The sequence below is a fragment of the Sciurus vulgaris genome, assembly GCF_902686455.1.
Source record: "Sciurus vulgaris genome assembly, chromosome: 13".
Classification (NCBI taxonomy): domain Eukaryota; kingdom Metazoa; phylum Chordata; class Mammalia; order Rodentia; family Sciuridae; genus Sciurus; species Sciurus vulgaris.
The window spans coordinates 90,826,109-90,966,007 of record NC_136474.1 but is presented as its reverse complement, the minus strand read 5'-3'; the positions used below and the strand labels follow the sequence as shown (position 1 = coordinate 90,966,007).

General features: G+C 39.6%; 1 long non-coding RNA gene across 1 annotated transcript; it reads left to right on the top strand.

Moving 5' to 3' along the window:
• Positions 1 to 38,803: 38,803 nt before the first annotated feature.
• On the top strand, positions 38,804 to 98,141 carry LOC306643225. The gene is made up of 3 exons (XR_013758858.1): positions 38,804 to 39,265; positions 95,697 to 95,736; positions 96,792 to 98,141. It is a non-coding gene; the product is annotated as an uncharacterized lncRNA (long non-coding RNA).
• The last annotated feature ends 41,758 nt before the right edge of the window (positions 98,142 to 139,899 follow it).

Here is a 139,899-nt window from a genome sequence, read left to right as displayed (position 1 = left end):
ATTTTGCACTTCATTTAGAATTTTATTGTTTACCACGGAGAAAACGTAAGTCATTATGGATATAAAATTCTTTTATGTTTAAATTTGCTTGACTACTTTACCAATTTAAGTTCTAACATTTTGGATCAAAATGGGAAAAAAGTATTTAACATTGAAATTAAATAATTATAAATATTTAGTTTTAGACATCTCTAAAAAAGCCTCTGGTTTTTTGCTTTTATTGAAATTGAATAAACATAAGAGAATGTAAGTATCTGGTAGGATAATTGATTGATTTCTGTGAATGTTTATTTAGATAGGTAAATATGTGATCTAGAATCAGGATATGAATGCATGTTGCGTACGGAAGAAGAGAAGGTTGTTTTCCTGCAAGCCTTCCTGACTACATTCCAGTATTTACTAAGCCCATCTCCTATTAACTGGAAAGGTATTTTAATCAACTAGTGAAAAATTGGCAATTATTTTCTGACTTAATCTTTCAATAAATGTTTATTAAATGTCTTCTTTGTACTACTGAGGTTGCAGCGTTAGAAGAAAATCAGGTCTGAATCCTCATGGAGAGTTTTAAATCTGTAATTGCCAATCCATTTGTATTTAACATGCCTGATTGTGAAGTTTTCCCTTTTTCTGTTTTTCTTACTTTCCCTTCTATTACAAGCTATTTTTCAAAGCATTGTTGTTTATTTTGGGGACAGGCTCAGTGACCAGGGCCAAAGAGAATTTGTTATCAGTTTTCTTGAAATAACGAGTGAGTCAGATTTATTCTGCATGTCTGCAACTATGGTGGTGCCAAGGTGGAGAGAACAAGGGATGGAATGCAGTTCAGAGTAAGGAAGCAATAAAAGGAATGTCTAGAGAGGGGTGACCTGCTGGAAGCTCAGGTCCCCACACTGAGAAGGACAAAGCATAAGCCTGACTGCCCTTTGGTACCCAGTCTGTCAGTACAGCACTAAAGCTACCCTCTGCCCATATACACAACAGTTTTCAACAGAGAGCCAAGAAGGTTCTTAGCCAACTCTGATGGGTTCATTGTTAGTTGGGTGGCTTAAACAATTCTTCATGAACCTGAAGAATTCACAGTTAGAAACTCAGAGTATTCCTCCACTCTCTCAAATTTTTTTCATAGAAATGTTCATTATTGTCTTCATAAGTGACCACTGTCACTTGGTGATTTATATAAGGGGTTTTCTTGTAATAGAGTTGTTTGATATATCACAGTTTCTGAATACATGTCTGATGTTGTCACTGAAATTTTCTTGCCACTGTAAGAACCCAGCCCAAAATACTGTCAACAGTTAGATTTTAATGGCTCACCTGACGGCACTTAAAATTTTGAACTATGAACAAATAATCTGTAACTAATGTGTTAAATTCCTTTGCCTTTTTTCCCCCTTTAAGCTGATCATCAGAGCATCTATAGAAGCATTTTGAACTGGCATTACTGAGGTTTTAGGTCTGTGTAACTTCTTCAACAACACACTCTAACTAAATCAAGTAATTGAGAGAATGACTTAAAATCTGAAAGATTTTGGAAGGACTTAAAGGTGACTCTTTATCAAGGAATAATTTTGGAGAGTAATTAAAATCAAAATTCATTCACCTCACATTTGGATATAGGTGACTTCACACTTTAAAGACTAGCTTGTTAGCTTGCTAAGATCATCATAAATTTTTACCCCAGTTACCGAGTAGGTCTGATAAAACTGGGACTTCTCAAGAAGGATAGAATCACTGTTGAACATCATGCTTAGCATGTTTGGTTTGTGTTAGAGAATATTAGAACAGCTGTGTCGTCGTTTGTGCGTGGGAATGTTTTGAATTCTGGTGCTCTCCGGAGGCCACTGCAGCACAGGTTCATTGGCTTTTAGAGGATGAGTATATGAAGTTCACAGAGTCTTAATGCTAGAATATAAATTATAGTGGAATCATGTTACTTAAAATTCACATAAAATATTTGGATGGAATAACCATTGTCTTTTCAATCTATAAAAGTAATATCCATATGTAATTGACATTGATTGTTTATACACAGATATACTAAACATTTGAAATTATTTTAAATGTTTTGGGTTTTTTTCTTTTTTGCTTGTGCTTTATTTTCATACTTATTGTAAGTCTTTAAAGTCATTGGCATAATCTCAAACACACTGAATTGCTAACTTTCAAAATAATTTTTCTCTACAGTTCTTAAAAATATGTAGTCAGTCAAATATTAGTGTGTGGAGCATACCAATAATTTTCTCAGGGGACAAACAACCTCTAGGACAGTATTTTGGAATTATTTTTCTCCCAAATAGTCCCTCATAGTATTCCACCTCGTAGAAATCCTGTTGTCCCCTCCCCTTACACTCGGTCTCCATCATCACAGGGATGCAGTTATGTAGGAAAGTAGGAGGTATTATTCAGATGGCTTACGGAGGAAAAACTCATTCAGTTTTTGATTATGATTCAAGTGACTCTTTGGAGATAAATTGAGATCTGAGTAGAATCATTCAGTAATTGTTTAATCTGAACATTTAGCCTTTCTTCATTGTCATCTCATTGGCTGAACTAAAAATGGGGTGGGAGCAGTCTCCTGGTTCCCAGCAGGGTGTGCGGTGTGATCCACAGAGGCTGGAGTTGTACGGGACTTCGAGAAAACAGGATGTTGGCGGGTGTTGAGCACTTCCTGTGGCCTTCAGGAGATGTGTTCAAGACAGGAAGATGGGAGGACCAAGCTGCTGGGTTGAGGGCCTCTGCCTGGAGACAGCAGTGCCACGTGGCGGGGAGGAAGCCATTTTCCTGCTTCACCTGCAAACAGGTTTCTTGCTAAAGGTCAGATTAAGGAAGAGAGTGGAGTAGAGACATCATCGGTGCTCGCAGGAACTGGACAGCTGAAGGCAGCCTCACACATCACCCGGCAGACTCGGCCCAGCACGGGCTGCACGCCTTGCTATCTCCCTCCACCATGTGCAGGCTGCCTGGGAGGACACCACCTCCAGCTCCTCCTCCAGATCTGAGATTTCACTTCACACGCGAAGCTAGGTAGAAAGAGTGACAGTTGAGGAACAGAACCACTTGTAAAGGTGGACAGTTCAGGACCCCAGAAAATCCATGGCTTTGGTGATCAGCCATGGGTTCCCTGGGAATCTTAAAAGCAGGTAGCTGAACGAAATTTCATGGAAGCTGTATTGCCAGAGAATTTCCTAAAGCTTAGTATAGAAGATCACTAATTCCCTAACAGTGAAAATGATTCTCTTCGACTCAAAATCTTACCCTAATCCTCCTTTTGGTGGAGGAATAGCTTTGTGAGCTCACTCTACTGCCAAGCGATGCTGCCCTTGCTGCCTCGGTCTGGTAAAATACGGTATTTCCAGTTCTAACCACCATATGTTGTTTTCTTATCTAAATTCCTGTGGGGGAAGGATTTCAGTGAATGTTCATTTAATTGTGTAATTTATATAAAATTACACAATTTTATGTATATCTACATATACATATATATATTCAGTATCTCAGAAGTAAAAAGTGAACATTGACCTCTGCATAACACTCTACCGGAAAATTCAAGATGAATCACAGGCCTAATGTATAAAATGAAACAATTTTTTTGTAGAAAACCTAGAAAAGGATCCTTATGACTTTTAGTTGAAAATAATTGCTTGAAGAGAACAGAAATAGCATGCCTATTTATGGGGAGAAAAAAGTCTCCATTGGATTTCTTTAAAAGTGAGAATTTCTGTTTATCAAGTGACAACATTAAGAATATAAAGGGAAGAGAGAAACTAAGAGGTGGTATTCACAAATTTACATCTACCAAAGGACTTCTGCAGAATATATAAAGAATACCTTCCAATCAATAAGGAAAAGATAACCCAATAAAAGCAACAAGCGAAAGACACAAGTACGAATTAAAAAACAAACACATAGCTAATAAACCGCTTAACAGGTGCTTAACATCATTGTTCAGTCTCTTGGCTTTAAAAATCTATACATGTTTATTTTACTACTTTTTATCTTGGATTCCAACCATGTATGCAATCGACATCTCCACCTGGATGGTTAATGTTCAATTCAAAGAGCATGACCACAGCACCGTTGATACTACCACAAATGCCTGCCCTGCTTGGTCTCATCTGAGTACATGGGAACCGATTTAATTACTCAAGCCAGAACCCCTGAATCTGACTTTCCTCTGAAACCCCACGTCTAATCTGAGAAATGCTTGTTGGTTATGTCTTTAAAATGTATTCAGAAGTCACACTTTGCACCACACTCACGGCAAGCCTCTTGCTTCAAAGCTGCCATTACCCATTCATTACCAGGATTTTCCTCTGCTGCCATCGCATGACTATGGTCTCCTGTCTACAAAGCCACTAAGGTGATCTTACAATGCAAGGTAGCTCACACCATTTTTCTGCTCAAAATAGTGTAAAAGTTGAGGTTCTCACCTATGACCATGGCCTATATCCCTGGTCATACTTTGTCTTCTGAAAGGTCTTATGTTGCAGTCCTAACCCCCAGGAACTCAGCGTGTGACCCTATTTGGAATGTGTTGCAGACGAAACTGTAATTAAGATGAGGTCACCTGGGAGAGGGTGGGCTCTTCTCCAGTATAACTGGTGTCCTTCTGTAAATGGCACATCTAGAAACAGACGTGCACACTGGGAGAGTGCCATGCAGGCAGACAGGCAGAGCTCAGCTGATGCTTCCGGAAGTCAAGGGGAGCCAAAGATGGCTGGCACATTGCCAGAAACCAGGAGGGACTTGGGACGGATATTTCCTCATAGCCTTGGCAAGGAACCAACCCTCCCTCCCACCCCTTGGTGGTGGACCTCCAGCCTTCAGGACCGAGACAGTAAATTCCAGTTTAGTCACGCAAAGTGTGGTTCTTTGTCATGGCAGCCCTAACAGGCTGAGGCAGCCTGTATACTGCTTTCTAACAGTTGCCCACCGCATCTTGCTGACTCCATCTCAGCTTCCTGCTCCTTTGCTGAGCATGTTCCCTGGCTCTTGCTGTTCCTCACGCTGGAGGCTGTTCTTTCAAGTTCCCTGTCATCTTGTCATCAATGCTGTTATTAACGAGACCTCCCAGTCTCCAGTCCTTTCCACCCTAAACAAAGACTGCTGCTTTATTTTTATAAGCACTTCTTTATAATGGATGTTAATGTTTGTTCAGTGGCTTCATCCCTCAAATACACTTTAACTGAAGATTTTAAATGGTCAGAGTCTTGTACTTCTTCAGGGATATATTCCCAGTTCTTAAACATGCTTGCCTTGTGGTGTGTATTCAGTGAGCAAGGGTTGAATGAATGAAGGGTGGTTGACTCTGTTGTTTTTAGGAAATAATGTTTTTATCACCAGAGTGTTAAGAGTTGAAGGTTTTTGATTAAAAAAATCAAAAGCATATTTATTATTCAAATTGAAGGCTTTAAATGCATGATCCCAAAGGATCTAGATACTGATTGCTATTAATAAGAAAGAAGAGTAATTAAAATAATCATAAGCTTTAAAAGTATTTTATATTAATGTGGAAGACTTTTAGTTAGCTTTGAATCTAAAATCTTAAATATTGTTGAAAATAAGAATAGATGTCAACTACTATGGAGATGTTTACATAACCAAATAATTCACTCCTTAAATATTATGGAAAAATAATGATCTGTTTTTGTAAATACCACTCTAAAATTGCTAGCCCTTGTGGTAATAGTTACTATATTTTAAGTCAGGGACTGCTAACCAGTGGTGCTTATTCGAGCATTGCTGAGGTAGTTCATTAAAATACATGAACCTGAGAAAATCTGTTTGCTTGGTTTGGGATAAACTTCTGCTTGAAGTCAGAATAGAGAAAACACAAAAACCTATCTCCCCTGGTTGATTTGATGTGCATCCCAAGTTGCGAGCCAGTGGTTTAAATGATTATTAGGGGTGAAACTGAGCACCTTTGAGAGACACTGTTTTGGTGATTTCCTTCTGAGCAAGGCAAGGTCAAGTGCAGCCACCGCCACTGCTCCCCCTTGCCCAGTGAGGGAGCTGGCTCCAGGGCTCTGCTCTGGGAAAGCCATTCTCCCTCCTGTGGGTGGGGAAGCAGGGAGCCAGCTGGGCCTGGAGATGAGCAGCAGCTCAGCTACTCAGTAAGCCTCTGCTGCTGGGGCTGCACGGGGCAGAGCAGCCCTTGAGAAGGGTCTCCACCCAGGGCTCTTGCTTCTGCTGCTCAGGAGTCACTGGTATGGAAAGCAAAATCTTTAAGATGCAGACGTGTATTCACAAGCTGCTTTTGTCTTCTACAAGACCTGATGTAAAGCAGGCTTTACTATGACCAGTGCCGGATCCTAAATATAAATTGGACTTCTGTGACCAAAATCGGTTCTTCCTGAGAAATTGGTAACTACCCAGTGTAGAATAAAAAAGGAGAAACTAAAATCTCTACCCCCTACCCTGTTGGAAGGGGAGAAAGTCCGTGATCTTAATGACAGTTGTTTTGCTTTTAGTTGTGTTGTCCCTTGGCATCCTTGGGGACTGATTCTAGGACCCCTGTGGAAAGTGGATATCAAATCCACGGAAGCCCAGTGGCCTTGTATGAAATGGCATGATATGTGTGTAAAACCTACCCACATTCTGTATACTTCCCATCCTCCCTGGATAACTAGTAGATAATCCCTACACCATGTCAATGCTATGCAAATAGCTGTCACCCCGTATTGTGGAGGAAATAATGTCAAGGAAAAACATCTGCATATGGTCAGTGTAGATGCAGTTATTTTTCTATTCAAGGTTTGTTGAACCCGCAGATACAGATCTCACAGATACAGAAGGCATGCTGTATGTGTTCTAGTTGAATAAAAACACACTTTATGGGGCTAGGGCTGTAGCTCAGTGGTAGAGCACTTGCCTCACATGTGTGAGGCAGTGGGTTCAATCCTCAGCACCACATGAAAATAAATGAAGGTATTAAAAAAAACTTTACAAAGCCTTCATATTGTGCATATTTAGACAGATTCACAAAGCAGTTGTGGCTAAATGTTTATAATAACTACAGGCCCGTCACTGCAATACCTTAACCTTTCTCCCAGAATCACCATTGACTCTTGCAACTTTTTTGTAGGTTTGAAATGGTTAAAAAATGCTGAGAAAAATATAAATATGGTAACCAATATAACAAATTACTTTTTTCCTTGTGCCAATTGTGCCAAATACACCCAGAGATTTCTAAAATCTCAAGTATGATGGAAATATACCAGTCACTTTGGGTAAAGTAGACTATGGCAGCATTGTGCATGGATTGTGAAAGTATCATACAACAGATGAGAAAGGGCTTTCTGTGAAATGAAAGCCTTCATATCAAAGACACACATGAAAAGTCTCAACAAAATCAGCTCATCGACTTAAAAATGTCTTTTGCTATTAATAATAAATGAATAAATGATATTCAGAAACCATGAGCATAGACTGGAAATTTTATCCTTTTTATTCAATTTGGAAAAATAATCACATAAGTAAACTCCTTATTACAGCTTTTGTCAGGAATATAATATCTAATTATTCTTGCTTAGTATATATCTGAGTATCATTAATGTTTAAAACTCCAGCTCAATTCAGAAATCAACTTATCGCTGAAGTGTTCACTGACATCTGTAGGTGTTGATTTTTTCCCTCATCTTGGTTAATGGTACATTGTATAAACTGAGATTTGATGCTTAATGTACAGAATTGCACTATTGATTAATTAAATCAATTTATGTAATAATGCATTTCTTGAAAATCTAATGACATTTTTAAGAATTGAAATTGTGTTGCCTGAGCCCAGTGTTCTTAAGAGTCGGAGTGAGGGAAGGATTGACTCAATGATTGGATAGATGAGTTAAGACTCTTCAGAAGGTAAAAACAAGGTTATAAAGACACAAACCACACTTCCTCCAGAAGGACATCCGAACGAAGGTTGCTGTCTTTGTTGTTTAGGAGCGCCTGCACACACATGTATACAAATAAAATCATATTTCCCATATGTCACTTAAAGAAAGCAACATTTTCACTATATGTTTCCATGAAGACAGAAAACAGGAAAATGTCATGTGTGCAAGCACATTACAATGTTTCTTTGAAGCAAAACTACTAGCAGAATAGACCGTACACATACACACACACACACACACACACACACGCGCGTGCGCGCACGCAGTTTTTACAGGAGTCGTTTTTACACAATGGTGTAAGTCCACTCTGTAGGCCTGTACTCTGCGCCTGATGCCTGAGCTTGACATCTAGTCCGAGCCCTCAAGAAGGGAAGATGGACATGAGGTGGTGGAAGGCACGAGATTGGAGCCCACAAGGATGGACGGTTCTTGTTGCATCTGTCACTGGTGCTGTGAGGGTCCTTCCAAAGCCTTTTCAGTGGTGCTGACCATAAACGTGTGGCTCAGGAGACAGAACCACAGGAAGCCTGAGGGGAAGGTTCAGCATTTGCAGGTTCAGCCTTGCCTGGTAAGGAAGAAGGGAGTGAGAGATCAGCTATTTCAATGACCTAAAAATACCTGGGCTTAATGTCCCCTTCCAAATCCTCCTGGAGGTCCCCCTCCAGCTCACCTGGAAGACGGCTCACCGTCTCAGCAACCAGCAACACGGGATTCTGGAAGTGTTCTGCCTCCCCAGATGGGCATTGGCAAAGCCAGGCGCAGCCACCTGCTGTCACTGGCACCGCACATGACCCCACACTCCTAAGCCACGCTTCACCGCCCAGGAAAGACGTCTCTAAGTCATAGCTGAGCACTCTTCACACATCGGTAATTGATACCTCTTTTCCTAGAAAAGACTCCTAACTCATTTTTCTGTCTTTGGGAGGTTTTTATTCTGCAGCTACTGGTTCACATACCTCATTTTTAATTTTGTAATTAAAATACTGACATAAAATATTCACTGCTATTAACACAGCTTATATTAAATGTAAGGAATGAGAGAGGGGGAAAACCCCAGATACTTATAAGGTGGATATCGTGTGTGGGCATACGTACGCTAATATGTCTTCATTTCAGAGTGAAAGAGGTGCTCGTAACTGCTGGAGTCCTTTTTTCTAGCACTGTTCTTGTGGTCATAACTGCTATTTGTAACTACCTCTTTTCACTTCCCAGTCCGTATTCTTTTGCCCTCGAGAGCCCCCACCTGGTCCCCATTCCTTGCTGGATGGGTGATGGGACTCTGCTGGGAGTCCCCCTGAGGTGGGCTGCGTAGTTTTGCTGACTTTACTCGGAATTCCCGCGTGCCCAGAGGCTCTGGCGGATGTCCGGCACTGCAGACGCATCCCCGCCCGTCATAGGAAGACACCCATTTATTTTCAGTGGTCCGTCAAACACCCCAGCCAGGGTAGTAACCCCTTCTTCGCTGGTGATCCAGTGGCAGCCGGACCCTGAAAGGTCCATGATGGAAGCATTTCCTCTTTAGAATAGCACTTCCAGGCCTGCAGAGCTGAGGTGGCAGGCACAGAGCTGTGCCTCTGGGTCACTAGTGATCATGGGGGAGCCTCCCTTTCTCTCCCCGTGGATTCTTGCTTGAAACAGGAGTCTTACAAGTCTGCGCTCACTTCTCTTCCCTGACCTCCTTGCATCACTTCCCTGTCATCTCCCTCGTGGTTCCAGAACATTCTGCTGTATCTTTAGCAGATGTTCCTGATTCACAGTAGACGTAAACCTTTGGCTATCCCCACTTCCAGGCAGAATGAGCAACACCGTGAACCCTTGCAGTTCCCCAGCTGGGAGATGGTCCCTTGCCTCTCCCCAGGACCATCCCAGCCTGGGCTGCAATCTGACGCCCACTTTTGGGTGGTGTATATTGTGCACATTACATCTAAACCACACTGAATTGTTCTTTTCAAGGTAATTCGTCTTAGGGACCTCCTGAGGCCATGTGGAGAGAAGGCTATGGAGCTGAAGCAGAGATCAGACTTCTAGGTCTCTCTTCCTGATGGAATTTATTTGTTCCCTGGGGACCTACTCAAGCCCAGTTCCATATATACTATACCACTTCCTTCCCATGATGGAGGCTGACAGCTAATGTCCAAATTTGTTTATCAGCCAGCATCTGCTCGTGATGGAAGCTCAGCTCATAGGGCAAGGTGGTGAGCTGAGGTCAAGCCTTCAGCTCCTAATGCCCACCAGTGAGCCAGAAGCTGTTTCTCTACAGGTGAATCACTGCAGTAGAGAAGGATGAGGCCTTGCTCCAAAATCCTCGGGGTTTCTCTGTCATTCACTGTTCAACTTGGCAAAAGCTCTAAACAGCATCTTAATCAGCCACCTAGACAAGCCCCATCACATCTGCAGAGTTACATGGTCTGAGAAGTAGCCTCTGCCCTTACAGAGCTGCTTGATTCGGCCTCGGAAGTGGTGTCTTAACACTGACCTTGGTCCCAGACCATTGAACCCTTTCATCAGGATGAAAGCCTTCTAGATTCTTGTGGGATTTATTTCCTGTCCCTGACACAGTGCCTAGGGTAGTTGCTACTTACTACTCACAAGTTTAGTCTGTTTTGTGCCCCAGCAAAATTCATATTTGAAGTTCTGATCCCTGGCACCTCAGTCTATATTTGGAGACCGGACCTTTAGAGAGGTCATAAGGTTAAAATGATGGCATTAGCATGAGCCTCAATCCAGTATGACTAGTGTCCTTGTAGCAAAAGAAATTTGGACACAGACTTTTCGGAGGAAGCACCATTCTGAAGATGCAGAGAAGGTGGCCTCTACTAATCAAGGAGAGAGACCTCTCAAGGAACCAACTCTGCCTTCACCCTCATCCCCCACAGGTTGCCTCAAGAATTGAGAAAAGGAAGTTCTGTTGTTTCAGCCCTAGAAAACTGATACAAATGTCATCCGTGTCCCACACTAGTGTGAATTCCCAGGAAGAAAAATCCATGAACGTTCCCTTAGGGTAGATTCTGGTACATGGCTGGAGAACTGAAATATCCTGCAGGAAGATAATTATGTGTATGGCTGCCTCCACCAGCTTAAAGCAAATATTTACTAATTTTATCCCGAATGCATTCACAAGGCCTCTTAAGTACAATGTACTAATAATTATTCACAGCAAACAATAATTTTATAGTTGCCCTGTACCCAAATTCCTACCACTGGGATGACAAGATGAAAGTTTGATGTTGTACATTTGTAGTTTGTATTGTAGGCAAGACACTTAGGAAAAAAAAAAAAAATGAAAAGTCTCTGTGCTTCCATACATGGTGTCCAGCTGCCTACTGGAAGAAGGGATTTAGAGTTCTCATTCCAACTCTGAAATGTAAATGAATCCCTTCAGAGGAGAGACACCTTCCTTCTGTCCAGATCAGCAAACGGGATGTCTCTAAGCTACTCGGGCACCACTTGGAGTGAAGACAAACCCTCTGGGGGGTAAATCTCTCAGAATTCCTGTGGACCCAGTAAAAAATGACCTTCCTAGGCTGGTTTTTAGTCTAGGTCCCAAGTTCCAGTCTAATTTGCTTAGTACAGAAGCCCAGCATAGAAATATTTTCTTTCAACCTCCACAAGGGGTCAGCAGCTTTTTTTCTGTAAAAGGGCAGACGACAAATAATTTAGTTTTTAGAAACCACATACTGATTGTGTCCACATTCTTTGCTTGTTTGTTAGTTTGTTTTGACCCTTTAGAAATGTAAAAACCTTTCTAAACCAGGACCTCTCTAAAAGAAGGCTGCAAGCTGGATTCTGCCTGCAAGTTTGCCTAGTATGGAGACAAAGTGTTTACCAGATCATAGTTACATCCCAGATAAAATGGGGTATGTTAATTTGCTCCAGCAAAGAAATTACATCTGGAACATCAGCTGTAATTGGAGTCACTACCTGATTAAATTTTCAATATTCTGCTTTCATTCTCCAATATCCATCTGTTCTCCATGCAGTTAACACAGGTGAGTGGAATAGAATTGCCAACCCTGTGTCTTTGGAGTCCTTGGTGATGGCAGTAATCTCTGCAGCTCCCTCAGAAATGTGACGTTGCTTTGGCTTTCTGTTTTCAAAGGCTCAGCAGCTGGCAGCTTCCATTGTGAGCTCTGTCACAGCCCTCACTCCATGACCAGGTAATGTGGGAATTCTGCAAGATGGTGTCCATACACGTGTTGACCCATTCTGGCCCCAAGCAGATGATGGCAGGGTGGACTCACTGTGAGATGGACTCCTCAGGGATGACATCCACTATCTGATCTCCATAACGTCTCACTCAGACTAGTGACCACAGGAGGTACCACCAATTTGGAGCCAAGGTCTATAAGTCCTCCACATCTGAGTGTTTCCTCACCCAAACCTGTCACCATAGTAGACAGTTGTGAGACCTTTTGTGTGAGAGCAGAGAGGCTTATTTATAGACACAAATCATTTTTGTTTTGCTGCATAGTGGTGTCTTTCTCAAAGAGAACCGGCCTCTTCACTTGAGTGCTTTTGCTTGGATCCCATTACCCTTGGCTCAGCCCATTCTCCCGTTTGTTGAAGAGTCCACTTCAGGGTAGGAGTGGCCTTGTAATTTCTGACTTATGGAGGACAGAGACCGCTTAGATCATCAAAAATGCTGTAACTCTCTTCATGAGTCTATTTCTCAAGAGTTGGATATGTCTTTTAGACCTTTCCAGAACAACTCTTACAAAATAAATTCACCCTATCATTCTAACTTCCTGGTGTTTCTAAGCCTTTTCTTTGGACGGCTAGATTGAAATACCACAAAACTCAGCCTTTTAAACTGTACGACTCTGTGTTGCTGGAATGAGTGTGTTCACTTGGTTATGCACCTCTCAACACTAATTTTAGGATATTTTCATCACAACAGGAAGATCCCCGTCTCCGTTAGCATTCACTGCCTGTTCCTCACAAGCCAGCGCTAGGCCACCTCTAAGTGCCTTCTGTGTGAAGGTTCTGGCCAGTACTTGTTAGCATTCCACTCTGCTGTCAGCCATATCAGAGGGTGTGTGGTGTCTCATCTCCTTAGTGATGAATAGTATTGAGTTATCTTTTCATGTGCTTATTGACCTCTTCGTATTTTTTTGAAAAATATCTATTCAGAGCCTTTGCCCATTTTCAAAAAATGGACTTTTTAAAAAATTATTGTTGAGTTTTAGCAGGCATTTGTATATTCTGATACGAGTCTATGATGTCAGTGAGTACGATTCAACACTCTACTGCCATTCTTCCCATTTGTTTTGCACCTCTTCCTGGGGCACATTTGGTTCCTCCCGACCAAAGGTCTGTTGACCATTGCAGGACCTCCCAGGAAAGGAGCCAACCTTCTCACAAAGTTGGAAGAGCAGCTTCTGTTGGCGAAGAGGGTACACTGGGACCTCGGTGTTTGAAGTGCCCAGTTCAGTCACAGTCTGTCCACGTGTTCTTGTGCCAATTTCTAGGATTCCATTCACTCCTCATTGATATCCCATCTTCAGCAAAAGAGTCTCATCAAGTCTGAGGTTCTTCCGTGTTGTGATCCTGCCACATGCAAGAAAACACTTCGTTTGCTTTTTAGAAACGTCACTTCTCTGACTAGAGAAGACAAGAATTTCTTTCAGGTCCGTCATAGAAGATTTCTGTTGCTTTATGAGGATATTGAGCTGGAAATTTAAGGCCTGAGTTCATCATTTTTCCACCAAGTTCTCCAACACTGTTGGAGGCAATAGACCACTCCCATTGTACTCATTATTTTAACTGAAATATACCAAGCTGGCAAACACCCGATGAGCTGGAACTTTGCCTCATAGAGGTGATACCTCCGGTTATCAGTGGTGAGTATCTGCTTCCTCAGATGTTGAGGTCTGAACATTAGAGAAGTACACCAAGGCAAGCATACAGAGCAGGTTTTATTTAAAGGTAGTAACACAGTCTTCTCCCAGGAGGGATAAGGGGCCATGGCTGGTATTCTGATATCCCAAGAAGTAAGACACCCTGTCCCTTTTAAAAGTCTCCTTTGTTCTCCTGCTCTCTCCCCCTTATCTCTCTCCTTCCTGCCTAAATGACGAGGCCCAGGAGATGCCGGTGGGATGGTCAGGGGGCCAGCAGGTGGGCTGGAAGGGCCCAGGTGGAGTGCTAGGCAGGAAGGAGCGGCAGCCCCAGGGCCTTGATTAGTAGCTCTCTGTGCTCAAGAGCTGCTTCATTAGCAGCCTTTTTGGGAGGGGTGGTATCCAAGGGCTCTGGAGACAGGGACATTCCAGTCTCCCAGGGATGGTTTCCTACTTCCTGGACTCAGATCAGCCTGCATTTTCTGTACCCGACCCAATTACCTATTCTACACTAACTGCCTGTCTTTCGTTCTGGCTTCAGAGGCTTTTGATAATGTGATTTAAATAGTCCTGCGACCGCATGCCATGGGTTAGTGCTGGCCCCTCACTTAGAAGCAAGGTCCTGGATGGCTTGTAATCTAAGTATGTCAGACTCAGTGCCAGACAAACCAGCACCAGTGTGCGTGAGTTTCCCTAAGAGTCTGTGGAGGGTGCTGCAGTCACTCTCGGTACAGATTCTGTATGGGTAGGGATCAGTCCGGAGCCCTGGAAGAGGTGTGTACCTCGCCCACCTGCTCACAGCCGCAGGCCGCATGTGGGGGCCGTTGCCGGCATCGGTGGCTGGAACTGGCTGCTGTCTTCTCAGCGGAGCTGGTGCTGGAGCTTCCAGAGCTCACCGGGGAAGGGGACGTGGTCAGAGGTGGCGCCTTGGGCACGGCTGGAGCCCACGGGGACTGACCGGCGCCTGTGCTGGCCTCTTGGTGCAGTTGTCAAGTGGAAGCCATCACCCTTGGTGGAGAAAGTGACCAAAGAACCAGAGATGCAGGAGCATCCGGGGAATAACAGCATCCCAAGTCCAGACTCTGCCTCATGCCAGCAGGGTTAGTCCGCCGATCAGCAGCACGTTTGTGAGTCATGAATTTCTGCTGTTGCTTCCAAGCCCAGAGTTCACTCAGAAAACTCCCCTGTAGCCCATCCTGATGGCAAACATACAGGAAAGGGTAGGTTTTAAGCCTCAATGGACACAGGACAAAGCCATCCCTGTGGTTATATAATGACTTAAAAACAAACACCTTTATTAATATTAAGTTGGTATACACAAAACTGCTCCAACTTAATGAGTTAGGACGTATGCATGACCTGTGAAACCCAACCATAATCCATCTGTCATCTCCAAATTCCTGCGTGTCTGAGGGTGGTAACACCTCATGGGCAGCAATCACAGCCTGGAGAGTCCAAGGAGCAATGACTATGTGTAAGGTGGCATCCCGCATAGCATCCTGGAACACACAAAAGACACTAGGTGAAAAGTAAGGAAATCTGAATAAATCATGAGCTTTATTAATAGAATGTCAATGTTGATTCATTGATTGCAACCAACCAACATTTTTCCCTAATGTAAGATATTAAGATATGGGAAATTAGGTGCAGGGCCTATGAAAACTCTCAACAATCTTCATTATTTATGTTTTTTGTAAATCTCCAACCGTTCTCAATTATAATGTTTAGTAAAAATTATATACAGTCAGGCATGGTGGCACACGTCTGTAATCCCAGCCATTAAGGAAACCAAGACGGGAGGATCGCTCGCCTGTCCTAAACAATTTTTAAAAAGGACTGAGGATGTAACTCAGTGGTAGAGCATTCCTACCTTCAATCCTCAGTACTGAAAAAAAAATTATAAATAGTTGCTTTTAATATCTGGATTTTTTATCCTTTTTCCCCCCAGTACTAGGGATGGAAACCAGGGCCTCACATAAGCTGAGCAAGCACTCTGCCCCTGAGCTCCATCCCTAGCTCTCCATTCTTTTTCTTTTTTTTTCTTGGTGTGGGGTGGGTACCAGGGATTGAACTCAGGGGCCCCTGACACTGGGTCACATTCCCAGCCCTATTTTGCATTTTATTTAGAGACAGGGTCTCACTGAATTGCTTAGAGCCTCCCTTTTACTGAGACTGGTTTTGAACTCATGATCCTCCTGCCTCAGTCTCCTGAGCCACTGGGATTACAGGCATGCTTCACAAAGCCAGGTTTCCATTCTTATTAAAAACTCTTTAATTATTATAAACGTTTTTAGTCTATTTTACATTCTCCTATTTTTCTTGTTCTTGGGTCTTCATTTCTTCATATGTGTCTACAAATTTTCTTCATGATACTTTATTTCCTTTTTTATGTAGCATTTTTTTTTACATAAAAATGTTATGATCTTATATTTGATAATTTGTCCTTTATTGAATTTTGCATCCTTGGCCTGAGGAAGGATCTTTGTAAGAACGTTCTTTAGATTGGCTTTTATAAGGTTCTAATGAGTTCATGTGTTTTTAAATTAATTTCAAGGCTTAAGATTCTTACATTCTGTCAGTAAATATTCTTAATTGCTAACAACTGAAACCTACTGTGCCTAATTTAAACAAAAACCAATTCATTAAAGGACATTGGGATGCTCATGGAGTCCCTGGGAAGACTGGAGGAGCAGCCTTGAACGCAGCAGAGCCACACAGCGTCCACGTCGTCTGCAACCGACTCTGGAAAACCTGACAGCGTCCCCCAGGGCCCCCACACTGAGGCTCCTTCCTCACTGGGTGCTGGGGGACTCCAGGCACGTCGCCCGCGGAGAGCCCTCCACATTGCTGTACTGCAGACCCTCATTCACACAGAGTCTGACTGTCTGATTAAATCTCTGGTCAAATTTGGCAGAAGTGCGTTCGTTTGGAGAGCTGGGTGCTGTGGTCACCTGTGTACCGTACCAGCCAGGAAATTGGGTCCTTATCTTCTTTATAGAAAGGATCTCTACCTCCAACCCCATCTACCTTGCTGTGCAGGTCCAAAGCACAATAATGGGATTTCTATTTCGGGCAACCTGAAAGAATAACAATTATCCCAAACATGCTCCATGGGACAGCCTTGGAATTTCAATTCTCCTAGGGACTTTTTCTTTGCTCCCAGAATCTGATATGGTTATAATATGCAGTTAAGTTTGTTTGTAGGAGAAGGGACTCCTGGGTCAGGTGGACGTGCCGTGTTTCCAGAAAAGACAGAGGTGGTTGTATTGATAAGATGTGCACTTAGGCTAAAGGGGTGGCCTATAATAATTGAGTCCGAAATTTCCGCCTAGCTAAAGGGAGAGAAGGAATTTTACCTTGTTATTTATGTGACATTTAACCTTCCTCTTTCTGATTTCAACCCCTTTGAGAAGGTTACAGGTGTTTGGACTGGGGGAAACTTTGCCCTAAATTTCAATATAATTCTCAGATGTAGTCTTTAGACACCCACAAATCTTGACTGATGCTATTGGCATGGTCTCTTGGCAAAAGTGACTGACTTGTGGGCTTGAGAGACCGACCACCACAATATGCTTCACACTGACTAGCTGTGTGACCCCAGACACATTTGTTAACCTCTCCTTTGGTCTCAATTTCCTTATCTGTAAAATGGATATAGTCACATTATTAGCATTGTGGGAACAAGTGAAACATTGTAGATTACAAATTGTTTATCATACTGCCTACACTTTGTAAAATAATGAATTTTGAAGAGCATCTGTCCATTATGGCACCCACAAGATAATTATATTTATGGATTCCCTCAACAAAAAGTCATACTTTATGGGAGTGATCCTTGTTGAGTTACTTCCTAGGTTTGTAACCTTGGGAAATCACTTAATGTCTCTGGTTCTATTTTCTTATCTGTGGAATGAAGGCAATTCATAGTGTCAATTTGAGGATTAAATGACATAATGTATTATTTAGCATTTAATGGGCACATATAAAAACAATTACTGCATATTAGGCATTAGTATCAACATCATCATTAAATTTTCTGCAACATCTGTCTCCTAGACCTCGTCAGTTTCAATGTAAACAGCAGAAGGCAATTTTAACAACATTTTTCCTAGAGAATTTAAGTGAAAATATAAAAATGGTAATTGGACATGCTGCATTTTTTTGCATTGCCAGTCTTTGATATTCGATATGAAAATTTAATGTGACTTAGAGTTTAAAGTAATAGCTCACGCTTGTCTTCATTAATCTTAGCATCCTTCCTATTTTTTAACCAACTTACCTCATTTGACTTGACTTATTTTATAATTAAGGTGCCTGAAAATAAAATCAACACACTGGAAATAGAGCTACTTTTTTTGGTATGTCATTGTCTAGTATTTACTTTTATTACACCTTTAAACTAAAGATTTAAAGCTCTGTTTTCTCTGAATGATGTAGAATTGCAATGTGGTAATATTATGCTTATAATCCTTAAGTTGATGAATTTCACTCCTAAAACCACTACTTTGATAGTTTTGAGTTGGGAAGTTTCTGTGGATCACATTTCTACACCCCTAGGAGGTAGCTGACAGCTGCTATGTATTTAAGTGTGCGAAGAAATTGAATTTAATTAATGTTCATTTCTTCATTGCTTAACATAGTTATTACATTTGCAGTGACAAAAATAAAAATAAAAGCCGTGTAAATTGGATGACACCAAAGAAAAAGACACATAGAAACAAGAATCGAATTGTTCTAAAATCAGCTTTGCTTAGGTTGTAACTCTGTTTAATTTGCACATAGATCTTAACTGACTCACACTTGTGCAAACACAGAAGATGAAGGAAGTACCTACTGTTTCACTGACAGCTAGCATGTTCGAATCGGATGAGTGCTGCTGAGGCAGCCTTTATCTTTGATAGAGTTGGAAGATTGGGGAAAACCAGGATGCCCAGCTAAACTTGAACTTCAGATCATCAACAAGAGTTTTGGGTGATGTCCATGCAGTTCAGTAAGAAAGTTGCATTCCATTTGACTAAAGAAGTAGAAAAATGGACATCACCGTAAAACGAGGGGACATACTAGAGTCATGATTACGTTAAAATATTATTCAGTGCTTGCCTGAACGAACAGGCAGGTGTTGCGCTTTTCCTGGCACCTGCCGCCACACCAGCAGGGGGTGCCCTGGGCCTTTACTCCCTTCATAGAAGTGTTGTCACAATGCTGCCCGGGGAACGGGCCCCATCGCAGCTCAGAGATTCAGGCTGGCACGTATTCCGCTCATCTCATCTAGCAGCCCGTCAGGATGTTCATGTCCTTTACTTCATGGATTCGTTGTGCTTTTTATTTATGTAGTTCAAATTTTTTATTTAAAAAGATTTTTTAAAACCAGTACCTAAAGAGATAAAAACGGACCATACTAATGGGATACCAAGTCAAGTGATGTGTGATCTTTCCGTCTGGACGTACACATCTGTCTCCTCGGACATTTATCATTTTTCAAAGCAAAGCTTTCAGATCCTGTCTTTGCTTTCTGAAGTGTGTGCTTCACAGTCCACCCGGACTCTGCCCCGCACTCTCTGGCTGCCACTTACCGCCTCTGGAGTCAAGCTGCCCCAGCTCCCCCTCCCCACCCTTCTTCCTCCTCACCTTTCATTTTGAAATTACATATTAGTCTTTCCGTCTTGGTGAATATGTGCTGTTTACTTATAAGTTACAAAGCTAGTTCAGTCTCCACGTGAGAAAACTGGAAGTTTCCTTTCATCTCAGAAGGTGGCTCCTCCTGCCATTCCCGAGGGGGCCCCACCCCTGAACCCCCTTGGCTCCTTTCTGAAGTCCCTCACCCTGTGGTAGAAATCCCCGCATGATATTTGGTTTCATTCTGCATGTCTCTAAAGTTTATGTAATGATATCAAAGTCTGTAAACTCTCTCACTAGTTGTGTTCACTCAAGGTTTTGAGAGCTATTGTCTTAGTTTGGGTTCTCCCAGAGGCAGGCCCTGAAATAGGCATTTGAAGATAGAGGTTTTGCATAGAAATTTCTGAGAAAACTAGGATGTGAATGTGGGGATGGTGGGGAGGCCAGAGGAAGCCAGGAAAGGGTGCATGTTGAGACATTAGGTGCAGAGGGTGGCTGAGGCTCGATTTTGCAGGGAACTCTGGGGAAATGATGTGGAGCGCATGCCTTGGAAGCATCCCACCTGAGGGAGGAGGGAGCAGGACGCCTGCAGCCCAGCTCCAGAGAGTCTCATCCAGGGTGTGTGCTGGTGGCAGCTGTTCATTCCTTAGCACCTGCAGCCTGTCCTGGCTTCCTGCACAGGGGACAGCCACTGGCAGTTGGAAACTTGTGGAAGCAAAAGACCCTGACATTTCTAAGAACTTCCTTTGAGGTACAACAATTAAAGTTTATTTCTTCTCAGAAAATTGGATAGGGTAACATAAAAAGAATAAAATTTGGACATTTTTATTCCAGGCTCCAATGCTGAATGTAAAACAAATTTACTTGACCTATTGAGTGTGTCCACTGTCTCCTCTGCAGTAAGGGAGTTTTAGTCAGGTCTATACGTTGGGCTACTACGAGTTAAGCCTGTGATCTACGTACGGCATGCGGAAGAGTTCGGCTGCATCTGTGTCCTCCTCTTGCTGTATCAAAGCCAGCCGTGCCCTCTGATTCACTGTGACCCTACTTCTGGGTTCCACATGTTGGGATATAAGGAAAGTGACTCATGCCACTTCCTCACCAAGCGCATAAGGTTCTCCTCTGCTGTGGGCCTAGTCCATCTGGTGGAAAGACAGACAACCCCAAGTGACAACCAGGGAATAGAAGATGACAGGATCTTTTTATCCTGAGTTCAGAAATGACAGCATGGAAGTGGACATACCTCTAACATTACATGAGGTGTGGCTTTAGGCAAATAAGAAATGAATTACTCTTTGTTTCTTCAACATTGTGCTTCTGGGAACTCATTGTCAGTCTCCTGCATTAACTGTAATCAGCACTGTTCACTGAAGTTTATAACCGGAGGCATACTTCTTCTGCCAGACCCTAGAGTATTTTGCTTATGAGTTATTAAATTACAATGGAATGAATTACAAAAAAATTTATTGCATAAGTGTACACTTAAAGTATAAATAGATTATCTTCAGAATAATGAATTTAAGCTTTAAGTATGCAAAACCAAACATAAAAGGAATACACAAAATTAGGGGCATGTAGCAAAGAATGAATAAGTGATATGTCTCAATTATTTATTGTAATTTGCTCCTCAGTACCAGAACTACAGAATATATTCCTAGGAAAAATCAGTGATGGACTCCACCTCCTTCTTGTGCATCCCTAAGTCAGCCATAGCAATCTCCTTTCCCTTGACAGTGACTGATTTAGAAATGGGCATGGGGCACATTTTCTGTCATTTGTACTTGAAGACACTTATCCGGAACAAAAGACATACAGGAAGAAATTCCATTGTTCTCCTATAACTGTTGTGAAGTGAGCATGTGATGACTGGAATTCTGGCAGCTTTCTTGTGATCATGCACCACTGAGCTGAGGGCCAGGCAGGTGGTATGGAGGAAGGAAGGGAGCCCAGGGTCATGAAGATGGGTTGAAGTGTAAGTCGTTGCCTCATATAGCCTAAGACTGCTCTTCTGAGCACTTCTTGCTCTGGAAGAGACCTCATTTTCCTCATAGTTTAGCAGAGCTTAGGATGTTTCCTGTTACTAGCAGCTGTGTGCATCTTAAATCCTACACTGTCTTCAACAGGTTTATGGAGAACATTGAAGAGCAAATAGAACCCAGACAACTCTTGAAATGTTCTACCCATTTCTCTCTCCTTCTGTGTGTGGAGATGTGTATTTCTCATTGCTACCAATGCTGTTTCTATTTATTAGTTATAATTGTTTTGGATAAAGAGAGATAGATAATGTAAATTATGCAAAATATAGTTTCCCAACAGCTATGAAGTATACTTCACAAGTTATAAAGTCTTTTGCTATTTTAATACATTAAAAAGTTACATTTGAAAATTAAACCTGGAAGGATATAGAAGTGACTTACATTTGAACCTTCTGAGAGAATAGTCAGCACCAGTGGAGTACATATTTGACATGGTTTGGTTTATGCCAAGGGATCAGGCAGGAATTATATTTCTGGGCTTCTCTGAGTTAAAGACAAAATATAGACAGGAACGAAAACCAGAGCAATGAGAAAAGGAATTATAAAATTATAAAATTTCAGACCAGAACTGGAAGGATCATGTGGAGTCCTGACTCCTTGACTGCCCCTGGCCTGCTCCCTCATCTGACTCCAGAGCAGGTGCAAAAGCAGTTGAGAAGTTGTCCTAAGTGTCACTAGCAATGTGCACTTGCATGCACCTCTGTGGAGATCCTGATAAAATTTTTTGAAAGTAAACTTTATTTTTTAGAACAATTTTAGGTTTCTAGCAAAATCAATCAGAGAATTCCCATATAAGCCCTGCCCTAAAACATGCTTAGCCCCATTACCCAGTGTCCCCCTCCAGGGAGCCTCTTTTGTCATGATTGAGGAACCCGCACTGACACATCATCGTGACCCGGAAATCCACAGTTTGTATCAGGTTCGCTCCATACTGTTCCCTCTGTGGATCTGAATAGACGTCTGCCTCCGTAGCACCATGTGGGGTGGTCTCACTGTTCTGAAAATCCCCTGTGCTCTGCCCGCCCCGTCCCACACCCTGCACCTGCAGATCTTTCCACTGTCTCCGGGGTTTGCCCTTTACAGAACGCTATACAGTTGAAATTATACAGTCCATAGGCTTTTCTGATTGACCTCTTTTACTTAGTCATATGCATTTCAACATCGTCCATATCTTTTCTAACTTGGTAGCTCATTTCTTCTTAGTGCTGAATAACATTCCATCATTTGTACCTATTAGTTTATTTAACTGTTCACACACTGAAGGACATCTTGGTTGCTTCCAAATTTGGGCAATTATGTATCAAGCTGCTCTAAACCTTTATGTGCAGGTTTTCTCTGGCTATGTTTTGAACTCAAGTGTGTAGATACCAAGGGATATGACTCTGGATCGCATGGTACGAGTATGACGGATTTTGTAAGAAGTTGCCAAACCATCTTCCAAATTTTCTGTGCATTTTGCATCCCCACCAGTAATGGATGAGAATTCCTGTTGCTCCACATCCTCGCCAGCATTTGGTGGTGTCAGCGACCACATCTTGCATTGTCACAGGTAAGTAGCAATATCTCATTATTGTTTGGATTTGCAGTTCTCCAGTGATATATCGTAGGAGCATCTTTTCACGTTCTTATTTGCTCTCTGTATTTCTTCTTCGCATAGGTGTCATTTCACATCTTTAGGCCATATTTTAATTGGGTTTTTAACTTTCTTATTGTTGAGTTTTGAGAGATTATTGTTTAATTTGAATACAAAATATCAAATTTGTTTTACAAGTATTTTTGCTCCTGTTCCCAACCTACTGACAATATCTTTAGCAGAGCAGAAATTCTTCATTTTAATGAAACTCAGCTTATCAATTCTTTCTTCCATGGGTTGTGCCTTCTTTGGTGTTAGGTAAGTCACTGCCAAAATCAAGGTCATTGGGAATTTCTCTATTTTATCATAGAAATTTGGCAGTTTTGCATTGTACATTTAGGTCTAAGATCTCTTTGAGTTAACTTTTTTTTTTTTTTTTGTGAAGGACCTAACCCAATAAAGTTTTAAAGAGATTTTTAAAATGTCATCACATGGGATTTTCACAGATCACTGCATAGTTGATTTAGTGCTAGGAAACTTTCAGAAGACGTGCTACATAGTAGGACATAAAAGTTTAGTTTTCACTTACTGGTGAAGAAGAAGTCAAGGCCCTGGGTATCTGCTTAAACACGTCAGTTAATTACCTGCTCTGAATGGACTCTTCTAAAAGTTATTTGATGTTTTAATGGGAATTTACCAAAGATAATCAATCAGAGCCCTTGCTTTTTGATAGAGTTAAGAACTAGTTGTAGTTATCCCAAATCTTAAGAACCGAGTGTTATCATGCTCCATGTCCTACACTAGGATACCTGTGATCAGGGCATTTAGTCCACTCACCAAGACCTTGAAGGGAGAGTGTGGTGGCCCCCAACCCCACAGCTTTTCCACAGCTACCCTTCCCTGTCCACACCGTGGGATCTGGAGTTGTCTTGGGTGGGACATTTTCAAATTCTCTTTCCTTCTCTGCAGTTTTGCTTTTTTTCATTGGTTTTCTCTTCAATAATTTTTATCCAAAAGTGCTGGTTAGTTTGCACCAGAAAAAAAAAAAAAAAAAAAAAAAAAAGGTTCTTTCTTTTGTGTATTTACCTCTGTGAATGTTTGGTTTCAAAAAGAAACTAACAGCACAAGTGCCTTAAAGACTTTTGAAGAAAAGAGACATTGAAATGACAAATGGGATCTATCAAGTTAAATTTGTTTTTAAATCTCGACTTGGAGTTTAATGAATTAGAGAAAGAACCCATCCATTTATAATCAGATTTTGCTGACCCAAGTGTCTGACTGCACTGTTCTGCACATGATGCAGGACACAGGACAACTGCTGCACACACTCCTGAGCTGCGCGGGGCTTCCCACCAGCAGCGAACATTATGTGATTCACCAGCTAAGTGGTACATTGACTCCGAGGGGCAGAGAAGGGTGCCGAGATTTAAAATCGATTTTCCTGTGATAAAACTGGGTGACTTTTTTCCCTTGAATTGTTTCACTGTAGAATCATCATAGATCTGAAAAATACGAATGATTCTCATTTACTTTTACAAATGAGGAAACTGAGGTTAAGGGAAATAAATGAAATGCCCAGTGCTGAAGGAATGGGCAGCCAGGAGGCAAGACAAGTCTTGCTGCTTCTCACGCCACCCTCCTGAACAGTCTGGGCAACTGGAAGAGCCGAAGTGGATCTATAAATATTCTTTACACTGAGTATGAAATGATCTCGGGCATTTAAATGAGCATGGGCCACGGGGAGAAAAGTCCAAGGTAAGAGAACAACTGGGCTGCGGCCATGCCCGTGGTGCTGCGGAAAGGCCAGCCGTCTGCGCGTCTGAGGCGCCTCGCGGAGACCAGGGTGAACAACATCGTGTTGAACAAGCAGCGCTCGGTACCGCCTGTCGATCCGCACGTTCATTTTGGGACACTGCCATTCATGGCTTTGGAGCTCCTGAGGAAGACCCATGTGTAAACCAGGTGTAGGTAGAGCAAACGATGAGGGGAAATGGAGAGGGGGCAGGCTGGAGACGGAGGCATTTCTGAAACTGTATCCAGAGAGCCCCGCTAAGAGGACATGCCACTCTGCATCCCTCGGTCTTCGTTCTTTACTTGAAGATGAAATACAGTGATCTCAAGAAGCTCAGAGACCAGGAGGTGAGGTCGGAGAAAACACAAAGTGGTGCAGAATCTGGAAAGCCGTCAGGGATGGGCCCACAAACCGACTCATCGGGAAGTTAGCTTTAGAAACCCAGAACCCTGGGGACGCTGCCTTGGTTTCATGTGAGGGCCGATAAATCTAAATTATAGGAACATAATGGTGATTTAATTCACAGGGTGCTATTTATTCAAAGTTTCCCACTTGGTTGAAATATTAAAACTCTGAGTAAAACTCTCAAATGAATGTTGTGCACGGACATCTCTCAAGATCTGTTTCTCCCTCTCGTGATGCACAGAAGCAACCAAGATGCACTTGAATTATGTCTGCCCACCAAACGTATGAGAGCCAAGGGAATAAAAATCATCAGGAAGCACTTCGCCTGTCCAGAATGATGTGGGAAAGCTAAATGAGGGCCACGCTCCCAGGTGGGCAGTGTGTGCTGTGTCAACTAACTCCCAATGTATCTCATTCTCTTTTTTATTTTTAAAATATTTTTATTTGTTCTCATTAGTTGTAAATGACAGTAGAATACATTTGTGCATTTTCATAGATTGTACATAAATGGAGTACATTTTCTCATTTTTCTGATCACATGGGTCATGCAGTCACATAGGTACATGAGGTAATCATGTCTGTTTCACTCTACTACCCCCATGCCCCTTTCCCTCCCTTCAATCACCTCTACCTAATATAAAGTAGCTCTATTTCATTTTTACTTTTGAGTTTTTTTTTTTTTTTTTTTTTTTTTTTTTTTATTCATTGTGCACAAATGGGATACAACTATCCTTTCTCTGGCTGTACACAAAGTAGAGTCATACCATTCACATAATCATACATGTACATAGGGTAATGATATTTGTCTCATTCTATTATTTTTTCTCCCTCCTCCCCCCTCCCCACCCATTTTCCTCTGTATAATTCATCTTTCCTCCATTCTTGCCTCCCTCCCACCCCCCATTATGTATCATCTTCCACTTATCAGAGAAATCATTTGGCCTGCCCTTTGGATTTTTGGGATTGGCTTATTTCATTTAGCATGATATTCTCCAACTCCATCCATTTACCTGCAAATGCCATAATTTTATTCTTCTTTATGACTGAATAATATTCCATTGTGTATATATACCACAGTTTATCCATTCATCTATTGAAGAGCACCAAGAATACAAATAACCCAATCAATAAATGGGATAAGGAAATGAGCAGACACTTCACAGGAGAAGATCTACAAGCAATCAACAGATATATGGAAAAATGTTCAACATCTCTAGTAATAAGAGAGATACAAATCAAAACTACTCTAAGATTCCATCTCACTCCAATTAGGATGTCTTTTATCAAGAATACAAGCAACAGTAGGTGTTGGTGTGGATGTGGGGATAAAGGTACACTCACACATTGTTGGTGGGGCTGCAAATTGGTGCAGCCACTCTGGAAAGCAGTGTGGAGATTCCTTAGAAAACTTGGAATGGAACCACCATTTGACCCAGCTATCCCTCTCCTTGGCCTATACCCAAAGGACTTAAAATCAGCACACTACAGTGACGCAGCTATACAGTGTTTATTTCATTCTTTAAGGGAGAATAAAATGGCTTTTCAGTAGGGCACCAGTGTGATGAAGAGAGGGTGAAGTGTGGTGTGTGTGTGTGTACATGATGAATGGAAAGGTAAGAGATAAACTACTTCAATAATTACAATTTTAAAATCTATGCCATAAGGTGGGTAATTTCAGCTGAATTCAATTTGACTAGGGTTTGCGTATCATCCATTACACAATAAGTACTATTTTGATAACCAGAATAAAAAAAAGTATTTAGACCTCGAGGCCCTCTCAGTCTTGAGGGGAAGACAGATACACAAATGGAAAAATTATAATAAAATGGGTTTTACTATGTCTTAGTTCATTTTGTGCTGCTCTAACAAAATACATGGCATTGGGTGACTTATGATCAGCAGGAATTTTTTTCCTGGAGGGTAGGAAGCCCAGGATCTAGAAGATGGCAAAGGCCCTCTTGCTGTGTCATCCCATGGAGAATGGCAAAGAGACTGAGAGGGAAGGAGGGAGGGAGGCCGAATCTGTCCTTCCATCTGAACCCACCTCTTGAGAAAGGCGCCAGTCCCCCAGGGAGGGCAGAGCCCGCACGGCCTCATGGCCTCTGGTGAGGTGTCACCTCCCCGGCTGCTGCAGTGGGGCTCACGTTTCTCCCTTGAGCTTTTCGAGGGACTCATTCACACCACAGCTGACCGGAGAACAGCTCTTCCCGTGGACACACAGATGCCAGTGCCCTGACCCTCGCCTGGGCCTCGTGGCAGGGCAAGGACTAGAGCTGAACGCTGCCTTTGGTCATCGCTGGATGCCGTTGTAGTGGCCTCCGCAGATCTTAGATCCTCTTTAGTTGAGGTTGCCGAAATGGTACCTGTGTCTTCCCAAAGTGCATGTTGGACAGTGCAGAAGTGATCAGAGGTGAAATAAAGAGCTGTGACCTCGCCAGCATTAGCCCGTCTGCTGGAGTAATCGTTTGAATGGTCAGACGGATGGTTGCTGTAGGCAAGTGGGGTGTGGCTAGAGCACAGGGGCCACTCGTGGGCATCTTTGGAGCTCATATTTTGTCTCTTTGCCTCCCTTGCTCTCTCTGCTTCCCCCCCACCGTGAACTCACTGCTTTCCCCTCCCTGCCCCTAGGCCCTGAAATTCTGCCTCACTTCAGGCCCAGAGTAACGGAGCTGGCTGATCATGGACCGAATGTCTGAAACCACGAGCCAAAGTAAATCTTTTCCTTCTGAAATTGTTCTTTTCAGGTATTTTGGTCACAGCAACAAAAAGTTGACTATCACAGTACCTACTAATAATTTTGAGTAATAGGATAACTTGTCAAAATTTTAGAATAAATCATGAGAATTTTCCAGTTACACACCATGTGCCAGCATCAAGAAATTCAGGAATTAAAAATTATTAGTATTCTGATTGCTCATGTGACAGAAGAGACAGCTTAGTAAATCTAAGAATTTTTAAAAAAATCATACTTTTTATACTATTTTGTATATATTGTGCAGAACATTTTTCTTGTATTATGTAATAGTATTTTTTCCTAGTTATAACCTCTGTAGATTGGTTTATTGACATGTTAGATTGTTATTATTCTGGCCATTGAAGCAGCTTAACTAGAAATTTCTCAGCTTTCTAAAGAATGCAAGAAACTCCTCAGGGAAGTACCAAAGGGCTCCTAAGTGCTAATAAATAATGTTTAGAGATAGTCATGACCTTCTGTCTGTTATTTCAGAACCCAACCTTGTCTTACTATAAGATCTCATTGTCCACTTACTGAGTATATGCCATTTAATCTTAGTCTTTTTTCAATAATAATGATCAATGTTTGTTTCTTTGGCTTTGGTCTTAAATTACATAAAAAATCATTCTAATAATCTTCCCTTACAGGAGTAATTATTTCAGTCTTATCATCTGTCACTCATTTTGATCCTACTTGAAATTTTATGATCAACCCTTGGCATCTGATTAATTAAAAACCAGAGAGAGAGAGCTTATGTGATTTTTGAGATGAGAGGAACTCTCTGGTGCTAAAATCTTGCTCCTGTCGTTAGTACTTATTTTTTAAAATGGAATCTTGGCAGCAAGTCATACCGCAATCTGTAAGTAATAACCTGTTGGGATGGCTGGAGGGGCAGCAAATTGACGACCACCACTACAATCAATAGTGTGGGAGTCAGTAATGTTACATGAATTATTTAGTTTTATAGTTCCTCCTCAGGAAAAAAAGTCCAGCGGTTGAGCAAACAAATGTTCTCATTACACCCTGTCACTCATCTCTAACCGCATATTATTGGGTGGTTATTTAGAGAGAGATTATATCTGGAGGAACTGGTATGAACTGTGACTCTCCAATAAAACACCACAGAACTTTTAAAAAGCAGGTTTCTAGGGCAGAGCAGCCCCCAGCAAAGTGTGTTATCTGTGATCTGTGCTGAGCAGTGTTTCTTAAGTAAAATGGTAGCTCTGCAGAGAGCCCCTGAAGAGAAGAAGCGGCATGAGAGGAAAGACGTGAAGCCAGAGCAGGCTGACCTGTGGACCACAGGCTCCATGTAAGACTGGGACTCCCTGAGGAGGAGGCGCAAACCCCACCTAGCCCTTCAGCCACCCTCCCTGGATGCCCGCACACCAGGGCATTCCATGGAGATGGAAAGACTGCACGAAAAACAAGTGAAAAATCAGACTCCCTTCCTCTTGCCAGGCTCCACTGCCCACTACTCTTCGCAGGGACTAAAACCCAAGCGTGCAGAGGGAAGGACGAAGGCTTGACAAATACAGGCTTCCCTACTGATGTCTGCAGCGCTATAAAAGAAACCTCAGAACATACAAAGGGAGAGTGTTGGGAACCCAGGAAACCAGCAGAATTATCTGGGTCCAGCTCTCAGCGACCACATTCTAAACAGAATGGCTGTCCTGCAACTACCCACTGAACTCCAGGTCAAGACGCAGAGAACACAGCACTGTGAGTTAAAGGAAAGGGCCGTTTGCTTCTTGATGCTAATTGGTGACCCCCCCCCAAAAATGGAGGGCATTTTTACTCCACCAGGATCACCATCAGCATCCTCAAATAAGTGTGTTGTTGTGAAATAAAACTGTGTCGATCAACTCCTTAGCTATTCCATCTGCCTCCCTGCGCCCAGCCAGATGGTAGCCCTGTAATGCCTTTCGTCACAGAAACTTTGTAGCCACCAATGCTCCAAAGTGGACACCACACCTGTTGGGGGCTGTGCCATGTTGGCGGCGCCGGGATGGCGCCTGATCACATTGGCAGCGAGGAGGTTAATTGACATAAGCACACTCAGGTGATTTTCTCGTCCACGCACACAATGTATGCGCATGTGTTCTCGAGCACTAATTGCCTGCTCAGAGCGTCTAGCCTAATCTTTGCGTAAGAGGCGTGGCCCTGCTCTCCGCCTCCTGGAGGTGATATAAGCGTAGGCAGAGCGAGACAGACACAGCAGCCATTAGCAGAAAAGCAGTGGAAGGACACAGGCCGGGCAGCAGCCAGAGGGAAAAACACGCGGCAGCAGCTAGTAGGGAAAAGCGGCACAGCAGCTAGCAGGCAGCGGCGGAAGGCAGATCGCAGAGCGGAGAACTGAGACGCATCACTAAACCACCTTAGGTAGACGTACCCTTAGCTCACAGGATGCAGGACGCACCAGTGGGAAGCAGCAGAACTTAAGTGAGGCGTAGCAAGTCTCTCTTCCTCTAAACTCTAAGAAAAGCCTGTCCTTCTTTCAAAATCTCTCTTAAGCAAAGTCTCTTTCTCTCTGAGAAGCAAAGTCTCTCTCTCTCTCTCTCCTCTCGAAGCAAGTAAACCTCATTTCCTCTATCCTCTATAAACAAACAAGCAAGAAAGCAGTGCACTAAAGAGAAAGATAGAAGTGCCTCAGTTTCCACTCCACCACCCATAAGACCCGTGCAAGTTGTTGCTGCAGGCGGTGACACATATCCATGGATTTTGGAACCGCAAAGAGCCAGCGACAACACCCAGCATTAAAAGGATTCTATGCGATGCTGGGGGTGCAGAAAGGGCAACGTGTGCCTGCACTAGAGTCACGACTCTTGTTAGAAATAGTGAATTCTTTCTAATATATATTTTATTTCAGATAACTTGTGATTAAGACTTGGGGATTCATTCATGGATTCAGTTTGTTCAGTTAACAGACATGTAATGTCCTCTGGTACGTTTCAGTCATAGTTGTTCATTCTGGGAACGTAGTATTGAACAAAAATAAAAGCGCGGCACTCCTTGATTGCATATGTAGGTGGCAGAGACACACGACAAATGAGATCAACCAGACAAAATACAATGCTGGGAGAACTACAGGCAACAAAGAAAGCAGGAAGTAAGGAGGGGCAAGTGGGGTTGTGGTCCAGGCAGAGGCCCCGTCCCCGGGTGGCTGTCTGCAAGTTGACGTGCCTGGTTAAGGAACTAGCATTTCATGTTTTCCTCCCAGGCTCAGGTGCAGAAATGGGTCCTCCAGAGCCAAGGTGATGGCATGGGTATAGACAGCTAAAAACAAATTCTTAAAGATGCTTGTTGCAATAACACTATGCTGATATACTCAACATACCGATATTTATTAAATTCCTAGTCTCCAGTAGCAACAGGTAAAAAATTGCATGTCAATTAGTTTTATGTCCTAAGTAATTTTATTGTTGAGCAGTAGACTTTTGACATTACAGAGACACCTAGGATTCTGCATCAGGGCATCACTGCAAAGAGACACTGACATACGTTTATCATATATATCGTATCAGACCATCACAATTCAACATTCCAGACCACAGAGATCAATGCCACAGATTGCATTTTCTTCCTAGAAGTGAAGCTATGATTCAGCAATGATTGCCTTTTGAAAATGGATGCCATAAAAATTGAATAAGTTCCTGGAAGCCCGAGCATGCTATTTCATGCTTTTCTTTGTAATAATGTTATTTTTCAGTGTAGGGTGGATATTAATTTCTATATATGTATAATTTTAAACAATAAGCATAAAATCATTTCTCTTGAGTCGACAGAGCTGTAGTAATAGAGAAAAATCAAATAAAGGCTCTTATGATAAGAGATATTATTTCCTGAGAATTTCCCCTCAAGTTAGGAACAAAGATCCTAAATAAGAGAGGAGGAGGTGAAAGTCAGCTAATGACTATTAAGATTAGCTATGTCTGTAGACTCCTTGTTATGAAAAATGAGGACATCAACATACTTGCCCTTCCTCCCACATCCTCCCTCCTACGCTACTGATTTTATGGCTTTATTTTAATAGGGTGTGTAATTTCTACATTCTGTTTAGGAACTGTGTTCCAGAGTTGGTGAGCAGTGGCTGTGTTCGTAAATCAATGCAACGCTCCTCCCCAGGCTGGTGCCAGGTTCCCTTTCTGAGTCTGTTTTATGTAGCTCTGGGTTGACTGCATTTCACCTTCAAATACTATTTTTTTTTCCTTTCAAGGGGAGCTTATGAGTTCTATACTCCTGAGTTTTATGTGCTTGCAAGTATTTCCTTCATACTTCTAAAAAAATGAATGGGAATAAAATTATTGTTACACATTTTCTTTTCCTCAAAACTTTGTATGGCAAACGTCTAGAACTAATGTTCATCTCATGTCCTGAGTTTCTGCCCAGCTGAACAGCGACCTCCCAGAGAGGGTTTTGGATTAGCCTTTCAGGTCATTATTAGGAGCCTTTAACAGAACATTTTCTGTAGGATCATTAGAGTTTGTACTAGAGTAAGACTAGCTGCTTCAAGGAGTAAACCTCAAAGTGTGCGATCCTCAAGATAACAGAAATGTCATTGTTTTTCTCACTTTTTGTAAAACACAGTTGGTTTTACTTCACAGGATTTCTCTGAATGGCAATTCAGGAACCCAGGATGCTTGAACCCTGTGGCTCCTACGGTCTCAGCGTAGCTCCCTAGGTGTTTGCAGACATCCAGGCCCAGAGAGCAACAAGCTAGGAGGATCTTGGATATGAAGAACAGTGGGCCACTCTGGGAGTCTCCTGAGGCTTCTTGGTGTGCACTTCCATCTGCAGAACTCATTTGGATGGCCACGCCTACCTATGAAGTAGATTATCTCTCAAATAAAGGGAGCTCAGGCACAGGAAAAACAAATGTGTTTGGGAGCAACTAGTCATCTGTGCCTAACTGCAGTGGGCGTGGATGAGAATAGAAGCCGAATCCCTTAGTCACCAGATCGTTTCTCATTACCATATCCAGGGTCTTGTTACATATTCAAACGTGTAATGCCTTTGTATCTTTAAATTAGATCACATTAAATAATAAGAGGAGATATGATAGGCTTTTAAGCCACATAGAAGAAAACATATTTAAGTCCCCTTACTTAATATGGGTCTATTGTAAGAATAAATTAGTAAAGAGTATCTCAGGGTTTTCAGACTCTCACACAGGTGTCCCGTGGAGCTGGAATTCCTTTCCTGGCATGACATAGCCTCTGTCCCCGGCATCTCCCTGTCGCCTCAGAACTGGATACTGGATGTCAGTTACTTGCTGTAGTGAACTCTATTTTTCCCCCTAGTTGAGCTTCTGTCTGGTGTTTCTCTCTCTCTCTCTCTCTAATGCTAACTTCGGCTTTGATTTGCTGCTTCCCTTTCTTTTACTGCTCTTAGTAGTCCTGCAACGTGATTCTACCGTTTTTTCCAGCACGAAGGGCTTTCACTGAGGAGCTCTGAATGGGGTGTACACTCGGGTCCAGCCTCTGGCGGTGTAGACCGCAGCTGTGGCTGGGGAGCCGCCGGACGTGACAACACCGTGACAGTCCTCACCCGGTGTCCCTGCGGCTTTCTCCCCGAGGGGCCGGGGCGGAGCGGCCGTCCTCTAGAGGTGGCTTCGGGGGCACGGGAACTGCCTGGCGGTGGGTCCCCAGCCCGGCTCCGCTCTCTCCTCGCCCTGCAGCGCAGACCAGCGGGCGGCGGCGCCCGAGCACAGCGCGCTCCGCAGCCTTCACTCCCTCCTCGCTGGCATTTTCCTTCTTTCCTTAAAAAAAAAGAAAAGAAAAGAAAAGAAAAAAATTGCCATTTTAAAACGATCACCGTTCTCTCCTGTTCATACTTAATGTCAAGTGTGCAGTGTTAAATGATCATGGCCCTGTTTTCCACAGGGTAGAAAATGAGAACTGGAAAATTTGGATTTTGAAATTTCATTAGGATAGAAGAACTATAATTGCCTGCAAAACGTCCTTTATTTTAGAAGTCTTTAAATCATAGTTATAACTCTTTTGAAATCACAATGCTTAGATGTAGATTTCTAAAAAATGTTGAAATACGCTTAAGGTTTAAGAGATTTTAAGAGGAAAACAAATCATCTTTCATTTTCCCTTTATCACAATTTTACTTTTGTCCCAGTTTTATTACTTTATGAAAGTGAAAAATGAGAGAGAGAGAGCGAGAGAGAGAGAGAGAGACCGAAAAAGAGAAGAAAGGAAAGTAATATTTGGCAAATACTTAAAAGTAGCAGATTGGTAGTATTCTTTCACAACTTAGAAATGTATATTAAAATATGTAAAGGGAATTCAAAGACATATTTCCTATTGATAGAATGTGAAATCCAATAAGGAATTATAAAAGTCATGAATGTTAATGCATATTGCAAGTTTGAAAGATCCAAAATAGAAATTGATGAAAATACATGACTATGGAAATAAATAATCAAAGTGGGAAACTAAAAATTCTCTGGCAACAGACTGAACAAATAGAGAAAAAGTAAGTAAGGATACTGTGGCTTCAGACATTACAGTTATGCTTGAGCTTTCAGGAAAACAAGGGCAACTTGGTATTATTTTTAAACACTGATGAACAATCAGAAACTGACCCTGAACTAAGCCACAGACTATCTTAAGTCCCCAGTAAAGCAAGTATACAGTCACTGAACTCTGAGTATTAAGAAATCTACTTATAATCAACAACAAAGATAACAAAAAGTAAAGCCTATGCACCATGTGTAAAGTACATTTCTAAAAATATTGCTTCATAGAGTTTATCAAATTTAAAATCTCAGACTATTTAAAGTGATACGAAGTTAACAAAAGTGAAAAGTAATAAAACTGACATGAGGAAAATCATGTAGCACTAAATAATTTCTTTGAAAAGAAATAAAGTGAAAGAAAATAAACTAAGTGTTCAAGATAGAAATAAAAGAACAAAAAATAAATCCAAAGTAAGTAGTGCATTAAAGTAATAGGAGAAAAGAAGAAATGAGTGAAATAGAATGTGGATAATAATTCTTGTGCAAATAGAAAACTCACCCAATTATACCAGGAGTCATTTCTCTGGGAAAGGAAAAAAAAAAAAAAAAAAAAAAAGATCTTGGCAAAAATAATTGGGAAAGAGAGGATGAAGGAGAGAAAAATAGCTGGAAAAATATGCCACAGAAAAGAAAATGAATAAAGAGGGAGAGAGTCTGGAAGGACATGTCTAAGTATGTGGACCACAGGTTTGCAGACTCAGTTCCTGAAGCTCCATGGATGTCTTAGTGAATAAGATGAGCCTATGCAGAAGCCAGTGGAAAATCTTGTCTGCTTCTCTCACTGCTCTTGAGGCATTTGTTACAACCTGTTATGGTTTAGATGTGAGGTGTTCCTAAAAGCTCAAGTGTGAGACAATGCAAGAAGAATGACTGGGTTATGAGAGCCTTAACCCAATCAGTGGATTAATCCTCTGATGGAATAACTGAATGGTAACTAAGCCAGGTAGCGTGGCTGGAGGAGGTGGGTCATTGGCGGCATGCCTTTGGGTCATATGTATGTTTCTGGTGAGTGGAGTCTCTTCCTCTGCTTTCTGATCATCATGTGAGCCACTTCCTTCCGCCACACTCTTCCGCCATGATGTTCTGCCTCACTTGGAACCCCAAGGAATGGAGCCAGCCGACTACGGACTGAGACCTCTGAAATCATGCACCCCCCCAAATAAACTTTTTCTCCTCTATGCTGTTCTTGTCAGGTCTTTTAGTCACAGCAGTGAAAAAAACTGACTAAAACAATCAAAGACATTATAATTTTGGATAAATATTTTATTAGAAAAATTTTTTTTCATTTTTTTCTAACAGGATGGAAAGGAAGAAGCTGGAATGTATGCAAATGACTATAGAACAAGATGTTTTCCCTTTATTTCTTTTTATTGTTATAATTAATAAATGTGAATTGTACAAATTAACAAGTTTTACTGTGGCATTCCCATACAAGCATGTAAGGCACTCTAAGTCCACCCTCTCACCCATTTCCTCCACCTCCCCATTTTCTCCTCAACATCTTTAAGTCCTTAACAGTCCCTCTTCTACTTTCAGTCCCACCCACTTTTTTTTAGAGTGAACACATGGTACTTGTGGGTCTGGCTTATTTCACTCATCATCATGTCTACCCATTGTCCTGCAACTGCCAGGACTCATTAGTGAAGTAAAAATGGCCAGGAATCTCAGCACAAACACTCGGAATTGTTTCATTTCCCAAAGTACATGACTCTTGCTTTCATTTCAATTATTAAGGAGTGTGTCTTTTCAAAGTGCTCTTGATATACTTTATTGTTTAGTAGTTAGTTTTTATAGAAAAATTGCACAGAAGTACAGAGTGCTCCTCTACTCATTCATTGACCCCTCCGGTTTCCCTTAGTGGTAACATCTTATATTCCTGAGGTACATTTATTACAGTTCATGAGAAAATATTGATACATTATTAACTAAAGTTCACAGTATACATTAGCATTTACTCTGTGTTGTGCATTCTGTAGGTTTTGGTAAATGTATAGAATATATACTCTATGAAAGTATCATACAGTATAATTTATGATATTGTTTTACTGCTCTTAAATCCTGTGTTCTACCTACTGGTCCCTCATCTCCTCCCTGTGAACCCCCAGAAATCATAGATTTTGTTTGACTATCTCCACACTTCCTCATTTCCAGAAAATCATAGAGTTGGAGTCATACCACACATATCCTTTTTAGATTGTCATCTTTCACTTGATGACCATTTTAGTCTCATCTGTGTCTTTTCATGACTCAGTAGCTTATTTCCTTTTAAGCTAAGTGATGTTCCTGTGCATGGATGTACTATGGTTTATCCATATCAGCTCATCTATTAAAAGACAGCCAGGTTACTTCTGAACTTCAGTGATTATGAATAAGACTGCTAGGAAATGTCAGTAGAGGTGTATGTATTTTCATCTAGTTCTGGTAAATATCAATAAACATGATTACTGCATTGTACAGTTAAACATATGTTTAATTTTGTGAGAAATTGCCAAACTGTCTTCCAAAGCACATGTTTCATTTTGTGTTCCCACCAGCAGTGAATTAATGGGCTTCCATGGATCCAGATCCTTGTCACCATTTGGTTTTGTCAATGCTTTAGACTTTAGCTACTTTGATACGTAGGTAGTAATAGTTCGCTGTTGCTTTAGTTTGCAACTTCCTAATGTTGTACCATGCTAAGAATTTTTAATATACCTATTTGCATCTGTATCTTTTCTGGTAAGCTCTCTGTTCAGATCTTCTGTGCATTTCAAATTGGTTCATTCATTTTCACTTGGGGATTTAAGAGTTCTTTGTATATTTTGTGTACTATTCCTTTATCTGATATTTGTTGTGCAGATATTTTGTCTCAGTCTGTCGTTTATCTTTTCATTTTCTTAACACTGCCTCTTGCTGGTGGAATTTTGTGTTTTTAAATAATGCAATGTATAGGAGAATAGAGTCCAGATTCGAATTCTGTCTCATAGGGATGTGCTGAGATCCACCAGGTCACTAAGGTGGAAATTGACCGAAGCAGTGGCTTCAGGCTGGTGGGGATGAATGTCTGTTTTTCTTTTGTTTGGATTTTCTCTTGTCAGCAAAATGAGCTAATTAGGTCTTTACTTTAAAACTGGCTTCATGCCCAAATTTGTTAGAGATCTTTGCTTGCAATTCTACTGTTTCCTTTTTCTTTTTTTCTTTCTGGATCAATTCCGAGTGAACTTTTTGCATTCATTAACTCTAGGTTTGACTGGAAGCAGGATAAAACCTTTAGGAAAAAGACCCATTAATTTTCTTACTATTTTGCCATTAGCAGAAAGTGTCCTGTCATGAGGCAAACCCGAAAACTCATATTAAGGGAGGATACTTACTGAGGTGTATCAATGTAATTGCACCTGCATCTTATCAAAGAAACCAAAGATTAAACCATTTAACTCTTAAGTATTAAAAGCATGCAAAATAGAGCCAGCAACATAAGCTAGTCCCTTCCAGCCAAATGCATTTGATTTGCAAAGTGTATAAAATGTTTTCACACTCTGAAATCACTTTCAGATATTATATTCAACAATCTCCTGAAATGGTTAGCAGTTCCTTTAAATGAGATAATCACCAGCCCTTGAGCTGTAAGGCATGAAAAATATGTACATACAAGGAATGTTTCAAAGGGCAGAATACAAATACATCTGCCTGCTCCCCACTCATCATCAAACAACTGCGTTTTTCTGATACATATTCTCTTACTGGGGAAAAGGCATACAACTCTCATCTGTCCTATTATACAATTCAGATGATTCACACCAATCTCGGTTTAAAGCTTCAGAAATGAATAATACATTTAAAGGTACATACAGAAGGAAATATGAATTGTGCCATTTGGTTCTAGTTGTCAATACTATGCTGAGTTTTCTGTTTAGGAGTGGCGTGATACATGCGTAGTAACCAAGGTCTTTGTTTTCTAATATGATGGTGGCCAAAGTCCCTGGAAGTTTCCAGAAGAAAAAAAAAATTCTATATGCTCAGAGATGATCTTTAACGTGTGGTCTCACGACTAAATGGTTTCTCTTCTTGTTTTCACATTCCTATCTACCCTTTGCAGTGCAATCCTTGCCCTGACCTTGTTGTCCCACATATAAACATCTGTTTTAGGGTTTTTGTGGATGTGTCCCCACAGAGTTCTAAGTATTGATCACAAATTGCCATTTGGACTAAGCTGTGACCCAGTCCCTGGATTAGTTCACCAGGGTTGGTACAAAAATATACCCCAAACTAGGTTATTTAAACAACACAGATTTATTGTCTTGTGGTTCTGGGGTCTGGGCATCTGAGATCAAGGGTTTGATGGGGTGGGGGCACTTCTGAGGGCCATGAGAGAGGAGGGGAAGATCCGTCCCTGTTCCTCTCTCTTTTACTTTTAGATGAAATCTTCTCCAGGTAAAGTCACTTCAGCTTCATCTATAAATACCCACGACCAGTTCTTCCTCTTTTTATATGGACACCAGTTATATTCCATTAGTGTCTATCTGTGGACTTTGTTTTTAACTTAATTAGCTCTATAAAGACCCTGTCTCCAAACATTGTTATATTTTGAGGTGACAGAGGTTAGAATGTTGAAGTATGAATTTTAGGGGGACACGACTGAGTAAATAACAGTTTTTTAACAAATAGATTAGAAAATTCTGCATGAGTGGGGGGGGTGACTTTACCACAGTTCTAATTTCCAGTAATTTTTAGGACATTTTAAAAAGTTGGAGTACACAAGACAACACAGTATCAGAAACTGAACGACACTGAGAATAAAGTACTGCACTTATTTTATGTCATGTTCCTTGGAAATACATTCTAGAAAAGTAGTAGGAGTCTCCCTTCAGCTTTATTCTGAAGGTAAGATTTGCTTTATCATTATTCTGATATGTATTCATTTAATTTTACAAAACAGATTTATGGTTTGTCAAGAAAACTTCTCAAAAGATTTGAACTGCTGTGTTAATTATCTATGAGGACTGCTTTCATGGCAGCTGAGGACGGGGTTGTTTTGGTCTGGCTGGGAAGTAAGGTTGCTTTGGTCTGGGCTGTAGTACAGAGGAAATGTGTACTGCGAGAAGCAGCATAGATTGCACTTTTGAAGGTTTTTCTTATTTTAAACTAACCATAAAATAATACAATCATTACTAAAGAAAAAATGTATAAAAAGGCTGGCAGAAAAATAAAGATAGAGGTTCAGCCTCAGAACACTTGGTGTCTCTGTCTGCTGTTTCTCCATCACGCTGACACCTCCCTTCCACCTAGGACCCCCCGACCGCTGCTAGGGCTAGTCTCCTGCCCTTTCTTCTACCAGGGTAAATGTCTTCCAGCTTTCTCATATGTTTTGAGTCGAAGTCAACTCTCAGGAAGGGTGAGATGAACTTCTTACATTGAAGTATAACACCAGGACTTAATAACGTCATTTTCTCCAGGAGGATTTTATCTTTAATTTGAAATGGCTTCAGTTAAGAGCTGAAACATTGGTTTCCACCTGTGGAATTAGGAGCCAGACGAACTCTGCAGTGTTCCCCTCCCATGACTGCAGAACCTCATGTGGTTCTGCGAAGGTGAAATCAGCAAAACCAAGGAACTTCAAGTCATGCCTGGCACATAGTGCATTTCAGTAAGTCTTAGCGACCACTGTTGTGGTCACACATCCTGAGTAACACGCATGACAATGAGTCCACGTAATGATGAAGGATCTACCTGAAACTGTTGCCAGAGACTGAAAAGGCAGTTCGCAAGCTCAACCTATTGGATGTTTTAATTTTTATCTCTATGTTTTCCTTCTCTCACTTTTAACTTTGATACATTTCTCACAGGATATCCTTTTGATTATTTTCATGAAATAAAAATATAGCACATATCTGGTCCAGATTGGCCTCATCTGCCTTAATAGCATAGTCCATTTCTTAGTCTGCTAATTTATATTCCTTGCATTTGAGATCAAATGTGGGTGGAAATTTAGAGAATCTGCAAATTAATGTTGCTATGGAAATAATAATTTATTAAATAAATTTTGGGGATTCGAGAGGCATCTTATCACATAAAGAGACTGTGCTTATTAATTATTAATTATTATGAAGTGATGCTGCCAAGGTCAGAGTGAGTCAGTGACAACTGGAGAAAGAATGGAGGATGCTCTTCACAGCTTCAGTCCTGAGCGTAAATTTTTATTCCTTTTCTTCAGAAAACCTGGGTGGCCAGTGTGGGTGATCACCAAAACCCTTTTTAGGAAAGATAGAGAGCAAACTCACTTCCTTAGGGTATCTAATTACATTTTTGGCACAATCATATTCTAGGAAGAAAATCTACAGTTTATTCATTGAAACTATATTAGCATCAGTACAGAAATTTTGAAATAAACAAACCAGCTATGGTATATAAAATGTCCATCTGTCCTAAGAACTGGCTGTGTGAGAAGTTGAGGTTTAAAGGTACTTGTTATGGTTGGATGTGATGCTCACATGTGAGACGATGCAAGAAGGTTCAGAGAAGAAATGATTGGGTTGTGAGAACCTCAATCTAATCAGTGAATTAATCCTTGATGGGATTAACTGAGTGGTAACTGGAGGCAGGTGGGGTGTGGCTGGAGCGAGTGGCAAATTAGGGGCATGGCAATGGGGAGTGTATGTATTTGTATCTGGTGAGCGGAGTGTCTCTCTGTTTCCTGTTCATGGTGTGAGCTGCTTCCCTCTGCCACATTCTCCATCCATGATATTCAGCCTCACCTTGAGCCCCGAGGAATGGAGACGGTCTTCTATGGACTGAGACCTCTGAAACTGTGAGTTTTCAAATAAACTTTTCCTCCTCTACAATTGTTCTGGTTGCATCATTTAGTCACAGCAGCAAAAAAAGCTGAGTAAAACAGTACTGAACTTGTATTTTGCAGATGTTGTGTTTGCCATGGTTACATTGACCAAGTGCTCAGAAGGCCCATGTCTTACCCTCTGCTTTGTGCTGACCCTCCTCCCTTCTCCCCAAACTGAGTGAGCACTAAACTGGAGACCTCGCTCCAAGACCAGCTTCTCCTGAGCATCCCTGGCCTGGCAAGAAGTGTCCTGTTAGAACTGTTGGACAAGCCCTCTTGCATGCCCAACCTCCCCTCAAAAATGCTGGCAATAATTCTCCCATTCCCTGAAAATGAGATGCCTTTTCTACTTAAGTATGAGACACTGCTGGTTTCTGAGATGGAAAGTTTCTCCCTATTGCAGGACTCTTGCTGAATAAGATCGCCCCACTGAGTCTAGGTTTTGGTGTCATTATTAGTGATCTTAGTAAGGGAAAATACTAATAAAAATCAGACACTAAATTCTCCCTTTGAAGAGACTTCTCTGTACCTTCCCTTGAAGCACTTAGAAAACTCTTAATTCAACTTGTCTTTGAAATGTATACAAACCTTTTTTTCTTTCTTTCTTTTTTCCCTGGTGCAAGGGGTTGAACCCAGGGGCACTTAACCACCAAGCCACATCCTCAGACTTTTTTATTTTTTATTTTGAGGCAGGATCTCGCTAAGTTGTTTAGGGCTTTACTAAATTGCTGAGAATGGCTTTGAACTTGGATCCTCCTGCCTCAGCCTCCCTGGCTGCTGGGATTACAGGCATGCACCACCATGCCAAGCAAATGTCTACAAATCTTTTTTTAAAAGCTAACTAAGTCTCTTTAAAACCCCTTTAGTTTTAGGATTAAAGATTGTCTTCCTCAAGTGCTTGGGAGTGATCCTTTGAAAGGTAATCCTCAGAGAAGCTGGGTCCTCCACCTCCTAGCTTCTACAGAGGGACAGGGGCCCAACTTCTGCTGTGCTTCTCTGTAACACTATCTCTGACAACCAACTTATGAGAAATTTATTCTTCTTTCCATAAAGTCAATTTGCAAACACAGGTGGTAACCCCAATTTCCAAGTGAATTTACATCAGCTGTATGTGACACATGGTACCATCAAGTCCTCCAACTTGGACTACTTGTGTCTCGAGAGAACCTGGATGGAATGAATGATTGGCACCTGCTCGGCTATGTTAAATGGTGAAGTTTATTTCAATCTTTGAAGTTTTTTAGAGGGTCACCTGTGATGCTTACCTAATAATAATATTGTTTTATTTCTATTTTACCTTTGTGGATAGATTTTCTTGTTTGAGAAGAATTTTTTTCACTTATTTCAACATTGAGCACACTTAGAACATATTTTGCCTAATTTTGTCTTCCCCTAAACTTATGAGGTTATTACTCCAGTTTACAGATAAGGAGGTTGTGACTTAAAGGTAACATGCTTTACTTAAGTTTGTGTGGTTCAGGATGGATTTCAAACATAGGTCTTCTGTGTGCTTCCCTAGTGTTGTTCTCTTTTAGATTATTGGGGTTTAGGATTTGAAAAACTTTATTCCAGGACTATATGGCTCATGTTCTACAATATGACACATACGTGCCATAGTAAATTATTGGCCCTTACCTGAGGAATGATATAGAACATCAGTCAGGAAACAAGAATGGACATGAAGGATTAGAGACATAATACTGTTCTCCCAACCACCTTCTGGATCAATTCCTTCAGGTCTTATATTACTATTTAACTAATTGTCAAAGTTCCAAGTCTTTCTGGAGGGTATCTGGGTACCTGAGTGTTGTGTGGATATGAAGTGTCCCTAAAAAAATTCATGTGCGAAACAATGCAGGAATGTTCAGAGGGGAAATGATTAGATTAAGAGAGCTGTGACTTAATTGGTGGATTAATCCCTTGGTAGATTAATAATTTGAATGGATTAATGGGTGATAATTCCAGGCAAGTAGGGCAGGAAGTAGGTCATTGGGGGCGTGCTTATGGGGATTATATTATCCCTGACTTCCTGTACTCAAGTCTGAGTACTCTCCCCTCCCTGCCTTTCCGCCATGATGTTTTGCCTCACTTCAGGTCCACACCTGTGGAATTGGCCAACTATGGACTAAACCTCTTGAAGCCATAAGCCAACATAAACTTTTCCTCCTCTAAGTTGTTCTTGGTGGGGTATTTTGGTTACAGGGAGGAAAAAGCTGACTACAGTGCTGGGATTCTATCAAACACAGCTTTGAATGCCTTCACATTTTGCCCATCCCCCCATCCTCCCAACTCTCTTGGTCAGTCCCATGGCAACTGCCCTTTTACCTCCTGACCTTAACTGAAGACTGCTCCCCAAGAATGCTGCTTCCCTAGCAGTCCTCCTGAAAATTCCCCACAGACAATTCCCAGGGGAGAGGTGAGATCTGCCGGCAATCCAACCCTTCCCGACAGGCAGCACTGACATTTGCTCCTCCTCACTGCCCCGTTCTTGTGCCACCCTTCCGTCGTGGACAGCCCTGTCTGGGGTTTTTGTTTCTTCACTCTTGTGATTCTTACAAGCGGGTCAGCCATCATCTTGACTTTAAGTCTGTTGGGGTCACCCTGGGTCCCCGCCTTTCTCTGCTCTTAGGGTGCTCTGATCCTACCATTCCCTTGGTTTAAAACATTCTCTAATTGTCAGTATCATCCACAGTTACATCTCTCGGAACTTCCTAAGTTGCTGAGTCGTACCTTGAAATGCCTGTTTGCCATCTCTGCCTGGATGCAGCGTGGGAACCTTGAATGTAACTGGCCAAAAAAACACAATGTCCTTCAATCTACGCGTCCCCAGACTTAGGCATTTGGTTAATGGCCTCACCATCCGTGTAAGCATTACAACCAGAAACTCTGAAATCCTCCCTGAGGATCCTTTTTCTTTAATCATTCATCTCTAACTAAAATTCATTGGCTATCCCTCCAAAATATACCTTGCCTTTAGTCCATTCGCGCCTGGCTGGAGTTCTGCCATCTCTGCCAGGATATCGCAATGGCCTCTGTCCATGCCCCACACTTGAGGTGTCTATTTTGAGCCCCCTTTGGGAGGCAGATTTCTGTGAGATCTCTCTGACATGTGAAAATCTCGCTCTTTGTTCCTTCTACTTATAATGAAACCCAGTCTTTAAATAATAATGCTTCTTTGGGTTATCAGCAACAAAAACCCACTCAAACTAAATCAAATTAAACTATGGTTCATTTTCAGAGTGTAGGGAGTTTTCGGATGTCCTCTGGGAAATGTGGTCAAGCAGGTCTCAGATCTAGAAATTAAGGGAGATCCAGAGACTGATAACTTTCTCAGATTTTCTCTCCTCTTTTAAAAACTTCCTGTGGGTTCCTGCCCTGCCCACTTCTTCTTCCAGCTCTGTCTGCTCACTTAGTTTCTGACCTTGTCTAACTTGGGCTTCCCTGATCCCTGCTTCTGACCCCGACTTCTTAAGAACTTTCAGCCCCGGCACCTGAAACTCGCTGAAAACTTCCCTCTGTGAATCTTTTATCATTTGCTAAGAGGAAAATTTCACTAGGGCATCATGGTAGTCTCAGCTAGGCTGTTGGGATGGGAGATCTGTGTGGAAGTCTCCGAAAAGAACCTGAAACTTCTGACCCACTATGGAGTTGTTTTTCCTTCTTGCACAACTGTGTCATGGAGACCAAAGCTCTTGACAAGGTCGTCACGGTCTTCATCTTAAAACATCTGCGCACAGGCACTGACAGTGAATAAAATCTGCAAATAGTTTAAAATTCCCTTTGCTTTATTCGGCTTTATTCTGTTTATTTCTATGTCTTTAATGAAAGATGCTTTCTGCTTTTTTTATTCAAATAAAACAAGAAAGTACTAATGGGCTTTCACTGTGGGTCTCCAGTCCCTATTTTTTCCTTCAGTAAAGGAATAGAATATGAGTAAACTTAGTTTCTCAGCCACATTAAAATAGCTAATGGAAATTGGAATTGGGTGCTCTTATCAATCACCAAGGTCATGACGGTAGGACGACAGTAGCCTGGAGGAGGGCTCCTGAGCGTATTTGTTACTGCCCTGTACTCGAACATCTCTAATGTCTTCCATCCCTTGCCATCACCACGGTTGCTTCTTGTGTTCCTCTGCCATAACTCCACTAGTGAAAGGTAACCCCCTTACCTGGCACAAGAACATGTCCTGAGACTATTTTATGCATGTCCTGCTGAAGACCTAGCAATAGTCATTTCTGTAAGGAATGCTTACTTTTTAAAATTGAAAATAATATTAAGAGAGTACAATTCCAGAATATAATGGTGTGTATTTTTTCTAATCTGTCTGCTCCTAGGCCCTTATTATAAGCGGAGCTAAGAAAGATTCACTTCTCTAAAGAACACTGGGAGGTACCAAGTTCATTAAATAGCTACCAGTGGATGTTTGGATGATTTTTGATCTATTAGTAATTCTAAGATAAACATCTTTATACATGCATCACACTGAATAATTGTATGTGTACACTAAAGATATTCTTCCAGAAGCAGGGTTGGTAGATTAAAGGATAAATGCATATGCAATTTTGATAAGCACTGCCAGATTCACTCCCATTGAGCTCTGCACCATCTGTCTGTGCACTAGCAATATGTGACCGTACCTGTTTCTCAGCTGCTTTACCCATGAAATCTTTTATCAAACTTGGATCTTTCTTGCCACTCCAGTATTTGAGAAATAGTACTTCAGTGTAACTTCAATTTGTTTCTTTTATTTGGAGGAAGTTCAGTGTCCTTTCATGTGGTTAAAGCCTTACTTTTCTGTGCACTGTCTATATTGTTAGTCCATCTGTCTATTGAGTTTCGGGCCTTGCTCTCCATTTTTTGGTAATTCAGCAGAGTGGGAATGCTCTCAAAAGTCCATTCTTCATGTTGCCACGTACTGCACCTGTGGTTTCTACCTGGCAGCTTTGAGATGATGGAACATCGGTGGCTGCTATTCAGTTACCAGCAGTAGCATGTTGCCAAGATCATGGGAGTACATCTGTGCCTTGTCACAGGAAGGACCACAGTAAGCATTGCTAAGATTATGAAGCAACCATGGCAGTTATATCACAGATTGCCTTTAGTCGCACATTTATACATCATCTTGTGTGCAGATCACAAATTACCATAGAGATGCAAAGTGTCATAACTTACAATGTCATATCAAATGTCAATGTCAAATGATATCAGCTTTTCTGTTTTTGACTTTGCCTGTGACAAACACTTCTACCAGAAGATGCTTTACTTTTGAATTTTGTATCCATTTAGTCTGTTTTCTCTTATTGTTATTAGTGTAACTGTTTTGCTATGCACACTAATGTTAACCTGGAGAAAGGAGATTTTCTGAACATAGTGATAATGTTGTAGGTGAAAATGTGATGTCAAGTTAAAGCAAAATAAACATAAGTGAGTCAAGTTCATTACAAATGCAAAAACATAAAACCCACGAAGAGAATTGCTTAATTTCTAAAATTTTCGATTGAAGTGGCAGAACCTGTTCGTGAAAGAAATGTCTTAGTAATGCTAAGGAGAAAAAAATGGAAGTAAAAATACCAATCTCTGTACCTACGAAGGTGCCTGAGGAAGGTGGTGTCTTGGGATGACAGTGTTAGTGATTCTACTGGGTGCAGATTATGCATTTCCTCCAAAGGGTAGAAAATAAAGATGGAGCTAAATTTCACTTTCTTTAGCATCTTTTGTGCATTACTCGAATCAAACAATTGAGGACAGTGAGTTCTCTGTATCTGAGGGTTTCACATCCAAGATTCAACCCACAATAGATCAAAACAATTCTTAAACATTGGGGTCTATATTGATGGGGGGGGCAACACTATGCAAATGGTTGTTATTCTGCATTGTTTAGGGAAGCAACTATTTGCATAGTGTTTGCATGGTAATAGTTACTATATGGGATGAAGAGATGATTTAAAGTATAAAGGAGGAGGTGGATAGGTTATGTGCAAATGCTGTGCTATCTTATATAATATAAGAGGTTCAGTATCTTCTCATTTAGTATCTATGGGTTGCTAGACCAATTCCCCATGGATGCCATTGGGCTGCTCTACAGTGTGAGGTGATGTACATGGTAGAAAAGGAATATTTACCACAACTCCTTTATCTAAACACCGTGAAATGAAACTGTTTTATGGCTTCACCAGAATCACACTCAGTGTGCTCATAATTCTTGTATTTCAGTATTGGCTTTGAGTGAGTTTCTACCATTTTCAGAAATCACATTGACTTTTAGATGAGAATTCACCAACTTCACAAAAGAAAAACAAAATTTACACAAATTGTAAAGAAACGTCTTGAGAATTTGAAAAATGGTATTAGAGTACTTGAAATTCCTGTAACTATTGAAAACTACTTTGAATTGAACATTTATTTAGAGCCAAATTTTACTCATTTAGTGAATATTTACTGAGTTCCCAGTGAGTTCCACTATGTTAGCCAAACACAGAAAATGTGAGGACTTCATAATTTAGAGTTGCAACCTTGGTGTAGTTTGTTCTAACATGTTTGTGCAAATTTCATATGTCAAAAACTTTGACATTATGGTCAGTATTCTGGGCAGGAAGATATACATAAACAGTTTGGACACACTAGCTCTGTTACATGCTTTTCTAAGCCTTAATTTGATATCTGTATATATGGCTTTTCACGGATTGGTTTTGAAGGGCACAAGAGGTAACATTAAATATGTAGCCTACTGCCAAACGTAGTAATCGCTTATAAACATTACTGGAGCAATCTATTTTTAGATTTTTTTTGTCATAAAACTTTTTATCTGATCATTTTAGTTTTTGGGGATTAAAAAATTAGTTTTTTGATCATGAAACCTCATTTTTATTTGTATATACCACTTTCATCACTTCACACAGACCTAAAGACTCATTCAGTATGTGTTTAATGAGCACACACTTAGTATAAGAAAATTTACACATTATATTATCTAATCTTCTCAAGGCACTTAAAAAAGAGGTTACAATAAATGACTTTATTTCACAAATGAGAAAAATGAGGCACAGAGCAAGTAATCAGCTTACCTTATTTCAGAGTTGAGGCTTGAACTAGGTTTGTCTAATTCTAAAGTCCATGCTTGACTGAATACAGCACCATTTCTTCTAGAGCCCTCTGTTTAGCTGGGAGTCAAAAAGCTGTTAATTGGAATGACAATTGTGCAATTGTTCTTCATATGTCCTACTAGAACTGTAATTCCAAGAAAACAAGAACTTCTAATTACACAGCACAGCAAACTTCTCAAGTATTTGTTGAATAAATACATGGAATATAATTGGAAGCTATGTGTGATCTCAGTATAAATTGATATAAAATGCTGTACAATAAGGAATGAAGAGAAATTGGGGAAAACTACCCCAGACAGGGTGCAGAGATGACATGTGGAATAGGTTGTGAGACCTGATTGCAGAGCAGTGAATGAGAAAGTGGATTCTTCAGTTCCATGAACTGCACGTGCAAAGATGGGAGCTAGGAAGGTAGACCAGTTGACTTGAATGATTCTTTGAATAGAAAAACATCAGAAGGTGTCTGCATCCTAAAAGGGCCTTGAACATGAAACAAGATGGGTTAACATTATCCAGTAAAAGATGGGAATGGAACTAAAAATGGAATAGAAGAATTTAATAGTCATTCAGAGCCTTTGGAACAGGCTTCTATCTTTAACCTCCTGTGCTTAGATGTTGGATGTCTATAGAATCTAGCAATGCAAGGCTGGTCGTGTGTTCCATTAATCCAAATACCCAGTTCGAGCAAGAAGATGAACACAGACATGAAACAATACAAGTATTTTCAAAGGAACTGGAAAAAGCCATGGTTTCCTTGCCCCTTGCTGAGTTATCTTGCTGACCAAGCAGGGAGATTTCTTGTATACGTGGTGCAGTTTTTCTGAGGAAAAGTGGACTGGGAGATGAAACCACTTGCCTTTTGTTGGAGTGGTGCATTGTGAGCAGGGACGCTGCCAGACTTCAGGGTCACGTCCACTTTCACCGAGAGTACTCCTGGTCCTTGCTTGCAGCTGCGTCTGGCACTGTTTCTGCAGAAAGCTGACGGTACTCCTTGGCTCATGCCTGTCCTAAGTGGGAAGTCTTCAAAGAAGTGTCGTCTTTGTGAAAACTCACTAGGTGATACTGATTGTGCAGAGCACAAGAAGCACAATCCCAAGAATTCATTTTGATTTGTTGAACGTATGTTTCTAAATGGCACCTGTAGTGCCTCCTCCCTGGAGTACACCTGTCTATTTAGTGGCTACGATGTAGCTATATTTGCTGAAGTTACTTGCATATTTCTTCTATCTTAAAAGAAGTCCTCCCTTAACTGTATGCCTTTGTCCCATAAGGCTTCCATTCCTTCTTTCTACAGGTAGGTTTATGGAAATAGATTATTGGTTCATTTGCTAATGCACTCTTTTTATTTTACTTATTTTTACCGACTGCATTTTGATTCATTGTATACAAATTGTTTCTATGGCTGTGCACGATGTATTTTCATACCACTCATGTACTCATACATGTACACAGGGTAGTGATGTCTGTCTCAGTCCACCATCTTTCCTTCCCCTGCCCCTCTCCCCTCTCATTTCCCTCTGGGTAATCTGAAGTTCCTCTGCACTCTTTCTACACAGGGTGGTTGCCAGCCACTTGGGGATTCAGTGGAAATGTTTTCCCAAGATGCTTAAGAAAGGGAAAGAAATGACATGCATTTTAGAAAGGAATAAGTAAATTGTCTGTGTACATCTATTTGATCAATCCTAAGTACAAAAACTTCTAAAGATTCTACCCCCCAAACAAAACCTCCTAGAACTAAACAAAATCAACAAAGACATAAGATACAAAGTCAACACTCATAAACAATCCAAAAGGGAATTTAAACAATTTCCTTGATAATAGCATTAATAAAGATAAAATACTTTGGAATACTCCCAACCAAGGAGGTGAAAGACTTGTACACTGAAAACTACAAAACATTGCTTCAAGAAATTAAAGAAGACAAAAATAAAAAGGCTTTCTTGTTCATGGATTGGGAAGCAATTTTGTTTCCCAATACCCATACTACTACCCAGTGTTCTAGAAAGAGTCAATGTAATTTCTACAAAAATCCCAATGGCATTTTTTGCAGAAAGAAAATCGTATTCTAAAATTCACATGGAATTTCAAGAGATCCCAAATAGTCAAAAAAAAAAAAAAAATGTTGAAGGGCTCACCCTTTCTGATTTCAAAACATTACAAAACCACAGCAATCAAGACATTGCGGTACTGGTATAAAAACAGGAAAAATTGGCAAGTAGAATAGAAGAAATAGCCCAGAAATTGACCCTTATGAATGTGGTCAAATGATATTTGACAAGAGGACCAAAACCCCTCAATAGAAAAAGGGTAATCCCTCCAAGAAGTGCTATAAAAACTCAATATTCATGTGTAAAAGTGAAGTGGGACCCTGCCTTATACCACATTCACAGATTAACTCGAAATGAATCCAAGACCCAAATGGAAGGCCCCAAGTAGAAAACTTCTGGAAAGAGATGCAGGGGAGAGCTTCATGGCATTGCAGTTGCAATGATTTCTTGGATTTGTCGCCAAATTCACAGGAAACAACTGCAGAAAGTCTGAAGGAATTTTTCTACTCAACAAAACATCTGAGCAAAACAGGAACAGAGGACTTGAATAGGCATCTATTTAAAGACATACCAAGGGACAATAGTATATGAAAAGAAGCTCCACATCACTGATCAGGAGAAATGTGAACCAAAACCATGACCAGCCATCACCTCACACATGTTAGGATGGCTGCTCTGACAAAGAAGCAGAGAACTCCGTGAAGTAACAAGTGTCAATGAGGACTTGGAGAAAGTGGACCCTAGGGCAATGTGGAGGGGGTTGTAAAATGTGCCACCCCTTCAGAAAGCAGTATGAAGCTTCTTCAAAAATTTAAGAATGGAATTATCATATAGTTGAATAATTTCAAATTATTCAAATATTGAGTATGTATTCAAAGGAGATGAAGTCAGTGTGTTGAAGTCAGTGTGTTGATTTCTGCTTACCCATATTCATTGCATCAGTATTCACAATAGCCAGGATCCGGAACCAACATAAGTGCATTAACAGCTAAGTGGATGAAGAAAATGTGGCAGACATGCACAGTGAAATACTATGAAGGCTTAAAGAAGGAAATCCTGTCACTTGCAACCTCATGGATGAACCTAGAGGACATTCTGTTGAGTAAAATAAACCAGACACAGAAAGACAATTGCTGTAAAATCTCACTTACATAAGGTATTCAAAGTAGTCAAATTGTAGAAAGTAGAGGTGTGACCAGGGGTTGGGGGAAGGGCAGAAAGGGAGGTCATGCTGTATTATGGAAAAAGTTTCAGATTTGCCAGATGAAAAATTTATGGAAATATATTTCACAGAAGTATGAAGATCCTAACACTACTGTTCTACACACAAAAATGATGGTAAAAATTTTGGTACCCAAGGATGTTGCTGCAATATTAGAGACTATTTCAATGCTGAAACTTCAAGTGTAAGTAATACTATCAGGTCCCGTTACCACCCAGTTGTCCCAGGAATGTCACCATGGCCTTAGAGAAGGGCTCAAGCAACGGCTGGGGTTTCCATACTGGTATGAGTAGGTTCTAACACTGCAGCCCTGTACAGAGTGGCTGGAGCAGAGGCACAGTCTCCTGGACCACAGCGGGTTACTCCCTCCTGCATCTCCTGGGGTGCAGACTTGGTGGAGGCGTCCCCAGGGCTGCTCACCCTTCATTCCTCCTTAGTTTATGCTCAGCTATTTCTGGGCAGCTGCCCATGAGGTCAAGGTCTAGCTCTGATTCAAAGCATCACTATCTACGTCCTGTAGCTTCACAAGTCACCACCGTGTACAGGAGATGCCTCCGTTTAGAAAAGCAAAAATAAAGGTGTAGACAAAGACTCCACATGGGTCTAATTCACACAGAGAAGTCAGCAAAATGCCAGGTAAGGCATATTTTTAGAAATCAATGGAAATTTTTCAAATACGGCAGAATTTCTATGGAGAGTATGTTCTGAAGTACAAGATTTATGGGCTGCAAAGAAAGCACTAATGCTTCAGCAAATGTATCTGGACAAAAATCTATAACTTTAAATTCTATAATAGTAGTTACAAGTTTACCTTGTGATTCATGTTGTAGGGAAAGTTACAAAACTATCTGCCATTTTTTACTGAGTGGTGTGTTCAAAATTGATGTAGAGGCAGCTTATTAAAATTTTTACAATTCCAAATGTACTGATTTGTTGGAAGTTTGAGAAATGTAGAAAAAATCTTAAAAATAAAATTGAGTACCCTTCTTGAGAAATGGGCTGGATTACTCTTTTGAGTGAAAATAGTTTTTCTCAAAGGAACAGGAATGCTTTATTGTCAGTCAGGTGGGAAAGACCTTAAAATCATGGGATGGGAGACTTTATTCTTCCCTGAAGTGCAGTCTCTATGAGAAGATCTCAAGGCAGATGGTGTCAGTAGGAACATAGGGACAGAACTGCCCTCTGTCCTGTGACACCTGCCTCCATCTCAACAGGTTCAGGGTGTGTACCATTCATGGTCCCAATGCAGCTGCTTACACTAGCAGCTATAAATCATTATCATTGGGGTTGCATCCTGCTTAAAAGTTTTGTAAATAACTTCAACCCAGGTATTCTTGGCTTTTTGATAGCACTTGCATTGATCAAAGTTTTTCAAAGAAACAAACTGACAGAATTATAGGATTTGCATGTCTATTTTCTCTCTCTCTGTATAGATACACCCACACATCCTGTTGATTATGTGTACATATGTGTAAGATATATTTGTGTACAGATATGAACATGTCTATCTTTTTGTCAATATTATGGATTGTTTTGTTTGTTTCATTGATTTCAGCTGATTTTTAATTTTGTGTCCTGCTTTTGGTGTTGATTTTTTCTTTTTCTAGGACTTTGAGATGTAATGTTGGGTTTATTTAATTTCTTTTAATGAATGAGCTCAATGCAGTGAACTTTCCTCTTAACCCTGGCTTCATGCTATACCAGAAATTTTCATACATTTTATCACTATTCTCATTTATTTCTATGTATTTTTTTAAATTTCATCCCTGATTTTTTTTTTTTTTTTTTGCCATCCTTCATCATTCAACAGCATATTATTTAGTCTCCAGGTATTAGAGTAGCTTCTATTTTTTTTTTATTGTAAACAAATGGGATACATGTTTTTTCTCTGTGCATGGCGTAAAGGCATACCATTTGTGCATTCATAAATTTACATAGGGTAATGTTGTTTGATTCATTCTGTTATTTTTTCCCTTCCCCCCACCCCTCCCACTCGACTTTTCCCTCTATATAGTCCTTCCTTCCTCCATTCTTGCCCCCCTCCCTAAACCTAACACTAACCCCTCCCTCCCCCCATTATGTGTCATCTTCCACTTATTAGTAATATCATTCATCCTTTGGTTTTTTGAGATTGGCTTATCTCACTTAGCATGATATTCTCCAATTTCATCCATTTGCCTGCAAATGTCATAATTTTATCATTCTTTATGGCTGAGTAATATTCCATTGTACATATATACCACAGTTTCTTTATCCACTCATCAATTGAAGGACATCTAGGTTGGTTCCACAATCTGGCTATAGTGAATTGAGCAGCTATGAACATTGATGTGGCTGTATCTCTGTAGTATGCTGATTTTAAGTCCTTTCGGTATAGGCCAAGGAGTGGAATAGCTGGGTCAAATGGGGGTTCCATTCCAAGTTTTCTAAGGAATCTCCACACTGCTTTCCAGAGTGGCTGCACTAATTTGCAGCCCCACCAGCAATGTATGAGTGTACCTTTCTCCCCACATCCTTGCCAACACCTGTTGTTGCTTGTATTCTTGATAATCGCCATTCTAATTGGGGTGAGATGGAATCTTAGGGTGGTTTTGATTTGCATTTCTCTTATTACTAGAGATGTTGAACATTTTCCCATATGTTTGTTGATTGCTTGTAGATCTTCTGTGAATGTGTCTATTCATTTCCTTAGCCCATTTGTTGATTGGATTATTTGTATTCCTGGTGTAAAGTTTTTTGAGTTCTTTATAGATTCTGGAGATTAGTGCTCTATCTGAAGTATGATTGGCAAAGATATTCTCCCACTCTGTAGGCTCTTTCTTCGCATTGCTGATAGTTTCCTTTGTTGAGAGAAAGCTTTTTAGTTTGAATCTATCCCAGTTATTGATTCTTGCTTTTATTTCTTGTGCTATGGGAGTCCTGTTGAGGAAGTCTGGTCCTAAGCCGACATGTTGAAGATCTGGACCTACTTTTTCTTCTATAATCTGCAGGGTCTCTGGTCTGATTCCAAGGTCCTTAATCCATTTTGAGTTTAGTTTCGTGCATGGTGAGAGATATGGGTTTAGTTTCATTCTGTTGCATATGGATTTCCAATTCTCCCAGCACCATTTGTTGAAGAGGCTATCTTTTCTCCATTGCATATTTTTGGCACCCTTATCTAGTATGAGAAAATTGTATTTATTTGGGTTTGTGTCCGTGTCCTCTATTCTGTACCATTGATCTACCTTTCTATTTTGGTACCAATGCCATGCCGTTTTTGTTACTATTGCTTTGTAGTAGAGTTGAAGAACTGGTATTGCGATACCCCCCATTTCATTCTTCCTGCTAAGGATTGCTTTAGCTATTCTGGGTTTCTTATTCTTCCAGATGAATTTCATGATTGCTTGCTCTATTTCTGTAAGGTACGTCATCCGGATTTTAATTGGAATTGCATTGAATCTGTATAGTACTTTAGGTAGTATGGCCATTTTGACAATACTAATTCTTCCTCTCCAAGAACATGGGAGATCTTTCCATCTTCTAAGGTTTTCTTTAATTTCTTTCTTTAGTGTTCTGTAGCTCTCATTGTAGAGGTCTTTCACCTTTTTTGTGAGATTGATTCCCAAGTATGTTATTTTTTTCGAGGCTATTGTGAATGGGGTAGTTTTCCTAATTATTCTTTCCAAAGATTCATCACTTATGTATAAAAAAGCATTAGATTTATGTGCATTGATCTTATATCCCGCTACTTTACTGAATTCACTTATGAGTTCTAAAAGTTTTCTGGTGGAATTTCTGGGTTTCTCTAAGTATATAATCATATCATCAGCAAATAGGGATAGTTTGAGTTCTTCTTTTCCAATTCGTATCCCTTTAATATCTTTGGTCTGTCTAATTCCTCTGGCTAGAGTTTCGAGAACGATGTTGAATAGAAGTGGTGAAAAGGGGCATCCCTGCCTCGTTCCAGTTTTTAGGGGGAATGCTTTCAGTTTTTCACCATTTAGAATGATATTAGCAATGGGCTTAGCATACATGGCCTTTACAATGTTAAGGAATGTTCCCACTATCCCTATTTTTTCTAGTGTTTTGAGCATGAAGGGGTGCTGTATTTTATCAAATGCTTTTTCTGCATCTATTGAAATAATCATGTGATTCTTGACTTTGTCTATTGATATGGTGAATTACATTTATTGATTTCCTGATGTTGAACCAAGCTTGCATCCCTGGGGTGAAACCCACTTGATCATGGTGCACTATTTTTTAAATATGTTTTTGTATACAATTTGCTAAAATTTTGTTGAGAATTTTTGGGTCGATATTTATTAAGGATATTGGTCTGAAATTTTCTTTCCTCCATGTGTCTCTGTCTGGTTTAGGTATCAGTGTGATATTGGCTTCATAGAATGAGTTTGGGAGGGTTCCCTCCTCTTCTATTTTATGAAATACTTTGAGGAGTATTGGAATGAGCTCTTCTTTAAAGGTTTTGTAGAACTCGGCTGAGAACCCATCTGGTCCTGGACTTTTCTTTGTTGGTAGGCCTTTGATGACCTATTCTATTTCATTGCTTGAAATTGATTTATTTAAGTTGTGTAAGTCCTCCTGGTTCAGTTTAGGCAATTCATATGTCTCTAGAAACCTGTTGATGTCTTCGAAATTTTCTATTTTGTTGGAGTATAGATTTTCAAAATAGCTTCTAATTATGTTTTGTATTTCAATCGTGTCTGTTGTGATATTTCCTTGTTCATTCTGAATCTTAGTGATTTGGGTTTTCTCTCGTCTTCTCTTTGTTAGTGTGGCTAAAGGTTTATCAATTTTGTTTATTTTTTCGAAGAACCAACTATTTATTTTATTTTAATTTTTTGTATTGTTTCTTTTGTTTCAATTTCGTTGATTTCAGCTCTGAGTTTAACTATTTCCTGTCTTCTACTACTTTTGGTGCTGCTGTGTTCTTCTTTTTCTAGGGCTTTGAGCTGTAGTGTTAGGTTGTTTATTTGTTGAATTTTACTTCTTTTACTAAATGCGTTCCATGAAATAAATTTTCCTGTAAGTACTGCTTTCATAGTGTCCCAGAGATTTTTATATGATGTTTCTTTGTTTTCATTTACCTCTAAGAATTTTTAAATTTCCTTCCTAATATCTTCTGTTATCCTTTCATCATATAATAGCATATTGTTTAATCTCCAGGTGTTGGAGTAGCTTTTGTTTTTTACTCTTTCATTTATTTCTAACTTCAATTCATTATGATCTGATAGAATACCAGGTAGTATCTCTATCTTCTTGTATTTGCTAACATTAGCTTTGTGGCATAATATATGGTCTATTTTAGAGAAGGATCCATGTGCTGCTGAGAAGAAAGTGTATTCACTCTTGGATGGATGGTATATTCTATAAATGTCTGTTAAGTCTAAATTATTGATTGTGTTATTGAGATCTATGGTTTCTTTGTTCAATTTTTGTTTGGAAGATCTGTCCAGTGCTGAGAGAGGCGTGTTAAAATCACCTAGTGTTATTGTGTTATGGTCTATTTGGTTTCTGAAATTGAGAAGGATTTGTTTGACGTACATGGATGAGCCACTGTTTGGGGCATAGATGTTTATGATTGTTATATCTTGCTGATTTATGCTTTCCTTAAGCAGTATGAAATGTCCTTCTTTATCCCTTCTGACTAACTTTGGCTTGAAGTCCACATTATCTGAAATGAGGATGGATACTCCAGCTTTTTTGCTGAGTCCATGTGCATGGTATGTTTTCCCCATCCTTTCACTTTTAGTCTATGGGTATCTTTTTCTATGAGGTGAGTCTCTTGCAGGCAGCATATTATTGGATCTTTCTTTTTATCCAATCTGCCAGTTTGTCTTTTGATGAATTCAGGCTATTAACATTCAGGGTTATTATTGAGATATGATTTGTATTCCCAGTCATTTGGTTCATTTATTTTATTTATTTGACACGACTTGGTTCCTCCTTTATTTGACAATTCCTTTTAGGTAAATCCTACCTTTGCTGATTTGCTTCTTTGTTTTTCATCTCTTCCTCATGGAATATTTTGCTGAGAATGTTCTGTAATGCTGGCTTTCTTTTTGTAAATTCTTTTAACTTTTGTTTATCATGGAAGGATTTTATTTCATCGTCAAATTTGAAGGTAAGTTTTGGTGGATGTAAGATTCTTGATTGGCATCCATTTTCTTTCAGGGCTTGAAAAATGTTGTTCCAGGCCCTTCTAGCTTTTAGGATCTGGATTGAAAAATCTGCTGATATCCGTATTGGTTTCCCCCTAAATGTAATTTGGTTCTTTTCTCTCACAGCCTTTAAAATTCTGCCTTTATTTTGTATGTTAGGTATTTTCATTATAATGTGCCTTGGTGTGGGTCTGTTGTAATTTTGTGTATCTGGAGTCCTATAAGCCTCTTGAACTTGATTTTCCATTTCATTCTTCAGATTTGGGAAATTTTCTGATATTATTTCATTGAATAGATTGTTCATTCCTTTGGTTTGTTTCTCTAAGCCTTCCTCAATCCCAATAATTCTTAAATTTGTCCTGTTCATGATATCCCATAGTTCTTGTAGACTCTGTTCATGATTTCTTACCATCTTCTCTGTTTGTTCAACTTTGTTTTCAAGGTTAAATATTTTGTCTTCAATGTCTGAGGTTCTGTCTTCCATGTGTTCTATCCTATTGGATATGCTTTCTATGGAGTTCTTAATTTGGTTTATTGTTTCCTTCATTTCAAGAATTTGTTTGTTTTTTTTTTCAATATCTCTAACTCTTTATTGAAATGGTCTTTTGCTTCCTGTATTTGCTCTTTTAACTGTCGATTGGTGCAATCATTCAATGCCTGCATTTGCTCTTTCATCTCATCAGTAAGTGCCTGCATTTGCTCTTTAATCCCATCGTTTGCTTCCCTGATCATTTTAATTATGTACATTCTGAACTCCTTTTCTGTCATTTCTTCTGCCATGCTGTCGTTGGGTTTTATTGATGTAACATCTAGATTTGTTTGGAACATTTTCTTCCCTTGTTCTCTCATATTGCTCAGGTATCAGTGGACCGCTGAGATATTGCAGATTTCCTCTATTGACCTATAATGTCCCTGAAGATTTCTAGTATATCCTCTCTTAGCCTTCAGTAACCTGAAGTCTTGGATGAAGTTGATAATGCGGTGCTCCACAAGGAAGCTGCCTCTCTAGGGGCGGTGGCCTTCAGGTGGGGTATATTCCCTGCTAGTGGGCAGAGGTGCCTCCACTTGTTGACAATGGTCATCCAAAGGGGAACTAGACTGCAGGCTGAGGCAAGGCCTGTTTGGGCCTATGTCTCTTTTTATATCATCCTTGTGGGTAAACCTCACCGGGCAGGGAATACTCACCCGGTGGGGAGGTCTCGCTGGTCAGTTCCCCTCCTAGAGGTTCCCCTCAATCTACAACTACCACCTGGGCTGTGCTGCCTTCCTCTGCAATGTTCCCAGGGGCCCGGACCTACCTCCAGGGCCTGGGAGCCTCTCCCTTCACAGATGAGTCTCCTTAGGCTGCCTGTCCTGAGAGAATCTGCCTGCAGTCCTGGAATCTTCACTCCACCCCTAAGCGTGTCTCTGTGCGGCTCTTCCACCAAGAAACCTCCTACGTCCTGGGACCCTGCTCTGCACCTAATCGTCTGGCTATGCAGCCCCTCCTCTGAGCAGCCACCTGGAGCCCTGTACCGTCCCTCCAAGAACCAGCGACCTGCCGCATGCCTCCTCCTCCGGACAGCCACCCAGTATTCCGGTGCAGTCACTAGGAGTCCAAGCAACTCACTGCACGCCTCCTCCTCCCGCCAACTGCCATACCCCGGGGCAGTCACTCCGAGTCCAAGTGACCCGCCCCATTCCTCCTTCTCCTCCTGGCAGCCCCCCGGGTGTTCAGGAGCAGTTGCTCTGAGTCCAAGCAACCTGATGCATGCCTCCTCCGGGCAGCCGCCCGGAGCTCTGGTGCGGCCGCTTGAGACCAAGCGACCCACTGTGCTCCTCCTCCAGGCAGCCCCCCGGTGTTCAGGAGCGGTCGCTTTGAGTCCAAACAACTCACCACTCGCCTCCTCCTCTGAGCAGCCACCTGGAGCTCCAATGCAGTCACTCTGAGTCCAAGCGGCCGCAGTTCTCCTCCTCCTCCTCCTCTGGGCAGGCCCTGGTTTTCTGGGATGGTTGCTCTGAGTCCACACAGCTCTCCTCGCAGCTCCTCCTCTGGGCTGCCGCCCGGAGCCTCAGTGGTTGCTCCGAATCCAAGCACTGTGCTGAGTGGCCTCGTCTACGATGCTCCCAGTTGTCTGAGTTCACTGCTCCAGCAGGGGGAGGGTGTCTCACCGGGCAGCTCTACTTCACAAAGTGTTCTGCGTTCCGGGACTACCACCCCATCCGGGACGCCTCCCCAATGGGAGAGACTCACCCGGCTGCTTTGAGTTGGTCCCAAGTCTCTCAATATCTCCTCTTTTGAATCCTGAGTCCTGGAGCAACATGAAATGCAGCCACCCTCTAGGCTGCCATCTTGAAAACCCCTCTTTTTATTTTATTGATTTCTAATTTTATTCCATTATAATCTAGTAGGATACAAGCTATTATCTCTATTTTTTGTATTTGCTAAATGTTGCTCTGTGGTCTAAGATACGGTCTCCTTTTAAAAAAGGATCCATGTGCTGCTGAGAAGAAAGTATATTCGATCATAGATGGATGAAATATTTTATATATGTCTGTTGAGACTAAATTATTGATAGTATTTTTTTAGTTCTATAGTTTTTCTTTTTTTTTAGTTTGGAGGTTCTATCTAGTGGTGGTGAGAGAGAGATGTTAAAGTTACCAAGTATTATTGTGCTGTGATCTATTTAATTCTTGGAATTGATAAGGGTTTGTTTGACATATGTACATGCTCTTTGGTTTGGCCATAAATATTTGATTATTATGTATGTATGATTCCCTTAAGTAGTATGAAATGCCCTTTGTGCCTTCTGATTAACTTTGACTTGAAGTCCACTCTATCTGATATGAGGGTAGAAAGCCCTGCTTGTTTACAAGACCCATATGAATGGTATGTTTTTTCCCATCTTTTAACTTCAGTCTATGGATGCCTTTGCCTATGAGGTGAGTTTCTTTGAGACAGCATACTGTTGGGTCTTGTTTTTAATCCAATCTGTCAGTCTGCATCTTTTGATTGATGAATTTAGACCATTTACATTCAATGTTATTATAAATTACTTTTATTCCCTCTCATTTTATTTCTGGTTTTTCATGTGAATTAGTTTATCCATTGATTCCTGATTCACTTTTTTTAGTGTAGTTCCTTCCTTTGCTAGTTTTCACTTTTATTTTTCATTTCTTCATGAAATATGGAGTTTATAGTATAGGTTTTCTAGTTATGAATTCTTTTAACTTTTGTTTATCATGGAAGGTTTTTATTTTGTCATCAATTCTGAAGCTTAATTTTGCTGTGTCTAGTATTCTTGGATTGCATCTTTTTTTCTTTCAGAGCTTGATATATATTATTCTAAGAGAAACTAGCTTTGAGTATGGGTTGAGAGATCAGTTGAGATCCAAATTTGTTTCCATCTAAATGTTACTTATCATTTTTCTCTGGCAGCCTTTAAAATTCTATCCTTATTTTATCTTAATAAAATATAAAATGTGTCTTAGTCATTTTCAAAATAATGTGCCTTGGTGTGGGTGTATTTTGCATGTTAGGCCTTTTCAAATAATGTACCTTGGTGTGGATATGTTGTAGTTTTACATACTTGGTGTTCTGTATTTGATTTTTTTTTTTCCATTTTATTCTTTAGGTTTAGGAAATTTTCTGATATTTCATTGAAAATCCTCCACTTATTAGCGATATCATTCGTTCTTTGGCTTTTTGAGATTGGCTTATCTCACTTAGCATGATATTCTCCAATTTCATCCATTTGCCTGCAAATGCCATAATTTTTATCATTCTTTATGGCTGAGTAATATTCCATTATATATATATATACCACAGTTTCTTTATCCACTCATCAATTGAAGGGCATCTAGGTTGGTTCCACAGTCTGGCTATTGTGAATTGAGCAGCTATGAACATAATGGGGGGGAGGGAAGGGTTAGTGTTAGAGTTAGAATTAGGGTTAGGGAGGGGGGCAAGTATGGAGGAAGGAAGGACTGTATAGAGGGTAAAGAGGGGTGGGAGGGGTGGGGGGAAGGGATAAAATAATAGAATGAATCAAACAACATTACTCTATGTAAATTTATGATTACACAAATGGTATGCCTTTACGCCATGTACAAACAGAGAAACAACATGTATCCCATTTGTTTACAATAAAAAAAAAAAAAGAAAACCGCAAAAAAAAAAAAAAAAAAAGACTGCATGGCATTCATTTTTCTGAGTCTTCATCTATTCCAATAAATCTTTAATTTGGTCTTTTCAAGTTATCCCACATTTCTTACAAGTTCATGGTGTTCATGTTTTCTCCATGGTCAACTTTGTTTTCAAGATTATATATTTTTTTTCTTTATCTCCTGAAACTGTCTTGCAATTTATCTAGTCTGCTGATGATGCTTTTTGTTGAATTTTTGATTGGTTTATTGACTGCTTCATTTCAAGGATTTCTGCTTTTTAAAAAATTTTTAAATTTTTTTTTATTTTTTAGAAACTATTGAAATGTTCTTTCACTTGCTGTATTTTCTCTGATTGTAGTCTTTATGCCATCCTTTACTTCACAGATCAGTTTAACTATGTGCATTCTAATCTCCTTCTCTGACAATTCTTCCACTGTGGTGTTGATGAATTCTGTTATTGGACTATGGTGGTTCATTTGGGGCAATTTGTTCTCTTGCTTTCTCATGTTTGTGTATCTACACATCTAACAGTATGGATTTGAGGCAGCATAGTTTCTACCTAGTGGACTTAGTGTCCCTGAAATTTTCCAGTACCTCACTTGATGAGAAGCTGCCTGTCTGCTTTCTTGATTTCATGCCATGGAGCAGCCAGGAAAGCAATCTGCTCTATTCCACCATCTTTAAAATCCCCTGTTCCCACCTCTTAATGTAACAATTATTGCTGTCTGTCACTATGTATTATATTGACATTTTTCCATGACCTTAAAATTCTCAAAGATTTTTAATGCTGTATAATATTCTGTTGTGTGACTATATCATTGGGTGTTTACCATTCCATATTTTAACTACCGTATCACTATTAACAATAAGGTGTTGAACAATTTTTAACATTAATTTCTACCAGTAATTCTCATTTTAAAGCAGAAATGTTTTTGATCATCTTTTTTTCCACTGTAAGGTGACTCAGAAGACACTAACATGCAATTGATAATTGGTAAAGTTTGTTTTCTATGGATTATGGAAAAGCAGCTTGGAAAGTTATTAGAAATATGAAACATAGATAATCAGATTGCTTACAAGATCAATTTTGTATTTAAAACAAATCATGCAAACATTAGGGAAATTCACTCAGAAAATGGAAGATAAATCATTTATTCAAAGAATAACAAAATTGTACAATTTTATAAATTTCAAAAGAGATCACAAGCCCTTTAATTACCTCTTATAACTGCAACTGCCACATGTTGGAAAGTTCTGTGGGCTCAGGCTGTATGGTTAGGGCATGTCTTGTTCTAGAGGTCAGTCACCCAGGATAAGGAAAGCGATTCTCCACACCCATCTCTCCATGTACTTGCAGCATCTGACAGCCTAGCTGGGAGTTTTTTGTCTTCTAAAAGGACTGTGGAGTTATTAGCCATTGCTGTGGGCAAGTTACTAAATGAAATGGTTCTATGTCAGGGGTTAAGTATCGAATGTTTTAGCAACAAAAAGGGCTGCAGAATTTTCTTTATGTAAATCACCGTGCACTTGAAAGTTTTGTCTAAAATAACAAAAGAGACCCATGAAAATCAGACATTTCATAAAAGTTACCATGATTTGTGTGAAAATAGCATCCAGTTTATATAAATAGAGAGATGATACCAAGGAGAAGAGAAAGTGCATATTCTTAACCTCTAAAATGTTAATAAGGTCTTGGAATATTAACTGTTCCTTTTGTGCATACAGCTTTTTATTTCATAAATGTAATATACACATTTAAAAACTGGTATTTTTATCTGTGAAAAAGCATAAAATGGAATAATAAAGAGATGACAGTGAATATATTTTGGGTAAGGGAGTTATCCTTAGTATTTTCTTGCAAATAAAAGATGTTAGAAAGCTACAGATTTTTTTAAAGTACTTCTCAGTCCACAATTAAACTGCTAGTGATTCTTCATCTAATACATCTCCAGACATTGCTTGTATCCACGGCACATAAGCATTTGGTCACTGAGGCTTCCTGTTGCTGCCCAGTGAAGAGCAATCACTCACCAGTAATCTCAGGCAACTACATTTTTCAAAGTGTTTCACCATTTACACTTAAATATGTATATTTCCTAGTAAAAGAAATAAAAATTTTAAATTAGTGAATTGTTCCTTTGAAATTTCTGCAGTAGAAATAGATCTTGCCTTGAGATTTAGACTATTGCATGTACCGTTACTTGTCTTGAGGAAAGCAATATTATTAAAAGTCTAATTTAGACTCAGATGAATCCTACATCAAACTACAATCCCTACTGACTTAATACATCCCCATAACCCAGGTTAAATATCCTGTGCCCAAAATACTTGGAATTAGAAGTTACAGATTTCAGATATTCTTTTTAGATTTAGGACTATTTTAAAGTATGTATATATACATAAAGTATGTATACATACAAAGTATATATATATATATATATATATATATACTTTTTTTGAATTTTGGAGTATTTTGAATTATAGGTATTTGAATTGGGGTGCTCAAACTTTCTGTTTCTCTTTTATACATGTGTATGTATATACTTTAATATTTTCTCATAAAACAATTTTTTAAACTTGCAGATTTTCCTCTAATTGTTTCATTAATAAGAGCATAACTAATTTCAACTGATAATTTGAGGGTTAATTAAGTATATATATATATACTTTATATGTATACATACTTTATGTATATATATATTATGTATATATACTTTATATGTATATATACTTTATATGTGTATATATATATACACACACACATATATACATACATATATATGATTTATCTTGAGGATCAGATTCATGTCTAAATGCAGGATTCATTTGTTTCATATATACCTTATACACATTGCCTGAAGGTAATTTTATGCACAATTTTAAATAACTTTTTACACAATAAGAACAGTTTGTGTACATTAAAGCCTCTGAAAACTAAAGTCACTATCTGTCACCATGTGCTATGGATGTGTGTGAAAAGGATGTGGTGATCACAGCAGGAGGGGGCTGGGGGGGATATTTTACCCCCTGGGAAACACTGAATAAACTCAGTGCATGGTGTCTGTTTTTGACGAAACCTGTTACATGAGATCAGGTGTGGAATTTTCTACCTGTTATATCAAACTGGTGTACAAAAAGTTTTGAATTTTGGAGTAGTTTGAATTATAGATATTTGAATTGGGGTGCTCAAACTTTGTTTCTCTTTTATACATGTATATGTATATATATGTACATATATACTTTAACATTTTATCTCGTAAAACAATTTGTTAAACTTGCAGATTTTCCTCTAATTCTTTCATTAATAAGAGCATAACTAATTTCAGCTGATAATTTGAGGGTTAATTCAAAGTTAAGTGAGCTATTGGACTCTAAGCAATACATAATTCTTATTCATTTCCCTATATTAATTCATACAGTTTTAAACAATCTACCTTTACCACATTTCTGTATAGTTAAATGATCAAGAAAGCACATATAATACAAGATATGGGGAGCATGTTTATTCAATTTCAATTGCTTGAGGTAGACGTATTTGGAAACTCAGCTATGATTTTTTTTTTTAATTTTTATTTTTTTAGATCCTTGCTCTTAGGCTTATTTAAGATTGAGAAGGAATAATTGTGCTATTGGAATTTCTGCCTCTGCAGTAATGAAACAGGTGGATCCTATTGCATGCTTCACTCTTAGAATGGTTTCAAGAGAATGCGTTAATACAACTGAGGTGCTTGTATGCAGGCTTGGGCTTTTAGAGGTTGCCTGGGGCAAATGTCATCATTGATTTATTAAACACTCACCCCGGACAGGGCACTGTGGTATGTTCTCCAACCAAGTCAAACTTTAGTGATATACTGTAGAATTTGCCAAAATAAATTTTTATAAGTAATCACTCTTATAAAGATGTGTGTTGCCCACATTTATATTTTTTTTTTTGGCACTGGTCCCAAACCTCTAAAATAGTGTCAACACTTTATATTTACCTAATATTTTATAGTCATTTCTTGTGTCTCTTACCTAGATTATATGTCCCCAAAGCCAAAAAGACATATTCTACTTCACTATATTCTCCCTCAACCTCCCAGGTCCAAAATAAGCCATTGAAGATTCATTAACATTTAGTGAGCAATTAAACATATAAATTGAATCTATATGAAAAATTAGTTTTTAAAAGCTCTGATTGGCAGTTATCAATCTCTGCCAGTCTGATACCTTCCTTACCACCAACGTCAAGTAGGGCTGCCCTAAATTAAAGATTGCCTTTTCTCCCCCAGAATTTGTTTTTCGTGTGTTCTACTGTACTACAATCAACCAGTCTGGGGTTGGGTGAGGGTGGCTTAGCAGAGAACCTTGGTCACCTACTGTGACCACTGCCTAAGTTCTAGATGTGGGCTAATCTGGTGTGTGCAGATTCAGGTAGCCTGCTGGTCACCTCTGCTGAAGCCATGTTCTGATTGACAACACATGCGTCCTAGGTGTCATTTCATAAGCAGGCACTGACTTTGAGGCTAGGGTGTCAGGTGCTCTACACAGTCTGTCTTTAAACCTTTCTAAATACCATTGATTCACAGATGCTGGGTGATTTATGCCCAGGGTCACACAATTTTTGTGACAGTGGCGCTGAAAATAAAAGCCTGGTTGGTCCTCTAAAATGTTTCCCTCCACATCGAGCTGGGCCAGAACCTCTGCTTTTGATTTAAAAATAAAGAATGAGAGACTACAGATGAGAGACGTGGGAGATCTCTGAGCACATGGAACATACAACACACATGTTGTCAGTGGATCCCAAGTGCTCCTTCCTGCGTGGTTATTCATTCTGGGGGATACAAGGAAAATAATTTTAAAAATGATTTTTTTTTCTTGAGTATTCAGAAGAAATCTGGATGTTGTAGAAATTTATTTTTATAGATGCAATTATGCAGTTTATGGTACACATCTGATGGAATAACAACTGATTCATTGCTTCTAAACTGGATGAAGTTTTTTTAATCCAGACTTTTTAGTGAAATAAAAATATGCAAAAAAGTACATAGTATACAGTTTAATAAATTGCAATAATGTAAAGAACAGTTACCTGTGTCAGAACCTCCTTGTGCCCCAACTGTATTTCATCCCTCACATATGAAGGTAACTACTATTCCATTTATCATAATTTTTATTGCTTTATTTTATAATTTTACCTATTAGGGTAATGTCTGTCTCATTCCATTATGAACATGTATGATTACACAAATAGTATGAATCTACATCGTGTACAACCATAGAAACGAAAAGATGTACCCCATTTGTGTACAATGAATCACAATGCAGTCTGTTAAAATTTAAAAATTATGCATCCATAGGAACTCTTGTGTTTTTAGGCACAGACATAGACTGTATTGTGTCTAGCTTCTGTTCCTCACGCGGGGAATTCCTTTTTTTCTGTACTAGGAACTGAACTCCCGGGGTGCTTTTCCTCTGAGCTACATCATCAGCCATCACCCCTTTTTATTTTGGAAGCAGGTTCTCCCTGAGTTGCTGAGACTGGCCTCAGGCTTGTAATTCTTTTGCCTCAGCCTCCTGAGTCGCTAGGATTACAGGTGCGCACCATTGCACCTGCTTATGATGCTCTGTACCAATGTGTGTGTTGATTTTCATTGTCCTATCATATTTCCAACCATAACAACTTATTTCTCCAGTTAGTGGTTGGAAAATACTTGAGATTTTTCAAGTCTAACTCATTACAAACGATGCTTCTGTGAACATTATTTTGTGTCTCTTGGTGCTCATGTGCTTGGATGCTTGTTGATCTAGTATTTGACTTGCTAGCTTAAGCCAGTGAATTATGTCACACTATATCCTGACTTATGCTCACCCCAGAAGCCTGAGTGTGAGTTGTTCTATGCCTGTGATGGCACCAGTTGCTGCCAGTCTTTTAAAACTGAGCCTTTCTAATGGTGGAAGAGATCTCGTGGTGGCTTTAGCTTTCATTTCCCTGGTGAGGTATGGTATCCAGAATTTTTCCTATGCTTATTTTGCATTTAAACATGCTCTTGTGTCTTGTCCAAATATTTTACCAATTTGCTAATATTGAGTTTTCTATGCTTTTATTTTTTTATCTGTAGGGTCTCATATTTTACATGTAACACTAATTTTTTTATTAAAGCTTGTGTTCTCTACATCAGGCAGTTCCATGTGAAGTAGCAAAGACTGCATATACCCTGTCACTCAAAGCATCAAAAACACTGGTGAGGACTGGGGATGTAGCTCAGTGTAGAGCTCTTGCCGAGCATGCCTGAGGCCCTGGGTTTAATCCCAGCACCACAAAACAAAAACAAGCAAATAAACAAAACTGGACAAAATGTGAGAATTTTAAAGTCGTTAAAGATCAAGCTGTAAGGCATAGCAATCCCTGAGGATGCGGGAACCCAAGTAGATGAACCTGCATTGGCTCGATTTTCCATCTTGAGAGTTTCCAGGATTTTTGTGGAAATTGAGGATCTAGGGGGATACTAAAAACTCCATGAGTTGTGGAAACAGATCTGAGAATCCAGGGACATCAGTGGCTAAAGGTTGTGTGGCCGAGTACCAGAGAGAGGAGAAGGCTAGAGAGGCCTCTGCTGGAGCACGACGCAGAGCTCCGGCCATATAGCAGCTGAGAGCAGGTGAGCAGCACCTGGCACTCTCGGGCGCAAATAACAGAGTCTGTTCCCATCAGCCAGACTGCAAAATCCATGATTCACAGTATATCTTTGAATGTCTCCCCTCAATAATAGGGAATAATTTTGAATTGTCAGATAAACTACAGTATATCCAGTTAAATTTGAATTTTAGATAAATAGCCAATAAACATGCAACATAAATATATACCAAATACCACATGGCCATTACAAATAGTGCTAAGGCTGCTATCATTTGTCTATCCTAAATACCTGTAGGATATCATTTTATAAAAATGTTTACCTTAAATTCAAATTTAGCTGGGCATACTGTGTGTGTGTGTGTGTGTGTGTGTGTGTGTGCGCGTGTAAATTTGCTGAAATTAGTAACCAAATCAATAATTAACCCTTCAAAATATACTACTACTGTCTAACAAACCTTAAAAGCAAGACCCTAAAGGATGAAACTGTTTCAAATTAAGCTAACTCTATATCCTGGAAGAAATCTTGAGAATATCTGTATGACCCCAAAATATCCAAAATTCAGCAAGGCAAGTATATAAAAGAATTATGTGTATCATTCAGCTTTCCAGAACTGTGACAACATACTTGATAAACAACTTTAAAAGACGAAAAATCTATTTTGGCTCAAGGTTTTCCAGAAGTTTTACATAGCTTCTTGGCCTCATTGTTGCAGGCTTGAGGTAGGTATGACTTCAGAACAGGAGCCCATGGTGGAGTAAATCTGCTCACCTACCACAGTGGCCAGAAAGCAGCAAGAGTGAGGAAGGGGCTGGGGAGAAGATAAAGTACCCAAGGGCATGCCACCAAGGAATCTCTTGCTTCAAGAAGGTCCCACCTCCTACAGTTTCTATTACCTCCCAGAGACCATTCAGCTATGAATTCATCAATGGATTAATCAATTGGTAAGATCAGAGTCCTCATAAACCAATCACTTCCCAAATGCCCCACCTCTGAACATTGGTAAAATGGGGACAGAGCCCCCAACTCATGAGATTTTAGGGGACACTCCAGATCCAAACCATGGCATTAACACTGTACATATAAAGAAGTGGAAAATATGACCATTATGATAAAAACTAATTGAAAACGTAATGAACACAGATGTAAGATTAGGAGATAAGAGCGTTAAGTTATTTTAATTGGAAAACAAAAGCTGGAGGAGAGACTGGAGTGTTAAGTAGAGCATGAAAAGTCTAAAAGACAAAATTGAACTTCTGTAGGTGAATGTTACACTGAGATAAAAATTCTTTGTATTGTGTTAATAGCGTAAAGAGAAAAAGATTAGTGAATCTGAAGCCAGCAGTGAAATGCAGATGTGACCTAGCTGGAGGAGGTAGGCACTAGGGCATGCCCTGGAAAGGTGTTTTCCCTGCGCCCCTCACTGCTTCCCAGCTACCACAAGCTAAGCAGCTTTCCCCACCGGGCCCCCCACCATGTTCTCCTCAGGCCCAGAGCAATGGAGTGGGCCCACCATGGACTGAACCTCTGAAAATGTGAGCCAAAATAAAACTTTCCTCCTCTAAGTTATTGTCAGGTAGTTTGGACCCAGTGATAAAAACCTAACACAGTGGAGATAAAGATTTTGTATTAAGGAAAAAGAATTGATTCTAGATTCTTTTAAACTTAGTCTCTCTCTCTCTCTCTCTCTCTTTTTTTTTTTTTTTTTTTGGTACACCTTTATTTATCTTTATGTGGTGCTGAGAATCAAACCCAGTGCCTCACACATGCTAGGCAAGTGCGCTACCAGTGAGCTACAACCCCAGTCCCAGAGATTTTAATGACCATGAGGAAGAATTTCTCATAGCTCTGAGATTGGCTTAGGAGATGGCATGCTTTATTTCCTGGATTTATTAGAGGTGAACCCTTAGAATCGGATTCAAGTCTTCCATGGATGACTATACTTGGTGACCTTTAATTATGGTAACTGAGTTTTCATTCTCTCTGCAGTTTATAGACACTTTTTACCCCAGGTTTGGCTATTATTCCTCTGTCCCCAGCTGATTTCCTCCAGGTTGACCTGCCTTCCTTCCTATGATTGCCTCTCACTAAATGTTCCACGGCACCTCAGTTCACTCAGCACGTGGACACCTAAACTTGTCCTTTCCTGGGTCAAACCCTCTTGTGCTCCATATCTCAGTGAGCACCATTGCTCTTTCCGTGTTCAGGTTGGTTATTTTAAACAAACCCTGTCCCCTTTCTTTCCATCTTCCCACCTGTCGCACAGTCTGGAAAGCTGTACCCTGACAGCTCTTGATTTATTTACTTTCTCCTTACCTGCTGACTGTTTTAATGTGGGTCACTGTCTCCTTTTCCTTGGCTACTGCTGAGGCTCCCTAACCATTTCTGCATGGCCTTGCCCTCCCGAGGGCTGGGTCTGAGGGAGGTTTTCTCTGTGCCTGACAAGCCCGTGTTTTACATGGCTGGTTTTCTTTTCTGTTTGTTCTCATCTCAGATGTTTTCTCTGTGGACATCTCTTTTCACTCACAACTGAATGAAGGGTCTCTATACTCACAGCACCCAAACCGATACCACAGCTCCTGTCTCCACAAGGGTTTTCATTTATGAGTTTGATCCTTTCCTCACCCAGGGTTTTCTTCCCCCAGGGAAGGTAGAGCGTTTCTACTCCTTATCTTCAGAGCGGAGCTCAAGTCCTGAAACAGTCATCATGGTTAAATGAAGATTTCAGAACCTACAGGCTTCCTCCTCCTGTTCTGGTGAGTTGTGATAAGACAGCTTTTATAAAAACTCTAATTCATTGATGCCATCAGCACACTATAGCTGCCATTGAGTATTTTCAGTGGCAGATGACAATTTCATACTGACATAAACAATACTATTAACATGTAATTTGGAAGTTTACAATTTACTAATTACATTGATGGAAAATTGGACTTTTATTTGAATGGGAAAGGATAGCATCTTCCCACAATTTGTTTGAATAATCTGTTTCAGATATAACATCTTCTGAACCATTAGGTGGTTATCTTTCCTTTTATCTCCTAGAAGAGCAGATGAGTTCTTAATTTTTTAATTCATAAATTTTCTATTACAAGGATTATAACTTACCTTCACTGCAAGCAAAGGATGTGCAAATATCCTCTGTTAAACTTGAACATAATTAATGATATAGAAGCACCACTAAATTCAAAAGACTTCACCTGATATAGTTTCAGTTGAATTTTGAGGATTTTTTAAAAAGTCTTAAACTGGCAGTACCAATGAATGGTCCCCTCCCATTATTTCGGGTCACAAACACACAAAATATTGTATTACATGATTCTCTTTAATTAGCAGAGTATGTAACAACAAACTGAAACGGAACTGCTCAAAACTTTTTTTTTTTAACTTCATGGTTTGAATCCAAGCTGCAATACATCTAGTCTCATTCATGGGCACATTCTTTGATAATAAATGACATCCACTGGGTAATTATTTGCTATACCTTAGGCTAGTAAGATGATATACTAAAAAAGGAAGTGAAGAAACAGAGTTATTTTAATTGAAAATCCTTTGCTGCTTGTATATTTTTCAGTAGTAGCTCATACCTATTTGAGGAAGATATTGTCTTGAGGTACAATATAGAATGTGAACCAAAGTCTCCTTGAGCAATCCCTAGATGTTTGGTCTGATTCCCCTTTCAGCACAGCTCAACTCCTGGTTGTCTGCAAGTTAATATTTAAATCTCACCTCCCCATGTTTAATTAATGCTCCATTTTAAAATTTTAAAGTGCGGGTGAAATGAAGTTGAAAGCTCCAGGGGTCTTTTGTTAATCAAGTGCTTTTACTTCCAAGAGCAACATTTATTTTATCTAATGAAATCCAAGTCTGTGTAGCAACAAAATATTGGTGAGAGCTCTATTAATTTTCTAAGGAAAAGTTTCCTGTTTTATAGAGAGTTTTCATTAGTAGTCAGGGTATTTTTATCAATTCTTCTTAATTCCTATTGAGATCAGGATACAGGTTTTCTTCTTTAGTCTCTTGTTGCAATGAAATTTGCTAAGGAATATGTCACTGAGCAAATCTTGCTTCTTGGTGTAGACACGAGGTGATGTATTTTTGTATCTTTTTGCTAATATTTGTTGTATCTGCATGTCTAAAGTTAGACTAGTTTTGCTACCTACCTTGATAGGTATTTGGTATTCTGTTTATAAAGTAAATTAGAAGATTTCTTCCATGCCTTAGAATATTGCAAATAATATTGAGATTTTCTCTTCTTTTAGAGATAGAAAAAAAGATCTCATCAACGAATTCATTTGTTCCTGGAACTTTTTCACTGGCAGAACTTTACTGGCCTGTAGTTTCGTGGGTGGTGAAGTATATTCACCTATGTTCTTAGTTTGAGCTCAATAATTTGTTTTTTTCTAAGAAATCATGTTGTCAGAATTTTCAAATTTGAGGCCATGAAGTTCACTTGGTATTAGTCTCTGGTCCCTTCCTTCCTCCTCTCCCTCCTGATTCCCACTTCATTTCTACTTTGTCATTCGTTTTCCTATCTTTTTGCCTGAGAAAGGCTTGCATGGATTTACTGAACTTCATTAACCTTTTCAAAGTACCAGATTTCAGACATTTATCGTTTTTCAGCTAACTTGTGTTTTTGCTTTATATTTCAGTTGGTATCAATTCTGTCTTTATTGATTTCTTATTCCTGAAGTTTTAAAGTTGTTTTCTGAATTTCTTAAGATGTAACTAAATTCATCTTTTTTCTCTACTAATTCGGATTAATTGATTATTAAGATGCTTAGGTCCTACAATGACTTTTAAATACAGCCTTTTCTGGTATCATATGACATTAAGCATTTCTATTTAGTATCTGTAAAGTTCTGATAGCCACTGACATTAATGAATGTTTTAAATATATTTTAAAAATTAAATGATTTGTTATTCACTTTTTAAAGCATGTTATTTTATTTAATTTTTTCCCGGTTTTCCTTGGTGTCGTATATGGATTTTTACTGATGTTTGATGGCAGTGAGTGCAGTCTGGTTATCATTGCTGTGTCCTGCCCTTGGTTCACCTCACTCCATCCCGTCTCGGATTCAGTCAAACCTATCCTTGTGTGCTTTTCCGTTCTGCATTTGTACACAGTGTGTACAGCCCACAGCACTTACCACGTGCCGGTCCCTTCTCGGCTGAGTGCTTTCACATCATGCCATTCCCCGGTGATGCTCTCAGGGGCGAGGTGGACTCTCCAGGGAGGCACAGACGTGTTCATTGCACATTCAGACCACAGCCCAGATCACACAGCCTGGCTCTAGAGGGCCTAGGAAATAAGCCTCTCTAAGAGTCAAGTTTTTAAAACCAAAAGCATGTGCCATTTTTGGAAATGGGGGTGTAAATGTTATCCTTTTTTGTTTTGAAATTTAAAATATCTTATGGAGGGATGACATCAAAGCCTTCCTTTCCTGGCCTCTCGGAGTGTTCAGGGTGGCCCCTTTCACTTCCATTGAACTTGATTCTCTCCATCTAACTAACGTTTCTACGGTGTACAAATCTGGGAAGGATGGTCATGCTGTGAGACCCCTAAGTCCAACACCTAGGGTCGGCGTCCTCCACGTGCCAGGAGCAGGGCAAAAGCGAGTGTGCCCAGCAGGTGGGTTTTCCTTCCTGCTCCCATCCCGGGCCTGCTCCTGTGAGCTCCCTGGTTCTGGTCTACTTGGCACTTCACGATGACTTCTAGTGTCTTGTAGTCATTCGTTTTCAAAGGTTTTTGAATTCGTGACAGTGTTGTTTATATTTAAAAACACAATTCTGATTTATTCTGCTTCAACAATCACCTGAATCTTAAATGTGGGAGCCAGTGTTAAATATAATTTTATTGTTTTCTTGCTTCTCTCATATTTGGAATGCTACTCTTTATCTTAGAAATTTCTCTTCAAGGATAAGAATTTTCCAGATCAGCGGTTTCTTTACAAAATGTTTTTATCTACTTACTAGGTAAAAAAGGAAATTGTGTGTGTGTGTGTGTGTGTGTGTGTGTGTGCGCGTGCGCGTGTGTGTGTATTTGGCTACTGAACAGCTTAATGACTTCGAGGTTTATACTGGAAGGAGACCCTGGCCTTCATTTCTGTGGACATGAAATCCTGGTATACACAGCATTAGCTCTTCACTTGCCCCTCAGGTTTCCCGCCCACCCTCCTCCACCTTGCTCTGTGAATCCAGGGGTTGGGCTTCAGGGGCTACATCAGTACACAATCTTGACCCAGGCAGTAGATTGGAGACCCCGGGAAAGAAGTATCCGGTTGCTTATCTCCACAGCGGCCTTATTCCCAAGCTGGATTTTGAAGCTTGTGCCAGATGCCAGCAGGCTGCCACTGAAGCCAAGCAACTGCTGCTTCATCTGCACGCTGTGCCCTGGGCAGCAGCTCCTCACGTGGCTGGCCTCCACGTGCTTCACCTGAGGGTTTCTCTTCACTTTTTTTTTTTAACATTGTGTTGATTTTAGTCCCCGCATTAAATGCCTGTTGATCACTGGTTTGTGTTGACATACACTTCCTGCAGAAACCCTGAGGGATAGAATCATGGGGACTAAGTGGTGGGCGGAAATGAGCAGGTGGGGCGGAAATGAGCAGGTGGGGCGGAAATGAGCAGGTGGGCCGAAACCTCAAACTGGGATTTTGGAATTGGAATAGGGTGAGTTTTAGTATATAGTTAACTTATTCTCCAAGAAAAATAAGGCAATACTAAGTGTCGTGTGGTTATATGGTTACGCTGTCCCTGTTCATGGTATGGGGGCAGGCCACATGGGGAGAAGTAGTGTGTCTGCAGTATTTATTCGGGATGGTAGTGATGATATTATCACAGTTGTCATGTGGCCATTTGCTTCTAATGGCCCCAGAAAGCGTACACAGGAAAAGGCAATTGAGATTTTAACTTTCTCCATCATGTAACAGGATGAAAATCAGAAATCTTCCATGGGCTTCAAAGCTGTCCTTTAACCCACACGCTGCAGGCAGGCTATTTGAACCCCTGGCTCAGGGCCTGAGGGAACCCCGTAGGAGATCTGCGGACAGTGGCAATCCTCACCCACCATTGCAGGTCTTTTGGGTGGGTCAAGAGTGGGAATATGAACCATGGGACGAGGAAAGAAGCACACACACGTGGACCAGGAGCTCTGACCTCTCAAATGGCTCCCTCCTTCCTTGACAGAGAAAGGTACCTCCATTTCGTCCCGTGCTTCCACTGTCTACCTGCCCGGCTGAAGGACAACAGCTTGCCTTCAAAAATGTTTCACTAATTGCATTTGGAACAATAGTTTCATGACAGGAGCTAATGTTTCAGGACTAATGTTCAAACCCCCTGCCACTTCACATCATCTCCTAGGTATCAGAATTCTCCTAACTACAGGGTCTGGCGAGGAAGGAGATTATAAGGAGTTATAATCTTGCCATTAGCAAGTCTTAGGGTACTTACATCTTGGGAGTAGATTCTAAGGATATTGTATTAATTAAGCTGTATTAAGTAAAATAAAATAAGGCCACACCAGCTGAATTTATCCATGTGTATATTTTGCTGATACACTAGATTTAAAATCCTTCTGAGCACCTGGCAGTGTCTGTTTGCAAGGATAATTCCATAAGGCAGGTCTCAGGAGGATTTCTAATTTCCCTTCTCTTTTATTTAAATGTTGTTCCTGATTCCTTGCATCTCAAGGGAACAACTGCCACTAATAAAGATTTTGATACATATACTAAAGGTTAGAGTAAAATACAAGGTACAGCATTAATTTTCTCTATATAGCATCTTATAATTTGTACTTCTTGAAGAGTAATTATTTATATTCATGCATGGTATTAAGAATACCTTGTTATTCCCTTGAGAATGGAGCAAAGGCTAGTTCTTATTCTTTTAAATTTGTCATCTAACAACTTTCATTAACAAAGAATTCCCTGAATACATGTTGGTTTGCTGATAAGTGATTATTTTCATCTATTCTCCAGATTCCTTGATTATATATCTATGACTGAATCACCTTAATTTTTCCATTCCAATTCATATGAATTTACTGAATATCCTCTCTATACTCAGTAAGCGTATAGCTTAGTGAAAGACAATAAATAACAAGTAAAAGCTATATGAGCAAGTGGGCAAAGTAGTTAATATCACTCAAAGATGTAGGCATAACGGTCACAGACCAGTGAGAACTGGCTTGGACAGGAAGGAAAGGCAGGTATAGGTCAGGAGAGAGGTTATTTGAGACAGTAAAATCTGGAGGGCCAGGAAAAATACGTCAACACTTTTTAGCTTTTGCTACACATGCTATTCATAACCGTGGAGAGTGCTTGTACAAGAACAGTGGAAGTTGGTTCACAAATAACTTGTGGCACAGTCATGGGAGGGGCTTGAAGTGTACTTTAACCATCCAGCCGAGTTCTGTACGTGCCAAGGAAGCATGGACCTCCAGAACCCAAGAGTAGTGTTTGTAAAGAGGCATTTCAGGAGGAAAATTGCCCTGGTGTTGGGATGAATTGAAGGACGGCGGGCTTGGAGAGGGATTTGAGGAGGCTTCAGGAGTACAGGCAGCAGGTGAGCTCGCTGACCTGAGTGGGACTTCCCTTCCTGGCCAAGTGTTGGATGGGTCAGGCAGTAACTGCTTGTCCCGGGAACAGCGCCCTTCTGCTGCCTCTGCTCCCAGGGTTTCCGGAGAGAGCGATGAATTACATCTAGGTGGACAAATTAAATATCTATGAAATGTTAGGCTTGTAAGAGCTGCACGTGGCTCTGAAGATTTCTCTGTTGGTGGAAGGAGACAGATACAGCTTGTATTGTAGGCAGGAGAGCTTCTCCATCATCCCAGTGGCTGGCAGCCTATGAGAAGAGGTGGTCAGAGTGGAGCGATCAATTAAAGGAAGGACTGAAAGTTTGGAAGATACATGGAAGAATTTGATGGATGTGGGTCCTGCACGGTAAGCAGGAAAGCGTGGGAAGAGGCAAGTTAGGAGGGCGAGATCACAGGTAGCTGGAGTGGAAGTAGGAGGAGGGAGGGGGCGGCTATTGACAGGTTTCTCTCCCAGCTTTACACTCCTGGCTAATTACATCTCAACTTTGTCGTTAAATTTAGTGCAGTAAATTTTAATTGGTAGGCTGATCCTCAGTCCATTTTTTTAAAGTGTTAGGCTTTAGCCCTAGTAAATGTCTAATATAGGAAATACTTATCATTTTAAAATAGTTAACTGAGTTTATGAAGCACAAGCTTAAGCAATTTTTTAATGTGAGCAGAAAAAAATAACTTGGCATTTACAGAGACTAAACAGCAGCCTTATGTTTAAAAATGCTTTAGATTTTTGCTTTTTCCACCATTATCTACAATACATCACAAACTGTAATGTAGTGGGCCAAAATGTCATTTTTTAAAAATCCCATATTACCTGGAAATAAAAAAAAAAATTGAACATTGAGTTTCATAATTTGACAAACAAGCTTATACTGCACATTACTTAGAAGGAAATGAAATTCAATATAATATGTTAAGTTTAAAGATTAAAAATATGTGGAATCCAGTTTAGTCTTTGGAAATACGTGTACATATAAGACAAAACAAAAGCTCAACTGAGCCAAGCGGTGTAAATACTAGGGAAGCAATGCACTTCAGACTGGGTTTTCATTGCATTTTTTTACTTTGGATTTAAATAACAACTTATAGTAACTCATGTTTTCAAATGAATTTTTTTCTCCAATTTTTAAAAATTTTATTTGTATTTTAAATTATCAAATTGAGATATATATTGATGACACATGACATAATATTTTGATAAATGTGTACATTACAGAAAGCCTGCATCATGGTAATATATCCATTATCTTACATACTTATGTATACATACTTTTTTCTTTAATTTCTTTATGAGTCTTAATTTGTTTTTCCTTTTGAGCAGGGTTTTGTATATTACTGAGGCTAGCCTGGAACTCCTGGGCACAAGTGAACTTCTCTCTCAGCCTCCTAAACAGCTAGTACTACAGGCATGTACCAACACACCTGGCTAATTTCTTTATAATATTTAAATTTAAAAATAAATGTTTTAGATAACAGTCATTCTAATTGGAGTAAGATGAGATCTTAGAGTTGTAATTTACATTTCTCTAATTACTAGAGATGTTGAACACTTTTTCATATATTTATTAATTGCCTGTATGTCTTCTTCTGTAAAGTGTCCAGTTCCTTGTCCCATTTATTGATTGGGTTCTTTGTATTTTTGATGTAAAGTTTTGTAAATTCTTTATAAATCTTGGAGATTAGTGCTGTAAAATGTGCGTGGAAAAGATTTTCTCCCACGGGGCTCTCTTTTCACATTATAGTATACTTTGCTGAGATAAAGCTTTTTAGTTTGAGTCCATCCCATTTATTCTTGCTTTGATTTCTTGTACTTTGGGAGTCTTGTTAAGGAAGTCTGATCCTAAACCAACATGACAAATATTCAGGCCTATTTTGTCTTCTATTTGGTGCAGGGACTCTGATCTAATTTCTAAGTCCTTGATACATTTTGAGTAGAGTTTTGTACAGGGTGAGAGGTAGAGGCTTAATTTCATTTTACTGCATATGGATTTCCAGTTTTCCCAGCACCATTTGTTGAACAGGTTATCTTTTCTCTATTGTATGTTCTTGGCTCCTTTGTCTAGTATGAGGTAACTGTATTTATGTGGGTTCATGTCTGTGTTTTCTATTCTGTACCATTGGTCTGCCTGTCTATTTTGGTGCCAATACCATGCTGTTTTTGTTACTATTGCTCTGTAGGATAATTTAAGGTCTGGTATTGTGATACCTCCTACTTCACTTTTCTTGCTCAGGATTGTTTTGGCTATTTGAGGTCTGTAATTCTTCCAGATGAAGTTCATGATTGCTTTCTCTATTTCTATGAGGAATGTCATTGGGATTTTAATTGGAATGGCATTGAATCTGTATACCACCTTTGGTATAATGGCCATTTTGACAATATTAATTCTGCCTATCCAAGAACATGGGAGATCTTTCCATCTTCTAAGGTTTTCTTCAATTTCTTTCTTTAGTGTTCTGTAGTTTCCATTTAGAGGTCTTTCACCAAGAACACAAACAATAATAGATGTTGGTGTGGATGTGGGGAAAAAGGCACACTTTTACATCCTGGTGGAGCTGCAAATTGGTGCAGCCACTCTCGAAAGCAGTGTGGAAAATCCTCAGAAAACTTGGAATAGACCCACCTTTTGACCCAGTTATTCCACTCTTCCGTTTATACCCAAAGTACTTAAATTTGCATACTACAGTAATGTAGCCACATCAATGTTTATAGCAGCTCAATTCATAATAGGTAGATTGTGGAACCAACCTAGATGCCCTTCAAGAGATGGATGGATAAAGAAACTGTGGTATATATACACAATGGAATATTATTCATCCATAAAGCAGAATATTATGGCATTTGCAGATAAATGGATGGAACTGGAGAATACCATGCTAAGTGAAATAAGCCAATCCCAAAATACCAAAGGTTGAATGTTCTCCCCGATGAGTGGATGATGATATATAATGGGGGTAGGGAGTGAGAGAAGAATGGTGTAACTTTAGATTATGTAGAGGGAAATGAGAAGGAGGGGGTATGAAAAATGGTGGAATGAGACAGACATCATTACCCTATGTACATGTACAAGAATGGTATGAATCTACATCATGCACAATTATAGAAATGAAATGATGTACCGCATTTATGTATAATGAATCAAAATGCAGTGTGCAAAAAGTAAAAATACATAAAACAGTACTTCATCATGAAAAAAATAAGTGAATGTTTTGAAACTTTAGTCATAAACAGAGTAGCCTTTAGGTCTGATTTCTTCTCTAACAGTATATAATTATATTAATATTGCAATTTATGATTAATGTATGTGGCTATATGATGCTTATGATAGTATATGTAATTACTTGGGAAATTTAACTATAGTTCTCTGACTTTCAGCTGTCTCTCTCTCTCTCTCTCTCTCTCGTATTGGCAATTGAACTCAGGGGTGCTTTACCACTGGGCTATATCTCCACTCCTTTTTAATTTTCTTATTTTGAGACAGAGTCTCGCTAAGTTGCTGATGCTTTTGCTAAGTTTTCTGAGGCTGGCTTTGACCTTGTGCTCCTCGTGCCTCAGCCTTCAGGTTGCTGGGATTACAGGTGTGCATCTCTGTTCCTGACTGAGCTGTCTCGTCTTAAACTGGGTGCTAGTACCAACCAAATGAAATTATTGTGAAGATACAATATCCAATGTATTGAAGCATCCAATATAAGCGTTAACTTTTACCAGGAGTATGATTAGCATATTTTAAAGACTCTTATGTTTGTTTGTTGATCATTTGATTATATATAGTGTTGGAAATAATAAACTCAGTCAACATACTAGCAAATTAAGTGCTCTTGCTACTCTAGTGGTAAAGACAGCTGTGCTCACGCATTGGCCAGTGCATGTTTATCTCGACGCTATTGACGCGTGGGTGAGAGGCATGTGATCTCATAGGTGACATCATACTCTGCTCCTGTCATTTTGGGATCTCTTAAATATAGTTGAGGTGGGGTTGGGTTTCTGGTCCCATTTCACATGTACATTTGTTTCCTGTACATTTGTTGGCAGTTGGAAGTTTGTTTTCGAAATCCAAAAACTATATAGATTTTCTGCAGAGAGTGAATGAGCCCGGTTCACTAGCTGATCCTGTGGTACAGGCAAAATCCAAGCCTAGGGAACATTCCTTGCCAAAGGCAGGATATGTGAACAGCTTTGACTTTCAGCTTTGATGCCAACAGTTACCAGACTTTCCAGTGCAATGGGTTTCCTGCGTACAGCAAGATAGCTGCAAGATGCTCCCAACACTGTAAGTTTTTAGGGCACAGAGAAGCTCTTGATAACTCACAGGCCTTAAGCAAATTGCAGTGCATCTGTAGTTTTACTTCCTGATCATGAGACTCTTATATGCTGAGCTAGTTCTGGGTTGCTGTTCCTCCATCAGAGGACAGTGTCCCATCTGGTCCCAGTTTTGTGTTTTGTGTAAAAATGTCTGTTTTTTTCCATCTCCAGTTGCCCCAACTTGAGATCCTTTGTTGCTGCTGGTGGGTCACAGCAGATTTTTAGTTATATGTCTGTGTGACACATGATGAAAAGGATTTATAATGGAGTGATTTTAGAAAATTAAGTTTGGCATTTGCTCATAACTTCTTGGTGAGGAGACCACTCTGTCAATATACATGCAAGCATACACATGCGCGCGCGCACACACACGGCACTCTAATAGGATCTGATTTGGTTATAGATTTGGTTATAGAATTTTTGTAATTTCAATTCACCATAATTATATGTTGAGCATGTGGTATACAAAGCATATGGTGCTTGTGGTTTAGGTATACAAAACCAAATTTTATATTTCTTTCCTCTGTGAATTTCATCTCAATATCTGTGATAAGTTGGCTTCAAACATAGACATAATGCTTCCTGGGCTATAATATACAGCTTAGCAAAAATGAATTTTATAGATGATTTAAAGAAAGTGATGAAATCTCAGTTTTGGCTGTTATAATGAAATTACAGTTTAAAGAACAGAAATTAATTCTCTCACTGTTCTGAGGGCTGGAAAGCCCAAAATAAGATACCTGGTGGGGTTGGGTTTCTGGTGAGGGTCTTTTCTTAGCGTATAGATGGTCACTTTGCTCTTCGTGGCCCTTTCTCTAAGAGAACCAGGGGGAAAGGGGAAAGAGACCCCTCTTCTTAGAGGCCACCTGTCCTATTGGAATGGGGCCACCACTCCTGGGACTGACTTTGCCTTATTTCCTTCCTGAAGACTATCTCCAAACAGTGGCTTTCAGAGGAGGACAGGCACATGTCTGTGCAGGGCAGGAGTGCTATGCAGGCCACGGAAGTTGGGAAGGGCTTGGAGGAGAGCAGCACGGGATTGAATGGAAGTTTAAAAAGCCAGAGCCGGGACGTGCGCTCGCACGCTGAAGCTGAAGACAGGCCGGCGGCCGGCAGAGGCTTGGTGCGGAGGAGCGCATGCTGCGGTGTTGCATCGGCCTTTACGTTGGAAAGCAATCGGCTGATAGTGGTGCTTCGTTTGTGTTGGGCGTCCTTGAAGACCAGTCTGAAGGATCTTACCTGATCTAAACATCAGAGTAAAATCATCAGTGTTTTTGAACAAGGAAATGTTACGGTTCGATTTTCACACTGGAAAGATTCGTAAGATGAAGTGTTCGGGACACCTTCAGAGGAGAGGAGTCAGGAGTTTGGAAGATGGATTTCCACAGAGTTACCGTGACAGGTTGTCTTGGGGCTGTTTTATCTGCTTTCATGGCCCAGATCCCGACCTGTGTGACCTCTGCCTTCCCTTATCGTCTGAGCAATTCAACTCTCACTCCAGGGTGAGGTTCCGTTGGCTTCCCTCACCCTTGACTTGGCTTCAGTCTTGGCATCTTTTCCCTGAACGCACTTCACAGTGCCTTCCTTCCTTTCTCCCTAGAGCCCTTCATCTCTTCCCCTTGTTCTTCTTTCTCACACCTACAAAATAGGGTTTTCACTTGAATTTCTTTTCCGATATCTTCCATCCGCGGGTGAAACCTGACGTCCTCTAATTTGAGTGTCTGTCTTTACCTGTGGCTTCTGTCCCACGTCTGTGTCTAGCGCAGGGTCCCCAAAGCTTCCGTTCTGTCTTCCATCAGCCTCTGGGACCCTCTAGCCAGGACCTCTCCACCTCTAAAGCACGCTGAGTGCTCCCTACTTTTGAATGTATTGTTTTATTTGTTCTGGTTGGTACCTAGGGTCAAACCTCAGAGTGACTCCACTCTTAAGGGTCTGTCCGCTGTCTCCCGTGTTTGCTGCACAGAGCTTCTGGTTGTTCTGTTTTGCCTCATTTGTGAGGCTGCTGCTGTGCTTGTTGTGTTAGTCTGTTTAACCTTCACTCTTTTTTTTTGTCTCAGATCGATTGTCAAGGGAAGTGTTCCAGGCTTGGGGTCCTCTCAAGGCCGAGGTGTTTGCCCTCTATTTTCCTGAAGCCACATGGTGGCTTCTGCAGTATAATTTTACTACACTATACACTTCTGGGGTTTTTGTTTTTTTGTCCTCCTTCAAACTATTTGATCAGAGTTCATTTGCTGCCTGTGATAAAATACCAAGAGACTGAAAACAGCCGTGACGACGGCTCAATGGAAAAAGAGTTAATTGGTTTTGGTTTCTTAGTACGTAGCAGGCAGTTCTTTTAAACACCACTTGCCTATTAACTCGCTTATCCTCATGTCTTGAACGAAACTGCTCTTCCTCTCCTTGTTCCCGGAATCTGATGACATGCTTTTGTTTTAAAGGCCCCTGTGCAATTTACTAAATGTTAATCCCAGTGTGTCTGGCACACTGTCTCCCCTACCATTCATGATACCAGCCTGTCCCTTTCTGACACTCATGGAGAGGGCTGTGTGGTTGGACCCTTACTGGCCAGCGGTGGGAGGTGTTACCGTTGAGTGACTGGCATGACTTTGAGGAAGAAGGCATGTAGGTCTTTCAAGTTTGAGGGGCCAAAAGCTGATACAATTTTGGTTTTGTATTTAAGAAAAATGTATATATATATATATATATATATATTTTTTTTTTTTTTTTTTTTTTTTAAGTACAATTCTGTGCTCGGGACTTGGAAAGGGAACATTATGTGTAATAGAGGGGTCTTAGGACTTGACCCCTGTGCTCTTCACAGTCGGTGGGTTTTGGAAACTACAGTTTGCCTTATGTGAAAACAATCTTGCCTTGTCACCGAGCTGACTGAAGGCGATGCCCCAGCTGAGACCTGCAGACAAGCCTGGTTCCTTTGGTCCCCTGCTGCCACGGACTTCCTCCTTTGTGGGTGCTGGGAACTTGAAGCCCGAGGCCTGGGGACCAAGGAGGACAGATTTCTGAGTGCTGCCTAGACAGTTTACTAAATTGACACCTCGCTCTCCCTTCTCTTTGTCTTTTATGGTCTTTTCTAAATTGTATGACCCCCTAGAAGGAATCCAGTTGTGATTCCACGGAGTATGTAGAAGTCACAAATCTCATCTTACAATCAATTTACATATGTGTTTTTAATTTAAAGGTTATTGTCCTTACATTTTTCATAAAGAAATGATGTGATTCTATTGAGATGTAAATTCAGAAGTGCCAACTTATTAGGTCTTACTGGAACTTTTCTTATTGCTATCTGAACTTCCTGCTGATTTGCTTCTTGTTTTGATGGTCTTGTATCATTTAATTTTGCTGTTCTTGGTCTCCTGTTTGGAGCAGGTTTGGCAGCCAAAATATGATTAAGTGAATGCTCTTCATATCCAAATATTTACGTGATTACTACATCAAGCTATTATGTTTATTCTGGGAAGAAGTATCTAATTTGAAAAGTTGGAGATAATAGCAAGATTTCAAAATATCTGTCTCTCTGAGTAAATGAGTTTTCTAGTATAAGGGTACAAATTGACAGAGGTTCCTCTTTCTTCATATCTTCTGGCTTGCACTCCCTGCTGAAGTTCTGGGTTATAATGAAGGAAAGCACCAGGGCCCCACTCTGGATCCGAACATGTGTGTATCCCACTGTTGGCTAGCACAAAAGGAAACATCTTCCTGTGATATTTTGTGTTCCAAAATTATAAACAGGTTTTGGATTAGATAAAAGATTGAAGAAGAAATATCTAAAGAAAAGCAAAAGTTTTTTGGGACTCAATTGAACTTGAAATGTGATTCTGGCTTTTTCTTTATTTTTGTTTTTCTTCTCCAGTAGTGAAATTCCTCTTTACATGTTTTTGTCCTTTCAAATTATAATGGAACATGATCTTTTTTCCTGTTTCCCTTATTCATACTCTTTTATCCCTTCTTTGTACTCTTTTTTTCCTGTTCTGTCATAAACAATTATTATAAAGTGTTTGATCTGTACACTTATACTTGCAAGTGTCCTTAAAAAACATGGGAACTTTTAGTATGTACATTTTTAAAATTGGAATTATTTGTAAAATTCACAAAGTTACAGAAATGTTAAGAGGAATAAAATGAAGAATGTAGATGTACAGTTGTTAGCATGTGACTAGTTCTTAGTCTGCTCTCATTCTCAGTCTCTCTCTGTGCTCGCCCCTCACTCTGTCTTTTTAATTCTTTCTTCTCCCTCCCCATTTGTTTTTTGGCCTTTTTAAATAAGTTGCATACAAATTAACTGATTGCCTTAACTATTTTTTAACTTGAACTATCCAATAATAGTTAACTATCCACATTTATCTCTACGAACATAATCATTTTCTTCCTTAAGGTCATCAATACAAATTAAACACAGCTAATCTACAACCCATATTCCCATATCTCCAAATACTATCTTTTATCTTTATATCAAAAGATCTTGTATCACTTATTTTATATTACTGGAAACATGTTCTAACCATAACAAGACTGGGTTGTGACTGTGAAAACATTTTTGGGAGATTGTTATTGGAGACACTGGGATGGATAAGGAGGTTTCATCATTGGGCAACACTTCTGATAGCCACACGCATGCACTGATTTAAAAGAGACGATCTCAATGACTTTCATGGCGCAATGGTGATATGAACTGGGGTACTGGGTTAGATAACTCAAATATTTCTTTTTGAGAATGAAAAATAGTGATGATGTGAGGAAGGCAGACAGACATGAGTGGTGGGAACTTGAGGTTGGGAGATGATTCTGTGGACTGGATTGACTGTTGACCCCTAGAACACATAGGCTTCGAGGCCCACTTTTTGAAGGGCTCTTTGAGGCCACTCTGGCCTTGCCTGGCTTAAGTTGGTAGGATATGCTACGTTTCTCAGCAAACACCTGTTATCTGCAAGAGAAATACAGGCCCCAAAGACTACTTCCTGCTAATGGAAATAGTACAAGTTATCCTGAATGGGGGACTTTTGTGACCTTTATACAGACCAGATACCAGGACTTAGGGAGACAGGATAATTGGAAGCAAAGCCTCCCAACCATAAAGTCTTAAAGAACAAGTTCCAGTTAGAACTGGTCGGGTGGGACAAGGTGATAAAGGGTTGTCTAGGGTACTGAGCATTATGATGGTAAAATATCCCTCCAAGGGGTAAGACCATGCACAGTAAGGACTTGAAATCAGATACAATCCTGCTATTAGTCAAAAGTCAAGATGTGGACCTGGGTAGGACTCTCTGGAAACTTCCCTGGGTCCCCCAGTAAGTCAGAAGTCCATGAGGGTGCACTATCTCTATTCTGAGAGGACCCATACTTTCCCTTTCTCTCTTTAAAGTGTTCCCATTGTCTCTCATCCTATTGTTCTTAATAACCTCTTGCCTGCTCCTGTGAGTGACGTATCTCCTTCTGGTGTGTTCACAAAGGACCAGTGACTGAGGATCTCTGGTCGCTTGACTCCACAGATAGCCTTGCTGTCCAACAATGTGAGAGGTGCATTTGGAAAGTTTAAAGAGAATTATTGCAGAGATGGCAGCTCAGGAAGCAGCTTAGTGGTAGAGCATATGTGTTCAATCTCCAGTACCAAAGAAAGAAATAAATAAACCAAAACCAGAAAAGAATTGTTGCATGAGCAATAAGTAATATCTTGTGTTAATAGATCACTTTACATTATTTATATATTTTACTAAAATAACAGTAAGTAGAAGGAGGGATTAAGGACTATATTTTATCCATATCCCTCAAATTTAATTTGTTCAAATTGACCAAAGATGTCTTTACAATGGGAAAAGAGTGGATCATATAATATATATTCATTACATGAACATATAAACCTGAGTAGGTTTCTATTTTATTTGGCCATATAATATAGAAGCAAATAATATAGTAAGAAATACTTCAAAAAGTTGCAAGTCTTTGAGTTACATACCAGTTGAGAAGTCTTAAATTATTAGGGGTAAATAACTCCTTAGCTCTTTGAAGAATTCAACCATGTTCTAGGGATACATTTTTTTTTTTTTTTTTTTGTCCATTATTTAACATTCACTTAGGGTAGATTCCAAATTATTTCACTCATTTGTGTTACTAAATTTTAGTCCAGTCTAGTTAAAATTTCAGTCTTGTGTTCCTTTAAAGTTTCTTCTCCCTATTCCCTTATTATTGAATCCTGTTGGGTAAGGTTGAAGGTGTGTGTGTGTGTGTGTGTGTGTGTGTGTGTGTGTGTGTGTGATAAAGAGAGAGAGGGAGAGAGGGAGGGAGGGAGGGAGAGGGAGAGGTAGGGGGAGAAAAGACAAAGGGAGAGACAGGAGAGAGAAGCATGTGTTTTTAAGTGAAAGAAGTTTAAAAGTTCCCTCCATTATCATATCCCACATGCAATATTGTTTGTGATAGAATAAAAAAGTGGAATATTTACATTTGAAGACACTGCAGGGTCAAATGAACAGGAAAATCCCTTATAAGGGTGAATAAACAAGAGTCAAAAATTTGCAGCTCATAGTGAGAAGAAATCACTCAATGTAGATCGTGCATATGGTCAATTTTGAAACTCTGAAAAAACAAATTTAGAAATAGAACTGATCACAGACACATAAAGCCAGCTACGTGACAGGTTCTCCTATGTGTCTTACTTACCCTAATCCTCATAGAAAGTCTTTAGGATGGGTGCTCTTTATCTCTGGTGACTTGAAACTGGGAATCCATGATTTGGCATGTGACATGTTAAAACGAAGAGGACCAGGGATTTAAACCCTGGCGCTGGACTCCTGAGTCTGTGCCCTTGATCACTAGCAGGAGGGCTGATTAGTGTCTGCAAGGGCCCTGAGCAAGACTCGCCTCCCAGAATGGCTAATGCTTTGGCACATTAGCTCCCGTCGGAGTTTTCAGGGCACACTGTTCTCTGAGTCCACTGTCGCCTCTTTCCTCCCTGCTCAGAGCTGCCCTTCCTGGGCCACAGTTTGGGATGACTCTGGAGTCACCTCCACATCCAGGCACCACAACCCCAAAGGATGGAGGAGTAAGCTCCACGGCTTAAAGCAAATGGATTTAAATGTCTCTCTCTTTTTTTTTTTTTTTTTCCTTCTTCCCTCGAACAGATAGTCCTGGGGCACATTTTATGTTGCTTTGGAAATGATCCCAAGGAAGTGAGCAACCAGGCATCCAAGAGGTAGCTGACTTACTGGCGCAACCTGTGCTGCTTTCTTCTCGGAATCGCTCCTTTGCCCTTCCCTCCCACTCCTGCAGTAACACCCGTGTGAATTGCTTGAGCCCTAGCACTTGTGGCAGCTCTAAGGAAAAGGAGGGAAAGACATTCAGCCAAGGGTCTCACTCGGGAAGTTAGCTGTGGCGTGGGAAAAGGGCTAAGCCAGGAGCCTGAGCAGAATGCTGAGCCCTGAGAGCTTGTTTCTTGAAGAGTGAAAAGTCTAGACTCCCAGTTCTCGGCTCTGACTACATAATGGCACCATCTGGAGAGAATGAAAACATTCTCCTTACTTCCCTTCCAGACATTTTGACTTACTTTTTCTGGAATTGGCACCAGTAGTTTTTGGAAGTTCTGGATGATGCCTTTGTGCAGACAGATGGTTACGTGCAGCCATTGAGATGAGGGCTGTGGAAGAGGCTGGGTTGCATCATGTGGAGTTACTATGGAGGGTTCGAAATGAAGAAGAGATCAAGGAGGAATATTGTATAGTTCATGTCTTTTCAGTAACGGGAAAAGGATGGGATTCAGGACACATGTGGAGAGATGGAGGAACACACCTGCAGAGGCCCCGCATCTGTCTTAACGAGCTCTCACACACACGTGCAAAAGGCACGTGCAATTTCAGATCTGGTTGGCACCTGAGATTCTACATGGCCATCAGATCCCAGAAGTGCGACGTCATGGGGTTATGGGTCCATGAGACACATTTGTGCTGTTGCCTGGTGGCTGTGTTTTTTCCGGTAAGAATGATTTGTAATGCTTACCTAATGCTAGATGAAGCCAAAGGGATGGCTGGGGATGGGCAGATGGAAGAATGACAAAGACAAGCTGTAGGATGATCCTTGAAGTTAGAGCCCAGGTGGAGAGCAACTGTGGGTCAGACAGCAGTATGTCTGGTGCCTGAAAGGCACTGTTCACATGTCACAGTGGAGGGTAGAGGAGTCTTGGCCCCAGCTTGTGCCTTGGTCGAGGCACAGGGCTTAGAAACGTCAGTTCCACTTTCCTAAGTGGTGTTAGGGATCATGGAGGACAAAGCTCCACTCTTGGACACAGTACCTGTGACCTGAGAGAATTGGCTGTCTCTGCATACAGGCCTACGCAGCCTCAGCTGACGTGGAGAGTCCAGTCACGGAGAAGAGGCAGAGCATGTGGAGTGGCTGTCTACAGGAGGGGTTGCTGGTCATAGTGTGATAGACCAGAGCCGATTGTAAAATGAATTCTAAGAACGTGATGAAGAGCCAAAGCTGGGGAAAGGGTTAACTTTCCTCCCCTGCTGTCAGCCTTTCTCCAGGGAACCTATTAACCACAGGTCCCTAGCTATTGGATTGTAAATAACTGTCTCTAGGAGGCTGAGGACTCCCTCTCGAAATGTAAACACACTTCTGTGCCAGGCTTGCTTGCTTTCTTTTTTTTTTAAATTTCATTCTTAGTTTTTATTTTTATTTATTTTTTGTTAATTTTACAGACTGCATTTTGATTCATTGTACACAAATGGGGTACAATTTTTTGTTTCTGTGGTTGTGCACCATGTAGAGTCACACCATTCCTACGTACATGTACTTAGGGTGATGATTCTCATTCCACCATTTTCATACCCCCCTCTCTCTCATCTCCCTCTACATAGTCTAAAGTCCCTCCACTCTTTTCTCACCCCCCACCTGTCCCACTCCCATTATGTATCATCATCCACTTACCAGGGAAAACATTCAAGGAAAACCTTTGGGTAACTTCCTGAACCCTGTAGGTACATCACTGAATTGTGAGGCCAGTTCACTGCTGTCTAAACTATGACCTCATGGGCTTAGTTCTTAGAAATACAGCTCTTGAGGAGGAAAACTCAGGTCCCCTTGAGTTCCTGCCGCCTGTGGTGAAGGCCCGTAGCTGTGGACTACTCATGGTGAAATTTCTGTGTATGGTCTTGGGTCGCGTAGGCCTAGAATTCAAACTCACTAATGTTGTAGTGATTAAAACGTGAAATGTCCTACAAAAGCCCCATGTAACTTCATCTTGGGGTCCAGAATTTCAGAGCACTAGCTCACCTGGTTCCTCCAGGTAAATGAGCCTGATTCTCCAACCAATCCTCAGGGGGTGCTTGATCTCTTGCTGAGTGGATTTCCATAACAATGGAAAACACATTCTAACATCCACTGGGTTAGGGAGAGAAAGCTCCAGAAGTATTAAGATCCAGACAAAAGTAGCAGAGAAATACTGAGGAGGTAATTCAGTAATAAAAAGAAGCACAGAAGGGCTATGTACACAGCCCTGTCTGGGGACTATCTTCTCATATTGTCCTGGAGAAGACACAGCATTTCTCTTCGTCTGCTGGTTGCTACTACTGTGATCAGTCCAACAGTAGACGGTGGCATAGATTAAATGGATATAAACCCAGAAGTCAGGAGCTCTAAGCTTCACAGGAACTACTCATCTTCAAAGTGAGTCTGGTTTCCCCTGGGAACTCGTGACATGGGCTGAGAAGTGATGTTGTGTATGGGCAGCCTCCTAGGAGGAGGCTATTGGAGTCCGAAGAGTGGTCACATCAAGTACTGGCTTCATGTAGTAAAGGCAGTTTAGTTCCTCTCCCTGTGCTTCTGGTTTCTTATCTATAAAGTGGGAATAATTATAGTATTCCACTTATGTGTCTTTCAAGGTTTCAATAAGGTAACATGTGAAAGCAGTAAGTGTAAGGACAAATGCAGCTCAGCTCAGGACCCCCGGGAGTTCCAGCCCCTCCAATGGAACTGGCGCTCAGTATTCCCGGTCTCAGTTGCGGCTCAACAGTAGCTCCCAGAAATCCACGACGGACACAGGACCTCACGCAAGAGACTTTATTATGCGGACGACTAGCGCCTCCGCTCAGGGTGGAAAAGAAGGGAAAGAGAGATGGCATGGACGCTTCTCCCAGATATTGGAATCTTCCGGGCTGGAAGGAACCAATAGCGGAGGAGAATACTTGCAAGCTGATTGATGAACCAATAGCTAGTTAGCATGTTCAGACTGACAAGCTAGGATTTAACATGGGAAGCAGGAAATGGCTGTAGGTAGGCCGGAAATTCCGTTAGTGTAATAAGTGGGTGGAGCAACTATCGCAGATTGACAAGTGACTGAGAGGCGGGGAAAATGGCTGCACCTGAAAGGGCGGGGGATGGGCTTTGTATTACAGTAAGAACTCTAGCACATAGTAAATGCCATCAAATGCTTGATGTTTTTATTTATGTTAATAACTACTGGGTTTACAATAGGTTATTCTGGTTAAAAAGCAATATCCTTACTGAAAATAGCAATAATGTTAATAGCATACCTGTGAAACAAGGAATCTTTACTATGCACCTTTTCATTTATCATTTACAACAACCCTGAAAGTTGCACAGATAATTGCATCTTTTTATCTTTAGGAAAGCAAAATAGTTTCAAGGGCATGAGCAGAGAATATTACGATACAGAGACTGGGATTAGGTCAGATAATATTGTGTAAATATTGAATTGGAATTGAGAGCAAAGAGGGAACAAAGCCCTTGGTTAAAACCTGATCATGGTGTAAAACAACCTGAATATTTGCACAGAAGTCAGATTTTTCACTGCATGCACGTCTCCACCATTTCAAGGTTAGCAGTAGCATCCCACCGGAGGCAAAAGGTCTCAAGTAGAAAAGAAGTGAAGGTAGTTTTAATTACAAACTTCCTTGCCTTGTTTCTGAGGAAAGCAGCCAGCTGCATGTGAAGGGATTGGCGGGTCAGGTTCAGCCATGTTCAATTCCTCACTGTGAGTTCAATGCCTCATGGCTTCATGCTGTTTAAAACAGAAGTGCCACCACAAAACCAGTGGCAAGACAGGATAACTCATGTGCTCGGAGGGAGTTGACCTCCCAAGCTATCTGATGGCCAGTTGGGAGAATCAGGAAGCTCAGGCTATCAAATTTTAATGAATATTTTTCACTAGTTTCCTTGGATTTAGAGATCTTCTCTTTTGCATTACAGAGGAATGGCAATTTTCCAGTCTAGCACCTAAATGCACAGTCTGGCTTTGCACAGTTTCTTCTCACCTATTTTCATGACTTTCTCCAGCCAGCCAGGCACTATTGACTGGGTTTTATTATTTAGCAGGTGTAATGGATAATTTTAGGTGCTGACTTGACTCTCCATTCAGTCAGACAGTATTGACTGGGTTTTATTATTTAGTAGTGTAATGGATGATTTTATGCACTGCCTTGACTGGGTCCCAGTGTGCCTACGCATTTGGTCCAGTATTCTGGGTGTGTCTGTGAGGGTGTATCTGAAGAGGAGCATTTGAACTGGTAGACTGATAAAGCAGATTGTCTTTCCCAGTGTGGGTGGGTCTTATCCTATCAGTTGAAAACCTGAATAGAACAAAAACATTCCCTCTTCTGAAAGTAAGGGGGACTTCCTCCTACCTGATTTCCTGGAGTTGGGCAGCTGTTTTCCTATCTTTGAACTTGACCTGACACATCTGGCCTTCTCAGGTCTCAGGTATGCCAGCTTTGGGCTGGAAGCATACACTTAGCCCTCCTGGTCCTCAGGCCTGTAGCCCCAGGCTGGGGCTGTGTCACTGGCTGCCACAATTGCAGCTGCTAGACTTCTTGATCCCCATCCTCATGGGAAGGAGTTCCTTATAGTTAATCTCTTTCTGTGTAATATAGATACATCCTATTGCTCTGTTTTGTAGGGAAACTTGATTACTGTACCAAGTTTTTGGTTAGATGCTAGGAATAGAGCAGTTGACAAATGGTCAGGTCCCAAGCACTTCTGCATTAGTAAGCATTAACACAAAAATTACATGCATTGAAAAAATAATTAAAATTTGTCCTAAGTGTCCAAAGGAAATTCACAGGTTTATGTATTTTTTTCTTCTCTCTCTCTCCCCATTCTTGGAAGAGAGATGTTCTAGAATAGCATTATTTTTTTTCTGACTGATGAGGGTACTTCAATATGTGTGTGATACCAGATATTCACTGTGAGTCATACATTTTTCCATTTTGGATAGTTAATTCTATGAGTACAGTTTGCATTTTCCTGGGTTTTAATTTGATAGCAACACTTTAATCTTTGCATTGACAAAGTAATTCTCTATTCTAATAAAATTCAGAAATAATGCTATTTTAAAAGGAGAATATTTTAAAATTTACATTTTGAAAATTATGGCACTAGAATGAACAAAACTACAAAATAAAAGACAGGAAGTGTCTTCAGACTTCTATAAAACAGCTAATGCATCCATAGTTCAAATCCCATGGCTGCCATTAGCCAATTGGGTAATCTTAGAAAATTTACTTCTCTTGTTCCGAGTTTATGATAATGGGGTTTTATTCTTCTCTGAAGTTTTCTTTGCAACTCAAGAAGGCAAACTTAATCACTTCCGTCTTTGTGTATTTTTTCTACTTATTTGCTTTTTTAACTAGGCTCCTCTTTCTCATGGGGCTGGGATGGTGTCCTGTCCTTCGGGAGGGCTGAGGTCCCTCAGGCCATCTGTTCCTCTCTGTCTCTGATGATGGCCTGCCACACATGGGAATTGTCACAGCAGCTGGCTGCACCGAGCCCAGCACTGCTACTTTTCTGGAGATGCTGCTCCATCAGATTGCTGTGAGTGTCCTGTGTTCTTCTGACCCTGATTCATTTTGATTATCTTCTTAGCACAGGTGGAACAGCCTGAAGATAATTAACTGGATGCTTTTCGTAAGTAAATCCCACAGTGATTACAATACCAGACTTCATATCCCCACAGAAAGAATGCATCTCTTCTACACGAAGATTCAAAGATTAGATAAAATTACCATGACTGAGATTCGTTTCTTCTTTTCTGTGGACAATTGCATCTCTTCCTTTCCTCTTTTTTAGAAATCGTCTACCTAGTAAGAAAACTCATCTCAGTCTGTTGGTGTTTAACGTCTTCCCTTCTGTGCTGAGATGCCATCTGCAGAGCTCCCTGGGAAACTCATGGAGCTTCCTGCAGTGGGAATCTTTGGGATCCCATACTGAAAACAAATATCCCGATGCAAAATAATAGCAGGGGAGAGTTCAAGAATGAAGAAAGGCAGTGATTTTTTTCAGTAGCTTCTGAAACCATAAGCCCAAATTAGCTCTTAAGCATAATGTGTGCTAATTTCCCTAAGCAAAAGGAATTCTGGAGACATCCTGACTCCTGCCAAGGGCTCGGCACTCGTCTGGACTTTCAGGTATTAAGTCTTCCAAACTTAACTTGTTTCTAAAAGTACTATCATTGCCCACAATTTGTAGCTTAGGAAATGAAGGCGGAAAGAGGCTCAGCAGTTTGGCCAAGGTGATGTCCCTGACAAGGAACACACGTGAGGTTCAAATTCTCTCCAAGCATGGACAGTTAGTTGTATGGCCATTGCCAAGGCACCAGGAGACCTGTTTCCCCTCACACGGCAAGCCCACGCTCCTGGGGCACTGCTCATTCCATGCTGTGTTCACCCCACCCCAGGACCACGGAGTCTCCTTACTCTTTTGAAACTTCTACTCAGAAGTGACGCTCCATTCTTGTTCAGATTTCGTCACATCATAAACTCACACGATGGCTCTTGAATGCACATGGGGTGGTCAGACACAGCTCTCCACAGTAGCCGCTCAGAGCGGCACATGGCCAGGCCTGATGTCACTGAGGTGCTCTGTTGCCTGGGATTTTGAGTGCAGCTGGACCCAACCTCAATGTAGTGGAGAGGACTCCCTTCCTCCAGAGAGCAGGGCAGATTTTGAACAAGAATATAGTCTGCTGTTTTGGGGATATTTGTGTCCATTAAATGATATCTTACTGGGTGTCCTCTTATATTTAAGGGCTACTGGAATTTTGCTTTGGTGAATTAACCAGGAATATCATTTGCCCATCTTTCTGTTGGTTTGTTTTCTTATTGAAAATCTAAATATTGTTTCTTATTTTATGCAGAGTCAATGGTTATATTTAAAAAATGGGTATGATGAACTTAAATTATTGGGTAATAGCAAAGAATACATAATAAACATAATAATTTACCATGCCTGATAAACATGTTGTTATTTTTAAAATATTGTCTCCATTGTGTTTCAGTGAATGATAGTCTATTGGCCAAATCTGGTCCTCTGTTTTGGTAAGTAAAGTTTTACTGGGATTTGCTTTAAGGTAATGACTACGATTGCTTATGCTACAAAGGTAGAATTGAGTGAGTGTGACAGAGACTGTATGTCCCATGAACACTGAAGTGTCTTCTATGCCTGGACAGATAAAGGTCGCCGAGCTCTGCTGGGCTTCATCCCAGCCACGCACGTGGTCCTAGCGTGTACCCCACATCCTGCAGGCCCTCTGTCTGGAGCCCTGTTTCTCCCTCAGCAATGTAGCAGTTCTCTTGTCCATTGTTGATCTGGTGACCAGAAGAGAATAGGGCCCATTTATTTCCTCCCCAAAGCTGGGACATAGGGCTGCTATCTTTCTTAATGTCATACTTCAAAGAGATGTTGCCCACGTTCTTAGAGAGAGATTGTGGAGTTGTAAAGGCAGCAAAGGACTTGCTGAGCTTTTAAAAAGATTTACATGCATTTCCAAGAGAGAAAGAACTTGACGAGCATTTCTAAAGTCAATGCTCTAAGAATACGGAGTGGGAGACTTTCTTATTTTTAGTTTTGGGCATGTCTTTCTTTTCAATTTGTATTTCCACTTAAGAGTCATATATTTATCTACAAAGCAGTCCTTATTGTCATCCAGTAAGCTGTGTGTGTATGTGTGCGCACGCACATGTGCATGTGTGTGGTGCTGTGTGTGTGCGCACTTTACTCTGAGGCAGTTAACAGTTCCCCAGGCCTAGAGCATTCCTAAATATCTGAGACTGCACATTTGCCAACACTTGTCCCCAGCTCTATCTTATGCTGCCACTCCTAACCACTCAGTATCTGACCTTGGTAGAGAAGTTCTTCCAGAGCTGAGATTTCAACCTTTCCTCTGGGTCTGCTCCTCTTGGTTCATTGTCACTGGGCCTGGGCCTTTCTCTCTTCTTAAATGTTGCTAACAAGGCCTTGAACATTAATTGCCTAATTCAGACTTCCATTCTTTTCTCATAACACCTATTACTCCCAGCAACAGTCATCCAACTCACACCTCAGACTTTTCCAATAACTGATACTTTTCTCTCCTCTTGTACCTCTTCCAAAGGTGTACCTTCCCGTTTCCCACGGATGCAGGTGTTTCCAACTTCACATCCGCTTTATGCAAGGATCTCCCGGTACTCCATCGACCACCAGTACTGTGGTTGTCACTGTCAGTCACTCGAGGGTGATGTTCTTCTAAAATCCCATCTTAGAATTCTGTTCTCAAACCACCCTTTACACCAGTTTTCACAGTCTGAGTTCCTTGGAAGTGACTGAGATGGGGCTTGGCCTGTAGGAATTTTTACTGAAGAATGACCTCATGTAATACCAGTTGGAGAATGAAGGAATTAGGACTGGGCAGAGGAGAAGCTGGACCTCGGTTGCATTGGCCAGTTGGATGAAGACTTCTGCTAGAAAAGGAATGTGACCTTGAGTGAAGTGACTTTTCAGTTAAGGTCAGTAATAAGAGCAAGGAGTCAGAGGTCAGCTGGAACTCTCAACATTCTCAGTGGGTGGGGAATGAATGCTTCAGTCTTGAAAGCAAGAGGGGTTCAGGGTAACCAACAATGGTCACTATAATACAACTCATCACTTGGTCTTTGAATTAATTTTTCTTTAAAATTTTTGAATGAGTGGATAAATATGATCATCCTTATTTTAAATTATTACATTGCATCTAACATTTACATAGTCCTTTTGTGCCAGAAACCGTACCATTTTGTCATAATTATTTATGAATCCAACAAATGTAGCGATCAGTTATTATCAGATTTTATAGTCTTATTGAATAAGTATGAGAGAAGTGCCATTCTAGGTATTTGAAATATATCAGTTGAGAGAAAGAAAGAGAGTATATACACTTTTAAGTGTTTTATTCTAATGGAGAAAGAAAGCCAATTATTATACTATTGTTACATATCATTTACATAGTCATGAAAAGTATTATGAATAAAGGGTAAAAAGTCAAGCATTGTAAAAGGAATACGGTTGTGTTGCAGCTGGTCAATTTTATGAGAAGTGAGACAGCTGAGCAACGACCCACAGGAGGTCAGAGAACTAAAAATGCTAATATTCCAGAAATGATCTGGAAGAGGAAACTTGCAGGATGGGTGGAGGAAGAATGGACAGCAGCAAATAGATTCCCAGATGGCAGATCAAACCTGGAATCTTCTAGGTGGAGCAGGGTGTGAGCAGTGACCACGGAGGTGCAAATAGAATGCAGAGCGGGAAGAATAGACATGCAGTGGGCTGGGGGTGAGGTCACCAGGGACCTTGCCAGGCATCTTATTGGTTGGGAGACCTCCTATGGCAAATGGGGGTCTGGATCCCTTTTTCAAGAGGGAGATACCACAAGTTCACATGAGTGCTCCCGAAAAGTCTCTGATTGTAAAGAATGGATTTTGGTCAGGAGGTTTGTAAAGAAGGTATGCAAACGGGACAAGGAGAAGATTTCCTCATTCAGGTAAAATTGACAGGTGTCTGAAAATATGGAAGCAGTAATAACATAAATAGAAATGGGTATGAAGTTGAGTTTAAAAATAAAATGGTTAGTATGTCATCATCACTGGATGAGGACACAGGAGAGAGGAACTAGCACAGGTGGTGGTTCTGGTAGCACAGGTTGACCAACCAGGTGGAAGCTAGAACTGGAAAGGATGTTCATGTTAGAAAGTAAGTTTGAGAGTCTGGTGGTAACTTTGCCCTGAATTGGTTAGTCCATTTAATGACTGCTGAATGTTAGGTGCTCTCTGAAGTGACAGATAATGTGGTCAGTAGCATAAGGTCTCATGCTGCTTACCATTTAGTGAAGGAGAGTACGTACATGAACACAAAAATAGAATATGTGATTACAGGTTTTAGTGAATTCTATGAAGGAAAATCAGAGCACTCAGAGAGACAAATAATGTCCAAAGGAGGTTAGATTGGTTAGTTATGGAAGAGCTTCTGAAATAGTTACATAGAGGCCAAGGCCCGGGCAGTACCAAGGAACTAGCCATGCTGGGAGAAATAGCTGGTTGTGACCCAAGACCTGCAGAAGCCTATCAGGCTTAGATCACAAAGACCAAGGTGGGGACGCACAGATGATGCTTGAGAGGCAGACAGAGCTGGGGTCTTACAGACCTGGGCTCAGTTAGGGAATTTTAATTTTATTCCAAATATATTAAAAAGAAATTGAAAGATTTTCCAGAGGAGTCACATGATCCTATGAGTTATTTTAAAATGATACCCAGCTATGTGGAAAAGAGAGAGAGGAGTTACTACTACGAAGATGTTACTGGACCCAGAAGAGTGAAGGGTAGTGGCAGAAAGGATAGGAGAAAGGGAGAGAGGGGCAGCAGATCTCAGAGAGCCCTACTCCATGCAGAGAAGGTGGTGAGTCCTGCCACGGAGACTGAGGATTGGCCAGGCTGGTCTGAAAAACAAAACCAAAAGAAAAATAGGGTGTAGAATCACAAAACCCAAGAGAAGAGTTTCAGGAAAAAGTCTTGATGGACACGTCAAGTGCTGCAGAAGTGAGGGGTGTTGGAAATGCTCACGGTGTGAGATGACAGCCCAGTTTTAAGTAGCTGGAGACGTGGAAATACTGGATGGGTAATTTTCTCAAGACTTGCTGAGAAAGGGAAGGAGACAGAGGGACAGATGGCTGGGGGACCTGCTTCTGCAGGGCTCAAGGGACCTTTTGTTTTAAACATGGAAATAAGATTGTTTAAATGTAAATGGTAAAAAAGCAGCTCCTGTCAAAGGGTGGAGAACTGGGGAGAACAGGCAGGGAGGGCTGGAGAACCTCAGGGTGAGGGAAGAAAGGTGTTGCTGGAGTTGTAACAGCATGCTTGGTGGTGCGGGTGAGAAGTTGAGAGCAGTCGCAAATGGTGACCGTTTGAGGAATGAAGTCGGACTTCAGTCTGAGAATGGAAGAGTGCTGTGCTCATCAGGTTGTGTGGTGTGTTCATTCCTAGATGGCATTGTGCATTTCCAACACAACCTTGTATTGAGAAAGATTTTAAAACTTTGCAAAAGTAGAACAACAAATGTCCACGTATACTTGAGTTAGATGCAAGAATTATTGACATATTGGTGTATCTCTTTTATGTCTTTTTTCCTCTTTCTTTTTTAAATGTAAATTTCTTTTTATTAATTAAAAGCAAAACCTTTTTTTCTTGAAATCCAAATCTATCTGCCATTTTGTTTTGTTTTGTTTTTTTTTTTTACACAAAAACATATGACTCATTTATTCTTTAATAACAGGATCAGCAAATACCATCTTTTCTTTACCAAACAGACAAAGAAAATTAAGGTTAATTTCAATTGAACATTATGTCCAGTTAAGTGGAAAAAAACAAGGTTTAGAGAGCTATAAAGCTAAGTGAGAGACAGGGATGAGAAAAAGCGACTAGTATAATAACAAATAGAGAAGGAAAGTAAGAGCTGAATATGTAAATATATACAAACATACATCCATACTTATACATAAGCACAATTACATACAACCTTGTGAAGAAAAGAAGCACACAAATGTTACAGACACACAATACCTGACCACTATATTCAGATAACAAAGTAACAGAGGGAAGTTTTATTCCTCCTTTGGTGACTATTAGATTTCCAGAGGAAAGCATTTTTTTTTTTTTAGTTTAATATTTTTTTTAATTTTAATTAAAAATCATAAATTTACATAGGTCAATGTTGTTTGATTCATTTTGTTATTTTTTCCCCTTCCCCCTCCCCTCCCACCCCTCTTTTCCCTCTATACATTCCTTTCTTCCTCATTCTTATCACCCTCCTTATCCCTAACCCTAAACCTAACCCTAACCCTAATGCTAACCCCTCCCACCCCCCGTATGTCCTCATCCGCTTATTAGCGAGATCATTCGTCCTTTAGTTTTTTGAGATTGGCTTATCTCACTTAGCATAATATCCTCCAATTTCATCCATTTGCCTGCGAATGCCATAATTTTGTCATTCCTCATTGTGGAATAATATTCCATTGTATATATATGCCACAGTTTCTTTATCCATTCATCAACTGAAGGGCATCTGGGTTGGTTCCACAATCTGGCTACAGTGAATTGAGCGGCTATGAACATTGATGTGGCTGTATCTCTGTAGTATGCTGATTTTAAGTCCTTTGGGTATAGGCCAAGGAGTGGGAGAGCTGGGTCAAATGGTGGTTCCATTCCAAGTTTTCTAAGGAATCTCCACACTGCTTTCCAGAGTGGCTGCACTAATTTGCAGCCCCACCAGCAATGTATGAGTGTACCTTTTTCCCCACATCCTCGCCAACACCTATTGTTGCTTATGTTCTTGATAATCGCCATTCTAATTGGGGTGAGATGAAATCTTAGGGTAGTTTTGATTTGCATTTCTCTTATTACTAGAGATGTTGAACATTTTTTCATATATTTGTTGATTGCTTGTACATCTTTTTCTGTGAAGTGTCTGTTCATTTCTTTAGCCCATTTGTTGATTGGATTATTTGTATTCTTGGTGTAGAGTTTTTTGAGTTCTTTATAGATTCGGGATATTAACGCTCTATCTGAAGTATGATTGGCAAAGATATTCTCCCACTCTGTAGGCTCTCTCTTCACATTACTGATAGTTTCCTTTGCTGAGAGAAAGCTTTTTAGTTTGAATCTATCCCAGTTGTTGATTCTTGCTTTTATTTCTTGGGCTATGGGAGTCCTGTTAAGGAAGTCTGCTCCTAAGCCAACAAGTTGAAGGTTTGGGCCTACTTTTTCTTCTATAAGATGCAGGGTCTCTGGTCTGATTCCGAGGTCCTTGATCCATTGTGAGTTGAGTTTTGTGCAGGGTGAGAGATAGGGGTTTAATTTCATTCTGTTGCATATGGTTTTCCAGTTTTCCCAGCACCATTTGTTGAAGAGGCTATCTTTTCTCCATTGCATATTTTTGGCACCTTTGTCCACTATGAGAAAATTGTATTTATTTGGGTTTGTGTCCGTGTCCTTTATTCTGTACCATTGATCTACCTTTCTATTTTGGTACCAATACCATGCCGTTTTTGTTACTATTGCTTTGTAGTAGAGTTGAAGATCTGGTATTGCGATACCCCCTGCTTCGCTCTTTCTACTGAGAATTGCTTTAGCTATTCCGGGTTTCTTATTCTTCCAGATGAATTTTATAATTGCTTGCTCTATTTCTGTAAGGTACATCATTGGGATTTTAATTGGAATTGCATTGAATCTATATAGCACTTTTGGTAGTATGGCCATTTTGACAATATTAATTCTTCCTATCCATGAACATGGGAGATCTTTCCATCTTCTAAGATGTTCTTTAATTTCTCTCTTTAGTGTTCTGTAGTTCTCATTGTAGAGGTCTTTCACCTCTTTTGTGAGATTGATTCCCAAGTATTTTATTTTTTTTTTGATGCTATTGTGAATGGGGTAGTTTTCCTAATTTCTCTTTCGGAAGATTCATCACATATGTATAAAAATGCGTTGGATTTATGAGCATTGATCTTGTAACCTGCTACTTTACTGAATTCACTTATGAGTTCTAAGAGTTTTCTGGTGGAATTTGCAGGTTCCTCTAAATACATAATCATGTCATCAGCGAACAGGGATAGTTTGAGTTCCTCCTTTCCAATTTGTATCCCTTTAATTTCTTTGGTTTGTCTAATTGCTCTGGCTAGAGTCTCAAGAACAATGTTGAATAGAAGTGGTGAAAGAGGGCATCCCTGCCTTGTTCCAGTTTTTAGGGGGAATGCTTTCAGTTTGTCACCATTTAGAATGATATTGGCCATGGGCTTAGCATACATGGCCTTTACAATGTTAAGGAATGTTCCCACTATTCCTATTTTTTCTAGTGTTTTGAGCATGAAGGGATGCTGTAGTTTATCGAATGCTTTTTCTGCATCTATTGAAATAATCATGTGATTCTTAACTTTTAGTCTGTTGATATGGTGAATGACATTTATTGATTTCCGGCTGTTGAACCAACCTTGCATCCCTGGGATAAAACCCACTTGATCCTGGTGCACTATCTTTTTAATATATTTTTGTATGCGATTTGCTAAAATTTTGTTGAGAATTTTTGCGTCGATATTCATTAAGGATATTGGTCTGAAATTTTCTTTCCTCGATGTATCTCTGTCTGGTTTAGGTATCAGGGTGATATTGGCTTCATTGAATGAGTTTGGGAGGGTTCCCTCCTCTTCTATTTTATGGAATACTTTGAGAAGTATTGGAATGAGCTCTTCTTTAAAGGTTTTGTAGAACTTGGCTGAGAACCCATCTGGCCCCGGACTTTTCTTTGTTGGTAGGCTTTTGATGACCTATTCTATTTCATTGCTTGAAATTGAATTATTTAAGTTGTGTATGTCTTCCTCGTTCAGCTTAGGTAATTCATATGTCTGTAGAAACTTGTTGATGTCTTCGAGGTTTTCTGTTTTGTTGGCGTATAGATTTTCAAAATAGCTTCTAATTATATTTTGTATTTTACTCGTGTCTGTTGTGATATTTCCTTGTTCATTCTGAATTTTAGTAATTTGGATTTTCTCCCTTTTTCTCTTTGCTAGCGTGGCTAAGGGTTTATCAATTTTGTTTATTTATTCAAATATCCAACTATTTATTTTGTTAATTTTTCGATTGTTTCTTTTGTTTCAATTTCATTGATTTTGGCTCTGATTTTAACTATTTTCTGTCTTCTACTACTTTTGGTGTTGGTCTGCTCTTCTTTTTCTAGGGCTTTGAGCTGTAATGTTAAATCGTTTATTTGTTGATTTCTACTTCTTTTGTTGAATGCGCCCCATGAAATAAATCTTCCTCTCAGTACTCCTTTCATAGTGTCCCAGAGATATTGATATGATGTGTCTTTGTTCTCATTTATTTCTAAGAATTTTTTAATTTCCCTCCTGATGTCTTCTGTTATCCATTCATCATATAATAGTGTATTATTTAATCTCCAAGTATTGGAGAAGTTTCTGTTTTTTATTCTGTCATTTATTTCTAATTTCAGTCCATTATGATCTGATAGAATACAAGGTAGTATCTCTATCTTCTTGTATTTGCTAACAGTAGCTTTGTGGCATAAAACATGGTCTATTTTAGAGAAGGATCCATGTGCTGCTGAGAAGAAAGTGTATTCTTTCTTTGTTGGATGGTATATTCTATAAATGTCTGTTAAGTCTAAATTGTTGATTGTGTTGTTGAGATCTATGGTTTCTTTATTCAATTTTTGTTTGGACGATCTATCCAGCGGTGAGAGAGGTGTGTTAAAATCACCTAGTATTATTGTATTGTGGTCTATTTGATTTCTGGAATTGAGAAGGATTTGTTTGACGTACATGGATGAGCCAATGTTCGGGGCATAGATATTTATGATTGTTATGTCTTCCTGATTTATGCTTCCCTTAAGCAGTATGTAATGTCCTTCTTTATCTATCCCTTCTGACTAGTTTTTGCTTAAAGTGCACATTATCTGAAATGAGGATGGATACTCCAGCTTTTTTACTGTGTCTGTGTGCATGGTATGTTTTTTCCCGTCCTTTCACCTTTAGTCTGTGGGTATCTCTTTCTATGAGGTGGGTCTCTTGCAGGCAGCATATTGTTGGATTTTTCTTTTTAATCCAATCTGCCAGTCTATGTCTTTTGATTGATGAGTTCAGGCCATTAACATTCACAGTTATTATTGTGATATTGTTTGTATTCCTAGTCATTGGACTCATTTTTGTTTTATGACATGATTTGGTTTCTCCTTTATTTGGCTATTCCTTTAGGCTAGTTCCTCCCGTTGCTGATTTACTTCATTGTTTTTCATCTCTTCCTCATGGAATATTTTGCTGAAAATGTTCTGTAATGCCGGCTTTCTTTTAGTAAATTCCTTTAGCTTTTGTTTATCGTGGAAGGATTTTATCTCATCATCAAATCTGAAAGTAAGTTTTGCTGGGTATAAAATTCTTGGTTGCCATCCATTTTCTTTCAGGGCTTCGTAAATGTTGTTCCAGGCCCTTCTAGGTTTTAGGGTCTGTAGTGAAAAATCTGCTGATATTCTTATTGGTTTCCCCCGAATGTAATCTGATTCTTTTCTCTCGCGGCCTTTAAAATTCTGTCTTTATTTTGAATGTTAGGTATTTTCATAATAATGTGTCTTGGTGTAGGTCTGTTGTAATTTTGCATATTTGGAGTCCTATAAGCCTCTTGTACTTGGTTTTCCATTTCATTCTTGAGATTTGGGAAATTTTCTGATATTATTTCATTGAACAGATTGTTCATTCCTTTGGTTTGTTTCTCTAAGCCTTCCTCAATCCCAATTATTCTTAAATTTGGCCTCTTCATGATATCCCATAATTCTTTTAGATTCTGTTCATGATTTCTTACCATCTTCTCTGTTTGTTCAACTTTGTTTTCAAGATTAAATATTTTGTCTTCAATATCTGAGGTTCTGTCTTCCAGGTGATCTATACTATTGTTTATGCTTTCTATGGCGTTTTTAACTTGGTTTATTGTTTCCTTCATTTCAAGGATTTCCGTTTGGTTTTTTTTCAGTATCTCTAACTCTTTATTGAAATGCTCTTTTGCTTCTGTTATTTGCTCTTTTAACTGTTGATTAGTGCGTTCATTTAATGCCTGCATTTGTTCTTTCATCTCCTCGTTTGCTTCACTGATTGTTTTAATTATGTACATTCTGAACTCCCTTTTGGACATTTCTTCTGCTGTGCTGTCATTGGGTTTTTATTGATATAGTATCTAGGTTTGTTTCGTACATTTTCTTCCCTTGTTTTCTCATATTGGTCAGATGTCAATGGGACTCTGTGATATTGTAGATTTCCTCTATTGGTTTATAGTGACCCTGTAGATTTCCAGTGTATCACCTACCAGCCTTCAGTAGCCAGAAGTCTTGGATTAATTTGATAATGCAGTGCTTCCGAAGAATGCTGCCCGTAGCCTGCTACTGGTTCCAGGGAGAGAGACCTGGAGAGGTCTCTTGTTGCACACCCTGGTTCCAGAGGCTGGTTGTAGGTCAGAGGTCTCCACTGGATTGGGGACTTCTGGCTGGCTCTGTGTAGACAGGCTCTCACTGGGCAATTTGCTCCAAGAAGCTAGCCTAGAGAGGCGCTTCCTGCCGGAGGGGGGCTGGGCTGCTTGGGGAAGTCCCTGGCACCCTGTGCTGGTCACTGAAGCAACCTGGAGGTGGGCTGGAGCTGGCAGCGGGGCGGGCCGGAGCTGGCCGTGTTGCTTCTGTGCAGAAGGGCTCTCACTGGGGGGCCTGTTCCAAGAGGCTGGAGGATCTGCCCCTGTGGGCGGAACCCACTGCCAGACTGCACCGAGCTGCCTGGGGGAGACGCTATCTGCCCTGTCTCACTCTAATAAGCCACTCGAATCCGAGCCTGCCGCCCAGCTGTGCTTCGCTGGGTAGGGGAGACTCACCCCGTGGTTCTATTTTAGTCTGAGACTCTCAATGCCTCCCCTTCTTGAATCCTGGGTTCTGGGGCAACTGGAGATGCAGTCACCCTCTAGTCCGCCATCTTGGATCGCCCCGTGGAAAAAGCCTGCAGCTGGAGGGGGACAATGCTGCCTGGAGAGGTCTCTTCCTCTTTCTTTTCACAGGTATAGAAATGTATGGTATACATATATATCTTTGCATTCCCTCTTATCTGAAGGTTTCCTTTCTGCAGTTTCAGTTCAAACATGGTCCCAAAATATTAAGTAAGCCATTCATAATTTCTAAAATATAATTTATTGCTGATTTGTACATGGTAACTGTACCTGTTATGAGGTACAATAGGGTCCTGGTAAGTGGCAGGCCCGTCACCTCACCTACATATCATTTCTTTGTGTTGGAAACACTCAACAGCCTCTCCACTAACCATTTGGAATATTCAGTTAAATTTGAAATTGCATGGCATTCTGAGAAGCACGATGAAATGTGCCACCCTAGCCTGTGCCACCCAGAATTGAGCGTACCCATGCGGTTACCCTACCCACCTGTTGGTCTGAGTTATCACAGGGTTTGTGTTCTCATTACCTGTGTTTCACTTAGTACCCCAAAGTGTAAGAGTAATGATGCAAAGGAGGCAGCACAAAACGAAGAAAGACGAGCTAACCCAGGTGCTAGGATGCCATTTGCAGGAGTGAAGAACAAAAGCCAAGGTGGGTGGGGTTCAGAGCTTCGTGTGGGGTCAGGCACACTTTCCCCATGGATGAGAGTGATGTGATTGCCTGTCATGTTGCATCATTTTAAGGTGGTAGCCTGCATTAAATAGCGATGTGGCTTATTTTATATATTCATACAACTGTTTTAATTGTAAGAATTTTTAGAGCACATACAAATTTAATAAAATGTTTACACTGGCAATTTTACATAATAAAAGCTATAATGATAATTGCTTCTGTTCACATGCATCTAGTTGAAACTATGAAAGCTTCTGCACATTCTTTAAAAATGCCTTTAATTTCCTGAATTTTCTATCATGAAAGCCCGGTCAGCCTTTATGATAATTTTATCAGTTAAGAACAGATTATTTGTAAAGATATAATTCTTAGAGAAAATTCTGATGCTTTAAAAGATGATATTTTAAGTATCTATATTCAAACACTTAGTATAAACACAAGATTTTTATAAGTTTTTGTTTTTCTAACATTAAACTCTGGAAATCATTTTCTCCAATGCCCCACAATATTAGCACAGTGCTGAGCAATGCTGAATCCTTCCAGGAGGTTTGAATATTGTTCTTGGGCCAACTCATAACAAGAAGGCCATCTTGTAATTGCATTTATACCTTGGATTAATGAAATAATTTTTTCTAAGGAAGCTTTCACCACATTCTGAAATATTATCTCATCTATCTTTCTAGCATTCCCAGAGGGCCAGAGTTAATCTTATTACTCCTTTCCCTCACGTGCAGAAACTCTCGCATAGATTCTTACATAGAATGATTTTTTGGGAGTCACAGGTCATCAACAGGTAAAGCAGATTTATAATTCACATTATCTACTTCAGTCCAGAATAAAGGAATTTTCCATTTGCTGAAGTTGAGTCTATTGTTATTTTCCTCCATTATCTGGTTTTTAGGCTTATGTCCATATCTTTCCCAAAAGAATCAGCCTTTGACCCTATCCACAGTCCCTCCCTCACTTAGGTTTGCTCTCCATCTGCTTTTTGAAATAAAAATCAATGATAAGACAAAGATTTTTCTCTCTGGGCAAACTACCCGTGCATTAAATATCAGCAAAGAGAGAACTGCTGGGAGCTGCATTTTGGTTCAATATTCTCTGTCGACGTTGGGATAACTCCGTCAAATGTAAGACAACGTATGTGTATTACATGGGCCGTAATGGAGAACGATCTAGGTGATTAGTAATATCATGGGGGTTGAAACCAAGAGGTGCTCCCTTGTCCAACAACCCATCTTCTCAAATCCTAGGTCCCACTCTGTTGGCAAAGCCACCCTACATGACCCAGGTCACCACTCACTCACTGCGTGGCCTTCTCTTTTTACCTTGAATTTCCAACATGGCACCCGTATGTCTACTGTGGAAGTGCCTGGATATTGATAATGCTGATGCACTGAGGGTAGAGGCCATTTTTAATGTCTGGAGGACTGAGATAGGGGAACGACCGTAGCAAATGACCAGGTAACTTTCTCAAGGCCTGTTGGAAAAGAAAGGAAGAGAAAGGCAGATGGCTAACCCCAGGACTCTGCAGGCCTTTTTGGGGTTTTGTTTTTAACGTGGAAATGACTAGAGGTTGTGCAAATGCAGATTCAATAAAAGCATTTCCAGAGAAAGGGAGAAGATATTCTTGACATCAAGTTTCCAAAGTTCACAGGGGGAAAATAAGTACAAGATTCCAAACAACTAACTTAAATAAACTCAGTGACTGGTTTATTGATACATTAATTGACAATGCTGTTAGTCTCTAAATACTTTTATAAAAGTGAATCTGATGAAGAATTTTGGGAGAATAACACTGGGGATTGCTCAAATGAAAGAAAAACCCTTGCGTGTTCACACATTTGGAAAGGTTTCCCATTGGACACTGATGCACACCCTTGAATAGGAAGCAATGCTGAGACCATGCTTTGTGTACACCCAAAGGCATACCCCTCACAATCCTTGTGAAGCAGAGCAATCCTGGTATAAAAAGGGGAAAAAGTGAAAATAATAAAACCGTAACAATATAAACCTTAATTGAGGAAAGAAACTTAAGCAAAAAGCAGGTGTCCATTTGATGTATTTATAAATGATTGATTGCAATAATTTCTCTCTAACAACAAACTCCATGTCCATAATTAATTTTCTGTTGTTTTACTGGTTTTAAGCTGTTGACTGCTCCTCTTTTGAAAGCTATGAATTTTTTCAAGAAGATAGCATTTGCAATTATCAACAGTTCTTATTTATGAGGAGCTTGTACTGATGAAACTCATTTGCTCTGCAGCAAAGATAATTAGAATCTTCATCACTAATACCGTCAATTACACTGTTTTCCTTGACTTGGTCTTCTGATTGACCTGAGTTTAGCAGACTCAACAGGGTTACTAGTCAGGCCCAGGGAGGGAGGCGGCTCCTCCGTGGGCTGTGCCTGTGTGTGTGTAGCCTGTGCTTAAACAACAGTACTGTTCCACGCTGCTTTTGCAGAAGATAAATGAGTGATATCACGAACAGATACTGTGCTAGGGGAAGAAGGAAGTGAACATTTTAAAAAAAACTATAAAGCTTAGAGGAAGCATTTTAAGGAAAATATACCCTCAAATTTGACTTCTCAGATAAACAACATTATCCTCACTAAATTTAGTCTTTTACATTTTAAGAGAGAAAAACACTTTTTTGTAAAATAACTGCTATGAATATCATTTCTACCCTTACAAGGAATTAAATAGTTTCTAAACCATGAGACCTCAGATATAGGCAAGATTACATAATGATGAAAGTTTAGTTTGTTGTTTTGGTTAATTATATCAGACAACATGAGTTTCATTACAGTAGTACACAGTTCTGGTGTTGCTCATCTTTAACTAGCCAGATTAGAAATTATCCAGATTAGATTATTTCTTTGTGTTGTTTGCTTTCTTAGGTGATTTTACATGACCAAACAACAAATAGATTTCTGAATTTCTAAAAATGTAGTGATTTCTTTTTTATTGCTTCTTGCATTAGATTATATTTTGTCTTCCAGATTCTTAAAGGGCAGAGATTATATCTCCAACTGATTTCTTATAGTCTTTTGGAAATATACTTGAGAACTTTACTGCTTACCTTTCTGTTACTACACTCACCTTTTAAAAAATATTTATTTTCTTTTAATGTACCTTTTTAGATCTTAATTCTCTAACTCTATGCTGTACATAACTCATCTATTATAATTTTTTATTTAGTTTCTATATTTTACTTTAGTATTTCTGTTGGTACTTTTTCATATTATCTCTTCCTTATTTCATTACCTCCCATTTTTGTTTTATGGTTTAATTATTACCCTTACATCTTTAGATATTTTAAACATAATTTAAAAACTCCTTCCAATTGTACTATATTTGTTTCTTTGGTTGTGAATTTTCTAGTTCATTGAAATTGGGACAATGTTTCTTATAAGACTTACATGTTATTTTTGTGAGCGATAACTATTCTTTTAGGTGAGAACAAAATGTCAATATATTGTAATATACTCATTTCACTTTTATATACACACATTTTTCGATATGATTATAACATAAGCATATACATTCTCTTGTATGCATTTAGGAGTGTCTGTTCATATGTATCCATAAGGAATGTTTGCCTAACAAAGACAGGATTTACTGAGTTTATTGAAAATAATTCTTGATCTATCGAGGATCCAACATGGTGGACTAGAGGGTGACTGCATCTTCTGTCACTCCAGAACCCAGGATTCAAGAAGGGGAGGCATTGAGAGACTTAGACTAACATAGAGCCACGGGGTGAGTCTTTCCCACCAGGTGAAGCTCGGCCCAGGTGGCAGGCCCGGACATGGGCGGCTTCTCGGAACAGGGCAGGCCACCTAGAATCTTCCCCAGGTGGCCCTGCTTCCTCCGGCGGTGGGCGCCTTCCACAGCCAGCTTCTCGGAGCAGGCTGCCCAGTGAGAGCCTTTCCACATAGAGCCAGCTCCAAGCCCTGGACCCAGTGGTGGGCCCAGGCTCGCAGGCAGCTTCAGGGACCAGGGCAGGGCAGCTGGGGACTTCCCCACGCAGCCCTGCTCCCTCCGGGGACAGGTTGCTTCCACCGCCAGCTTCTTGGTGGAGGCCGCCCAGTGAGAGCCTTTCCGCACAGAGCAAGCTGCAAGCCCTGGAACGAGTAGCGGGCTAGGGGCAGCTTTCATCGGAAGCACTGCATTATCAAGTTCCTCCAAGACTTCAGGCTACAGAAGGCTGGGACGTGATATACTGAAAATCTATAGGGACACTATAAGCCAAAGAGGAAATCTGCAATATCTCAGAGTCCCACTGATATCTGACCAATATGAGAAAACAAAGGAAGAAGATGTCCCCAAAATACCTAGATACTATATGAATAAAACCCAATGACAGGGTTGGGGAGATAGCTCAGTTGGTAGAGTGCTTACCTTTCAAGCACAAGGCCCTGGGTTCGATCCCTAGCACCGCAAAAAAAACAAAAACCCAATGACAGAACAGCAGAAGAAATGTCAGAAAGGGAGTGCAGATTGTACAAATTTAAAAAATCAGGGAAACAAATGAGATGAAAGAGCAAATGCAGGCATTGAAGGGTGAGATGAAAGAGCAAATGCAGGCATTAAATGATCACACCAATCAACAGTTAAAAGAACAAATACATGAAGCAAGAGATCATTTCAATAAAGAGTTAGAGATACTGAAAAAAAAAAAACAAAAACAGAAATCCTTGAAACGAAGGAAACAATAAACCAAGTTAAAAATTCCATAGAAAGCATAACCAATAGGATAGAACACCTGGAAGAGAGAACCTCAAACATTGAAGACAAAATATTTAATCTTGAAAACAAAGTTGAACAAAAAGAGAAGATGGTAAGAAATCATGAACAGAATCTACAAGAATTATGGGATATCATGAAGAGGCCAAATTTAATTATTGGGATTGAGGAAGGCTTAGAGAAATAAACCAAAGGAATGAACAATCTATTCAATGAAATAATATCAGAAACTTTCCAAAATCTGAAGAATGAAATGGAAAACCAGGTACAAGAGGCTTATAGGACTCCAAATATACAAGATTAAAATAGACCCACACCAAGGCACATTATTATGAAAATACCTAACATAAAAAATAAAGACAGAATTTTAAAGGTCGTGAGAGAAAAGAATCCAATTACATTCAGGGGGAAACCAATAAGAATATCAGCAGATTTTTCACTACAGACCCTAAAACCTAGAAGGGCCTGGAACAACATTTACCAAGCCCTGAAAGAAAATGGATGCCAACCAAGAGTCTTATACCCAGCAAAACTTACTTTCAGATTTGACGACAAAATAAAATCCTTCCATGATAAACAAAAGCTAAAAGAATTTACAAAAAGAAAGCCAGCATTACAGAACATTCTCAGCAAAATATTCCATGAAGAGATGAAAAACAACGATGTAAATCAGCAACGGGAGGAACTAGCCTAAAGGAATTGTCAAATAAAGAGGAAACCAAATCGTGTCAAAAAACAAAAATGAGTCAAATGACTGGGAATACAAATCATATCACAATAATAACCCTGAATGTTAATGGCCTGAACTCATCAATCAAAAGACATAGACTGGCAGATTGGATTAAAAAGAAAAATCCAACAATATGCTGCCTGCAAGAGACTCATCTCATAGAAAGACATACCCACAGACTAAAGGCGAAAGGATGGGTAAAAACATACCATGCACATGGACACAGCAAAAAAGCTGAAGTATCCATCCTCAATTCAGATAATGTGGACTTCAGGTCAAAACTAGTCAGAAGGGATAAAGAAGGACATGACATACTGATTAAGGAAAGCATAAATCAGCAAGACATAAGAATCATAAATATCTATGCCCCGAACATTGGCTCATCCATGTACGTCAAACAAATCCTTCTCAATTCCAGAAATCAAATAGACCACAACACAATAATACTAGGCGATTTTAACACACCTCTTTCACCACTGGAGAGATCTTCCAGACAAAAACTGAATAAAGAAACCATAGATCTCAATAACACAATCAATAATTTAGACTTAACCGACATATATAGAATATACCATCCAATAAAGAACGAATAAACTTTCTTCTCAGCAGCACATGGATCCTTCCCTAAAATAGACCATATTTTATGCCACAAAGCCACTGTTAGCAAATACTAGAAGATAGAGATACTACCTTGTATTCTATCAGATCATAATAGATTGAAATTAAAAATAAATTACAGAATAAAAAACAAACTTCTCCAATACCTGGAGATTAAATAATATGCTATTATATGATGAATGGATAACAGAAGACATCAGGAGGGAAATAAAAAAAATTCTTAGAAGTAAATGAGAACAAAGGCACATCATATCAAAATCTCAGGACAGTATGAAATCAGTACTTAGTGGAAGATTTATTTCATGGGGTGCATTCAACAAAAGAAGTAGTGATCAACAAATAAATGACTTAACACTACAGCTCGAAGCCCTAGAAAAAGAAGAGCAGATCAACACCAAAAATAGTAGAAGACAGAAAATAGTTAAAATCAGAGCTGAAATCAATGAAATTGAAACAAAAGAAACAATAGGAAAAATTAACAAAATAAATAGTTGGTTCTTTGAAAAAATAAAACAAAATTGATAAACCGTGAGCCACACTAACAAAGAGAAAGAGGGAGAAAACTCATATTACTAAAATTTGGAATGAACAAGGAAATATCACAACAGACTCGAGTGAAATATAAAACATAATTAGAAGCTATTTTGAAAATCTATACGCCAACAAAACAGAAAACCTCGAAGACATCAAGTTTCTAGAGACATATGAATTACCTAAACTGAACGAGGAAGACATACACAACTTAAATAAATCAATTTCAAGCAATGAAATAGAAGAAGTCATCAAAAGCCTACCAACAAAGAAAAGTCTGGGACCAAATGGGTTCTCAGCTGAGTTCTACAAAACCTTTAAAGAAGAGCTCACTCCAATACTCCTCAAAGTATTCCATGAAATAGAAGAGGAGGGAACCCTCCCAAACTCATTCTATGAAGCCAATATCACCCTGATACCTAAACCACACAGAGACACATGGAGGAAAGAAAATTTCAGACCAATATCCTTAATGAACATTGATGCAAAAATTCTCAACAAAATTTTAGCAAATCGCATCCAAAAATATATTAAAAAGATAGTGCACCACGATCGAGTGGGTTTTATCCCAGGGATGCAAGGTTGGTTCAACAGCCGGAAATCAATAAATGTCATTCACCATATCAACAGACTGAAAGTTAAGAATCACATGATTATTTCGATAGATGCAGAAAAAGCATTTGATAAAATACAGCATCCCTTCATGCTCAAAACACTAGAAAAAATAGGAATAGTGGGAACATTCCTTAACATTGTAAAGGCCATGTATGCTAAGCCCATGGCTAATATCATTCTAAATGGTGACAAACTGAAAGCATTCCCCCTAAAAACGGGAACAAGGCAGGGATGCCCTCTTTCACCACTTCTATTCAACATTGTCCTTGAAACTCTAGCCAGAGCAATTAGACAGACCAAAGAAATTAAAGGGATACGAATAGGAAAAGAAGAACTCAAACTATCCCTGTGCACCAATGACATGAGTATATATTTAGAGGAACCCGGAAATTCCACCAGAAAACTTTTGGAACTCATAAGTGAATTCAGTAGAGTAGCAGGTTACAAGATCAATGCTCATAAATACAATGCATTTTTATACATAAGTGATGAATCTTCAGAAAGAGAAGTTAGGAAAACTACCCCATTCACAATAGCCTTGAAAAAAAAAATACTTGGGAATCAATCTCATAAAAGAGGTGAAAGACCTCTACAATGAGAACTACAGAACACTAAGGAAAGAAATTAAAGAACACCTTAGAAGATGGAAAGATCTTCCATGTTCTTGGATAGTAAGAATTAATATTGTCAAAATGGTCAGACTACCAAAGTGCTATACAGATTCAATGCAATTCCAATTAAAATCCCAATGATGTACCTTACAGAAATAGAGCAAGCAATTATGAAATTCATCTGGAAGAATGAGAAACCCAGAATAGCTAAAGCAATCCTTAGCAGAAAGAGCGAAGCAGGGGGTATCGCAATACCAGATCTTCAACTCTACTACAAAGCAATAGTAACAAAAACGGCATGGTACTGGTTCCAAAATAGACAGGTAGATCAATGGTACAGAATAGAGGACAGGGACACAAACCCAAATAAATACTGTTTTCTCATACCAGACATTGGTGCCAAAAATATGCAATGGAGAAATGATAGCCTCTTCCACAAATGGTGCTGGGAAAACTGGAAAACCATATGCAACAGAATGAAATTAAACCCCTATCTCTCACCCTGCACAAAACTCAACTCACAATGGATCAAGGACCTCAGAATCAGACCAGAGACCCTGCATCTTATAGAAGAGAAAGTAGGTCCAAACCTTCAACTTGTTGGCTTAGAATCAGATTTCCTTAACAGGACTCCCATAGCCCAAGAAATAAAAGCAAGAATCAACAACTGGGATTGATTGAAACTAAAAAGCTTTCTCTCAGCAAAGGAAACTATCAGTAATGTGAAGAGAGAGCCTACAGAGTGGGAGAAAATCTTTGCCACTCATACTTCAGATAGAGTGCTAATTTCCAGAATCTGTAAAGAACTCAAAAAACTCTACACCAAGAATATAAATAGTCCAATCATCAAATGGGCTAAGGAATAGAACAGACACTTCACAGAAGAAGATGTACAAGCAATCAACAGAGATAAGAAAAAATGTTCAACATCTCTAATGTTAAGAGAAATGCAAATGAAAACTATCCTAAGATTTCATCTCACCCCTATTAGAATGGCGATTATCAAGAACATAAGCAACAAAAGGTGTTGGCGAGGATGTGGGGAAAAAGATACACTCATACATTGCTGGTGGAGTTGCAAATTAGTGCAGCCACTCTGGAAAGCACTATGGAGATTCATCGGAAAGCCTGGAATGTACCCACCATTTGACCCAGCTCTCCCACTCCTTGGCCTATACCCAAAGGACTTAAAATCAGCATACTACAGAGATACAGCCACATCAATGTTCATTGCTGCTGAATTCACTATAGCTAGATTGTGGAATGAAACTAGATGTCCTTCAATTGATGAATGGACAAAGAAACTGTTGTATATATATATACAATGGAATATTACTCAGCCATAAAGAATGATAAAATTATGGCATTTGCAGGCAAATGGATGAAATTGGAGAATATCATGCTAAGTTAAATAAGCCACTCTCAATTAACCAAAGGACTAATGATCTCGCTGATGAGTGGATGATGACATATAATGGGGGGTGGGAGGGGTTATCGTTAGGGTTAGGGTTATGTTTAGGGTTAGGGTTAAGGAGGGTGGTAAGAATGGAGGAAGGAAGGACTGTATAGAGGGAAAAGAGGGGTGGGAGGGGTGGAGGGAAGGGAAAAAATAACAGAATGAATCAAACAACATTACCCTATGTAAATTTATGATTGCACAAATGGTATGCCTTTACGCCATGTACAAACAGAGAAACAACATGTATCCCATTTGTTTACAATAAAAAAAAGAAAAAGCTTAAGAATGAAGCAACTATGGAAAGCCTTTTTATTATTTTAGCTGTTAGATTTTCATCATAAAAGATCGTTGGAATTGATAGAGATGCCATCTGAAATACAGAAGAGGAAAATATGGAAGATTCTCTGAAACAAGAAGAGGACACTGTGAGAAGCAGGGAAAAGGGTGAGCTGGAGTCCTCGCCTGGCTGGAGCCTCGCTCAGCCGCTAGGGAAGCTTCCACCATGGGCCATGACCTCACCTCCTGGAAGTCCCTTTTCATACCCACTGACATTTTTATTCCACATTTATCAGAATCAGCCTGTGTGATCAATAGAATGCTCCAGATATAACAGTAAACCTCTACCAATTTTAGGTTATAAGTGACGATTTTTCCCTCTTCCTCCCTTCCTCTCTCATTCCTTCTCTGTCCCTTCTCTGATTCAGGACATTTGTTTTTTGGAAAAACACCTGATGAGAACTGAAGGCCACTGGCTGGCAGTCACTTGGTGATCGGATAAGTTGTTCCTCTGGCCCTGTTGCGACTGAAGCCGTGACCAACATATTGACCACAACCTGTGAGAGAACCTCAGCTCACAGTTGAGTTACTCCCAGATTCCCAATCCTCAAAACTTGGGTGAAACAATTAATGTTCTACTGTAAGGGTCTACGCCTTTGATAGTGAGCAGAAGATGACTAGGGGAGCCACTAGTCAAACGTGCATCCCTGGGCCGGTCAAAGCCTTGGTAGGCCTCTGTTTATTGACGTGTAAAATGGGAGTCTTGATTTTGTTCAGCATTTTCAATGACTTGTGAGAGAAAATCTGAAGATATATATGTTTATCCGTGCAGAAAAGTCTGGGCATAATGAAACAAAGCAGGAAGGAAAGGGGACTATTTCTGGAGCCACTTGGGAGTGGCCCTAATTTAAAAAAGGTTGCATAATGTCTGGTGTTTATTCTAGACCTGAATCCTTCTCTTTCATGTCAGAGAACATCTGCAAGTCCTTTGGACTTTCTTTCTGTACTGGTGGCATGTATATGCTAGGCAAGCACTGAGCTATATGCCCAGCCCTTTTTATTTTGAGACAGGAGTCACTGAGTTGCCCAGATGGATCTCAAACAGGTGATCCTCCTGCTTTTGTCTCCCAAGTAGCTGGGATTATAGGTGTTCACCAGCTGCAGAATGTGGGCATTTCAATATGCTGTTGACATTTACCTGGAAACTTCTAGATAAACAGGTGAGAATTCCCTTTGTACTTTCAGACAAGTTGTACGACTTAACAGATACATTTGTGATTTTCATATTTTTCCTTTCTTTAAATATTCAACAAATTCTTATCCCAAGTTCCCAAGTTCCTTTTCCCAGGTGTTTTTTCTTTTCTTGTTGGGATTAAATTGCTCTGTAAATGGCAGAAACCATTCTGCCCAACATGATATGTAGGGACAGAGGGACTGGCTGATGTTTAGATTAGCATTTTAGAAGTTTGTGTATTTCCTAAACTGGGAAGCCAAAAAGAACCAAATGAAATTTACATTTATTGAGACAGGTGAATTTTTCTTGATTATGTTCATTTTCAGAGAAGAAATGTTCCCATGTTCTGCCCTTGTCATTCCCAAGAGAAGACACTTGGGGAAGCATTGTGCCTACTGTCAAAAACAATGTGAGTGGTCGTCACCATTATCACCACCACCAGCATTATCATCACGTTAACTCTGACTGACATTTGACATCCCTCTGCATTCTTTGTGGATGCAAATGGCCTCTTGGTAATACCTGCAGGCATAATCTAGCAGGAAATTTCCTCCTCCTTCTTTTTCTCTCTATATCTTTCCTGCATGCCCATGGACAGATAATATTTCCACACCTCATAAATTCCTCCAATGAAAACAAGTAATGTATGTCATTATCTCACACAAAAATGATCAATCCTTCCTGATCCCATCGATGTGGAGTGTCAAAATTGCTTTGAGCCATGATATTTCAAAAAGAAATACTGTGTGTTTAGTTGTACACATGTTTTATGTTCCCCAAAGGACCAAGACTTAGTGAATCCATTGTGTCTCGATTTAGCTCTTTTGTTGGTAAAAGCAGAACTTGATTTGCTGGAGTATAGACAGAGCTGCCACTCCCAGGCGATCCAAATCAGCCTGCTCTGTCAGTGACAGCCATCTGGGGACAAACTCTTATCCTGTGAAAATATGGTCAATGCCTGGGATACTTCTAGTCCTCTTTAATCCTTGGTGTTCAGTTAAGGATGAGATGTTTCCAGAAATATGAGAAATACTTTTCTCTTTGGTTTTATAAAAAGTTAATCTGTTTCTAATAGATAAGCTAAAAGAATTATTATGTATTTGAGAGGCATGAAGTTATGGGAATACTTCTGTTTCTAATGCAAAATACAACCAAAAAACTATTAAAACCAGAACAAGATACTTTATACAAATATGTGTTTTGTGGACCATGCTTAATTGGCTTCTGCTTCCTTTAAAAAAAACTCCCCAAATAAACTCTGTTTCTCACAGAGCGATATTTGGTTCTAATATTTAATCTATGACTGTTTCAGGTAAGATAGGAAAGCAGTGATTACTTAATATATCTCTGCATATAAATTTGACACCTAAGAGGGAAAGGCATCATATTTATTAAGTTACATATCCTGTTATGATAGTTAAGGCTTCCCCATCATACTGCCTTAAGCACCTTTAATTAAATTTCTTACTGTAAGATCTATTATCTCCCTTATTTAGTGACCCAAATCTCAGGAGGAAGGTTTCCATGCTATTGACTGCTTTGTTTGCAGGTGGGAAATATGATAAGGTTTTAAAAAATGACAGATCGGTGGACCAATAAACATATGCAAAGATGCTCCCCACTGTGTGTTGAGTACAACTAAACAAAGCAAGCTCAGTTTCTCCCGCTGTACTCTCCACATGTACCTGATGCTAGATGAGTGTGGGTTTCCCCACTCGCCCAGCTCCGGGACCAGCTGGGTGTCCTTTGACTCAATTCAGCTGTCATACTGTCTACGCAGAGTCAGCATCAGAGACTCAAGACCTCAAGAGATTGTCATATTAATAGACTTAAAGTCAAGAATCACATGATTATTTCAATAGATGCAGAAAAAGCATTTGATAAAATACAGCACCCCTTCATGCTCAAAACACTAGAAAAAATAGGGATAGTGGGAACATTCCTTAACATTGTAAAGGCCATTTATGCTAAGCCCATGGCTAATATCATTCTAAATGGTGAAAAACTGAAAGCATTCCCCCTAAAAACTGGAACAAGGCAGGGATGCCCTCTTTCACCACTTCTATTCAACATCGTTCTTGAGACTCTGGCCAGAGCAATTAGACAAACCAAAGAAATTAAAGGGATACGAATTGGAAAAGAAGAACTCAAACTAGCCCTGTTCGCTGATGACATGATTATATATTTAGAGGAACCTGGAAATTCCACCAGAAAACTCTTAGAACTCATAAGTGATTTCAGTAAAGTAGCAGGTTACAAGATCAATGCCCATAAATCCAACGCATTTTTATACATAAGTGATGAATCTTCAGAAAGAGAAATTAGGAAAACTACCCCATTCACAATAGCCTCGAAAAAAATAAAATACTTGGGAATCAATCTCACAAAAGAGGTGAAAGACCTCTACAATGAGAACTGTACAACACTAAAGAAAGAAATTAAAGAACACCTTAGAAGATGGAAAAATCTTCCATGTTCTTGGATAGGAAGAATTAATATTGTCAAAATGGCCATACTACCTAAAGTGCTATACAAATTCAATGCAATTCCAATTAAAATCCCAATTGTGTACCTTACAGAAACAGAGCAAGTAATTATGAAATTCATCTGGAAGAATAAGAAACCCAGAATAGCTAAAGCAATCCTTAGCAGGAAGAGTGAAACAGGGGGTATTGCAATACCAGATCTTCAACTCTACTACAAAGCAATAGTAACAAAAACGGCATGGTATTAGTACCAAAATAGAAAGGTAGATCAATGGTACAGAATAGAGGACACGGACACAAACCCAAATAAATACAATTTTCTCATACTAGACAAAGGGGCCAAAAATATGCAATGGAGAAAAGATAGCCTCTTCAACAAATGGTGCTGGGAGAATTGGAAATCCATATGCAACAGAATGAAACTAAACCCATATCTCTCACCATGCACGAAACTAAACTCAAAATGGATTAAGGACCTCGGAATCAGACCAGAGACCCTGCAGATTATAGAAGAAAAAGTAGGTCCAAATCTTCACCTTGTTGGTCTAGGACCAGACTTCCTTAACAGGACTCCCATAGCACAAGAAATAAAAGCTAGAATCAACCACTGGGATAGATTCAAACTAAAAAGCTTTCTCTCAGCAAAGGAAACTATCAGCAATGTGAAGAAAGAGCCTACAGAGTGGGAGAATATCTTTGCCAATCATACTTCAGATAGAGCACTAATCTCCAGAATCTATAAAGAACTCAAAAAACTCTACTCCAAGAATTCAAATAATCCAGTCAACAAATGGGCTAAGGAAATGAATAGACACTTCACAGAAGAAGATCTACAAGCAATCAACAAACATATGGAAAAATGTTCAACATCTCTAGTAATAAGAGAAATGCAAATCAAAACCACCCTAAGATTCCATCTCACCCCAATTAGAATGGCGATTATCAAGAATACGAGCAACAACAGGTGTTGGCGAGGATGTGGGGAGAAAGGTACACTCATACACTGCTGATGGGGCTGCAAATTAGTGCAGCCACTCTGGAAAGCAGTGTGGAGATTCCTTAGAAAACTTGGAATGGAACCACCATTTGACCCAGCTATCCCACTCCTTGGCCTATACCCAAAGGACTTAAAATCAGCATACTACAGAGATACAGCCACATCAATGTTCATAGCTGCTCAATTCACAATAGCCAGACTGTGGAACCAACCTAGATGCCCTTCAATTGATGAATGGATAAAGAAACTGTGGTATATATATACAATGGAATATTACTCAGACATAAAGAATGATAAAATTATGACATTTGCAGGCAAATGGATGAAATTGGAGAATATCATGCTAAGTGAGATAGGCCGATCTCAAAAAGCCAAAGGACGAATGATATCGCTGATAAGTGGAGGATGACACATAATGGGGGGGAGGGAAGGGTTAGAGTTAGGGTTAGGGAGGGGGGCAAGTATGGAGGAAGGAACTACTGTATAGAGGGTAAAGAGGGGTGGGAGGGGTGGAGGGAAGGGAAAAAATAACAGAATGAATCAAACAACATTGCTCTATGTAAATTTATGATTACACAAATGGTATGCCTTTACGCCATGTACAAACAGAGAAACAACATGTATCCCATTTGTTTACAATAAAAAAAAAAAAAAAAAAAAAAAAAAATAGTCTTAGGTTTAGATATCATTCTAAGAATAGTCATAGAGTTTAGATATTAAGGAAATAAACATTGTATTAGCTCATTGATGTAGTTAGATATTCTTAAAACAATTGTGATTAGGTAAGGATAATCTGTAAGGTTTCTGTTTTCTGCTTTTGCTTTGGAAAACTTCTTTAATTTCGTTAACGACAGGACTGCCAATATAGCCTGAAGAAAAATGTATATAAACCCAGCCTTCCCCAGAATAAAGTGGGAGTGATTGTACCAGAAAAAAAAAAAAAAAAAAAAAAGATTGTGGCTTCAGTCCCGAGGACTGCTTCTCCCATCCAGGACTCCTGTTGAAAGTCCACAGGTTGCTCCACTTGTGCTTCTGACTGACCAGCTACCAATCAAGGTCCCTACAACGAGTGATTTCATAAAGCACATCACAGAACTCAGGGAAACGACTGCACTAGTTTAGTATAGAGGGTGCTACAAATGGTGCAGATCAAGAGATGAACAGGGTGAGCCATGTGGGAATGGGCGTGGTGCATCCAAGCCCTCTCTGCACCTGCGCCCCTCCAGGAAGCTCCAGGTATTCAGCTATCTAAACCTGTTTACCCGCCACCGCAGTGCTGGGGATTAAAGGCAAGGGTGCCATACCATTGAGGCCTTTCTTCATTCCTAGGCCTTTCTTCATTTTTCATTTTGAGACAGGGTCTTGCTCACTGAGACTGGCCTACAACTTGGAATCCTTCTACCTCAGCTTCCCTCGCAAGTGTGGGATGACAGGGGTGTGTCATTGCACCTGCTCTTTGGGGCTTTTATGAAGGTTTCATTAATCTTTGGTCTTTCAGGTGATCAGTTCCAATGCTGAAGCTACTTAGAAACTGCCATCAGCCAGTTCATTAGCATATGAAAAGATACCCTAACTTTGGAGAGTTCAGGGGTTTTAGGAATTATGTGCCGTGAGCTAGCTATGCCATTAAGATGGACTGGACCTTTTGTGTCTTTCCACAATGTCAGAATTTATTGGATAACAAAAAATTCACAAGCTGCAGCACTTTAATTGACTTTAATCCACTGAAATACTCACAGGTTCTTTTATTCCATTCTGATCTTATTTATTTATATCTATAGCACATCACACTTTACACACCGATATATATACACACACGTTACAAAATGACTAATGAAGGGTTAACAGTGGCGAGAGGATTTAAAGAGGCCCTGCCCAGAGCAAAGGCAGAGAAAAGACTGGAAAGGGTCGCTCTGCAGGTGGTTAAATAAGATGAGGACCCAAAGTACTTGCTGGGGGCTCTGAGCTGTCCCAGGCCTGGACCTTGTTGGCCAGGATCCACAGGCCAGTCAGTTTCAAGTGGGCCATGTCAAGCATGTAGGCAGAGCTGAGCTGAAGGCCCAGGGACAGGTCAAGTTGAGAATCCTTGTCTGTGGGCCTTGTGATATGTTCACCAGGTGGTCCAAGACGAGGGTGGGTCCCATTGTCTTAGAGACTGTCCTTGGACCTGTTCAGGTGAGGAGTTTCCATCATTTGGAGGTCAGGTTTGGTTGATGAACTTGGGTCTGGCATTTCTGATTGGTTTTGAGAACTTTGCATTCCTGTGCTTCTGATTTGACCTTACAAGTTCCTAGGTGGGACATTAGCATGGTTAAGTTTTGTCTGTACATGCTTTAGGATGGAACTTTGCAGCTGGCGGTTGTTCCTTTCCAGAAGTGTGTATGTCCAGTGTCTCCTGGTCATTTCTGGTCTCCTGCTTGACCAGAAACATCACCAAGTCATTCTGTCTTAACACTTGCGCTCAGAATGGAGTAACTCAGGCCTGGGCATTGCTGTTCTACACAATGCAGAGTGACTCAGAGCAAGGTACAGGTTGCTCTCCACAAAGACCAAACATGCATTTCACAATACATGTGTCACTAGGAAATTGCAGACCAAGACAGCAGCACCACACCACTGCATCCGTACTAGAGTGGTCAGAGTCCAAAACACACCACCACGTACAGACAAAGATGTGGAACAGCAGGGCCTCCCGATCACTGCTGTGGCAACGCAGAAACGGTGCTAGAAGACAGTTCAGCAGATATTTACAAATACAACATGCTCATATTGTACGATCCAGAAACCATACTGTTTCGTATTTTCCAAAAGAAGTTGAAAACTTAGGTCTACACAAAAACCTGCACATGGCTATTTACATCAGCTTTATTGCCCAAATGAGGTAAAAAAAAAAAAAAAATGTCTTTAACAGACAAATGTATAAATAAACTGTGGTAATTATACAATGGACTATTATTCAGCACTAAAAATAAATAATGAAGCCACAAAAGAAGGGAATACCTTCAAATGCATATTAAGTGAAAGGAGCTGGTCTGAGATGGCCATCAGCTGCATGATTCAGCTGGATTTTTGTACATGTTTTCCAGTTTACACTCCTGTCATACTTTACGAGTGTCTGGCTCATCAGACTCACTTTGTCACTGTCATAAAAATTATGAAGCAAATCTTTTTTCTAAAATTTGAGAATTATATTTCATTTTGGGTCTTATAATACCTAAATTGTTTTTATTATTGCAATACTTCAAGATATTGGAGAATGATACAACATTTTCTATCTGTTCCTCTTGCAAGTTTTACAAAAAGCAATATTGAATTCATGTTGATTTGCATAGTTTTTTTAAATAAGGTGTTACTAATACTATTAAAAGCTCACCTCCTAATGAACTTTTCTTTTTTACTTCCAGGAGGAAACCATTATCTGACATTAGAGTGTATCATTCTCATTTAAATATTTTTAGAGTTTTTAAAAAATGTGTCATTAAATACTTCACTTTTTATATAAAAAATTGGGCTTTTTACTTCTTTTCTGAATTTATCTCTTTGTATTGATTGGTTATTTTTCTCTTGGTTTCTAGTTTATTTTTAAACAAGGAAATAATTGCATAAAAGTATAGAGAGGCCATTAGGGACTCTGATTTTTTTTCAATATTTTCTAATTAATGTGTACTTTAAGAGGAGAGAGAGAGATGCTCACTTACACTTCAGGCAGGTATACAGAGTGGTGCAAATGCATTGTTTTGAGTGCAAAGTTTAGCAATTCCTGAGTTCTGAGAGATTCACACCACATCTACACCAGTAGCTCCAAACATCTACATTCCTAAGAACCTAAAAGTCACCTGGAGAGCCTGCTCACACTTGGCTCCTGAGGCCCATCCATCAGGATTTTCATGCTCTTGTAAGGGTGGTGCCCAAGCCCGTGGGGGTGCCAGAGCTGCCCATGAGGACCACACTTTGAACTTCAGGAGTGTGCACAGTGGCCAAAAGTGTGCTCAGAGTCAAAGCACTATCCTGACGTTCGTTTCTTCTGGTTCTGCTTTTGTGTCGGACTCTTTCTGTCCACCAGGGTCAGACCCCATGCCCCTGGTTGTGTTGCTCAAAAGATTCCTTTCCTTCCTCCCTCCCTCCCTCCCTCCTTTCTTGTACTGCCATGGATTTAACAGGGCTTCCCGCGTCCTGGACAAACGCTCTACTACTCATCTGCACCCCAGAACTTTTAATTTTATTTTGAGACAGGTCCTCACTAAATCGCCCAGTTTAGCCTTGAATTTACAACCCTCCTGCCTCAACCTCCAGAGTAGCTGGGATTACAGGCATGCACTCTGAACCCTCTTTCCAAAGAATTCTTTATAGAACTGCAAAGGTATCTTAAGCTTTCAGCTACTTGCAAAAGATAGGAAACACACTTTGAGTTCAAGGAACGACCACACGTTCCTATATCAGGGTCAACAGCTTGCTCTCTTCCTTATTCATTCTCTGTAAAGATAACAATTGCCCTAGAGGGCAGATTGTAAAAATTATCTCGTCACAAATACAGCCTGTGGTCTATTATACGTGACATATATAATTAAATAGGAAGATACAGTCTTTTTGTAAAAAAGATAAAATAGTCATCGTTTCTCATTTGGTGGTATCAGTTATGGAGTGAACCCTTGCCATGATGAAATAAATATCTGCTAATCTCTTTCTGGTAGGAGAGATTCCCAGGCCTGTGTATTTACTGTTTTTGGATTAAAGCACCTTTGAGATCAGTTAGTATCTATTATTTTAATTTTATAACCTTGTTAAGTGATTCCTACCACAGGCTAATGGAAACATAAATCTTGACTTTTTACGTGACCTTGTCACTAAAACAACCCTGCTAATAAGTAACACATATTATCAGCTCCTGAGTCCCGTGTGTGTTCATTAGCTTACACTTTCTTCCAGGAAATAGGAAGGTGTTGACGTGAATTCAATCACCTCTACTACTTACCTGGAAGAAATCATGACTTGCCTTTGAAAAACAGGAATACATCACAGCATGCTCTGGCATAATGTAGCACCCTCAATCATGAAACAAAAAGGAGAGAGAGAGAGAGAGAGAGAGAAGGAGGAGGAGGAGGAGGGAAAGAAGGAATTAAGAAAGGTAGTGAAAACTAGTATTTAGATAGTATATTATTAACATATTCTTTAAAACAATGAATTTTCATTCATTCAATGCAACCACTAATTACCTGTGATTAACATTTTTAATGCATACAGTTCATGGCCAAGTTATTTTATTTCATTTTTACAGACTGCATTTTCATTCATTGTACACTAATGGGGTACAACTTTTCATTCCCATGGTTGTGCATGATGTAGATTCACACCATTTGTGTAATCAAACATGTACATAGGGTAATGATGTCTGTCCATTTTACCATCTTTCATACCCCCATCCCCTCTACCCTCTTATTTCCCTCTATGAAATCTAAAGTTCCTCCATTCTTCTCCCACCCCACCCCCATTATATATCATCATCCACTTATCAGGGAAAACATTCAGCCTTTGGTTTTTTGGGATTGGCTTATTTCACTTAGCATGATGCTCTGTAATTCCATCCATTTATCTGAAAATGCATGGAGAAAAGAGCCTGTTCAACAAATGGTGCTGGAAGAACTAAAAATCCATGTGCAGTAAAATGAATTTAAACTTCTGTCTCTCACCCTGCACAAAGCTCTACTCAAAATGGATCAAGGACTTAGACATTAGACCAGAGACCCTGCACCAAATAGAAGACAAAGTAGGCCGAATTTTCATCATGTTGGCTTAGGATCAGACTTCCTTAACAAGACTCCCAAAGCACATGAAATCAAAGCAAAATCAATAAATGAGATGAATCCAAACTAAAAAGCTTTTTCTCAGCAAAGGATACAATAATGTGAAAAGAGAGCCCACAGAGTGGGAGAAAATCTTTTCCACATACACTTCAGACAGAGCACTAATCTCCAAAATTTATAAAGAACTTACAAAACTTTACACCAAAAATACAAAGAACCCAATCAATAAATGGGCCAAGGAACTGGACAAACACTTTAGAGAAGAAGAAATACAGGCAATTAATAAATATATGAAAAAGTGTTCAACATCTCTAGTAAGTAAAGAAATGCAAATTAAAGCAACTTTAATATTTCATCTTACTCCAATTAGAATGGTTATTATCAAGAACACAAACAATAATAGATGTTGGTGTGGATGTGGGGAAAAAGGCACACTTTTACATTGCTGGTAGAGTTGCAAATTGGTGTAGCCACTCTGGAAAGCAGTATTTCTAAAAGCATAAAAAAATACAGATAATATTAAAATGGCATTGAACAATATTTCTTTTTTCCCTGGTTACTGACAAGGTATTTTGAGGTATCTAAGGCCTCTTTCACCATTGATATTTTTTATTGAATCTTTATTGCAGAAGCAAAAACAATACAGAACTAAGGCTAATTCAAACTCCCAAGAGTCTCATGACCTGTTTGCAAAATCATGATAATTTAATAATTGATGTTTTCCAAGCAGTGCAAGACCTTTACTAAAAGTTCCCTGTGTAAGTTCAATGTAACAGGAAAAACATAAAAAGAATTTGAGATTCAGTAATTTCCCTACATTAACTGAAAGCCACTTCAAAACTAGGACTGGATTTTGCACCCAGAAAACTCTTTCCTTTCACAAAGACAGAGAGGGAGATGAAAGTCTGTGGTACAAGTGTGTATGCACACACCTGCGAGGCTTAGGTACTGTTTCATTGCCTTTAGTGGGAATTATAGAGATTGCAGCAGTGTTTCTTGTATGTTAGAGCCTTCTAAAAAACAGACCTAAGGAAAAAATCTTCAGAAGAACTAAATCACAATCTTATCCTATCAACAGAAGTCAGGAAAATGTGCAATCGCTTTTAACACCCTTGACTTCAATGACTCAAAGACTGACAAAAAAGTTTTTTCAACAATAGCTAATTGATACAAATGTATAAACATATTAGAAATAAATAGGATCACATGATACTTTTCTACTAAAATGAGCCCATTTTCCTTTTTCTTCAGAGGTTACAGAAAGTCCCACTACTACTATGACATTATTTCTTATTTAAATTCCTTCAGGTGTAGTAACAGTATAAAAACCAACATTTCCATCCTATTTTATTTAACAATATCCTTATTGTTACGTATAAAATGTAATATATATTTTTATATATATTTGTACATAATATAAAATAAATGTATAATAATGTAAATAAATAATGTATAAATTTGAAAGTGTTTTAAGTGTCTAAATTACTTTGATGTTCTAAAAAAACAAAACATAGGAAAATATTGGTATGATATCACATGGAGGTTTGATGGGAAAGTCATAAAGAATTGGCAAATTTTAATACATACTGTGAAACTTCCATGCTGCAGAAGACTATCAACCAAACTAAAAGAGAAAAAGAGGAAGAAATATGTGTGACATATTTAACAGAAGACTGATGATGCTCAAAGTAGATGAATAATCTTTAATTAACAAGGAAAAAAGAAAGAGGAACATTGCAATGAAAGACTCCTAATAGGCACAACTCAGGAAAAGAAGTAAAAACGATCACAAGTAACACAAGTGAACGAGTCAGACCTGAGGCCACTTTGCCATCCAAATCTCCTCTATCCCATGGGAATGGGGCAGAGCTTCCTGATGACTGGTGTTGGCGACAGGGTTGGAGCAGGGATTTTTATCCAGTGTCGCATTTTAGACTTTTTTTTTTTTAAGTTTTTATACTACAAAAACAAAAACTGCCAGTTGAAAAAATTCACTTGTTTTGATCCACTACGTGCATTTTTGGAATTTTTTCCTACAAAAATATTTACATAGGGCCTGGTACCAAAAAATTTGGTTATATCTACAAACAGCCGAATATTTAAATAATAAGTTGTAAGGCAAACGATAAAATTTATTTAACGAAAACTCATGTTCTGTGTAAACAGAGCTGTAAGAAACAATGACAATACATACATATGTTTGTTCCAAAAGGGGCAAGTTGTAATATAAGCCATTCACCGCATCACAGGTTGATGGAAGCCAAGTCCCCCACTGTGATCTCCATCATGCCTATCAAACGCAAGAAGTCATTAGAAAATGAGTGGGATTTAGGGCACTTTTATTCTCTTTACAGTTCTTAAATCGCCCTGCTGTGTCCTTTGTATTAGGCGCTAAGGCAACGGATGAGAGAGAAAACAAAAATGACTAAACGTCACTGTTTTAGTCCTTGTGAAATAAAAACTTACGTTTCAGAAAGGGGAATGAGGAAAAGGTCACAGATCTTTGTGATATGAAGCTGCACGGGCTGGTCTGGGCTTCCTGAGGGACACAGCGCTGAGGGACCAGGCCATGAGTGATGGCTGAACATATCAGAGCTCGGACAGAGGGACTGCAGATCCCGGGGGAGGGGGCCGCATGAGCTCTGCTGGCATGTGAGCATCCACGGAGATGGCAGGCTTTTCTTAGATGGGGGGATTTAGCAGCAGCAGGTACAGATTGAACAAGGAGCAGCACTGTCTAATAAAGGGGACCCAGCACCTCCCCTCTGCTGTCCTCTCCTCCCCCACACAGCTCATTTTCTCAGCTATTCCATTGATTTTAATCCTAAGCACTTAAAATACCTTCAGCCTGTCTTTTTTTTTTTTAACTTCCTAGAAAAAGACCTTGTATATACTTAACAACATCAGTTTACCTTAACTAGCACACTGTATGCAGAAAAGACTCATTTTTGATTAAGTGTGTGAAAATTTAAAGATCATCATCACAACTAACTTATCTTGCAGATGAGGAAACATATATTTCTTGATAAAGAGAAGAATAATGAGAAAAATCATATAATTTGCCTGAGATAGTAAACAGTTTTCTAGGATTATTGGAGGAAAAATTAGAGTCTTCTATTTTGAAGGAATTTGGTCTGAACCAATAACAAATATTAAATAAGGGTACAATTCCTTGGGGTATAAAATAACTTTTTGATAAGAGACTTGTCATCAAAATTGAAACTGAATTTCTTGCCCCAGTTGGGATTATTGAGCACAAAATGTGTGTGTGTGTGTGTGTGAAAAAATTATATATATAAATAAATAAATAAATATATATATATATAATATTTTTTTTTTTTTTGGAAACTGGCTATCTGAAAAATTTCATTTCAGTTCAACCAAGCGGAGTTGATTCTGCAAAATGAAGAAAAAATGTACATGGGTTATTATGGATGGAAGAGATTATCTTTGATGGTGGGTTCAGTTTCCATTTGGGAGTTCAAGAAAAAGTAAGTTAAAAATATTTCTTTCACTGAAAATCAAAGAATTTCATTCAAGAGAAATAGCTTTGTATTAGACTGGTAAAGGAATAAAGGATGAGAGGTAATGTGTGGGAGCAGGTTTGAATAAGAATAAAAATTTCTCAGCTAGATTCACTAGGGAAGTTTTACTTCTCTCAAGGATCTTTGAAATCTTGAACTTGAAAGAGTCACAAGGATTGAAGCTTTTCTTGTTCAAACTATTCATCTTTATTCCCACACCATGCAAAGAAAAATCCAATTATTAAGCCCACAGCGGTAATACAATACAAAATCAGAGCTTATGCAGAAAATGATTTTGGCAACTAAACATTCCAAAGCCCAAAAGTTAAATACTTTTGTGCAGACACAGGAAGTAACTCTGTTCCTCCATGTATAAGGGAAACACATGGCTGTATATGAAGAAGAAACTGAGAGCTCTGGCTGTATTTTACAGGATATTTTTATAATAATTGGCTATTTTGATACTTCTTGTACTTTTGGACACTAATTTCTCCCTACATATTAAATAACCTTAGAATTTCAGTCTTTAATACAATAATACCAATTATCAAACTGATAGTAAAGATAAACTCATTGAAGATTTTCAGTGAGCTTTATCACAGATACCAACTTATTTATTATTTTCCCACCTTGATTTCAAATATAATTTAAGGGATTCTGTGTATTTTAACCTTTAAAATAATTTTGTTTAACCTCTTAAACAAAATACATTTTTCTTTTAATATAGTGCTGCAGAGCTCAATGTGTTACTCTTAAGTTTAGAATTTTTACACAGAAACATAAAGGAATGCAGATTGATACAGCTTTTATGACATGTACTTATGTGTACATTTGAATGTGTTTGATAAAATTTTATATACAAAATATATACCCTTTCTAAGAGTATCTTAAATATCTCTGTATAAGAAGATGTAGAAAATATCGTAGCTGTGACATCTCTTGCCCCTCTATTGATCTGAAAAGTTGGTCAAATTTAGCTATCAAGTCCCTCCTGGAGTCTAGTGATTATCCTAAAGTTGTTCAGTCAATATAACAAACGCAGTTCCCTTTTCCTCCTGTTTCTACAAACTGCATTCCTTCTCTTATAACACCTCCATGTGAATGTGTGTATTCGTATTTTGAACCACACATATAATTCAATCTGATGTTGATTTCTTACTAGGAATTGGAAATCTTTAAGTCACATATAAAGGGAACATTCTGTAGTTCTTCTTTGACACCTCCATGTGTTAGTGAGATTGGTCATTGATGTGACAATAACTAAGGAAAGCAAACTTAAAGGAGGAAAGATTTAGTTTGGCTATTGATTTCAAAGGTTTCAGTCCAAGGTCAGCAGCTCCCTTGCTTTGGACCTGTGGAGAGGCAGGAGCTCACAGTGCAGAGGGAGCGTCATAGCAAGCTGGTCACCTCATGGTGCTCTGGAAGCAGAGAAAGCAAGAAAGGGACCTTGGAGAAGATATGCTTTCCAGGGTACAACCCCAGTGATCCACTCCTACAACTGGGTTTCTTTTCCTACAGTTTCCACCACCTTCTGATGAAATATTCAGTCCATCAGTGATTGATCCAATTATGAGATTAGAGTCCTCATGAGTCAATCATTTCCCCAAAGCCTCACCTCTGAACATTACTGCACTGGGACCAAACCTTTAGCACATGAGCTTTGGGGGACAATTTAAATCCAAACCATATACTCTCATTAAAAAAAAGAAAAACCTGCATAAACACACACACACACACACACACACACACACACGTGTGTGTGTGTATATGTTTTTTCACAGAAGTTACAAAGGACTCTCACACTTTTGGAAAAGTTACATTTTAAAATATAAAAAGACTGGGAGTTTCAAGATGGCGGACTAGAGGGTGACTGCATCTCCTGTTGCTCCAGAACTCAGGACTCAAGAAGGGGAGGTATTGAGAGACTTGGACGAACTCAGAGATACTGGGTGAGTTGCTCCCACTGGGTGAAGCTTGGCCTGGGCAGCAGGCCGGGACAGTGGACAGCTTCTCAGACCAGGGTAGGGGGGCCGGAGGCTTACCCGAGCAGCCTGGCTCCATCTGGTGGCAGACCCAGTCCACAGCCAGCTTCTCAGAGCAGGTCCACCCAGTGAAAGGTTATCTGAGCACACCCATCCCCCAATCCTGCACCCAGCAGTGGGCCAGGGGCAGCTATCTTCTGAAGCACTGCATTATCAAGTTCCTCCAAGAAATCAGGCTACTGAAGGTTAGGAGGTGATATACTGGAAATCTACAGGGACACTATAAGCCAATAGAGGAAATCTGTAATATCTCAGAGTCCCACTGATATCTGACCAATATGAGAAAACAGGGGAAGAAAATGTCCCAAACAAACCTAGATGCTATATCAATAAAACCCAATGAAAAGATGGCAGAAGAAAGGTCAGAAAGAGAGTTCAGAATGTACATAATTAAAACAATCAGAGAAGCAAACGAAGAGATGAAAGATCAAATGCAGGCATTGAAGGGTGAGACGAAGGAGCAATTGCAGGCATTAAATTATCACACCAATCAACAGTTAAAAGAGCAAATACGTGAAGCAAAAGATCATTTCAATAAAGAGTTAGAAATAATGAAAAAAAAAAACAAACAGAAATCCTTGAAATGAAGGAAACAATAAACCAAGTTAAAAACTCCATAGAAAGCATAACCAATAGGATAGAACACTTGGAAGAGAGATCCTCAGACATTGAAGAAAAAATATTTAATCTTGAAAACAAAGTTGACCAAACAGGGAAGATGGTAAGAAATCATGAACAGAATCTACAAGAATTATGGGATATCATGAAAAGGCCAAAATTGAGAATTATTGGGATAGAGGAAGGCACAGAGAAACAAACCAAAGGAATGAACAATCTATTCAATGAAATAATATCAGAAAATTTCCCAAATCTGAAGAATGAAATGGAAACTCTAGTACAAGAGGCTTATAGAACTCCAAATATACAAAATTACAACAGACCCACACCAAGGCACATTATAATGAAAATACCTAACATACAAAATAAAGACAGAATTTTAAAGACTGCAAGAGAAAATAATCAAATTACATTCAGGTGAAAACCAATAAGGACATCAGCAGGATTTTCAATCCAGACCCTAAAAGCTAGAAGGGCCTGGAACAACATATATCAAGCCCCGAAAGAAAATGGATGCCAACCAAGAATCTTATACCCAGCAAAACTTACTTTCAGATATGATGATGAAATAAAATCCTTCCATGATAAACAAAAACCAAAAGAAGTTACAAAAAGAAAGGCAGCATTAGAGAACATTCTCACCAAAATATTCCATGAGGATGAGATGAAAAACAATGGTGCAAATCAGCAACGGGAGGAACTAGCCTAAAGGAATAGCCAAATAAAGGAGAAACCAAGTCGTGTCAAAAAACAAAAATGAGCCAAATGACTGGGAATACAAATCATATTTCAATAATAACCCTGAATGTTTGGGCCTGAACTCATCAATCAAAAGACATAGACTGGCAGATTGGATTAAAAAGAAAAATCCAACAATATGCTGCCTGCAAGAGACTCATCTCTTGCAGAAAGAGATACTCACTAAAGGTGAAAGGATGGGAAACAACATACCATGCACATGGTCACAGCAAAAAAGCTGCAGTATCTTCATTTCAGATAATGTGGACTTCAAGTCAAAGTCAGAAGGGATAAAGAAGGACATTACATACTGCTTAAGGGAAGCGTAAATCAGCAAGACATAACAATCATAAATATCTATGCCCCAAAAGTGTCCCATCCATGTACGTCAAACAAATCCTTCTCAATTCCAGAAATCAAATAGACCACAACACAATAATACTAGGCGATTTTAACACCCCTCTCTCACCACTGGACAGATCTTCCAAACAAAAACTGAATAAAGAAACCATAGATCTCAATAACACAATCAATAATTTAGACTTAACCGACTTATATAGAGTATACCATCCAACAAAGAGTGAACATACCTTTTTCTCAGCAGCACATGGATCCTTCTCTAAAAAGACCATAATTTATGCCATAAAGCTAATGTTAGCAAACATAAGAAGATAGAGATACTACCTTGTATTCTATCAAATCATAATGGATTGAAATTAGAAATAAATGACAGAATAAAAAACAAACTTCTCCAACACCTGAAGATTAAATAATATGCTATTATATGATGAATGGATAACAGAAGACATCCAGGAGGGAAATAAAAAAATTCTTAGAAGTAACCGAGAACAAAGACACATCATATCAAAATCTCTGGTACACTATGAAAGCAAAAATTAGAGGAAAATTTATTTCATGGAACATATTCAATAAAAGAAGTAAAAATCAACAAAAAAACGACCTAACACTACAGCTTAAAGCCCTAGAAAAAGAAGAACAAATCAACACCAAAAGTAGTAGAAGACAGAAAATAGTTAAAATCAGAGCTGAAATCAATGAAATTGAAACAAAAGAAACAATAGAAAAAATTAACAAAATAAATAGTTGGTTCTTTGAAAAAATAAACAAAATTGATAAACTCTTAGCTACACTAACAAAGAAAAAGAGAGAGAAAACTCAAGTTACTAAAATTTGGAATGAACAAGGAAATATCATGACAGACACGAGTGAAATACAAAACATAATTAGAAGTTATTTTGAAAATCTATACTCCAACAAAACAGAAAACCTCGAAGACATCAACAAGTTTCTAGAGACATATGAATTACCTAAACTGAACCAGGAGGACATACACAACTTAAATAGATCAATTTCAAGTAATGAAATAGAAGAAGTCATCAAAAGCCTAATAAAGAAAAGTCCAGGACCAGATGGGTTCTCAACTGAGTTCTACAAAACCTTTAAAGAAGAGCTCATTCCAATACTCCTCAAAGTATTCCATGAAATAGAAGAGGAGGGAACCCTCCCAAACTCATTCTATGAAGCCAATATCACCCTGATACCTAAACCAGACAGAGATACATCAAGGAAAGAAAATTTCAGACCAATATCCTTGATGAACTTCGACACAAAAATTCTCAACAAAATTTTAGCAAATCGCATACAAAAATATATTAAAAAGATAGTGCACCATGATCAAGTGGGTTTTATCCCAGGGATGCAAGGTTGGTTCAACAGCTGGAAATCAATAAATGTCATTCACCATATCAACAGACTGAAAGTTAAGAATCATATGATTATTTCGATAGATGCAGAAAAAGCATTTGATAAAATACAGCACCCCTTCATGCTCAAAACACTAAAAAAAATAGGAATAGTGGGAACATTCCTTAACATTGTAAAGGCCATGTATGCTAAGCCCATGGCCAATATCATTCTAAATGGTGACAAACTGAAAGCATTCCCCCTAAAAACTGGAACAAGGCAGAGATGCCCTCTTTCACCCCTTCTATTCAACATTGTCCTTGAAACTCTAGCCAGAGCAATTAGACAGACCAAAGAAATTAAAGGGATACGAATAGGAAAAGAAGAACTCAAACTATCCGTATTTGCTGATGACATAAGTATATATTTAGAGGAACCCAGAAATTCCACCAGAAAACTTTTGGAACTCATAAGTGAATTCAGTAGAGTAGCAGGTTACAAGATCAATGCTCATAAATACAATGCATTTTTATACAAAAGTGATGAATCTTCAGAAAGAGAAGTTAGGAAAACTACCCCATTCACAATAGCCTCGAAAAAATACTTGGGAATTAATCTCACAAAAGAGGTGAAAGACCTCTACAATGAGAACTATACAACACTAAAGAAAGAAATTAAAGAACACCTTAGAAGATGGAAAGATCTCCCATGTTCTTGGATAGGAAGAATTAATATTGTCAAAATGGCCATACTACCTAAAGTCCTATGCAGATTCAATGCAATTCCAATTAAAATCCCAATGAAGTATTTTACAGAAATAAAGCAAGCAATTATAAAATTCATCTGGAAGAATAAGAAACCCAGAATATCTAAAGCAATCCTTAGCAGAAAGAGCGAAGCAGGTGGTATCGCAATACCAGACCTTCAACTCTACTACAAAGCAGTAGTAACAAAAACAGCATGGTACTGGTACCAAAATAGAAAGGTAGATCAATGGTACAGAATAGAGGACATGGACCCAAACCCAAATAAATACAATTTTCTCATACTAGACAAAGGTGCCAAAAATATGCAATGGAGAAAAGATAGCCTCTTCACAAATGGTGCTGGGGAAACTGGAAATCCAGAATGAAACTAAACCCCTATCTCTCACCCTGCACAAAACTCAACTCAAAATGGATCAAGGACCTCGGAATCAGACCAGAGACCCTGCATCTTATAGAAGAAAAAGTAGGTTCAAATCTTCATGTCAGCCCAGGATCAGACTTCCTCAACAGGACTCCCATAGCACAAGAAATAAAAGCAAGAATCAATAACTGGGATTGATTCAAACTAAAAAGCTTTCTCTCAGCAAAGGAACCTATCAGCAATATGAAGAGAGAGCCTATAGAGTGGGAGAAAATCTTTGCCACCCATACTTCAGATAGAGCACTGATTTCCAGAATATATAAAAAACTCAAAAAACTCTCCACCAAGATTACAAATAATCCAGTCAACAAATGGCTAAGGAATTGAACGGACAGTTCACAGAAGAAGATCTACAAGCAATCAAAAGACATATGAAAAAGTGTTCAACATCTCTAGTAATAAGAGAAATGCAAATCAAAACTATACTAAGATTCCATCTCTCCCCAATTAGTATGGTGATTATCAAGAATACAAGCAACAGTAGGTGTTGGCAAGGATGTGGGGAAATAGGTACACTCATACATTGCTGGTGGGGTTGCAAATTAGTGCAGCCAATGTGGAAGGCAGTGTGGAGATTCCTCAGAAATGTTGGAATGTACCCACCATTTGACCCAGCTATCCCACTTCTCGGCCTATACTCAAAGGACTTAAAATCAGCATACTACAGAGATACAGCCACATCAATATTCATAGCTGCTCAATTCACAATAGCCAGATTGTGGAACCAATCTAGATGCCCTTCAATTGAAGAATGGATAAAGAAACTGTGGTACATTTAGACAATGGAATATTACTCAGCCATAAAGAATGATAAAATTATGGCATTTGCAGGCAAATGGATAAAACTGGAGATTTCATGCTAAGTGATATAAGCCAATCTCAAAAAACCAAAGGGCGAATGATCTCGCTGATAAGCATATGATGACACATGTTGGGGGAAGAGGGAGCAAGAATGGAGGAAGGAGGGACCCTATAGAGGGAAAAGAGGGGTGGGAGGATAGGGAAAAAATAACAGAATGAATCAAACAACATTACCCTATGTAAATGTATGATTACACAAATGATAGGCCTTTACTCCACGTACAAACAGAGAATCAACATGTATTTCATTTGTTTACAATAAAAATAAAATATTAAATGTTGCAATTTTCTATCTGGCATTATTGAAATTTCTCAATGATGCCCTTATATCCTTGTCATTGGGATTCCTCTGTTACAGTTATTTGCTGTAATACCTGAACTTTCAAAAGGGAAGTTTGCAGACTAAAGTGTGAGACAGAGGACTGGTGTGCACACATGCATGTGGAGACCAGGTAAGCATGCCCCTGGAAGGCAGCAGAGGGTAGTGGAGTATCAGGAATTGGGAGCTTCTGCCAGAGGAAGCACCATCTTTCCTCCCGGTGGAGTGTGTGGATTCGAGTGAGTAATGAGTTGCATGTCTTGTTCCTCCTGGATGAAGACCACTAATCCATATGCTGCAGTGATTCCATGTCGACATCCTTCATTCGCTGTGAAGTGGGGCTGTCCTGTGTCCTGAAGTTTTGCATTTATAGAGCCTTGTTTGTGCAGACAGTCTCTCAGCCAGAAGCCAGGACACATGTGGGGGGAAGGGAAGAAATAACAGAATGAATCAAACAACATTACTCTATGTAAATGTATGATTACACAAATGGTATGCCTTTATGCCATGTACAAACAGAGAAACAACATGTATCCCATTTGTATACAATAAAATAAATAAATAAATAAATAGATAAAAGGAGAGAGTGGAATAGGGTTATCATGGGCTGGGGTTACAGCAGTGGGTGTGGGGATGTAGAAACATATCCATCCAAGGATATAAAATTCTGGTTAGACACAAGGAGTGCATTCAAGAGATCCTTGCACAACATATGACTATAGTTAATGACATTGTACTCTGTGCTTGACAATTGCTAAGGGAGTAGTAAAAACATTCTTTGTGTCACTATTTTTTCCAACAAGAACATAGCAGCGCCAGCCACCCATCTATTTTAATTCCATATTTGTAGAATAAATGGATACTCTAAACAAATTAATATTTCTTCAAAAGAATATTGCATAAAAATTCAAATTCTGTTCATTATAAAGCTCCTGTTTTATAGTCATATCAAAACTTTGATCCTAAAACATTACAGTAATATTCAAGTGAGTGGGGGAAAAGAATGGTTGCTTTAGAACACAAAGTGCTTGTAAAACAATTTTGTTCCCAGGGAACAGGAAGGCGTCTGCCAGGTGAGGGTGCCAAGACCCCAGAGCTGGCCCTGGAAGGAGGCCATCTGCCACTTAACTTCTGGACTTGCTCAATCTGATGAGGGCAAACATTTGGCCACACTGCATTCAGGCATTTTCTTGGCCCTGTACCCAGGATAAACACAATCTAGAATATGAAAGAATATGTAACTACTTCTCTAAGAAACCCAGAATTGAGAAGGGGAAAGGAAGGCACCAAATCTTGTCTTTTAACTGTTGCACATGATGCTGAAATAGAATTAAATTCTAAAATTGATAAATGCTACTTTCCTATTATTTGTATCTTTCCAAGCTGCTTGGGCATACCTTTGACTTGAGTATCTTGTAAGTTTACATAAGTAGCAAATTGATAGGAAATTTAAAAATCTAAAACACCAATGGGGTTAAATATAATAATCAAAAAAATATATTGAACTGAATACTGGGTAGCATTTTCGGTAACTGAGGCATGTGAGGGTATTTAACATGTCAATGTGATTAACTCAAAACTTGTATTTTTTTTTCATGGGAAGATGTTTTGTAAATTTGGATAATTTACTGAAAACATTTTAGTTTCTCACAGTATGTAATTAATCTTCTATAAATTTTAATACTAACTTCCAGTTGTACAAATGCTGATGTTTTATGTAATTTGAATAAGTGTGCAGGTCATGTGTGTGTCAATCAACTTAACAGCTATTCATGCTATATGATCCTTAGCATAAGAGGCACTATCAGCTAGGGCAGATGTCCTCACTCAAATGAGAATCATCTCAGGAGTTGTCACACCACTGCTGTTAGCCCCAGACCAGACTAGTATACTTGAGACTTCTAAAAATGTGACTTACATGAAGTTTCTGGGTTGTGCT